This window comes from Cydia splendana, chromosome 13, assembly GCF_910591565.1.
Source record: "Cydia splendana chromosome 13, ilCydSple1.2, whole genome shotgun sequence".
Classification (NCBI taxonomy): Eukaryota; Metazoa; Arthropoda; class Insecta; order Lepidoptera; family Tortricidae; genus Cydia; species Cydia splendana.
In genome coordinates, this window is record NC_085972.1 from 13,802,543 (window position 1) to 13,946,721 (window position 144,179).

At 37.3% G+C, this 144,179-nt stretch overlaps 3 protein-coding genes across 3 annotated transcripts; 2 read left to right on the forward strand and 1 right to left on the reverse strand.

Moving 5' to 3' along the window:
- The first annotated feature begins 1,849 nt into the window (after nt 1–1,849).
- Nucleotides 1,850–55,000, forward strand: LOC134796197 (beta-glucuronidase). Its single transcript, XM_063768221.1, has 13 exons — nt 1,850–2,281; nt 22,309–22,572; nt 22,757–22,939; nt 46,362–46,528; nt 49,318–49,460; nt 49,582–49,775; nt 50,562–50,708; nt 51,244–51,416; nt 51,674–51,817; nt 52,065–52,149; nt 52,550–52,726; nt 53,006–53,144; nt 53,429–55,000. Exons 2-13 carry the CDS (start codon nt 22,309–22,311, stop codon nt 53,608–53,610), a joined length of 1,998 nt encoding a protein of 665 aa, XP_063624291.1. The 5' UTR covers nt 1,850–2,281; the 3' UTR covers nt 53,611–55,000.
- Nucleotides 55,001–57,262: 2,262 nt separating this feature from the next.
- On the forward strand, nt 57,263–59,979 carry LOC134796582 (zinc finger HIT domain-containing protein 3). Its single transcript, XM_063768756.1, has 3 exons — nt 57,263–57,438; nt 57,699–57,844; nt 59,758–59,979. The coding sequence occupies exons 1-3, from the start codon at nt 57,377–57,379 to the stop codon at nt 59,940–59,942; spliced, it is 393 nt and encodes a 130-aa protein (XP_063624826.1). The 5' UTR covers nt 57,263–57,376; the 3' UTR covers nt 59,943–59,979.
- Nucleotides 59,980–70,790: 10,811 nt separating this feature from the next.
- On the reverse strand, nt 70,791–82,734 carry LOC134796179 (uncharacterized). The gene is made up of 10 exons (XM_063768163.1): nt 82,464–82,734; nt 82,074–82,283; nt 80,290–80,399; nt 79,602–79,770; nt 77,637–77,789; nt 77,351–77,468; nt 75,503–75,685; nt 75,294–75,381; nt 74,944–75,179; nt 70,791–74,681 (listed from the first exon to the last, which is right to left on the reverse strand). Exons 1-10 carry the CDS (start codon nt 82,547–82,549, stop codon nt 70,878–70,880), a joined length of 5,157 nt encoding a protein of 1,718 aa, XP_063624233.1. The 5' UTR covers nt 82,550–82,734; the 3' UTR covers nt 70,791–70,877.
- Nucleotides 82,735–144,179: the final 61,445 nt, after the last annotated feature.

Consider the following 144,179-nt stretch of genomic DNA (forward strand, 5'->3'; position numbering starts at 1 on the left):
ATAGTAAGTTATTTTAAATATTTCGATACCTACATTCAGAACTGGCGAACACTAAATAGGGACGAATGAGAAAAGAGGCGGAGGCTTCTGTTCTTCCTAACAGTAGGACGTAATAATGACTTCATAAACAAATTCAGAACGATCACTGCAAGTACCTACGTTCGTAAAGCATGGCCAAGGTAAAGCAACAGCTAACAACCAAGCACCCTCTTATCCCTTGAAACCCACTGGGTTTTAATTAATAAAGGCACTCAATTAGGCTCGCCTGATTCATGCAGTTACTAAAATACAGCCGTTCCTGCCTATGTAATTGTGGTTTATCGCATACTGGACTCCCACTGGAGCAATACTGACTGTCGCGGACTTCCGCGATGCATATATTACGAACGGCAGATGATCTTGTTAACGAGAATAATGAAAGGCAAAAAAGGACGGCGGCGATCCAGGCAATGAAGAGAATTCAGGAATGGACTCGCTATTTAATGTCGACACTTAGTACGTCGCAATAGCTCGCCTCGGTTGGTGTGTCGCGGACTTCCGCGATGTATTATATATTACACCTGGCAACAGCTTCTATATTGTCTATGGTAAGAAAACCACACTTCCTTTTTTCGCTCGTATGAAAGTTGCGAGTTAGTTTGTAAACTTATGATTGATTCATTAAATAAAAGTCCTTAATATAAAGTGGTTTGTATAAAGTGGTACGTGTGCTGGACGCCAGCTTAGTACAGCGAGACCATCGTCTTTCAAAGCTAAGTATATGTATTTAAAAGAGGACTGGTTAGTCCCATGCACATATTTTCATATATTTATTTATATAGCTGTGTTACTGGCAGAGGGTGTACTTGCATATGTTCAGGACAGGTCGGAGATGCGTCTGCCGGCTTGTGCCTTGCCTTATATAGAGAATGGTCTAAAAGTTTACCAATAGGCTTGGGGTGCTTAGTTGCGACTAAGCACCACTATCCCTTCACGAGGGACAAGTACACCCCCAACTAATGCCAATATATAGATGTATCTGGTTGAGGCCAGGATACATATACGTTGTGGATCTGAATGGTTAGCGACTAGCGCGGCTAGGCATGCGAACACTCCTTAAGTGTGCCAAGGGATCGATATAGATGTATCTGGTTGCGACTGGGATACATATATATACCTTAGGGCTGTGGATCCGACTGGTAGCGGCTAGCGCGGCTAGGTTGCGACACAGATAGAACTGTGTGCCGTCAGATCCGTATATAGATGTGACTGGTTGCGACCAGGTCACAGCACCCCTTATCTGGTGCAAAGGTTTAACTTATGAGACTTTCTGAGACATAGAGAATTGTGACTATCTTATGCAGACTTGCATACCTATATATGTATATTTGAGTCCTGCGGGACAATGTGGTATCTTACTATGAATATGAATTTCTGGCTATCTATCCCTACATATACCTACATGTTACAATGTTCTACATTTGCCTTGAGATATTATATATGTGTTATAATATGAAACAGGCTAGGGATAATTTAGTGACCCATGGTCATAAATCTATTTTCTACACAGGTGGTGGCATATGATCTGATAGAGCTGGCAGCTACGCTTGGAGCTCATGAACAGGGAGAATTACTCCATACTCATCACTATAATAAGGTATGAACCACATTATCCACAGAATAACTGACCTCTCTCCCAATAATATAAGCGAAGCAGAAATGAGTTCTTTAAGATAAAAGTATACATGTCAAGTTGATGGTAAACTCATATTTAATTTAATAAGGTCTTAGAATCTTTAAGTAACTTGAATTCAGGCAATCAATCTATCTTAGCATTTTGTATCAACGTCGGTACACTGACAGTCACGCCTTCTGGCTAGAAAGTGAATTACTTACAACCATGTGGCGGCTCGGAGTCGTATCGCTATTACTAATATTGCTAAAAAGAGGTGTTTGTTCCATTCGGTTGGATAAAGCCAGTGCGTTCCGATATCTGCGACCGCTGATTTTACCTCCAACTAGCCAGTCCGCCGACTCACGTGAGGCGGGAAGCACGCTTGTATGTTCGAATTTCGAAAAGCGCGCCAGAATAAATACCGGCTAACTTTTGACTGTTCATTAATTCAAATATGTAGCAAAAATTGTTGAAAATATAGCATGATTCAGTAGTTAAAAATAAAAATATACGTTCGGATGTATAATTTACATGTAAATACAGTATTAATTCCAATTCTTGCATTTTCGCGGGTGATTAAACCGTAGTTCTTTCACATTTAGAAGAAAGTTCGTTTCTACGCCAAATGTAAGTATTTTAGGTTATTTTACAAGTTCGATTTTCAGGTTTTAGTAGACACATATTATTCTATCTTGTAGTTCGCCACAAGTTTGAAATAATAAATAGGCAAAGAGATTACGGGTTAGCACTGATTGACTAGCACGTTATCTTTTCGCGGATTAGCAAAGTAATATTTTGGTTTTAATTAGTATGGATTTCCGCAAAGTAACGCCTGATTCTATTCACTATTTAAAGAGATTATTATGGCTTATCAGCGCTGGGTAAACAAAACAAGCCGGTTTCAAAATTCTGTTAGGTAGGTAAGGTATTAGGTTCATTTCTGTTAGGTTCAGACTTAACTATTCGAGAGACCTTCAATAAATAATATAACACTCAGTGGCAAACAAAACAAATCCACGACCCGCCTGATGTAAGTATGTATTAAGCAATTATTATGTTCATATCGTAAGTTAAGTACATAGTTAATAAGTTCGGTTTTTAGGTACCTATTTTCAAAACTAAATTAGGTTTGCGGTATGCCACAACCGCAAGTTATAGAACGAATCGCTATAATAATACTCTTATCTTAGATATACATATTAGTGTTACATAACATGAGCAAATAAGACGTAAAAATTGTTGACGATGAATATTTAATTTACATAACATGAAATATTCGCCATTTCATTTATATAAACATAAATAAGTTGTGTTTACATATGTTTACAAACGTGCATGCACAAAATTTTTCTTAAGTAGGTAAAGTAGTAGGTTTTGTTCTCAGTATTTTCCCTATTCAAAACATGCTGCTAAAATTAAAGAAAAAGGTATCTTAAACCTACTTTAATTTTATCGACTACTTTACTTTAATCGAACTCGATGAAGACGATCGATATAAAATCCTGTGCGAGAGTACCTACCTACGTGTGGAAGAGTCTCCATGCTTCTGAAAATCGTATTTGCTACAGGACCGTGCAACGGACGGCGACCTCTAATATTTGGGGCTCTCCAGCACGGAAGAGTAAGCATAAGGACCCTTCTCTGATGGAAAGCCACATTTGAAGAAAACAGAGGGAGTACCGCGAAAATTTCGTTTCTGTCTCTCTATCGCTCGAATATGCAAGAGCGATAGAGAGGAAGATAACGGAAATTTAGATTTTTATTTTTCGCAATAGGGCCTTTGATTACAGTTCGTGCAAAACGTTATGGGGTTAATGCTGACAAATAAAAATGATTAATTCGGTTATCTGATGTTATAGACATGCTAAACTCGTGTTTAACGACAAAAAAAAAATGAAATAGTTAAACCCTGTTTTTGATGTCAAGTTCAATCAATCAATTCAACTACCTCTTCTATATCGACTGTTGCTAATGATTTATTTGGTCGGGCAAATAATATGTGTATTAGGTACTTACCTAATATAATTCCTCGTCAAGAGACCACGGAAATGTGTGACCATATTACAAACATTAAACAACAAATAACATTGTGATAAAAATTACCTACACATCAAATCTTTAAGTAGTTTTACATAGATTAATTTTATATTACCAATAATATAGACCGACAGTTACGATTTTTTTTACAGACCACTAGATTAATTTTATATTAAATTTACACCTTCGAAACTAACTCAAATTGAGTAACCAGTACTCAAATAGGTAAGTATGTATGTTTATCCATCTTGCATGACTAACTCGTGTAGCACGACTTAAAAATCAGCAATTGTATCCTGTTATGGAATTGTTATTTATGGAAACCCATCGTTATACTCGTACACATTCCTCTAATTAACTACCTACAACACAACATATGTATAACAGCCATATAAAATTAGGCCCATATTATCCGTTACAAATTAAGTTTAGGTATTTCTACGCAATTTGAGGTAAAACTATAAGGCACCGCTCAGCACAGCTGTGTGCTTAGAGCTTTTAAAATTTTGTATGGAATTTGTTATTAATAATAATAATTTTAACACTTTTAATTATTAATAATAATAATCGAACTAAACCAAACGAAGCGTGTGGTAAACATATTTCGCATATAATATACTTCAGAGAGGAAAACGGGGACTAACGTGTGTATGGAGATTGTTTAAGACATCTACGGTAAAATTGGAAAAAAGGAGCTCAATCTTTATCACATTTATGAAAATGTGAGGAAAAAACGTTTATAATAAAAAAATGGCCCAATTTGTACTTTACTTACGCCCCCATAAAGTACCTACTTATTGGACTCGTGTAAATCAATCATACAAGCCCAAACTTAGGGTTTCCCAAACAAAACACCATCTGGCTCCACTTTTATGATTATAGCGTGTTATGAATACATACCATTTCTTTTTAGGGTTCCGTACCCAAATGGTAAAACGGGACCCTATTACTAAGACTCCGCTGTCCGTCTGTCCGTCTGTCCGTCTGTCCGTCCGTCCGTCCGTTCGTCCGTCCGTCCGTCCGTCTGTCACCAGGCTGTATCTCACGAACCGTGATAGACAAGACAGTTGAAATTTTCACAGATGATGTATTTCTGTTGCCGCTATAACAACAAATAGGTACTAAAAACAGAATAAAATAAAGATTTTGCCGTTTTTTGCATTATGGTACGGAACCCTTCGTGCGCGAGTCCTACTCGCACTTGCCCGGTTTTTTTAAAAGGTCACAAAATGGTCGTGCAATATATCACCACCATTTCAGAGTTCAGAGGTGATGTGTATTTCCCGCGATAAAGAGTATAATGTAGGCACCTAATACATGCCGAAAGATTGCGGTATAGTAGGTTTTAGTATCTACTTCTTGCGGAATAGATACTATCAGCAAGAATGACATTACATACTTACGAGTATATTGTCATCCCCGCGATCCATTTTCGTTTTCTTATTATTTTTATTTCAATTAATTCTAATCACTGCAGTGGCAATAATGTAAATATAGTCATTACTTAAACGTAATATTCTAATTACTGATACATATAGTGTGTAGTCCGTATATATGTTAATACGGATTACCTAGATACAAATATTTTTTCCCAAAATTGTTTGCAGAAAATTTTCATTCCACTTAGTTAACGAACCTGAAATGTTAAATATAAGTTTTTCAGTCGGAGATTTAATTATTTACTTGCACGTGCCGTTCAAACCAATTAAAGCCAACCGCATGAGTTAAAGTAAACGCAAGTTTGGAATCGAACAAAGCCAATAACCTAATACTCGTACCTAATGGACAGACTGTATTTCTAATGCGCCAAATCAAATGCGAGTATAGATAGAGGCTATCAAAATGTCGCGGATAATTGAAATAAATGTACATATAGTGCCTCGTTTCCTTGCGTGTGAATGTATCCTTGCGTAGAAAGTAGGTCAATCCTTACTTCATGCCAAAGCGCGGGTAAGGCCATAGTCGAAAATAATAATGCGCAAACATGCGTGACAATGGTGTTAAAAATAGAAATCAAACGTCAGCCCCAAAATAAACCGTGACCCTTGGTGTTATTTAACCAATTGTGATAAGAAGCGAAAATAGTTTTACTTACCTACACCTTTTAATGTAACTTATACAATCTTACCTTGTAAGTACCAACCTATTCAATAAAAATCTATATTTTTATTAATATAGAAAACCCACTTTTAAGAGGATGTAAATAAAAAAAAATCCATTTAATATGCGCCAGCCATAGATATGTTTAATTTTACTTTATCACCAGCTTCTGCCCCTGACTTCGACTGCATGGGTGATGAATTGTCTTCATATGAAATTTTATCAAAATCGGTTAATAATTAAATTGACTTACAATTTGGTGAATTAAAAGGCTCAAAACGCTATAAGAGAATTCAGGCCACACTGCCACAGACATAAAATCATACTCATAACCCATAACCAGATAAAATAAGCGAAATATTTATGAAAATTGAAAGATATAATTTTACCAGATCAAAGAGAACTGACAGATTTCTTCGTAAATAGGATTCCAGCGCGTTTACTTGCGGGTTTGAGAGCTAATGTGGACTTTGGGATAAAATAATGATGACCAAAATAAATTGATTTACTGTGTAAGGTATAAACGTACTGGTGCTCGACGCGGTCCCAGTACATGTCATCTTGAAACTTAAGTCATTGTCAATAGAGATGACAGCAAGGTGTCATCTATTATTGGGCATTAGCATGTCGAGCACTAGAGTCGCACCAAGAAAAGTCTGCAGCGGATTTGATAGCCCACGCAGTGTAAGTGTTATTTATACGTCATAATTTATAATAATTCATAATTCATAATTCATAATTCGTTTATTGTCTGTAGAACATGGGTATATACAATGATGGAACATGATTTAATATGGAATCACCATGGTCTTGCCAAAAGGCGTACAAACAGTCACACTTATAACTACTTACTACTACTTAAAACATAAGTCATGCAAATGCAAATTACAATATTATTTACAAATTTATGATTTAACAGAAGCGGTCTCATATCTAATATTAATTACGGCGATAATGTTAAGATTTGTCACAGAGGTACTCTTGAATGGAGTAGTAGGCTTTTTTTGATAAAAAGTCATGCAAAATTTTCTTAAAATGTTGTAGATTATTACAGTTTAAGATGGGTTTTGGGAGGTTATTATATAATTTAGGTGCCATTCCGAATACACTTTTGGAAAGTAAGGCCAGTTTGAATGGTTTTGCGTATATTTCTCCTTGATGTCTAATGCTATTAAGTTTTGTAAATTGACCTATGTTTAGTTTCACGTGTATAGCTACTTCATAGATGAAAAGGCAAGGCAAAGTTAGTATTTGATGTTTTGTGTACAGGGGTTTACAAGACTCTAAAGATTTTTCATAACATGCTGCTCTAAGACATTTCTTTTGTGATCTGAATGCTCTTTCTCTATCTGTGGAGTTTCCCCAGAATATAACTCCATACCGTAAAGTGGACGTTACATATGCGTGATACGCTGTAAGCACAGTTGCCTGATTAGCTACTTTCCTTAAGTTATATAAAGCGTAGGAGTATTGGTCTAGTTTACTACATACTATATCGATTTGATTTTTCCATGTCAATTTACTGTCTAAATGTAATCCTAAGAAGCGCGTCATTTCAGTTTCGTCAATCTGTGTATTCTTATAATTAATATTTAGATCACTTGTCTTATTAACTCTTTGCTTTAAATTCATTATTTTTGTTTTAGATAAATTAATTTTTAAATTGTTTTTGTCCATCCATTCAATTATTCGATCAAGCGTTCTATTAATGTTCAATTGGTATGTCTCTAAATCTGAATCTTCTCCTGAGATAATTACTGTGCTGTCATCAGCAAAGAGTATCATAGGATATTCAACGGCAAGTGGGAGGTCATTAATATATACGTTGAACAGTAAAGGACCTAAAACGCTACCCTGTGGTACCCCGTGTATTATTTCTTGTATATCAGATGAGAACGTGAATTCAGTTTTACTGTCTAAGCATATCCTGTTCACTTGAGTAATTTGTTTCCGATTTCTTAAATAGGATTTAATCAAATCGTGGGCGTTACCTCGTATACCATATCTGTATAGCTTATTTAACAATAATTCATGGTCGACGAAGTCAAAAGCCTTCGTCATATCCATGTATACTGCGCATACCGGTATTACTTTGTCTACTTTTGCCATGATTGTCTGTAGTAATTCATATATAGCCATATTTATTGATTTGTTTTTACGAAACCCTTTCTGTTCTTTGGCAAATAAGTCATTCTTTTCAAAGTACGAGCTAATATTATTATAAATAACTTTTTCAAAAACTTTTGAAAATATTGGTAATAACGCTATCGGTCGATAATTATTCATATCCAGTTTATCACCTTTCTTATAGAGGGGTTTAATGATAGATGTTTTCAGCCGGTCTGGAAATACTCCCTTTTCAATGCATAAGTTTATTATGAAAGTCAAAGGTTTCGAAATAATATGCTTTGCTCTTTTAATGACCTTGGTTGATAGTCCATCGATTCCTGTACTATGTGTATTTTTTAATGAATCTATAATAATACGGATGTCATCGCATGTTGTTGGTGCCATGAATATTGAATTAATTGAATTAAATGTCATTGTATTATTAATTTTGCTATTATATTTCTTTCCCATCACGGAACAATGGTGTTCCGGACCTTTGGGAGGCGTGCGCGGAGCCGAAGCCAACACGTAGAGGCCCTTTTGACACTTTAATGAAATGTAAGGGGTACACCGAGCGGAGGCTGCCCTTGCCCGTGTCATGGGACACACGCAGAGGCAGCACCCGCCAGGGTGTAAGGACTATTGAGAGTTGATGGAATCTAAAATGAACTAGGTTATTGGGTGAAAGCGATGGACTAAGAACTGAGCTATGGGGTAAAAAACCGGACGCCTGCCTAATAAAACGGTATGCAATTTTATTTCCGGCAGACGGTGACTCGCCCTCACAAGATGGGCCCCCACAAAAAGCGACATCTAGGATGGCTCAAGGGCAACACCGGTGTGAGCGGCTCAGGGGTGTCGAGAGGTGTGCGCCGCTTTCTACCCAGTGGCTGTTAACAGCCACTGTGCCAACTCGCGTCTTATGCATATTTCACTTGTTGTTGTCATTGTCATCTTTATTGTTATTGTCATTATTACTATTCAAAGATGTTTGCTTGATAAAATTACTATTAAACGCTTCAGCTAGATCTTTCGGATTTGTGATAACTTTGCCGTCAACTTTTATCTTTTCGATAGTCTCTTTTGGGCGTCTCGTTTTAGGGTTGTTGATAATGTGCCAGGTTGCTTTTGATTTATTTGCAGAATTATTTATGTAATGGTCGTTTTGCGATTTTTGTGTTAACAATATGATGTTCTTCAAACGACGGGAGTAACGCTGAAAGTTATTTTTATTGTTTATGTCTGGTTGCAATCTATATTTCCAGAGGAGATCTCGCTTTTTTTTACAACATTTTTTTATACCTTTACTTATCTATCTAGGGCGATTGTGCGAAGTTACTTTAATTTTTTTGAAAGGAAAACACATATTATAAAATAGAGTGAATTCGTCCATGAAATAATTAAATGCTATGTTGGGATCATCTGTCATATAAACGTCATTAAAACTGAGTTTTTCTAAGCAGTCTACAAACTTAGACATATTTTCCTCGCTATAATCTCTTTTCACAACATACCAGTGAGAAAACCTACATGTTTTTTTGACCGGGCATCGCATTAACTGTGCTGTGTGATCAGAAATAGCCAATTCTAACACCTCTGTTTTACTTCCGGGTACATTGTGTAGAATATTATCTATACAGGTGTTACTACCAAGACGTGTCGGCTCTAGTACTCCTATTTTAAGATTGAAGCTCTCTATGAGGCTTTTAAATAAAATAGAGTGTTTCGTTCTTTGTAACAGATCTATATTAAAATCGCCACAGACGATTACTTTTTTGTTTTTGTAACAAACTTTGGTTAGAATATTATGTAATTTATTCAGAAAAACGTCTAATCTTGACAAATTATTATTAGGTATTCTATATACACAAATTACTATGATCTTATGTTCTACTAGTTCTATACCCGAACATTCAATAATATTTGAGATGGAGGCTTGGGCAATATCTGGTAAAACTACATATTTATGGGTATTTCTAACTAGTATGCATGACCCTCCATTCCTGTTATGTCTTGAGTAATGTGCAGCTAATTGATAATTACAAACAGCGAGATGTACCTCGTCACCAGATTTCATATTATGTTCAGTCTTAATGCATAGTACGTCTACAAGCCTTTTCGATTCCATTAATGATTGTAAATGAACAGTTAACATATCCGCCTTATTTATAAGGCCGTTTATATTTTGATGGAGTATATATACAGTGTTATACACGAAAAAGATTATCGTTTCCGCCGGTTGCGCCCTGATTGTTTGCTTGATTGTTGACCGAAATGTGTTCTGTGCTGTCCTCTCCTACAGGTGTGTGGTGAACTGTGATAGTACTGTGTTCTACGTTTCCTTCTAGCTCAGACGTCTGATGAATTATGATATATTCCTCTTCCGATGGGCGTTTGACTAACGAAGGTTGAATTATGTGGTTGAGCGTCGTAGGTGTTGCTGTTAATTGCACTGGAGGTATGAATTCTTTACCATCAATAAATAGTTTATTATTGCGGATGACAGCGTATTTTCCGCTTTCGCGGGCATTGCGGAGACAGTCTTTTAGTTGTTGTCTATACTTTAGGGCGTGTCCATCTAGGACTTCCGAAATAGAATATCCTGTATTTCTAAATGCGCTAGAATTTTTCATGATGTAATTTTTCATGCGTCTGCTAATCAGCTCGATGACAAGAGGACGACGGCTTCCTCGTTTTCCGATTCGCTTTACACTTTCAATAAACCCGTTTCTGTTAACATTTAAGAAGTCGTAAAACATGTTATTGAGTCGGTTACATATGTCATCCTCGTTTTCATTATAAAACTCATCCAAGCCGTATAAAACGATTGTCCTGTGATTGTTATTATAATTTACATTAATCGTTTGATCCAGACGTGTTTGTAAATCTTGTAGCTGTGTTTTAATTACTTTATTTTCCTGTTTTAACATATCAATTTGAGCGGTTGTTTCTTGCAATTGCAGTTCTAGAAGATCTTGGCGACTAGTAAGCTGTGAGCTCTGTTGGTTGAATTCGTGCTTGAGCTGACTGATTGTAGTGTTTATTTCTGATATAATTATCCCCTTCAGTTCATTTATAATTGAAATGTTGTTATTTCTAAGCTTAACATCTAATAGAGCGCCGATTTGTTCTAAGCTGTCGCTGGTCATGATGCAGGAATTTTGAAAGCGCCGTTGGGACAGTTGGAAGTTCTGAGTGTCGCCTGAGTGGGTAAGGTTGGTTTGGTCCATATGTGATAATGATAATTGATCTATAGACATGTTTGTTTCATTCAGGAATGTATTATCCAGTTGATTGTGCACCGGAATGATATTATTTTTGCGTCGGGATGTGACATTTGTGCAGATGGAGCAGCGCCAGTCGCGTTTAATTTCATAGTTTGCTCTCATAAAAACGGCTGTGGTAATATTCAGACATTTATAATGATAGTTTTCTTTACATGATATACAACTTAATAATTCCGAGTTGTCGGCGATAATTAAACCACATTCGGAACAATTCATTTTTATTTTGCGTCAATTATTAAATCGAGTGTAGAATCGATGCCTATAATCGATTCGCAGTTTCTGAACGAACACTGTTTTTTTTTTCTACTGGTATTATTAATTTTGCTTTTGCGGTTGGTAGTACTGCACGCCTGTCAAATGCGTCGTCCAATCAGAAACGAGTATGGCACATACGTAAGATTTGTTGTCAAACTTCGAAGTGAAACGGTCATATGATGATTCTTACCGGGATATAATTTTGATGTTAATCCGTCTCAGCTAGATGTTTAATCATTATTAAATTGAAGTCCTTTGGCTATTGAAACTTTTGAATACACCAACACTGTTTATTATATGATTTTACATATTGATTTCGAATAAAAAGTCGTAGAGCTCCTAGTACTTTGTGTATGCTAGCCTGGGGTTGCCAGCAAGCCTTCATAGAAGTTTGACGTTTAAAATGACACTTGCACTGCGTGGGCTATCAAAATCGCTGCAGACTTTTCACGGTCTGACTCTAGTACGTTTTTACCTTTACCTACGTATACCTACGGGATCCTAAAAACTATTTCACCACATCGCAGCATTCTTTTCTTTTGTTTACATTTACCTATTAACTATTTTATTTATATTTTCCACTTTTTTTTTACTATAACGGTAAAATTAGTGGTAAAGTAATTAAGTTCATTACCTTAATGAGCCTCGTGAAGTAGGTCAAAGGTTGTCGTCCAGTCAAAAACGTAGATTTTGTGTGAGGACCAGCGTAATGAGAGCTAGAGGTCCATAACAACTGTGCGTAATCTGATGCAGACGCACTTACATTATTTCACCTGAGTCTAGTCAAACAATATTAATGACAACCCAGTATTTCCGATGCACTGTCACCTAATTCACGCAACTACCATCTGACCTCTACCATCATAACAATTAGGTACATTTTTGGAAATTAAAATCACACTTACACTGGTTAAACTGAGATGGTGCGTTCGGTGTTTTTTAATAACAGGCCTGGACCAGGCTAATAATGCCTTTTGACTAATTGCAGTGGTCTTTAGCGACTCTTTAGCACTGCTAAATGATGCTTGAACGTTGTTTCAATAAGCGATGTGGTTAAGCTCGTAGCTCTAATGACATGCAACTTGACTTAATTTGTTAGTTAATGTGCAGTGGCACTTTTTTGCATCGTTTTAAAAATAGTAGGTAATTAGACTAGTTACTAATTAGCATGTATTTCTTGCAAGGGACAAAGTAGAATAAAGGCCTGCGCAAACTGGCGGAGCGCAGTGCAGATCACTTTAAATTATCGATGTATATTCTTCCCTATTTCAATTACATTCAGGTAAGTATAAATTTAAATGCTTTGAGACCGACCTCGGAGCATCACCACGGAGGATTGTTACTCCGCGGCATCGAGGAGCACGATAGAGGATACCGCAGCGGTAGGCGCCGGCATGCCGCGGTATCCCCCGGTATGCGCCGAGGCCTCCTGAGTGCGCTAGCAGCTATATGGGAGAGGAGAGGAAAATTCATCTTCCCTATATAAACATTATTCGATAATATCGATATATATGTACAAATTTCTCAGCATTCAATGTGCAAATCAGTGCTTTTATTACTATACAATAATTTACGACTATAAGATTAAATTGCTTTATAGGAGGCTTAAATAAAGTAATGTTCATCTCGACATTATTTTTAAACTTGTTACAAGTTTATTGAGTGGTGTTTATTTAAAAGATGAGACTTCGTGATTACAAATACTTCACAGGTTTTTTAAGTATCATTGATGCATTCAAGGTACTAGATGAATTTCAACAAAACGCTTATACCTATGCGTTAATTCTCGAAGTCATCACTGCTGATCAAAAAATATGACAATAGCTTATTGTTCAATAAAACCTTTTTATCGAAAGGACTTGAAAGGAGCATTCCTGGGTATAGACCCAACTTATGTGTTATAACAAAACTGTTAGTTTGGGCTCACGAATAGTCGTGAGCCCAAACTAACAGTTTTGTTGGCATGCGCACTCAATAAGATCGTGATAATGCATTCCTTAGGGCACAATGCATCTATTCAGCTAGGATATAAGATGTTCATCCCATCGTTAATCAGGGTAATGGCCTGAGAAAACCAGTATACGCAGGATCTCTGAATGTCACGGATCTTGTAATCGCCCTTAAACTGGTCGGCTTGGCGATGAGCGATAAGCCAAGGAAATAGCAGGGAAGGGTAGAGAATTTTAATGGACTGGAAGCATGGAAATGTGTTCCATAGATGCTTAACTCAGCGATCTCGTAGTCTAAGACGTAGCCGGATCACGATCGTTGTCTTTGTTTGAATTCTCAGGGACTAACATGGAAAAACAATACTGAGTAGGTACAGGTAAAGTAGGCGTCAGAGTATTCGTCACTGTCCCAGTAGGTACATACATATGTCATCTTTAAACTAACATAATTGTCCTTATTAGCAATGAAGGTGACAGCAGGGTGTCATCTAAGTATTGGGCATTAATTAATATGTTGTGCACGTTCGCATGTTTACAAAATACTTATTATCGATTTAACAGATGTGCTGCAATTATATATTGATTTTTGGCAGTTTATCAATAACACGAGATTTGCCATAAAGTCTAAGCTAACTCTCCATAAACAAAATACATAAACATAATGTAACGTGTATTGCACTGCAAAGTATGTGCAACGTTAGCTTGAGGTCCTTTTTTGCAGTTGTTGTCTTAACACGTACAAGTACCCTTATACATATACATTCATTTATTTATTTATTTACAAGAACGGTTTTGACACCGCGCGTATAAATTGTTAAACATAACAAATTACATGTAACAGTTACATAATTCTATTTGTGTAAGCACACATTCCTCACATTTTTCAATAGAACGCGTAAGTATCTTTATATATAATATTTGCACCTAACTTTGATTGCAGACTTCTAATTAGACCGTGATAGTAAATTATGATTACATTAAATGGCCATTTTAATTTCGCGGATCACTACGATCCTTTGCGTAATCGTAGGTACAAAGTTGGCAACAGTTTAGGGTTACGTCATTTGGAGCCGATGGCCTCTTAATGGCAATTTCGATGTTTTTCTATCGCTTAACTCTCTTTTATGGAGGTATCGGGTTCTTGTCTTGCCTCACGTGTGGGGAACTTTTTTGAGTGAACTTTTCGCAATTAGTTTGAACAGTGTGTTTAAACTTTTCGACGCCAACGACGGATTAATCCGTCACAGACCACAGATTAACATAGACCTACGTGCATATGTACCTAAATATGTTAGTTCAATTTCAGTTTTACACTTCGGTGACGTGGCGTCCGAATGACAGCTTTTGTGTTTGACACGGCGTCGAAAAGGTTAACAGGGTTAACAGTATTTTAATGATTCAATTTATTCTTATAGCTTTAAACTGTTTAACTTGTCTAAGTTTGAGGTTTAAAGACGTTAAATATCATACTCAATAAAAAATCTGTTGGTAAATCAAATATGTATACATTCAGGAGACGTGAGCAGGATTAATCCTGCACACTCAGTAACTGATAATTGATCGATCACCGTCGTATTTAGGTGAATCACCCTGTATACGTTCCTATGTTACATTGACAGATGAACTGTCGGTATTGATAATAATATAAAAATGTAGGTAAAAAAATGGGAGACTATTTTTGCAGACTCAACTTTTACATTTAATCTAGCAAGCCTAAATTCAATAAAAATAGGTTCCACTGTTAAAACTATCTATGTACCTACTTGGCTTGATGATACCACACATATAAGTAATTGTCGTGGACACGTCGTGGAATTTCACTTACTTCATTAAAACTTGCAATATCTAATTGAGCACTGCAAACTGTGAACTATGCAAAGTTTACTTTTGTCATGATAGATAACGAACCCATGTCTTATCTAAGCAAATGTCATGCTAAGTACTATTTACTGTTGATTAGCCCGGCGTTAGCCCTACTTACTAACGGTCAAACACGTTTCGTTTGTTCCGCAATCAAAATAGCGCAATAAACATAGGAAATGTACGCCCGTACCTAATCTCGTGCTCTACATACGAACAAACATAGCCCTGCCACCTCATTCATAAAACATTATTATATCTGCACTCTCGACCCTAGTGTAACTTGACTCCCTGATTCGTAACAACTATGCGTTGACGGAGACCAGTTCATTCATAAATCATTATATCTTTACTTTCGCCCCTAGTGTTACTAGACACTCTGATTCATTACAACTACGCGCAGCTAGAGATCAGTATACGGGGTCGCCTAAGGTGATAGACTTTACAAACATTGTAAATAATAGTCCTGATTGATTTCTCGTCAGTTTCTCACAGTTCATTTGTTATGTAACCGGATACCAAACTAATTTGCTCTGAGATAAGCCAATAAACTTGTAGACAATACCTACATATATACTAGTGAATAGATACTTAACTAAACTTATTCTCATTTACAAATGTAACGGCATTTACACATCGACTACCGTAGGCTCAAAGGGCGTAGGTAAGGGACAAAATGGCGAAAATGAGTTATGAATGCAGTTATACTCAGTTTTTTTTTTCTATCGAATGGTAGAAAAATCAATGCTTGAACACAATTTTCCAACGCATTTTGCCGTATCTGCCAATTCAAAAAAATGTTGTGAGACATTTTGGCGTAACTCCCAACTTTTTGTACGATACGCCCTTTTGCATCGGAAATTTTACTAAATCTGTGCTAGTTTTTTATCAGTTACGCCTATTTGCAGTAGATTTTTGAGTGCTAAATGTACGTTACGCCCACAACTAATGGATATTTATACGAATGTTTGAGAATTCAATGTAAGAGATACGCCAACATACTATGTAAAATTTCGAGTTTATAATTGTTGCTTTTTTGTATATAAGTGGGATGACCCAGTTCTTTCCTTGTAATTTTTTTTATTAGTAGGTACTTGCATTACCTGCTCATGTGCTCATTAATGCTTTATTCATAGGGTTACTAAAATTTGACAATTTATACTGAACTAGTGGGTAACTTTTTCATCAGTTTTATGAAAATAATAAAACATGACTATATTCAAATGATATTTATGGCGATTAATTAAGGTTAGACTGATAACTTTTAGTTTTGTATGTGACTGGGCCATTTGCAATTATGATTAGACGTAATATTAATACTTTTTTGTTTAAATTAAACCCTTATTTATAGGATTAACCTTATAAAAGTTATTGTCTATAACGTTTGGATTTACATCCATAGAAGTACGTAGGCCTGGCCATATGCCTTTTTTACTACTTACTCTGATGTTATGTCATAAATAATCGCATATTCAGTAAGTTTTCCTAAACAGACATCCAAAATATCAAAACTACTATTGTACCTAATAGTATTATAGTGTGTGAAAGTAAAATGTATGCTCAAATTAAGATTTGAAACAGAAATAACGCATACATACTTTCTATAGTAAAAGTAATTGTTATAAATTGTTATGATATACATAAAAAATATAGATGGTAGGACAGCAGTGATTCTGTTCAAATAATATAAACAAATAAAAAAAAGTAAATATTGGTTTTGTGGCTAAAAAAAAACGACCTTTTCCAAGTTTAAGTAACCAATATAACAAAAATGGGGAATAAAACTTAACAGTGAATACATCTCCATAAGTTTTTGAAACAAATATTGTAAATTATAGTACTTAGAAGTATAGAGTTCCTTAAATGCAAGTTTAACGTTTTATTTATTTATTCACGAATAAGCTTACAGTCTGATGAACCAAGGCGCTTATAAGTAATGTTTAATATTATACATGCTATGTTACACTTACACTATAAAATTACATATACATATACATTGCCAATATTGCAACGAAATTGTTGGATTTACGCCAAATGGTAATAAATCAGTTATTTTTTCTGTACATTACGCCCTTTTTCTAATAAGATAAACTATAAAAAAGAGGCGTAAGGGACGCCCTTCTTAAAAACAGTCGTGTTTTTTGGCGTAACGGACATGCTTTTTTCGTAAATAAGCATTGTAATATAAGTTCAAGCAATCAGTTTAAAGCTCTCAAAAAGTTAAGAATAAGCCACATACAGGCATCAGTTTATTCAAACAAACAAAAAAGTTATGATTTTTTTTCTCAAAACAAAACTGTTTTTTGTCTCTCCTGAAAAATCGCGTTTTGTATGTTAAGCCCTTTGAGCCTACGGTAGTCGACATGTATTACGTAGGTATCTATTCGATACGATTTACGAACTTTCATGGAGGGGATACCTATAGGACCACTTACTACCTCTAAGCAAACCGCCTTCCCTTAACTTAACCCAATGATTTTACCTACCTAGTAAAATATTCTGCTTATTTCTTTCCAAAACAGGCAAAAAATGTTTGGCGTCGATCTCAGATCAAATTATATTTAAACTGGTGCCTATGCATTGCTAGTTGTAAAATCTTGATATAGGATTAAACGTCACCATGTAGGTACTTATGGAGTAAGTTTGAAATAAGGCCTAAGACTGGTAGAATTTAACTACAAGATAAAAGTACTTGACCTACCACACCAGACTTTGATGTAGAATGCACGTAGTGCAATGACGCGTTGAGATCTGTTTTTATTTTTACCATAAAGGTGTCAGTGCAGCCTATCCCTAGGAACAGTAAACACAACAACAGATTAACCCAGCATTCGAAAAGCGCACTGTACTTAACTTACATGAGACCTAATGTCAACAGGTGTGTGACAGTTGCAGATTAGATCTCTGCATGCTAATACAGCATGACAATGAGGAATGCGCACCATGAATGGGTAATTAAATTGTAGTGTGTCACTTTCCCGGCGTAATGACAGGGCGTCTATGTATTAGGACGGTTCTGTAATGTGTCCGATGCACAGTGACAATAGCGACAGTGAGCTAAATATATATACAGCGTTGTGTTTATACGACTACATACCTACCTATTCTAAGGATACACAACGTTTATTTGCATACCATCTGTCTAGCTCTACATACACATGTATGTTACATATCAGAATATTTTTCTTAAATTGCATAAAATGTCATAAATGTACCTATACCTTACCTACATAATTGATTAATGGTTATTATATGCAGCCGTTCAAATTCATATGAAGGTATCTAAATAGAGAGTTGTTGATTTTTAAATAATTATTTTTTATCAGCTTTAACAGATAAGTTAATAATAAGAGTAGGTTACCGGCACTTTATTATGATCTAGGGATTCTAGAGTACTTAAGAATAGATAGTATCGTTTTAGCGAATGGCCATTTTTGTAAATGAATATTCTTAATTCGATAACAAGTTCTAGAGTTCTCTTAAATACACATCAGAACTTAAGATTACTTCAATTTCAGTTAATGTGTATTTTAGTAAGTAGGTAGGACACTAAAACCTTTCGTGGCAACTTCGTTGTATGGACTGTATGGAGTCTAGCTGTCTGTCTGTTATTTGACTTGTCCCTTTCATATTAAACTTGCCACTCGCATGGTGGTGCATGGCATCCGCAGAATTCTGATCAGCTCGCATTGTTTATGCGCATGCACTAGAAAGCCGCGGGTGTTGTAATCGTTACATTACTGCACTGTATTTTTTACAATTTTACATAATAAGTATAGAGCGCATGGCCGTTTTTCCTGCATTCTAGCATTGACTGTAGATGTAGAGTGACAAACCTAGGTGCTATTGACGCGAAGCTCCTGACCGTTAGTATTACTCGATTGGTTATAAATATTTTAGCCTATTTGTTTTTATTAGTGCAAAGTTTGTTTTTAATAGCAATTCATGGGATTAGTTGCCAAGCGGACCCCAGGCTCCCTTGAGCTGTGACAAAAAGCCGGGACAACACCAGGAAGAAGTGCAAAGAATGCCAAGACTGCGTAAAATATTTAAGTTGACTAGATCTTCTTCGAATTGGATTATAATTTTGTGCTATTATCTATACCTATATAGTCCTATACGCTGCTACTTAGTTTCACGCGGTATATTTATTTGTGCGTTTGATTCAAATTTTTAAGTAAAATTTAATCGATTTCCCGGTCCCTGATTAAGCTTAGATCTGAAAGCACCGTTAGCTAAATACCTACAACTAACCTCATCCATATTGGCATGTTTGTTACCACCGCGCCGGCTCGTCTCGCATGATACATTGATCTCTCTAATGACTTAATCCATAATTTCAAGGTTAATAACATTAACCGCATCGAAACATCAATTATCACCGCAGACTGACTGACAGAGCGCCTTCGTGTAAGAAATAAAGCAATTTTCTTATCGGCTAGCGGTAACAAATATGAGAGAACACACAAATTAAATTATTATATACCTAATAGGTAAGTGGTACTTGTTTAAAACAGTGGCTTAACAAGTACGGCACATTTTTAGTGTACCGCACAAAACTTTGTTAAACATGACTTCAAAGATAGAATCTTAATGTGTAAGATATCCCAACAAAAACATAAATGTGAAATGAGAGCCAAGTTCAATATTAAGAATATGTGTCGTTGTTGACTCGCTGACAAAAGAATTGAGATCTATATGGGTGCCAAGTTCTGTGTTGTGTAGAAAATCCTGAAATTATAAAGGATCTGACTTGGCTAGTTTTTACCAACAAACCAAATTTTAGAAAAGTAGCCTATACGTAAAAACTAGCCAAGACAAATCCTTTATAATTTCAGGATTTTCTACACAACACAGAACTTGGCACCCATATAGATCTCAATTCTTTTGTCAGCGAGTCAACAACGACACATATTCTTAATATTGAACTTGGCTCTCATTTCACATTTATGTTTTTGTTGGGATATCATTACTTTTTGTACAGAAATTTATTAGGTTTTTTTTATTAATTATTAATTACTATAGTAGGTAATATTCATCATAAAAGCAGTTTGCCTAAGCTGAAAAGGAGACCCTCGCTAACGCGCGGTCAATTGTTAAAAAGTTTCAGTTTTCAGATTTTTTCTTTTTTATACGCCTAACAGTCTACCTTCATGCCAAATATCAAGTTTCTAAGTGATCTAGAAGTGGGTTAGCTTTTTGGTCTATAAGTATTACCTAATTAATTTTTTTACATCTAAATATCAATAATTTCCCGTTTTCAGATTTTTCCCTCTATACAAACCTAATAGTCTACCTTGATGCCAAATATCAAGTTTCTAAGTCATCTAGAAGTGGGTTAGGTTTTTGGTCTATGAGTATTAATTTTTTTTTTCATCGAAATATCAATAATTTCCAGTTTTCAGATTTTTTCCTCTATATATACCAAATAGTCTACCTTGATGCCAAATATCAAGTTTCTAAGTGATCTAGAACAGGGGTTAGGTTTTTGGTCTATAAGTATTAATTATTTTTTTCCATCAAAATATCAATAATTTCCAGTTTTCAGATTTTTCCCTCTATATACACCTAATAGTCTACCTTGATGCCAAATATCAAGTTTCTAAGTCATCTAGAAGTGGGTTAGGTTTTTGGTCTATAAGTATTAATTTTTTTTTTCCATTGAAATATCAATCATTTCCAGTTTTCAGATTTTTCCCTCTATATACACCTAATAGTCTACCGTGATGCCAAATATCAAGTTTCTAAGTGATCTAGAAGTGGGTTAGATTTTTGGTCTATAAGTATTAATTATTATTTTTTCCATCTAAATCTCAATAATTTCCAGTTTCAGATTTTTCCCTCTATATACACCTAATAGTCTACCTTGATGCCAAATATCAAGTTTCTAAGTGATCTAGAAGTGGGTTAGGTTTTTGGTCTATAAGTATTAATTATTTTTTTTCCCTCGAAATATCAATAATTTCCAGTTTTCAGATTTTTTCCTCTATATACACCTAATATTCTACCTTGGTGCCAAATATCAAGTTTCTAAGTGATCTAGAAGTGGGTTAGGTTTTTGGTCTATAAGTATTAATTATTTTTTTCCATCGAAATAACCATAATTTCCACTTTTCAGATTTTTTCCTCTATACACACCTAATAGTCTACCTTGATGCCAAATTTCAAGTTTCTAGGTCATCTGGAAGTGGGTTAGGTTTATGATCTATATGTCAGTCAGTCACAAAAATGCCGGTTTTTAAACGTTAATTTATCAGTACCTGTTTGAGCTACGTTTATGAAATTTTGTACTTTCGACAAGCTAAGGGGCTTGAATACATGTGCCAAATTTCATTAGTGTAGGTTAAGTAGGTTTCAAGTCGTGAAGGGGTCAAAAGTAGCTCGAAATGGTTCGTGTAATATTACACACGGTTGCTGCGTCGCCAGTTCCTTTTTCTTTGAACTTGGCTGGACACGCTACCGCGTGTCTAGATGTACTTATATAGTAAATAAATAGTTAATACTGCACATGTTCTTGCTCTCAATACAAAATAGATGTTATTTGATCACTTCACCCACAGTTGTGTTCGTACTAAGAACTATACGAAGATTTCCTACATTCTGAGAGTCTTAGACAATGAAATGAACGACGTTGTAAAGAACAAAACAAAAACTTGAAACTACCTATCATGTTACAGCTTCTCATCTTATTGTCATTGGTGTTTCGACAGCAGTGGTAGTTAGGCGTATTGAATGCAGATCGTTTCAGTATGATTTTTGAGCAATTTTGTTCGTATCGTATACCTACAATAGGTACAAATTATCAGTAAAATCGAAATTTTACAAACTATCCCAGACATATGTTTGACCCATTATGAACTTTATGGATAACTGCTGCTTTTCCAACATTTCTCTTCCAGGCCGATTCCACGATATTCCACACTTTAACGTTCGCCTTTGACGTTTCGCACTCTTTACCTACTGATTTCCGGGATTAAACCATCCTTGGCTAAATTTCATCTAAATCAGTGTTTTTTTTGCATGAGTGAGTAACAAACACATGTCTCTGTTGTTCCAGATGTTATTAAAGCAGCCAAGACTTCAGTTAGTGTTCCTGACGCTATTGGCGTCCGCGAACGCCGTGGTACCAGGGTCGTCCAGTGCGAACGAGATCAACCACTTGCAGAAGCCCCGAGCACCGGCCCAGGGTGGCTCTTTGTACCCACAAGCTACGGAGACTAGAGACTTGAGGAATTTGGATGGCATATGGAACTTTCGGAAGTCGCCTGTCGATCCAGAGTATGGATATCGGCATAGGTGGTTCGCACAAGATCTCGAAAAGGTAAGCTAGATTTATTTAGGAAAGCACCAGAATATGCTCGCAGGTAGAAAAATATGCTTGGTATTTTTCATGATAGGATGAGTGCATTCATTCTAATCTTTCAATTTTGTTTCGAAGTACATACTAGTATATTTGCTAGTACGGGTTATAGGTTATAGAGCATGATTGTTGTTTATTGTTACAGACGGGTCCAGTGATCCACATGCCAGTACCGTCGTCATACAACGACATAGGCACGGACGCGTCCCTCCGCGACCACGTGGGGCTCGTGTGGTACGACCGGCGGTTCCACGTCCCAGCCGGCTGGGCGCGCGCCGAGCAGCGGGTCTGGCTGCGTTTTAGCAGCGTTCACTATGCGGCACAAGTTGTAAGTACTTAAGACACAACTTTGTATGGCTTAGTTGGTGCGCCTTCTCATGCCAGTGGGTTGGGCGTGCACAATAGCTGCGTTTTGAAGATTGCAGAAAGAGGAGAGGAATACATAGTAAGATTATTAAGGCTTCAGTACACAGTGGTCAAGAATGGTCCATGCCAAGCCATGCTTTGCAATGCGCAACTGTAGGCCTATGTCACGCAGATGTTCACACAATGGTGCATCAAAAAAAATCTAAATTGCAGGCTCTGATTGATATAAATCTATAAACTGAAAAGTCTCTTCATTGCTCCACGATAATGACATTTTGGGCTATCAACATTTAATCAAGCGGTCAAAAATTCAAGAAACTAAACAAACAATGGCGACTGTGTTAACACCACGGTACACGGTACACAGGCCACGGTACGCCACGATTCCTTTGAAGTGTGCCAAAAAAACCGACAACTTCCCGATTGCCCACCACGGCTGAGAACTGACGGCCAGTCGTTCGCCATTGTATACCATAGCCCCCTTACACAATGGCGACGGCGCGGCCTGGCCCATCCTTCACCACTGTGTACTGGGGCCTTTAAGTCGCGACCGTGCGGAGCTGGTGTGGTACGACCGAAGGTCCATTGTCCCAGCGAGCTCCGGGCAGTTCCGGAACCATAAATATAAGAGTCGTGTTTTTATTCCACATCTATTAGTCCTTGGATTTTCGAATCTAATTCATGCGGGAAACAATCGGAATACCAAAACATGAGAATAATGTCAGCATACGGGATCCTTGATTAAACTCATTATCATATAAATTACCTATATGTATTATGGTTACATCACCTCGAGATTGTAGGTAGGTATATCCTTGAGAAGAAAAATACACATCTGCATAACAACACTCCGGCAGCATTTGTCTGTAAAGACTTGTGTTATGGTAAATATATTACAGAATTCGTCAAGATACAACGATGTCACGGTACTAATGAATGAGGACTTATTAACCGACTTCAATTTCATAGAAGGAGGAGGTTCTGTATTCGGTTGTGGCTATTTTTTTTTTTTTTCTATGTACGTTCACCGATTACTCCGACATCCGTAGTCCGATTTGAGTAATTCTTTTTTTGTTTGAAAGGAGCTACCTCCGAGTTGGTCCCATTTTAATTTGGTTCTGTTCTGATGATGGGATCCATGAGGAATTGAGGGAACTCCTGAATTTTTAAAGGCACATGCATGGTGTTTTGGGCGTTTTCTTAAGCAACTCGAGCATTTCCTCCCGAAAACCACCAATTTGATGAAGTAGACCTGATGATAATGATTATTTTGATGATAATGATGATGATTTCTTTAAATGTAAGTATGTTCAGCGATTACTCCGGCACCTGTGATCCGATTTGAGTAATTCTTTTTTTGTTTGGAAGAAGTTACCTCCAAGGTGTTTCCGTATTATTTTTGGTTCTGGTCTGATGATGGAATCCATGAGGAATTGAGGGAACTCCTCAATTTTTAAAGGCACGTGTTAAGTGATTTCGGGGTTTTCTAAAGTAACTCGAGCATTTGCTTCCGAAAACCACCAATTTGATGTACTGCAACTGTAGCCTTACCACGAGTTTGACATTGACACATTCGCTAACGTCTTATGCATCTAAATGTAACTTTTTATGCATCTCGCTCACACTAAGGTTAGTACGAGCGAGATGCATAGGAAGCAAGTTACAAACATGCTAGCGAATATATCAATGTCAAACTCGTGGTAAGCTGTAAGGCTACTGATCGGGGATTAGGGTTAGGAGTTAAGGGGTCAGGGATTAAGGGGTCGGGGAATGGCGGTTGAAGGATTGCTGGTTCAGGATCGAGGGGTTCCTGGATCAGGGGTTGATGTGCTGTGAGGTTGAGTGATCGGGGGGCTGAGGGATTGGGTCAGTGGCGGGGCGGGCGGATGGATTTAGTTGACAGGAATTATAATTTCCTAGACGGACTCGAGAAAATTTCTGGTTCAGGGTCGAGGGGTTCCTGGATCAGGGGTTGATGCGCTGTGAGGTTGAGTGATCGGGGCGTTGAGGGATTGGGTCAGTGGCGGGGCGGAGGATGGATTTAGTGTAGTACTGACAGGAATTATAATTTCCCAGACGGACTCGAGAAAATTCCTGATTACATATTTATTAAAGATATAGGTACACGAATTTAGTGTTAAACATGATCTTTTTTTTCATTCATGCGTCGCGCTCTTAACAATGCGTTAAAACTAAAAATTGAAAAATAAAAACTTTTTACAAAAAAAAGCAAACCGACTTCAAAAAGGATGAAATAAAATATTATCCTTTTTGAAGTCTATGCGTTACCAACTGATATGTTTGAAGTCGGTGCCAAGCCAAGTAGTAACAATACCAGTCAAAAATAATCAGCTTTATGGCTATAAATCCCATTAGAACTGTACTAATAACTATTACAAATGTGTAAGTAATTCTGTCTGCCTCTTTGTCGCCTTTTCATGGCTAAACAACTGAACCGCTTTAGGTGAAATTTGGCAAGAAGGTAAATTTCTTGAATTGTTTTATATTTTGAAATGTAGTCCTCTGGATAAGGGACGGGAAATTACTCAGTCCCAATCTCACACTTGCGTGCTATAGACTGTTCGAGCATTAGTAAGAAATGCTCTATAAAAAATACGACGGAAAAAAAATGCATTGGATTTCCACTAATGTGCCGACAAACATGGTACAGATTGCGCCAAGAAGGTTTGATCGTGTGTTCTGAGGTGTGTTCTTAGATACAATCGACGTCAAAGATATGTTTACACTTTTGCACCTTACACCTTTGTTATAAGGCGAAAAAAAATAAAAAATAAAAAAAATAAAGTTTTATTTCAGGCAACACGTACAGTTGTACACCCATATCAAAATACAGTTTTAAAGTTACAAAGCCAAAGAAATACTTAAATAGAAACAAAATAAAATAAAAGTTGAACAATTAAAATAGAGTATTACACTATTTTTTGTTCCCGTTTTGGTGCACGGAAAGCCAGTGCCTAAACATATTACAACTAATGTTGCGATACACCGACATGAGAATGGTGTTTTGCGAGCGGCGCATTCCCTCCCAAAAAGAAGCTATACGCGCGCGTACCACTGCGAAGAAGTCAGGGATTCTGGCTTCCGCGAACATGGTGGAGGCACTGCAGGAACGCGGCAGCCCCATCAGTGTCCGGAATATGTTATTATACTGCACACGGATGGCGCTGTACGATTTCCTGCTGTACCCAACCCACAGTTGACAAGTGTAGAAGGAGAGACAATAGGCATTAAATAATGTACATTTGACTCCCCTGCTACACCTGGCAAACCTACGGGCTATCATGTTGCCACGAACAGCCAGAGCCCTTCTCTCGCGTTCCATGTCACTGTCGTCTTTCATGTCATCCGTCAGTATATGGCCAAGATATTTGAACCGCTGCACAATACGCAGCTTCTCTCCATTCAGTTTAACTTCCGGTATGTTATCCGGACCTCTTCCTGCCTTAAAAACCATCAGTTCTGTCTTGGCTACGTTGTAAATCGGCCCGTGAGAATTTACATAATTTTCACAGACTGAGACTAGCTTTCTCAGACCCTTGATGGAGGAGCTGAGCAGCACCATGTCATCAGCGTAGCTGAGACTGTTCACACAGACGTCACCTACGTGACACCCGACTCCAGTGCTCCTCAGCCTCCCCATCAAGTCATTGACGTAAAGGTTAAAGAGGTCCGGAGAAGTAAGTCCACCCTGGCGTACCCCGCATTCTAATACGTAACTATTAGATGTCGTGTCGCCCCATTTTACACAGTTAGATTGGTTTCCGTACCAGTACTCGAAGACACGTACCAGGTCCTCAGGTACTCCCGAGCCGCGCATTTTACCCCACAGAATTTCATAATTCACTAGGTCAAATGCACGGCTAAGGTCGAGGAAGCATGCGTAGACTGAAGTATTATTACTTACGTAATGATCCACAGCATGTTTCAGGCTTACAATCGCGGAATCGGTCGAGAGACCGGAAAAGTGTAAACATATTTTTAACGTCGACTGTACCTACAGAAAGTATGTTCATTGTCGTCGTGTAAGGCAATCCAACGTAGGTACATCCTTATCGAATCGCACCAAAATCATGGTATGCTTCAAAATTTGGCTTGGCACCGACTTCAAACATATCAGTTGGTAACGCATAGACTTCAAAAAGGATAATATTTTATTTCATCCTTTTTGAAGTCGGTTTGCTTTTTTTTTGTAAAAAGTTTTTATAATGGGATATATTTGCAATACCTACTGATATAATATAGTTATTTACGATATAAGTGCGGAAAGTAGGAAATTAGGAACTACCTATTCGCACGTATGCAATTTTTCATCAATGTTTTCTTATGACGTTACCACGCAAAATTATCGTCCGTAAACCGACTTGACAAACAACCATATTTTTTTTTGCATGCATGAATGGGCGCCAATCCAGCTACGACTAGACAGTAGACGCCCATTCAACTGTCACGTCGGGCGCTATGCCATTCCTTGAGCAATTGAACAATTGTCAAGCTAGACCGGCCTTTTGATACTCTTTCAATGATCTCCGTGATTTAAGGTGTTCTGAAACCTGGAATCACCTGGGACAAATTATTTTTTTGTCCTACTCAACTCAACCACTAGCCAAATTAATGTGAAGTCCTCGTTTTGGTATCGTCTTGGGTCGTCCCATTCGTTTTTCGTCAAGTTCTTAAATTAGTCCTATTCTGCTTTCGTCACTCATTTTATATTGAAAGCCACCGACGATTGTGACGAATGTAGAATGAGTGACGAAAGCAGAATAGGACTAATTTAAGAACTTGACGAAAAACGAATGGGATGACCCAAGACGATACCCTCGTTTTAGTACGGTTATTCAAGTTTTTGTGATTGTATCTATTTAATTTTAACATAATCGTAAATATGACAGACAAAATATGACAACAGTACCTACTCCATGCGTGACGGCACAATTGAGTTGAAGCCGTATTGAAGTATGAATAACAAGAAAATTGCGAGATTGACTATACCTACATTTTTCAACCAAATGTAGGTAAGGAATCGAATCGTACCTGGTTTTTAGGGTTCCGTACCCAAAGGGTAAAACGGGACCCTATTACTAAGACTCCGCTGTCCGTCCGTCCGTCCGTCCGTCTGTCACCAGGCTGTATCTCGTGATCTGTGATAGCTAGACAGCTGAAATTTTCACAGATGATGTATTTCTGTTGCCGCTATAACAACAAATACTTAAAACAGAATAAAATAAAGATTTAAGTGGGGCTCCCATACAACAAACGTGATTTTTGACCGAAGTTAAGCAACGTCGGGCGGGGTCAGTACTTGGATGGGTGACCGTTTTTATTGATAATGGTACGGAACCCTTCGTGTGCGAGTCCGACTTGCACTTGCCCGGTTTTTTTTTTAATTTAATTAACTTACAAAAAAAATTGATACTGAGGTTTTTAATTTATTGTGATAAATTGCTCATTTTCTATCTGTTTACTTAGATTTTGTTGTAAAATGTAACACATGTCATCATCCTTATACTGGAGCAGAAATAGTAGGTACAACGCGTGTCGCGTCGCGTGATGGGTGATGCATGGATGGGCGCATCTACATTCGCATTTTTTTTATACATAGATATCTACCTATTACCTTTACCTTTTTTAGGGTTCCGTAGCCAAATGGCAAAAAACGGAACCCTTATGGATTCGTCATGTCTGTCTGTCTGTCTGTCTGTCCGTGTATGTCACATCACTTTTTTCCGAAACTATAAGAACTATACTGTTGAAACTTGGTAAGTAGACGTATTCTGTGAACCGCATTAAGATTTTTACACAAAAATAGAAAAAAAAAACAATAAATTTTGGGGGTTCCCCATACTTAGAACTGAAACATAATTTTTTTTTATTTTTCATCAAACCCGTATTGTGGTGTATCTATGGATAGGTCTTCAAAAATGATATTGAGGTTTCTAATATCATTTTTTTCTAAACTGAATAGTTTGCGCGAGAGACACTTCCAAAGTGGTAAAATGTGTGTGTGTGTGTCCCCCCCTGTAACTTCTAAAATAAGAGAATGATAAAACTAAAAAAATATATGATGTACACCATGCAAACTTCCACCGAAAATTGGTATGAACGAGATCTAGTAAGTAGTTTTTTTTTAATACGTCATAAATCGTAAACCGCAATTTTATTATGTTGCTTGCTGCTACGGAACCCTTCATGGGCCTGTCCGACTCGCATTTCGCCGCTTTTTTAAATACACAATGCTGTGTAGAACATATTTGATACTATTAATATGTTTAAGAAAAATAGTTAGCATTTTTACGTACCTATCCCAGCCGCCACTTAACAGGTACACGGTCCGACCCAGTTACATTGTCACATGTTACATACGAATTGGCCGTAGTCGGGTGACTCGGCCGTCGTTTACGGCAAATTGCCCTAGAGGGCAAGAAGCACTGACCTCGCTTAACCGACGACGTTACTCAATCAACTTCCTACATCACTCACACGGCTTTCAGACTACAACTGTTTACACTCCCTGGTCCCTATATCACCACGGTGAGAGGTGCGACAATTGTCGACATCACTGTTACTGACGTCACAGGCCTCCATAGGCTACGGAAAACTCCATTATATCGCCAATTAATACGTACCTACCTACTTATTTTGCGAAGCTAATGACAATTGTCACACGAAACACGACAATTGTCACGAAATTCCGACACAGAACTCATTTGCTGTCAAGAATTACCGACAAATGTCGTGATTCTTGTGACAATTGTCATTAGCTTCGCAAAATAAGTAGGTACTTATTAACTGGCGATATAATGGAGTTTTTATTTTATTAATTTGTTGGTGGCAAACAAGCACACCACCCGTCTGATGGTAAGCGGTTACCATAGCCTATGGAGGCCTGTGACGTCAGTAACAGTGGTGTCGACAATTGTCGCACCTGTCACCGTGGTGAAATAAGGGCCAGGTCTATACGAGCGTGTCGAGCCGTCACGGGAATAAATATGTTGAAGGACTCGAAGAGTGACTCTTCTTTCTTCTAAAGACTAAGTAAAACATTAACTCGAGAGTTGTTCCCGATGGCACTTATTAAGACATGTTCTGAAAAGTCTTAGCATTGGACTTGATGTTAACGTCTAAAAGTGCCCGTAGACATTTAAATAAACGCACCCATGGAGACAAACTGCATCATGCAGCCGATCGGTTTTCAATCCACACATGGCCCTCACTCTTGATAAAAAGTATAAAATAATGTTGATGTACTAAGTATGTTTTACTAATATAAATAGACTATTGTATGTAGTAGGTATATTTTCAATCGGTCAGCCAACCAAGTTAAACTGTAATTTTAAAATGTAGCCTTTAATTTTTAATTTCAGTATCGCAACAAGAAGTTAACGCACTATGTATAAGCTTAGCACTTCAGATGGTGTAATATTAAGTCCGGTCATCGATTAAGCCAAATTGTTCTGTCAGTGTTAGGTATAAGTAATAATCTGAGTGGTCAAATACCTACCTAAGTAATCTTACTTAACTGTAACCTTGACCTCAGACCTTGACTCAGTTAGCATTAGGTATTTGACCACTCAGATTATTACTTACACCTAACACTGACAGAACAATTTGGCTTAATCGATGACCACTGACAAAACAATGAAAATAGCATATTTTGTTGTCTTTTCAAATACCATACAAGTATTTGACATATTATGTGATGACAAAATAAGGGTGCAGTTTTACCACTACCTTGTATGACTGCGGATGAACGCTGTGTTATCGACGTGAGCGTGACAAGCAACTGTCACTTTTTATCACCGTTTGGTAGAAAGTGATGGGACTTCCGGTTCGAGCGCCATCTTGATGGCACGCGTCGGGATCAATTGCTTTGTTTTTTGCTCATTAATATTGTTTAAAGTGTAATATCGATAGCCTATTATACAGTAAACTAATGTGGTAGTGTGCAGTGAATGGAGAATTTATCTTGAAGCACGTTTAACCATCATTTTGGAGTCAACGGCCGGTTGTCCACGTGTTTCTTGTAAAGCCCGCTATCGCTTTACAAGAGCTAAATCACCGTACACTGTCTTATACTAACCGTACAATTTCAATTGTTTTACCCTGCTACTACGACCTTGACACTGGCGAAATAGCCCCAATGGGCTGAAGCCATAATTTTAAAAGAATGAATGAATGAATGAAAGTGATAGACGCTCAGCCATATTCGAACTTTAAGATACGTCAAATAATAGATATGGAAACGATATAGATTGGATATGTCAGTGTCAAACAAGTGTCAAAAGTGACGTTTTTGTTTGTAGAAACCTCACTTTTGACACTTGTATCCATATCGTTTCCATATCTATTATTTGACGTGTCTTAAAGTTCGAATATGGCTGGCTGTCATTATCACGATATCGCGTGGAAAACTACGACAACTATATCCGGAGCAAAGAGAAGCCTGTCAAATGTACGAAAATAGGTAGATACCTTAGATTGACTTACCCATTACTTTGAGGCGTGCTTAATACCGCCTTCTACACGGTAAGCGTGTTGTGAAATGTGACACCGCGTGGGGCTCCAATTACTACCCCGTGCATGCTATTCGGGATTCCGTACAAAATATACCTAGCCCTATTCTAGTCCTAAGCTCCTACATTTAATGAAGATAAACGAGTTTAAGGAAAATTTTAGACTTTAATATTATCAATAATAAGAGTAATAACCTAGTAAGAGTACCTAAATATCTTAAAATGCAAGAACAACTTATAAGTAGGTATAGTTGTGTGTGCTCAGAGCATAAAAAGGTCAACCATGGCGTTGCATGAACAAGAGATTTCCTTTGGCAGGATTGGTCCTTAGGACCCAAGGATGGATTTAAGAAGTGGAGCCACCCAGATTTTTGATGCAGGTGGGGGGTGGGGGGTTTTTAAGCGTCTGTGACGTCTGAGGGTAATAATTCTTTCAGTTTAGGTTCTAAGTCAAGTTTAGTATCATTTTCAACTAAATCAAAGATGTAGACATAGATTTCATCCAAATCGGTTCAGCGTTTATTGATTTCCCATACAATCCTACACCTTACCTTTCATTTTTAAGGATTTATTTTTGGAATAAAAACTATCCTATTACTCCAGTAAAGATACGGTTACGTTAAACATTAATTAGTAATAAGCAATTTTTTTTTTATTCCTGTTCTTTAGATCATTTTAAGATACTTTATTTTCGAATCCAACAAACTTTCTGTCCGGAAGTAGGTAAAAAAAAATAGTTAAAAAAAGAGCCGTTCTTGTTTGTTAAAAATAGTAATAGTATTTTTAGTTCGTAAACGTGACGAAAATAATATTTATAATGAGTCGACAATGGAATCAGTCAAAATATTAACACGGAAAATAACTAATTCAATAAATGGCGGGGCCTCACGGATATACGTCGTAACTTGATATAAAAAAAAAGTAATAATTAGGTCTTTGATTGAATTACCATAAAACTACCTCATTAAGCTATTTATCCGAGAATCCGACATCAATATTATTTGTATCACTTGTATATATATTTACGCCTTAAACATGCTAGAAAAAATGGTTATAGATATAATTTCTTGCAGACTTTGTTCTGATAACGTTCAAAGTGATATTCAATACATAATCGCACAAAAATATGGTCAATGTAATAAATATGTGCATTTTAACAAATTCGCTAAATGAAACTACCAAATTTGAACTCTTTGCGCTAATGCTAAGGATTACATTTCCTTGCGGCGCGCGGGGACAGTTTCAATACGGGGCGGTGGCGGGAGTTCGTGCCAAGGACGCGTGGATAGTATGTAGGTAAGTATGTACTTACCTACAAGTTGCTACAAGTGACAGGCCAATTCGAACGTGCGCGGGCGTCTCGCTCGCACCAAATATTTGTGCGGCCAAGTCTGAGCAAAATGAACGCGCGCGTGAATGATAGCTGATTAAAAATAACTGATATCATTTCCAATACTATTGGTTGATGTTCAAATTATATTCGTAATTATATACGTCAATTATGACCCACTACAAAAATAAAAATTGCGCATGACTATCTATCGTTCTTATTTAATTTCAGAATGGCATAGTGTGGAGTGGCATTATAAAAGGAATACTTATTATCGTAGTCATTTGACAGTTTTGGTGACACTTTCACATTCTGTCACAGCGAAGTGTGTAGGCCCACTCTTTAATTTGATATTAACGTCTATCCAACAACTTTGTCAGTAGAAAAAGGCGCGAAATTCAAATTTTCTATGAGACAATAACCCTTCGCGCCTAAGCGTCTGTAGACTTTTTTTTTTCAACAAACGTATTATATTGACTATTTCGTGCTCTTTCAATTCATAGTTTACGTTCCATAATAAGTATAACATACTAAGTTCCATAATAAGTATAACATAGTATAATAAGAGTCGACGTGAAATATATGTTTACACTTTTGCACCTTACTCCTTTGCAATAAGGCGAAAAGTACGGCTTTAAAATGACAGCGTTTTACACAAAAATAAAACGCTAATTAAATAACTTACCATATTCGGAACCTAAGAATAAATAATATTGAGAGTGGCAACACTGTCGTAGGGGGCTATTCATAAATTTAAGTCATTTCAAATTTGGGGAGGGGGGGTCTGGACATCGGATGATGGTAGCATGACGCAGGAGGAAACGGTGTCATTCGAAGCATGATTTTTTGATGATTTGGGGGGGGGGGGAATCGTCAAAAATAGATGACGTCATGTATGGACAGCCCCTAGGTCGTATTGTCTTTTTCTAGCATATACCTCCCTCTCTCCCCCACACTCCTACCACACAGGCAGGTTGCTTCAAGTCATTGTCTCAAAATTATACATATTTGCACATTAGGTAGGATTAAAACATTAGGTTCCGAATAGAGATGCACCGGATATTCGGTTACTATCCGGTATCCTATCTCGCCCTTATTTTAATATCCGGACGGATACCGGATACTAAAATAAGGGTACTAAATAACTATGCTTGATATCGGAATATAATCGTACTCGATTATTATTTTAAAACAATTTAAACGTTCCATTCACTAGCTCGTGCACTAATTTCGTACCTAGTGATAGACCTATATACCGCGCGAAAGTTCATTACGAAACAGGCCAAAACTTCCACAATGCGCACCTGAAAAACCTGAATATTTCCGCCGGCCGAATATTCGGCGGCTGAATACCGAATATTCGGCCTATGGTCAGGCCGTACATCCGGTATCCTGTATGCGGCCAAACAACTATCCGTTGCATCTGTAGTTCCGAATATGATAAGTTATTTAATTAGCGTTTTATTTTTGTGTAAATGCTGTCATTAAACAGCTGTACCGATATTCGGAATCTAAGAATAATATTGAAACATGTTTGTTATCGCCTGGTGGTGGGAAGACGCCAAACCAATGTGATTATACATATCCTATGATATACTTATTATGTGTATGTAATATAATTATATTATGAGTGTTTAATTAATTATGTAGTACGTACACCCTTTATTGTAACACCTGTGACGAGAGAGATATTTAGTAAAGTATACAATTTGATAGGTACATTTTGTAAAATTAACATTTATTGTATTTATTTATTTATTTCAAATAACAAATTGCACCTTACAGCTAATGCCAAAGCGGCACAATTTGGAACACATTAACAACATAAAGCATTTTTAACATTATTTATAACAATACAATATACAGCTAAGACACATGTATTCATTATGGTATGCTACTCTTAGGCATCTCTCTTTCTAATATCCTCTTGCACTTTCACATCACTATTCCGGATCGTTTTTATTTGCTAAATAATTTAACGGACAACTGTAGTACATTGTAGGAGAGGACGGAAAACCGCTAAAAGATGGACGAGTGAGTTTGAGGGCCGACACGTTGGTGGAGGCCCTCGAATAATACGACTCCATCTTTAGCGTTTCCGGCCGAGGCATTACATAGTGCTTTTCACGACTACTGCGAGGAAATAAGGAAACATTTGCATAACTATAAGTACTAGCACGCGATTTCTCTGGTACCAAATTACTAGCCACTGCCTGTGCTGTCTCTTGAATTTCGGTAGGCGTCAGCGTAAGAATATCATTTTCTTCATTAGAAGAACTCATTTTTATAGCGAGCGTAGATACGTGTTTCTTATATTTTATAGTACTATCCAATTCAGTGAGAATTTTCCGATCCCGCCTTTTTTCTTTTTTATCACATTTAAGAGGCGTTTTATGTTGTTTGCTTCAAACCGACTCTAAACTTAGAAGCGTTTTTGCTAAAAAACCACAAACAGCTACAAAAGTAAAAAACGCCTTAAGCGTGAATCGAATGAACTGACTGAATGAATGAATAGTTTGACATTTCGTTTTTTTTTAAAACAAGAAATTGGTCCTATAAATAACCTAAATTTATTTTTGAAGGAAAAAGTTGCGCCAAAAAAGACCTTTTATTGATTTTTATGTTTTAAATTATACTCATTGCTGTAGCGAACTGTCACCAATGACAGATGATGATAAAAATGAAACATTGTTGTCGTGTTTCTTATATTTTATAGTACTATCCAATTCAGTGAGAATTTTCCGATCCCGCCTTTTTTCTTTTTTATCACATTTAAGAGGTGGTTCAGGTGCTACAGCTATTGCCTACTTTCCAGCTTGGTTTTAGACCATCTATTGCCACATTTCCGAACAGTGGCGTGAAAAATTTAATTATTTATTTCGCACCAGCTCGGAAAGGCTTACTTTGCACTTCAAAAACTGAGAGCAAAGTTTCATTTTATTCACAAGTGAGGCAAAGGAAACAAATGCAAATTTTGAGTTGTTTTCTTATGTTTGCTGGTAGAATTGACTTTTAAATCATAAATATTTAATAAAATTCATTTGTGTTTGATTTTGTATGATATTTTAACATTTAATATTTGCTTTGGGTTGGTGTGGTGAAACATTTTGTGTTTCACTTGGGGCAAATTTTGTTTAACCCTCGTGCTTTGAAACCCTCGCAACGCTCAAGATTCCATGTTTCGAATGTTTTACTTGCTCAAGTATCAATATTAGCACGAGCGGTTAAACAACAACTTTGCCCCCTTGTAAAATAAATAACTATATCAATATAGTCAGCTAAACTGAGGTACAAATTCAAAAACTCACCAGCAGTTTAGCTTCACGACCTTCCAGATGGAAAAACAGCAAGCCAATGACTTGAAAATTTGCCTTGTATAACTGACAAAGCAACCTGCCTGTGTGGTGGGAGTGTAGGAGCGAGGGACGTATATGCTAGAAAAGGGCAATACGACCTACGACAGTGTTGCCACTCTCAATTAGAAATGCAATGGATAGTTGTTTGGTCGGATACCGGATATTCGGCCTGACCGTCGGCCAAATATTCGGTATCCGACCGCCGAATCTTCGGCCGGCGGAACAATAAAAAAAAAAAAAACATTTATTTCAGACCTAAGTTCATACACTTACACCAAAAAACTAATTAACTACAAACTAAATTGAACAATACCTACATTTCGGTTTTTAGGTGCGCATTGTGCAGGTTTTAACCTGTTTCGTGGTGAACGTTGGCGCGGACTCATTTCTATGTTCGAAATGAGTAGGTACCTACGCGTGCAAGTGAGTGGATGTTTAAATTGTTTTGAAATAATAAACGAGTAATGTACAATATGACCGTGACTGTTTCTTAAATCCAATTTGTTTACTCTGAAATCAAGCAAAGTTACTATCTGGTATCCGGCCGGGTATATTATTCTGAGGTTCCAAATATCGGTACAGTTGTTTAATTTGGAGATTGACCCCAATTTCATTTCTGATCAAATCGGTCGATTTGATCATCCCGTCTGGACTTCACTTAACAGCCGTAACACATTACCGCGCCGTTGAGGGTCACGGTGCGCCAAACCATAGCCTGATGTAATGTAGGTGTATAATGTACTTAGTCCAAAATTATGTTATTTACTAATTATGTTATTTATATGCATTAAACGTTAAATCTGAACCAACTCGATTACTATTCTATAGTGAAACACATTCAGCTTGACTAGAGACCTGACTTTTATCTCGATATCGTAATTTTCTAGCGACAAATCCATTATCTATACAAAACTGTCGCAAAAATGTTATCGCTTGTATATCGTGGTACAGGATAGGATGGAGCCATATACTTTACTACTTGCTTGCAAGTATCGTAATTAAACAGTGCTAAGTAGTTAAATACGCGCAATGTATTTTTATGTCATAAATAATGTATTTATTTAATGTTAATTTAGTATTAATTATAGTATGTATATTGTTTTATCCACAAATATGAATAATTGTAGTTAATTTACCAATAAAACATAATTTATACGGCCACAAATAAAATATTAAATGCTTCTAAAGTCTGTTTGGTTATTTCTACATGGAAACGAAGTCATTTTAAAATTATAAAAACATTCACTGAACACCTTACTGCCGCCTGCAGTCACCGCTCGCCGCTCAGCTATCCGCTGTTAGTAGAGGAGTTGTATGAAAACTTGTAGGTGAGGGTCAAAATAATTCCCACAAAGACGGGGTTTGATGTTTTTAGTTCTTTGTGTGTATCTTTATGACATACTAAAAATATATCAAAATATATTCATGCAAAACGCATTTATTGACATTTGAAATTTGAAAAATCAAAAATAATATTAAAAATCGTTTGTGGTATCAAATAACAGGAAATTACACGCTAAAAAAGATTGTGAGATTGATTTTACAAAATAAAAATAAAAAACAAAAGTAGTGGCTTAAAAACTGAATTTTTTTCAATGTTGAAAGTTATTTTCTACACTGAAAACAAAACTAAACTATTATAGTTTTACACATCAAAATACATTGTGTAAAAGAAAAGAATATTTAATTCATGAATACTTATTTTTAATTATATTATTATAATATGAAAAATATAGGCTCACAGGCTCTATATTTATTTAAAAGTTTTATCAATAAACTGAACGCACTTCAAAGGAGGTGATTGGCAGAATATAAAAAACAAAAAACGATTGTAGACTAGTCATCCGAATTTGCTCGATCGAATTCTTGGCCGGAAGTGAGATATTTGATATTAAAGGACTCTTTTTTTAGTATGTTGTAAATAATTCTTTAGTATGTTCTAAAACGGTGGCGCATAGCAAAAATGTTCTTATACATAAGTAATCTGCATAAAATTACCCACAAGAAAGATTCAGTACAATTTTTCGCTAGGATCAATATTCAAAGAGATATTAACGCGGGAAAGTTAATTATAATCACTTCTAAGGTCCCTTTTTTTTAGTTTTTCGTAAATAACTCGTAAACGGTGGCCAATATAAAAAAAATGTTGTTAAATGTTAATAATCTACACAAAATCCTCTATAAAAAAGATTCAGTACACTTTTCGCAGGGATAATTACTTAAAAAGATAATAAAGAGGGAAAGTTAATTATAATAAATTCTAAGGTTCCTTGTTTATACTTTTTCGTTAATAATTTGAAAAGTATGACTCATAGCAAAAAATACTTATACATAAATAATATTAGGTCATTACCTATGAAATTGGCGTTTTGTTCGGAGAATTTCAACGAAACACGAATTTCCATACAATTAATTTTGCGGATATTTTTTTGATGGCTAATTCAAACCAAACAAAATTTTTCCAGTAATTTTTGACACCTTTAAGGTATGTTTTCAATATCTCCATTTCTTGAAAATTGGTACCATTAGAAAAATATAAGTAATTTTAATACTCGAACCGACAGCACATGAAAAGACCTATTTTCAAGGCTTAATTCTGAACACTTAACAATAAAAAATAACAATTAATTGTATGTAAAATCGTTGTTTATTGAGTGCACTGTAGTTTTATTGTAATTGTGTATGTACTTTTGTAAAAAAAAAAACTAGGATCAGACTTATATCTATGAACAAAAACGCCAATTTCATAGGTAAGGACCCAATAAACATAAAATTTCCTACAAGAAACATATGGAACACTTTTCGATAGGATCAATATTTAAAAAAATAAAGCAGCGAGTAAGTTAATTATAATAAATTTAAAAGTCCCTTTTTAGTTTTTCGTAAATAACTTGTAAACTGTGGCCCATAGCAAAATAGGTCATACTTTACAAATTATTTACGAAAAACTAAAATAAAGTGACCTGTGAATTAATTGTTATGAACTTTCTTCCTTTAATATCGTTTCTAATATTGATCCTAGCGAAAAGTGTTCTACATGTTTCTTGTAGGAAATTTTATGTTTATTATTTATGTACAAGATTTTTTTTGCTACGAGTCATACTTTTCAAATTATTAACGAAAAAATAAAAACAAGGAACCTTAGAATTTATTATAATTAACTTTCCCTCTTTATTATCTTTTTAAATATTAATCCCGGCGAAAAGTGTACTGAATCTTATTTGTAGAGAATTTTGTGTAGATTATTAACATTTAACAACATTTTTTTATATTGGCCACCGTTTACGAGTTATTTACGAAAAACTAAAAAAAAGGGACCTTAGAAGTGATTATAATTAACTTTCCCGCGTTAATATCTCTTTGAATATTGATCCTAGCGAAAAATTGTACTGAATCTTTCTTGTGGGTAATTTTATGCAGATTACTTATGTATAAGAACATTTTTGCTATGCGCCACCGTTTTAGAACATACTAAAGAATTATTTACAACATACTAAAAAAAGAGTCCTTTAATATCAAATATCTCACTTCCGGCCAAGAATTCGATCGAGCAAATTCGGATGACTAGTCTACAATCGTTTTTTGTTTTTTATATTCTGCCAATCACCTCCTTTGAAGTGCGTTCAGTTTATTGATAAAACTTTTAAATAAATATAGAGCCTGTGAGCCTATATTTTTCATATTATAATAATATAATTAAAAATAAGTATTCATGAATTAAATATTCTTTTCTTTTACACAATGTATTTTGATGTGTAAAACTATAATAGTTTAGTTTTGTTTTCAGTGTAGAAAATAACTTTCAACATTGAAAAAAATTCAGTTTTTAAGCCACTACTTTTGTTTTTTATTTTTATTTTGTAAAATCAATCTCACAATCTTTTTTAGCGTGTAATTTCCTGTTATTTGATACCACACACGATTTTTAATATTATTTTTGATTTTTCAAATTTCAAATGTCAATAAATGCGTTTTGCATGAATATATTTTGATATATTTTTAGTATGTCATAAAGATACACACAAAGAACTAAAAACATCAAACCCCGTCTTTGTGGGAATTATTTTGACCCTCACCTACAAGTTTTCATACAACTCCTCTACTATTCGGTGCGCTTGCGTTCAGTCGAGTTTTGGAATATTACTGCAAATTTTTGTTGTTTGTTAATTTGTTGGTTATTGTTGTTTGTTAATTTGTTGGTTATGGTGTCGACTTTTATTGCCCTAGTCGCCAAATTATGTTACTAGTGAAATTTTAACCGACACCACACGGTAAAAATAAGTTTAACAATAATTACTTAATTAAAAATCGAATAAAAACGGTCTTTCTAATACATAACTTATATTTTTTGCTATTCAATTAAAGAGTACTAACAAAATCCTAACTCAATTAATTAGTGCAAATATTTTAAGGTTTGCGATTCCTGCTCGGCCTTGCGTCGCAAGGTGCCCGGTACCACTGTATTGCAGCAATAATTAGAAATGCTTACTTTGGGGAACATTAGCAACTGTCGTTTTTGATAATTACATTTTAGTGGTGAGGGGTGGTACTTAAATGACCGCTATCGAAACCTTAAATGGTTTAAACTTATAGGCGCGAAGATTTGATTTCCCTAAGAAAATTTTAATTTCGCGTCTTTTTCTGCTATCAAATTGTGTGTGTCAGTATAATAGCCCTATATAATTGGCCTATTATTGTATTAAATTTAACGCGCACGCAAAGACGGAAAGCTTGCAATTACGTAAAATTTACTTTCTTATTTACAGCACTCTTGCCCAGATTAAAGCTGATAATTAGTTCGAATCTAGTCTCCCATATTTTTTAGGTTCACTGGTACATATGTTTTGACCGAGTAAATAGTAAATATACTAAATACTTTTTTAAATATTCGCGCTCGGGGCGATGGAAGTTTCATCGTTCCGTCGCCCCGCTCCATGCAACGACCAATCGCGTTAGCTCGCTGGCTCGTGCGCGGCAACTTTAAAGCAACGATAACGTTTTTGATGGTTTTTTGTGTTACGAATCATATTTCAAGCCGATTTTTACAGTATTCGACGAAAGAGAACTCATAATGAAAATCCCATATGATATTGATCTATTACCATTTTTAACCAGGCAATTAATGCACAACCCCATAAAACCTACCATACGGTATTATTTAGTGTACGATTAAATTGCAACGCTTGTACTTATTGTAATTTGGAAATAATGAGAGAAAAAATAGCCTATTACCATTTTTGAGGACGGAAATATACTGAATTTAATAATAACCGTAGGTTACTTACTTTAAATGTAGGATACAGAATTATTTTTTGTGTGATTCATGCTTAATGACATAAAGCAAATATTTCTCTATGAGTATAAATTTAAAAAAAATTATTAATATTTTTTACAAACTTTCTGTGATTTTTTATATTTTTACATTTTTTTTTAAATACCTAAATGTAATATATTTATTTGGATTATGTGTCGACGTAATCACTAGATTTATTATCTGTCCCATACACAGAAAATTTCAGCTATTACTAATTATTTCCATTCCGCCATACTAGCCGAGCGTACCTTTCTTGGCCTATATGTTCTTCCCCGGGACTCAAACTACCTTTATACCAAATTTTATCTAAATCGGTTCAGCGGTTATTGAATCCCCATACAAATTTCCACCTCCCTTTTTACAATCTTTAGGGATTATTTTTGACGTTAAAAGTATCCTATGTTCTTCCCTGGGACTGAAACCATCTCTATACCAAATTTCAACTAAATTGGTTTAGCAGTTTAAGCGTGAAGAGGAATAAAAAAAAGTATTTTTTTTTCATATTTTATGTGTTTTTACTTCGGAATGGTGCCGGAATGATATCATAAATGAATTCGGCATCCCCGATTTATACGAAAACGATACCAAACTTGGCCTAGTAACTAAAATGATATAGATATCAAGATAAAGTTGAGAGCCGCCCCCCTAAAAATTTACATCAAAAATCTCGGTGGCTCCACCTCTTAAATCCATCCTTGGGTACTAAGGACCAATCCTGCTGAAGGAAATCTTTTGTTCATGCAAAGCCGTCGTTTAGGGCTTCCACCCTCGACTAGTACATCTACTATGTTTGTCAAAATAAGACACCTACCTACGTTTCATGAGATACACCGCATGTAAATAAATATTAATAAATGGAATCTTAGCTTTGAAGTCTTTCTACCGTATTTGTCGCTGACTATTTATGAAAAAAAATCCGGGTTCTGTACCGTCATTTATCAACACCTTCACGCATGTAGAATATGTAGTTACTTATTCATAAAATAATTATTCTATATACAATTGTTCGTGAGCACTAAAATACTTTCTATCAAGCACGTCAACATAATAAATCACCTATAACATTTAGCGAGATAAATATCTAAGTACCTACGTAAACCGGGGTTACTTTGATTTGCGGGTCGACTTTGATAACAACTTCCCTCCGCTACTAAAGTGCTTGTTTTAACGAGTTGAAAAATACCTTCGCAATTATTTTTTCTTTGTTGGCAACACTGATAGTTGCTTCAGCGCGTAGTAATAGTAATCGGATGCGAGTGTAATATTATTATTTCGTCTAGAAAAAATATATTAATGGCGGGTACGCTTTTCTTCCTGGTTTTATTGGTTGAAAAACCTTGACTGTATTTGTACCGTTGTTGTATTAAACATGTAATTTTATAGTGTCTTAGGTTAATCAGTGTTTATTCGTGAATTTTTAAAAAAATACCTGAATTCGACAACCTACACATGCGCACGTAGCCGGGGAATCCATGGGTCGGGGTGTATTTGATCACTTATACCTACGTGGTGAAATTTATCAAAAGATTAAAGTAACACCATGAATTATTAGCAGCTTACGATTTTTTAATGTATTTTTTATAATAGTTATATAATAAATAATAGGTATGGTTTGACCCAGTGGAAGAGGTAGAGGTTGTAAAATAATACCTAATCTCCGGAACTGCTCATCTGATTTCAAACATTCTTTTACCCGTTTCTATTGTATGGAATTAACTTTCTGTGTGGAAAGTGGCTATATTTTATCCTGCGGATTTGCTTTAGATTTTTATTGGACAAACCCTGAAATCTCAAGTAGGGTTACTTCTCAGAAATGCTCTAATGGTAACATTTTTTTAATTAGAACAAAAGATAAAAAAATAAATTATCAAACAATAGTTATTTGTTTTACAAGGGGGCAAAGTTGTTGTTTAACCGCTCGTGCTAATATTGATACCCGAGCAAGCGAAAGATTCCATAATTGAACCACGAGCGTAGCGAGTGGTTCGAAAAATGGAATCTTGAGCGTTGCGAGGGTTACAAAGCACGAGGGTTAAACAAAATTTGCCCCCGAGTGAAACACAAAATTTTTCACCACACCAACCAGAAGCAAATATTAAATGTAAAATATCAAACAAAATCAAATCCAAATGAATGTTATTAAATATTTATCATCTAAAGTCATCATTTAAAAGTCAATTCTACCAGCAAACATAAAAAACAACTCAAAATTTGCATTTGATTATTTTGCCTCACATGTGAATAAAATGCAACTTTGCTATCAGTTTTTGAAGTGCAAAGTAAGCCTTTCCGAGCTGGTGTGGTGAAAAAGTTATTTCCAATAATCGACAACAAAAAGAAACATACTGTATTAATCATTGGCAGTGCTTTGGACAATTTGTTTGAAAATGTGCGGCAATGATGACATTTGTCACAAGTCAGAATCTTATTAATGTCATAAATAAAAAAGATAATTAATACGGTCGAAGAAGGTTTCATACTATTTATTACCTCAGGAGCTACTAACACATACAGGTTGCTCCAAAGTAAAAAATCGCAAATTTGTTAATTTCTTCGTAACCGCTACACCGATTGTTATGATACTATGTATACTGGTTCTAAATACCCTAATGCATATTGCATATGTACATTTCGGCTTTGTCCAATGGCTAGGGACACCCTGTATAACTTAAAAGGTACTTAACAATTAATTTTTATTTTGTTATTTTTTACGGGCTTATAAGCGGGTCAACTTTAGATAATCAGCAAAAAAAATTGTGGGTCAAAGTAACCCCATTCTCAATTGAACTTTGATCACGTTGTTTTTATTTATTTCTGAAAAAATTATAAGTCCTATTTTTTTTTTATTTGGCAGGCTGAAAGAAGAGAAAAAACCGATTATTATACAGGATGATCAATCCAAATGGGTCAGTATGGAGAAGTCCGAAACTATGAGAGATAGCGAAATCTGTTCTTAGGAACCATGGCGTCGATTTTAGATTTAATAATAATGACATTCAAACTTTTTTTTAATCTCATACATAACCGGGAATCGAACCTGGTCAATATTCTTTATGTAATCGCGTGTAGTATTTGTTTGTATAATTGATCCTGAAAGTATAAGGACCAACGGCTCGATTCGGAAATGAATTAGAGATTAACTAGAATATGATATAGTAAAGATAGGTGACGTTCCAAGGTAAAAGGTACCTTATGGCGGTTGGAGAATCATCAAAACCGGCCGACCAAACGGGTCGGCCGATTTTGATGATTCTTACATCAATCAATATGTCTTAATTGCTAGTCTTACTAAAGCGTCAGACATGTCAATAATAATTAAATAATATGTAAACTACGTGTATGTGAGGTGTGCAATAAAGAGTATTGTATTGTATTGTATTGTATTGTATTGTATTGTATTGTATTGTATTGTATTGTAATATGTTTGCGAGATTTCGTGCAAAAGGAAAAATTATTTTGTTTTTAATTTGCTTCTTTTCAAAATTAAACTACCTACTGAACAAAAACATACCTACGAGTAGTTATTTATTTATTTATTTATTTAATCTTTATTGCACAAAAGAAAAGCCTTATAGTACAAAAGGCGGACTTAATGCCATAAGGCATTCTCTACCAGTCAACCTTAAGGCTAAGCAGAGAGATTGTGAGCGGTGCTATAATTACAACAGCATAAACAATCAATAAATTACGAATAAGATATTAATTACCTATACAAATATACTATAATATATATGTACATATATATATATATATATATATTATATACCTATATATATATATATATATATAAATAACGACGAAACATATTATGAAACTAATAATACACTAAGATTTTTTCATTCTGCTAGCAAAGAAAGCACGTACGGATTTTTTGAAAGCGAACTTATTAGGCGCATTTTTAATGTTAAAAGGAAGTCCGTTCCAAAGATGCGCCACCTGCACAGTGAACGAATTCGACATGAACCCGGTTCGGTGAGGAGGGATGGACAGAGACATATTGCCAGAAGAGCGAAGTTGGCGGACGCGAGAAACGCCGTATAGTATTGAAGTTAAATAGGTTTCTGTTGCAATAAATACATTTAGTATGGAAATAGCCTTCATTAGTCAATTCAGTTGACACCATACAACATAGATAAGGACCAAGCTACATAGTTATAATTTACCACTAAAACGGCATACCTCATTAAACTTTACAACCGTAACGCTATCCTTATCGATTTAGTTCAGTACCTAAAGCATAGCATATAAAGCGTCTTGTAATACGGCCGAGTTGCCTATTTTAAGACATTTGAGCACATTGTCCTAAATACTATAATAAAGCCAAATATGTTGTGAACAGGTTTGTCGGTGGGATATATTAAGTTTAACGCTATGTGACTTCCATTCCATGCCTTTTTATGACTCATATAATATTAAAGGATCATATTATTTCTTCGTATCGTATTATATAAATTTGATTGGGTATTTTTCAACTACCAGAAGGAATCTGATCACATAGCTAAAACTGTCCTATTATGAAACAAAATAAGGCATATCAGACATACTTATATTTATGTTTTACATTTAAGGAAAATGCCAATTGGCTATGTTAATGCACGGCCAATTCATATCGTGACATAAATATTCCACATTTTGTTATGAAATTTATGAAGCATAAATGGGGCATTATCTATGAAAAGGGACTATTGTCGATGGCGCTTACGCCGCACAGCGTTGCGCGGCATTGTATTTATATCGGAGCATCCTTAATAATGGCGTAAGCGCCATCGACAATAAGGTCCCTTTTTATAGATAACGTCACAAATGTCGTTCTCGGTATAATTATATACTTACGGATTGATGTTCTTTTTCAGTGGATAAACGGCATCTCGCTTGCATACCACGAGATCGGGCACTTACCTTTTGAAGTGGAGATCACAGACTACGTTCGGTACAACGGTAGCAACCTCCTCACCGTGGTGGTGGACAACACGCTGTTGAATGACACTGTCCCGCAGGGCGCCATCACTGAAGTACAGACGTGAGTCATATTCCCTAATGCCTATATATAATATGTAGATGGACGGTACACTTGGTGATATGCGAGTTAGGACACATACCCTTTGAAGGGGAAATCATGGCCCACGTTGGGCACAACTGTAGCTACCTCCTCACCTTGGTGGTGAACAACAAGCTGCTGAATGACACTGTCCCGCAGGGCGCCATAACTGATAGTCTGTTCGAGAAACGGAAAACGGTGAAAAATAGAGATAATACGCCTAAAAATACGTGTGATACCATATTTGATTCGTAATGATGTCTAGAAAAATGTATTCGAAGCGTGTATTAGCACACAAAAAATTACAAAAGTTATTAACAAATAAGTAGATTTTTCTTATTTCCCAAATATCTCAAAAAGTATTAATATTTAAGAAACCAAAATTAATATTATAAAAGAGGAGGATATTTCCAATCAAACATTCCATACTTCCAGAACTATATCTCCATTATTTATACTTTTTATTCAACGCTTAACACATCCCTCCGCGCCTCATTTCCGGGAAACGCGCGCGGCATGAAAAAGCGATTACGTAACATTAAATATAATTTTAAAGGTATTAAATATTCATTAAAAAATTTAAAAAAAATATGGTGTATTTACAACATGTCAACAAATGTAATAATTGTAGAAATTTATCTTGAAGTAATTTTTTCAACAAGTTAGGCAATTGTTAATGAACAAAATAACTATTGTAAAATTTCCTCACTTTCTAAAGCCTTTCTCATATACATGCTTAATAAGATCACGTTATAAAAGTTCTGGAAAAATGAATAGTTTGGTTATAATATTGTTTTATATTTTACAATTTTACCTTGATTTTTCGTTTTTCGTCAATTTTCTATGTTATTCTAAAACGTATTTTAAGCAAAGCAACTTTAATAAAACTTTTATAATGTGATCTTATTAAGCATGTATATGAGAAGGGCTCTAGAAAGCATCAAAATTTTACAATAGTTATTTATACATTTTTTTTTTCGTTTTCAATAAAGAAGGATGTTCGAGAAAATTTTGTTGATTAACAATTGCATAACTTATTGAAAAAATAACTTTAAGACAAATTTATACAAGTAGCACATTTGCTAACATGTTTTAAATCTTACACCGTATTTTTTTTAATTTTTTTAAATAATATTTAATATCTATAAAATTATATTTAATGTTACGTAATCGTTTTTTCATGCCGCGCGCGATTCTCGAAAATGAGGCGCGGAGCGTTGTGTTCAGCGTTGAATAAAAAGTATAAATAATGGAGATACAGTTCTTCATGTATGGAATGTTTGATTGGAAATATCCTCCTCTTTTATAATATTAATTTTGGTTTCTTAAATATTAATACTTTTTGAGATTTTAGGGAAATAAAAAATATCTACTTTTTTCCCCCTTTTTTTGTTTATAACTTTTGATATTTTTGGTGTGCTAATACACGCTATGAATACATTTTTCTAGACATCATTACGAATCTAATGAGGTATCACACGTATTTTTAGGAGTATTATCTCTATTTTTCACCGTTTTCCGTTTCTCGAACAGACTATGAAGTAAAGACGCGAGTCATATTCTATAATAGATGGACGGTACACTTGGTCATATGCGAATTAGGATACTTACCTTTTGAAGTACGTTCGGTACAACGGTAGCAACCTCCTCACCGTGGTGGTGGACAACACGCTGCTGAATGACAGTTTCGCAGGGCGTCATCACAGAAGTACAAGACGTGAAGTCATATTCTCGCATAGATAGATCAGGGTTCCCAATTTTTTAATGCTACTCTCTTTACTCCCTTCAATGTAATTTTTTTTGCGACTCCATGGTAAATGAAGATAACCTGCGCGTAGCTCTAGAATATAGATAGTGTCCGTGATGTAAGAATATCGGTTCCCGACACCCCTCAGGGTTGCAGCGCACAGTTTGGAAACCTCTAAGATAGACGGTACACACGGACAAATCGTACGAGATAGGACACTTACCCTCTGATAAGTACCAGCTGGTTTTGTACCAGCTACCAGCAACCTGCTCATCGACGTGGTGGACAGCATGCACTTAAATAACCAATTTAACTCCCGCAGGGCGCCATCACTGAAATACAAACGTACAATACGGAACCCTAAAAATCATACTTATGTTTTATATTTTACAGCAGATAGACGGTCACGGTACCATACATGACCTCTGACGACGTTACCTATACTCCTTATGCGCTTATTATCTTAAGATGATTCCTAATTCAAATGCAGATTACAATGGCCTTGGCATACAAACTGATAATTCAGACTCGGCAAACAATGTCAAATCACTCACTTTAACTTTTCATTGTTAACGAAAGTGTTTGACATTGTTAATACATACATACTATGGTTGATTTCAATTTCAAATGCAGATAACTACAATAGACTTAACCTTCAAACAGATGTTTTCGTTTAGCTAAATACCTCAAAAACTTTCTATTGTATAGCGAAAATTTTACATTGTCACCCGACCTGTGCCTAAAGAGTTAAGTAATATGTGCTTTCCTAAATGGTTATTTAGGTATCTTCAAAGCGTTGTCGGTAGCTGCAGTATATTTCATAAGAACTGGCGTGAATGTCGACAAATCTCGCGCCAATGTGGTTGCATATTTATATCTAAATGGCAAAGGTCCATAATTCCATATCCTAATAATAAAGATCGCCTTCTTACCTACTGCCTATCCTGTGCCATATTTCTGTTTTGTACAATAAAGAGTGTATACATACATTCTCATACATTATATCATTTAATTTGGTATCCAGAAACCAGACGTTCCGGCTCAAGCAGTCATACACGTTCGACTTCTTCAACTACGCCGGCATCCACCGCTCTGTGTTCTTATACAGCACGCCGCAGGCCTACATCGATGACGTCATCGTCAACACCGACATACAGGGGCTTACTGGTATTTATAGTATTATTATTTACTTTAAGTTTATAATATTTTATAATCGGCTTCCCGCTTTTGGTACCTATTTTGTATCATGAAGACCTGTGTTGCTAAGCAATTTCTTTCTTCTTTTCAGGTTTCGTGGTGTACAATATCACGTTCAAAGGCTCCGATGCAAGTAATATAATATGTCTCGTCCAACTGTTGGACAAGAACGACACGCAAGTAGTAGCAGCGCAGGACTGCGCTGGCCTGCTGGAGGTCGGCAACGCCAACTTCTGGTGGCCTTACTTGATGGATCCTAATCCTGGATACTTGTACACTATGAAGGTACGATTTTCACTTAATATATTTATGACAAAGAACATTATAACTCAGTCTACTGAAGGTAGAGAACGCAAACTTCTCGTTGCCGTACTTGATAAATCCTAACCCTAGTTATAAACTATGAAGATCATAGAAGGTAGGATCGTATAGAAGTGGTATACGCGTGCCTCCGTGAGGGACAAAACTGAAAACATACGCAAATGCGACACTGTGATTGGTCGAATTCATTTGTTGCCCACCAACCCACCATCCACCATAATCCATACTATAAAAACGGTGGGGAACAAATAAAATGTGAGACTGTGACAAGGACAAACAATAATAGCTCTTTCGCTGCTGCTCCTACTGAAAGATACATAAGACTATCATGTCATGTTGGGTCACTTCTCCCCACCCTCATGCCAGATCCAGTTTTAATACTAGATTCATGATGAAGATACGTTTTTCGTGTCAAACTTACATCGAATTATTATGACTTGCCTAAGGAGTCATAGTAGGTATACTTTTGGCCAACAGATCTTGTCAGTAGAAAAAGGCGGCAAATTTGAAAAATGTAGGCGCGAAGGGATATTGTCCCATAGAAAATTTGAATTTCGCGCCTTTTTTACTGACATTATTTGCTTGACCATCTATATTTGGATTGTAAGTGCCCTGCTATCCTTATAGCACCATTACGTTTATGACATTGACCAACAGAATTCGACCCATTTGTACATTCGAATGGATATTTTAGTATCTAAATGAGGACATTTCCTGTTGGCTTATAGAAGTATAAAATATTTATTTCAGGCCACATTGATAGGGCCCCGAGGCGAAGTAGTGGACACCTACTACCAGAAGATTGGCATCAGGACCGTGACGTGGACCAACACCAGTGTGTTCATCAACGACAAGCCCTTGTATCTACGAGGCTTCGGAATGCATGAGGATTCTGATGTAAGTACCTAAGTTTCACCCCACAAGTTACTAATAATATTAGAAATCACGTGAAAGTTAGCATACCTAGATACTTATGTTTGAAATTGAATGATAGTCCATCAGGCAAAAGGGACTTAAAGAAATCTGGATGAAATTCGGCACATATCAAGCAAATCTTGTCAGTAAAAAAAGGCGCGAAATTCAAATTTTCTATGGGACGATATCCCTTCGCGCCTACATTTTTCAAATTTGCCGCCTTTTTCTACTGACAAGATCTGCTTGACCAAGTATAGCTATAAACTGGATTAGCTTTATAAGACGCTCTTTATCCCAGGCATATTAGGGGATGAAATGCGTAGAAGTAGTAGACTTCAAGGAATTAATTTGCGCGCAGAGGCTTGTACTAACCAAAGCCTTCGTGTACCTGGTTGTTTCTGAAGTTCAAGGTACAGTGCAAGACATTTCCTTCGATGGATGTTCTACATACTACATTTCTTTAAAGCTGCTCTTGTAAATCATGATCATCTGTAATCAAATTATTTCTATTTTTTAGCTTCGAGGGAAAGGCTGGGATCCAGTACTGTGGGTGAAGAACTTCAACCTCATCCGATGGGTGGGCGCCAACGCATTCCGCACCTCACACTACCCGTATGCTGAGGAAATCTACCAGCTCGCCGACGAGCAGGGCATTATGATCATCGATGAGTGCCCTAGCGTGGACACCAAGTAAATATGGACTTCTGTCTTCCGTGTTCTTAATTATTGAATATCGTATTTAGTGTTGTATGTTTGATGAGCTGGTTCCATTTTAAGATTAACAAACTGTTATCGCAGTGTTACAATGCGTACATAGTTCCTGATCAGATCTGTCTTTGTCTATTTCCAAATAAACAAAGTGTTTGAAGTAGTTTGAAACACGGGATTGGCAATAATGTTTTGTAAAACATTAGTTGGGCGCTAAAAGAGGCGATCTATGATTACAGTTACTTCACGGACTCGCTGCTCGCCAAGCACAAACAGTCACTGAAGGAACTGATCCACCGTGACAAGAACCATCCCAGCGTGATCATGTGGTCCATCTCCAACGAGCCGAGATCGCAGATGAAGGGCGCCGATTATTACTTCGGGTTGGTACGCTTGTTTGTCCTATTCTGATTATTAATTTCGTTCCGATTCCAACCTTACTCCGTAGTACGAGTATACATTTAAAAATGTTCGCTCTCGGGGAAAGGTAAACCTAGTTTAAGAATTTGCATAGGCTCATAATTTTCATTCCAGAGTAAAGTTAATAAACCTCTCTGGAATTAGGGTGTGCACAAATGTCCTATCACTGTGATGATGAAGTACATACAATATATATTTAATCTTTTTCAGAGAGGTCGTGAGACACGTGAAATCCATGGATCTTTCGAGGCCAGTCACCATTGCTATTGCACAGAGTTACATATACGATAAATCTGTGAGTATTTTCAATTATGTTGTTTTAAGGTTTCATTGTTCTGATTTTTGCTTTATTAATACTCGTATATGTAGAATATTAATTCCAAAAGAAATAACACGTACATAGGATCATTGGCATCTATTCTCTGCCAGTGTTACAAAAAATAGCACTGTGTGCTGCAAAGGCCGATTGAACTTCATCATAATCATGACACCAAAAGAGACCATGGTAAAAAGGTAAAAACTACCTACTTAAGTAAGTTTGAAACGGTCGATTACGCACCGCTGCGCTGCGGAGCGCGGCCGTGATAAAATGGCTTTAGTATTTATAACAATTGGTCCAGAAACTGACTAATCTCTATTCAATGTAATCAGCTGTTTGGTGCTACTGTTATGCATCACGAGTATTTTATTTGCAGGCGCAATACCTCGACGTGATAAGCTTCAATCGATACAACGCGTGGTACCACGACCCGGGGACATTGCAGATCATCACTGGCAATGTCGTCGAAGAAGCCACCGCTTGGCACCGCAAGCATAACAAGCCCGTGCTTATGTCCGAGTACGGGGCTGACTCCCTCGCTGGATTACACTTCGTGAGTGCCGATTATTGGGACACTGGTTGACCTTAATCTTAATTAGATAGATAACCTGCGAGTCTGGTTCTCAGGCAAAAATCGAAACTTCACGGTAGTCGCCTTCTGCGCTCATATGTTTACTTAATGGTGTTCTTTCCGAGGCTGCCAAATGATTACTGTATTCTCCTTCTATGCCACCCCGGCACGAGCTTTAGCCGTATTTTGCTTTTGGGTTTTACATGCACCATTTGATTTGATCGATCATTGATTGAATAAATACACTTTTACTAATTGCAGTTACCGGAATACATCTGGTCAGAAGAGTACCAAGTGGGAGTGATGTCGGAGCACTTCAAGGCTTTTGACCAGCTGCGTCAAGCAGGTTTCTTCGTAGGAGAGTTTATTTGGAATTTCGCAGACTTCAAGACTGCACAGAGTGAGACATTTTTACTGATTCGGTCACTATTGTTTATACACCTTAATACATTTTAACTGGTGTTATTTTACTCCTTACGGGCGCTTCAGGTAGGTGTGACTTCCATCTTTCATGTCTAAATTTAAACACTTAAAGGCAGTCAGAGTCTCAGTTACGTTGGCTGCACGTGCACAGCAGTCACGCGAGCCACCTTTATAATATTTTCCAGGATGACTTAGCTTTATAATGATGTATAGCGTACAGGTTAACCCTTAGATTGTACTCATACGTCTGTCTTTTGCCAGCATATACCCGCGTCGGCGGTAACTGCAAGGGCATCTTCACACGTGCCCGGCAACCCAAGATGTCCGCGCACCACCTGCGCAGGCGCTACCACGCGCTCGCCGCCGCCGACGACGGCGCGCCGACGCTGCCGCAGCCCTACTACATCAGCGACCTCACAAAGGCGAGGCATGACGAGCTCTAGGAGCCGTCACGTTCAAACCACTCTAGCACAACTTGTCATGAGATAGATAGCTATAACGTGTGTCGGATACTTTAAGCTCCAAACGCCGTGCGAAGTGCCATACGAGGCATTAGAAGCAGGCATCTCGTAGATCAGAATACTGGCGACGATTTTGCCTCTCCGCTTTCAATTCGCGACCTTGGCAAGAAGGCCAGAAAACAACTGTTGCGAGAAAAGCAATGAAAAAATTTATTCATCTTTATTAGTGAGAGCTGTGAGTTATAATTAATGGTTGCTGCCTCGTGTGATACGCCACGACAGTAAATTTTTCCTTTCTAAACTTTTTAAAGTAAACCAAGATATTTTTTAGACTCTGTTACATACTTGTAGAAGAAAGAAGTCAGTAGCAATACCATCAGTTTTGACATTGACATATTCACTCACGTCTAAGTAACTTACTTTCTATGCGTCTCGCTCGTACTCGCATATTAGTGCAAGCGAGATGTATAGAAAGTAAATTACGTAGACGCGAGCTAATAATGTCAATGTCAAAACTGGTGGTAGCCGTACAGATGGCCAGTTGTGTTAACTGGTTGCAGTAAGTACTGCAATGAATAATCAAGAGGTGTAGTTACTTCATGTAACGCCTCATATTGTTTTTAGAGAGGTGTGGGTGTGTAAGTACCATTCCAGTAACCGAGTGGGAGGACCCTTTAAAAAAATAGTTGGATTTATAAACTGTTCATAATTTATTAACCTACCTAATCGGTGCCGGCACCTTATAAACTATTAACATCCTTTCTATCCGACTAGAACGATATTTAATGTAAGAAATAATTTAAAAAAATCTGTTAGCTTAGATTACTTTTCACATAAGACTTTTTTTATTAAACCAAATAAAAAATGTCTATAACTTTTATAAGAGCAAGGCTTAACCTTTTCGACCCCGTGTCAAACTCAAAAGCTGACACGCGGGCGCCACGTCACCGAAGTGTCATAAACTGAAATTGAACTTTATGCATATGCTCGTAGGTCTATGTTGCACTGTGGTCTGTGGCCGATTAATCGGTCTTTGGTGTTGAGCCTGCGGTGCGGATATATCGATCATTGGCGTCCAAAAGGTTAATGAAGTACACTCAGCATTTTTGCCATTTAAATCTTACCAAAATAATAATTTTAAGTAGATAGTTAAAGCAATTATTAGCTTAAGTATTAAGTACACTAAATAAATAGAAAACCTCACAAATGTTAGATAGGCATGTTTTTTTTAATGTAATTATTCATATTCTCATGTGCATTAAATGGCCGTGTACAAAGCGTACATCGGCAGACCTTATTAGAAAAGGCATAAGGTCAACCGATGTCCATCAGTTAACAGTGTGTGTGATGGTACCTATGTCACTTGCAGTAAGTCACCTCACATAGCGACCTTTTCTCTGGGCAACTACTTATTGGCTATTGTGCGAATTGCGTGGTGGATAAACTAATTCAAATCAGATGCAGGTAGCTAATAAGCTAATAAGCTAATACATACTCTTGAACTAATTACGTAGTTGAGTTAACTATGTAAGCATTTCCTACCAATCGTCTAAGTTCGAATGATTTGACAGTCTTTGTCAGAAGTTGAAATAGTAAAGTTCACGTCACATCATTCACATATCAGAGTCACATCATCGGTAGCTAGGTATTCCTCCACCACGCGTTAAAAATCGTTGCATGTTGTAGGCAATCGCAGTTATTCTAAGAGTAGGTACATTGTTTTTATGTGTATCGTGAGAACTTGAATGATCATTGTGTTACTATTACTCATAAAATATTGTTGATAAGTGAAAACATTAATGTGTTCATTTTATACATATAACCATTTAACGTTGTAAATATACAGATAAGTATATAGTTAAATTGCACATTCAGAAACAGTAGCCTTACCACGAGTTTGTTACTGGTATGCCAGTACTAAGCGAGATGCATAGAAAGTGAGCTACGCACACGCTAGCGAATATGTCAGTGTCAGGTCAGTGAGAAGCTCGTGGTAGCCGTAAAAGTCCACTTCGATTAAAGACAGGTATTTTCTGTATTTTATTAAGTGCCACGAATTTAATATTTTTCAGAATTGTTATTTAAAGTAATTTCCAATTAGAGTTAATACATATATGCATTTGTGCAAGACTTACTTTATAAATTAATTACTAAGTTAAAAATACTAATTAAAATGTATACTTAAATTGAAAGGTTTGAAATACTTTATACCTACTCTTCATAGGTACCTTTCAATTAGTATTTTAAAGTTAGTTTACCAATAATGTTACATTATTGCCACTCAACAAGTTTTAATAAGAGAGGTACCGACAGGTACCTACCTTAATAAAGTACAAAAATATATTTTGAGTATTTATTATCATTTGGACCCTTATTTATCTCTACTAAAATGGAAATATTTTGAAATGAAAAATCATTTGACCCTTAAACGGAGAGCAAGCCCGGGAAAATGGTTCTAGATTTCGAGAGCAACACGATTTTAGTACCTACCCGGCATGTTTTTCAATGTCCGTATCCGACTGAATAATTCGGTCAAAGTGCCGAATACTTATTCGGTTCAATGGGACGTGCTCTGAAGAATTGTTCGACATGATTCCAACGGGCAACGGCTGCTTTCCATCACCGCACCGCTCGCCGTCGGCAGGGTGTTCAATGGTTCATCCTCACACCCTAGAAGCTAAAATGTCGCATTTCCTCCCGCGGACGCACCGGCTGTAGAATACTTAAGCTCCCTGCCGAGATATTCTCGAGGGGCTACAGCAGCGGTCGGCAACCCGCGGCCCGCGAACCTCTCACTTGCGGCCCGGGAGCCTCCCTGGCTACTTTGTATGTAATATTGACAAATGACAATGTCTGATAAAGTCACAAATATTAACAAAATGCGGCCCGCGTCCACTTCGTTAACTGCTATTTGGCCCGTGGCTGCTAAAAGGTTGCCGACCGCTGGGCTACAGTATGGGGGTCTTTAAAAAAGATGCGAGTTGCAGGCGTCCCGTCCATAGGCTACGGTGACTGTACCATTTACCATTAGGCGGGCCGTATGCTTGTTTGCCACCAACGTGGTATTAAACAAATCTTTTTTATTATGTTTGTCTTGTTGCAACACTACAATGTACCTAAGCTCCTCCAGAACTTTTCAGGTAGGTAGTTAAGTAGAACATTATTCGGCCCATCTCTTTTTAAAAGCTAAAACAATTGTAAAATGTAGGCGCGAAGGTTGAACCTTCGTCGTAGTAATTTTGCATTTCGCGCTTTTTATGTACAAACAAACTTATCCCTTTCTTTTGGGTGTTACTACCAGCGTAATACAAAGACAGTATGATTCTCTGCGTCTGATTTGAAATGAGACGGCCCGGCCCTGGGCTAAACTATAATATATTTGAAACACACCCAGCTTGTCATTAGAAAACGGCGCGAAATTCAAATAATCTATGGGAAGTCAACTCTTCGCGCCTACATTTTTAAATTTGCCGCCTTTGACTACTGACAAGGTTTCTGTGCCAGAGTATGTATATAAACTTCTTGGATGTAATTAAGGAGACGCAGTTAAACATATAGCTCAAACAACTTTGGTAAATAACATGTGCTCTTGACATTTGATGACATTGACAGATGTATGTTTACTAGACTCCATGCGTATATTGCGTATCGAATTTAAAATCTTTTTGTTTTACTTTATTTACTGCAACTGCAAATAAATGTAACTGAATTACATTTAGTGCCTATTTCTTAAAGGTTTGGTTTCAGAATGAGTTGTATACAATGCGGAGAACAATCGAAATACAAATGTCCAAAATGCAGACAACCTTAGTAAGTTTCTGGATTATATTCAAGTATAAATTAAATCTATACATAGTACGTCTGACCTTTTCCTTTTACGCCACTCTTATAATAATCATAAACCGTTTTTTATATAGTAATACCTATATCCTGGGGGTAATTGTTAAGCAAATTTCTAGTTACTTACCTATTATCAGTAGTCAAGTTTTTCATGTCTCTTTTTTATGTGCAATGAAGAATTAGTTATCTAATTGATTATGTATTATGTTATGTTATTTTGATTGTTATAGCTGCTCAGTAGTATGCTGTCAAAAACATAAGGAAACTCCTTGTGAAGCGCCACCGAAACCTAATGCTACAGAATCAGAAGTGGTTAAAAAAGAATACGAGTTTCCTACTGAAGATACTGTGCCTCAAGAAAAGTTGAAATTATTAGGTAACACTTTGTCAATATATTTTTTTGGGTTTGAAAACCTTTGTTTATAGTTGCCATGTAAAAACAGTGCCAATTTTTTTAGATAAACTACGAGGGGCGTTCAAAATATTCTCGGTATTGATATCTTACAACCTCTTCTTAAATTTCTTTCGTTACTGGCCGCTAAGGTTTATTCATTGACATTAAAAAAAAATATAATTGGAACCGAGATGTTCTTTTGTTTTTCTGCAATTGCTGAACAAACATGAACATCATGTGCGAATTGACCATGTTAACTAAATTAGAACATCAATGCGTCATAAGATTCTCGACAAAACAGGGTAAAAATCAAAAAACCATAAAAGAGGAAATGGATTGTGTTTACCGTGAGTCTGCTCCTTCTTTATCTACCATTCAAAAGTGGTCAAGCGAATTTAAACGTGGAAGGGAGAGTATTGAAGATGACCCTAGACCTGGTCGGCCTGTAGTAGCTACTTCACAAGAAAATATTGATAAAGTGGAAAAACTTATATTGGAAGATGGTCGAGTGAAGGTAAAATCTATAGCTCAAGTAACCAATCTTTCTATTGGTATCGTACATGATATTATCCATGACCATCTTAATATGTCAAAAGTAAGTGCAAGATGGGTTCCGCGAATGCTGACTCGGCTTCAAAAAGACATGCGTGTAGCGTGTTGTTCCGATGTTATTGACCTGTGCGGTGAAAATCCTAATGAGGTGCTGCAAAGAATAGTTACTGGAGATGAAACCTGGGTTCATCATTATGACCCAGAGAGTAAACAAGAGTCCATGCAGTGGCACATTAAGGGTTCAGCTCATACCAAAAAGTTCAAGGTCGTCCCTTCAGCTGGCAAGGTCATGGCCACGATATTTTGGGATTGTAAAGGAATATTACTAATCGATTATAAAGAAAAAGGTGTAAATATCACACGACAGTACTACGCTAACATTCTACGTCAATTAAAGGATGCAATCAAAGAAAAGAGGCGAGGAAAGTTAACCAAAGGTGTTCTGCTTCTGTGTGACAACGCCCCCGTCCATACTGCTCATATTGCCAAGGCAGCTATTGTTGAATGTGGGTTTGAAACTGTTACTCACCCACCGTATAGTCCGGACTTAGCCCCCAGCGACTTCTTTTTGTTCCCCAATCTTAAAAAGGATCTGCGTGGATTTTTTTTTCTGACGATGAAGCATTGAAGGCTGCAGTGGAGGAGCATTTTTACACCAAAGATAAAAAATATTTTTATGTGGGATGAAAAAAAATAATTGATCGATCTTTTAAGGGGATTAACATAGGGGGGGAGTATATTGAAAAATAAAAATATCAAACTTTTCGTACTTGTTTGTTTTCATTCTCATACCGAGAATATTTTGAACACCCCTCGTATTTAAATACATTCTATCATGGCAGGCCTAAAATGGCATAATGCTATAATCCATAAAGACATGCTCATAATAATATAAGCACTACAAAACCTTGGTTTCATCGACTGGACCAATGCAGGCAGTAAGTTAAAAGAAAAAAAAAACCGGCCAAGTGCGAGTCGAACTCGCAAATGAAGGGTTCCGTACCATTATCTATAAAAACGGTCACCCATCCAAGTACTGACCCCGCCCGACGTTGCTTAACTTCGGTCAAAAATCACGTTTGTTGTATGGGAGCCCCACTTAAATCTTTATTTTATTCTGTTTTTAGTATTTGTTGTTATAGCGGCAACAGAAATACATCATCTGTGAAAATTTCAACTGTCTAGGTTCGTGAGATACAGCCTGGTGACAGACAGACGGACGGACGGACAGCGGAGTCTTTGTAATAGGGTCCCGTTTTACCCTTTGGGTACGGAACCCTAATAGTTAAAAATCACTTTTGCATATAACAAAATAGTCTAATTATGTATTATCTTAATTTCAGAGGAATCAGCAGATTTAAAGCAGTGCTTAGCAAATCCACATGTGCGGGAACTACTGAAGGTTTTAGATAGCTCACCACACCCTGATGCATTGTTTCAAGAATACATGCAAGAACCCATCTTTACAGAATTTGTTGATGCATGCTTAAAAGTTGTACAACCCCCTGAAGAGGATGACCAAATATGACATTTACAACATGTTTTGTTTTAAATTGCAATTTAGGTATCAAAAAATGTGGAGACAAATGTGACGTTCCACGGCAAAAGGTACCTTATGGCGGCTGGCGCTTACGTCGCATAGCGCCGCAATAATATTGGAGCAGTGTTAATAATAAAGTAAGCGCCAACCGCCATAAGGTACCTTTACCCGTGGGACATCACAAATACTTGAGAAACTCATCTCTTTCTCATAGTCTTTCTTAAACTATCACCATAAATAATAATAAAAAAACGAAATTTTTCAAAGGTTTTCGTATTTCTCAAAATGAACCATTCTAATACACCAAGGGACCAAATTACACAAGACCCTAAACTACCTAATTCAATTAGACTAATTGTGTCAACACCATTTTGTAGTGACTGTAACAACACAATATTTTACATTTTATTGACTGAAACAACAACAAAACAACACAAAAAGTGCCTTTACATTACCCTATCACTCCACCGTGTGAGGTGTATTTCATGAACCATGAACTGTGTGAGGTGTGTTTCTATTGCTGCAATAGCTTCCTGAGGCCCAACCACAAGATAAATAGACAGTTGGATTGTTTTGTAACCAAACAAAACAAAATTTGAACTCAATAAGAAATGGTTTAAATTTCATGGAAACAATTATTTAGTGCTTTAAGGGTATTAGGAGAAAAATAATTAATATTAAATCAAACTATTTATAGAAGAAAAAATATTATTATAAAGGCATGGATGTAAGTAAAGGTCATTTTGTATAAAGGTACCTATTGAAATTTCCACTGCAAACATAGAAGGTAGGATCGTATAGAAGTGGTATACGCGTGCCTCCGTGAGGGACAAAACATACGCAAATGCGACACTGTGATTGGTCGAATTTATTTGTTGCCCACCATTCTCCATACCAATCCATACTAATAAAAAGGTGGGGAACATCAAAAAGTGAGACTGTGACAAGGACAAGCAATAATACCGCTTTCTCTGCTACTCCTACTGAAATATACATAAGACTATCCCGTTCTGTCAGTTACCCCCACCACTCATGCCAGATCCAGGTATATCCTAGATTCATGGCTGCAAATGCTTGCCCAGTTTTATAACTGTGCGCACGCTCACACTGCAGTGCTTTCGACACTTTTAATTCAAATGAAATCATACTTACGTAAATAATCTTCCATAAAAATCTGGACACTCGATCACTAAATAACGAAAAATAATGAGAAAAACACCGTTTTTGAAAACTTTTGAATTGACGTTGATGATGGTTTGACGTATTGAAAAGTCAAATGACGTTGACTCTTGACAGGTATAGGCCTCATACGCACGAGCGGTATTTTAACGCGCGTTAAAAAAAGAGCCAGAGTAGTATAGGAAAAGAGCTCTAACCCTGGCCGCACACGTTATGAATTTTCATTCGGTTTCCGTACGGAATGACAGGTGGGAACGGGACGTGGCTCTACAAATGCATAGCGCTGTCTCGCTTGCACATGTCATTCCCTAAGGAGAATTTCGAACGTCTCGCTGAATTCGATTTAACGACCAACGCTTAAAGTCGCGAATCCAACAACACTTGATAAAAAGCGCCACCGCCATCGATTGTGTCTTTGGTTATATCCTCCAACGCTTTTTAACGCGCGTTCTAAGGCCCCAGTACACAATGGGCCATTGCCGGCCACTCCAAGGGACGCAGCCATGCGGTAGAATGAGATAGCAATATCACTTGCTCCCTCTAACGCATAAACGCGTCCCTTGGAATGGCCGGCGATGGCCCATTGTGTACTGGGGCCTTTAGGACGCTAGTTAGAACGACTGAAATACACCTAGGCCTACCTGCCTATAGTGCCTATAGGAAAAGTAGTAACACACTATCGCACCGCACCGCGACCTTGGTGCGTCGCACCCATAAGTGAGAGCGAGAAAGTCTCTTTCTCGCTCTCATTTATGGGTGCGACGCACCAAGGTCGCGGCACAGTATAATAAATAGTACTAACGTACAGTATGGACACTCCCTGCCTCCCGTTGAAAGTGCCGCCCACCCGCTCTCGGTTACCTCACAGTTACCGGCTGGCAAGGACGCGACGACGCGGTGCGCAGAACGGAGGCCACGTAAAATATTCAAATATTAAACAAATATTTACAAAACCTATCAGATCACACTGAAAACAACAAAATATCTATATGAACAAAAAATCATGTTTTAGGGGGGAACCCTAGCACGTCTTATCTCACTCACACAAGCAAGGTACGCGTTCACCTACACGACCCATATAACCATTCCAGTCGCAGAATCACAAAGTGGTAACTAAATGTCAGATGTGTCGTAACAGAGTCCACACAATGTGTCTAGAATTGTTTCGAAACAAAGTGTCGTCGCCGTGTCTACACTTTTCCGTAACAAGGTGTCGACACATTTGTGTGCACTTTGCGTGCGGTTTGCGACTAAATCTGACAGCAAATTTGTGACAGCAAATGTCAATATAAAATACCTCTTGAAAACCAAGGTTTGTCAAACTACTATTAGTGTCTCGTGTGCTCGTAATTCTAGTAAGTCATCATGGTCAATGCAAATGATAATAATCGACCGAAACCATATAAACACCCAACACCCGTCAACCTTTTACAGAAAAGTTTTAAAAGAAATTCAATAAGCTACTTAGGTCAGGCAACGAATGCTCCAAAAGTTGTAGAGGGAAATGCTCGGAACACAATTTTTGACTCCGTAACTCGGTTTGACAAGTTAGGAGGTGAACATATCAAAAGTCCCCGGCCGTAGCCCTTGAGCGGGGGGGAGAGAGGGGGCTTTGAAGGTCCCATTTTCCCGTTTTTCGATTATATCTCGGAAACTATGCATCTCAGCGACATGGCCACTTATACAAAATGAAAGTTAATTTAATTTGTTACAAGTTTATTCAGTCAATTTTTTCGATATGTTGAATAGTTTTTGAGATATCCGCTCTTGAAAGTTTATTTAGGGCTCTCAATTTTATCTTGATATATCTATATCAGTGAAGGTGCTAGGCCGTGTTTGGTATCGTTTTCGTATAAATCTGGGGTGCTGAATCCATTTAAGATATCACATTGACACCATTCCACAAAATAAAAATAAATCTTTTTAGGGTTCCGTACCTCAAAAGGAAAAAACGGAACCCTTATAGGATCACTCGTGCGTCTGTATGTATGTCCGTCTGAATACACAAAATAGTTCTTTACCTATAGATGACAGGAAAACCTATTAGAAATGTGCAGTCAAGCGCGAGTCGGACTTAATGTACGGAACCCTTAAATACGCGAGTCCGACTCGCACTTGGCCGGTTTTTTTGAAACTCTTCTTGACGCTTAACCGCTGAACCGATTTCGTTGAAATTTGGTATAGAAATAGTTTGCGTCCCGGAACAGGACATAGGATAGATCTTATAACCAAAATCATCTTTTGAAGGTGTGAAAAGTGGCGTGGAAATTTGTACGGGAAATCAATAACCGCTGAACCGATTTATATGAAATTTGGGATGGTCTACATCTTTGATTTAGTTAAAAATGATGAAAAAACATGACTTCAAACCTAAACTTAAACAGTATTAACTTCAAGAAGTCAATTCTGAATTCCCCCCTACACCTCATTTCACACCTTTAAAGGATGATTTTTGAGATAACTTATTATATCCTGTCTCGGGACTCAAAATATATGTGTACCAAATTTAAATTAAAACTGTTCAGCAGTTTAAGCGTGAAGAGGAGTTTAAAAGAAAGTATTTTAATAAGTTTATATGTTTTTACTTCGGAATGGTGTCAATGTGATACCTTAACTAAATTTGGTACTGCGAATTTATACGAAAACGATACCAAACATGGCCTCGTAGCTTTACTGTTGTAGAAGTCAAAATAAAATTGAGAGCCCTAAATTCTTATTACTTGGCCAAACTTGTGTAGAAGGAAAAGGTAAAATAAAAGTCTTCGGCAGGAATATAAGACACAAATATATTTTTTTTTTGCGTTACTATTTCATTCATCAAATATAAACATACCTTGATTGTACTATTCTAGTGAGATACTCATAGATAAACAAAAACATTTACTTAAAAAATTACAAGGTCGAAATGTCACGGAACTTGTGAGAGTAATATGTGAAAAATATAAACTTTTATGACAAAAAAAATCTGGACACAATTTAAGAATCACCCAATTGCGTCGAGGAATCATCTGTATTTTTGCTTGTTTCATTACCTCCTCGCTTCTTTTTTGTCCTTTGTATTCTGTAGCAATTTGTTAGATCTGAAAATAAAGATAACTTGCGTCGTCACGGATGTCGATTTATTGGTTTTAGGGAGTGCAGAATTCGAAAACGATGATCATTTTATAATCCAAGATGGCGGCTACGTATTTTGTCATAAAAGTGGAATCCAAAATAGTCACCATTTTCGAAATCTGCGCCCCCTAAAACCTATAAAATGACATCCATGACGACTTTTATGACATAGTGCATGGCCGCCATCTTGGAATCCAAAATAGTCATCATTTTCGAAATCTGCGCCCCCTAAAACCTATAAAACGATATCCATGACGACTTTTATGACATAGTGCATTGCCGCCATTTTTAAATTGAAAATGTTATCAATTTCGAAATCTGCGCCCCCCAAAACCTATAAAACGACACCCATGACGACTTTTATGACATAGTGCATGGCCGCCATTTTGGATTCCAAAATGGTCATCATTTTCGAAATCTGCGCCCCCTAAAACCTATAAAACGACACCCATGACGACTTTTATGACATAGTGCATGGCCGCCATTTTGGAATCCAAAATGGTCATTATTTTCGAAATCGGCACTCCCTAAAACCTATATATCGACACCCATCTCGACTTTTATGACAAAGTGTTTTGCTACCATCTGCATGCAAGACATTTCTATTATTTTTACGTACAAAAATGGCCCCCTGTCAACTTTCAATCGAGATTTAATCGATAATTTATTCGATTAATATTCAGATTAATTCAATTTCAATCTATGTTAAAAATTTGAGAATTAACTTTTTTTATTCCATTAATTAGTCGAATAAACAGTTAATCGATTAATGCCCATCTCTGACCACGGCATTTTTACACTTTGAGAATATCTGAAAACAAATCAACACAAGGAGCCATTTTGCAAATCCAGTAACATACCAGTAACTTTATTATTACTTTTGACAGCGCGTGTCATGTGTCAACACAGAGTCGACACAAAGTCGAAACATTGCAACTACTTTGTGACTGCAATATTTCTCAGCCTTAAACCATATTTATACATCATAATTAACAAGTTTCGTAGTATGTAAAGCGTTATTTCTGTTATTTAAGTATAGTATACGCATCGAAGTACTAAAAATGCTTCAAATAATATAGTTATGAACACAGGCACTGAGAAGTAAACAATTTCATTTCCGGCTAAACTAAAACAATGTGGTGGCGCGTTGATTATATTACACTTAGTTTATCAAATCACTCGAGCAGTTTAATTCCCCATAATAATTTAAGTCATATTGTAATATAAATGCAAACAATATATAATTACGTCTTGTAATCCGTTTTAGAGATGGCGTATTAATGTCACTTATTTTTATTTAAGTATTTTTCCATCTGACAGTTTCCATTTGACAGGAACAAAATGAACGAATGAACGAATGATTTTGGCATAAAGTAGTCGCAAACCCGAAACAATGTGTGCACACGGCGACCACACTTTATGTCACTTTGTGTCATGTGTCGACCCTTCCCCATTTCTGGTAACTGTGTCGACACGGCGACGACTCTGCGACTGGAATTGTGACCGAAACAGACGGTGTCGACACAAGATGTGTCAACACCGCGTCGTAACGGCGACTGGAAATGGTTGTATGGGGAGCTTAGACTGTGTGCGTAGGAACGAGTTTGTTTCATAAGCCCCCTCCTCACTCGTGCGCGAATCGCGGCGCGAAGCCGCGATTCACGCGCATAGTCTGGAGGGGGCTATACATTTGATCGCCAGTGTCCGAGGTGTGGCGATAGTGTGTTAAGGCGGTGTGGATCGACCAGTTTAACCTTTTCGACGTGTCAAATCAAGGCCCCAACGCTGTCTGTTCTCTTTGAAGGCGCAGAAACTAGTATCATTTCTCTCTACTTGCTCTTTTAAAAATGCCGTTTGTCAAAAAAGGACAACCATACTGTTGACCAGATGGACTTCAAATCCAGGTGTCCCCTTTTTAGGTAGACCAGGTTGTGTATGTGTGCGTAAAAACGTATATGTGTGCTCTTTTAGGGATGTCAAAAGTCGATTTGAATCATGTTATATATCGATAAACGCTACACATCGGAACGAAATAGCAATTAATTGAAGCTTCAATATCTTCGTTAAACATAAACATAATTAAAATGCTAATGGATATAATATAATAAAATAAAATAATTCAATTATTGCGGAACACCTATTTTAGTAGGTATTTATGTATTTTAATTAAATATCTGTACTTTCCCTTGGTTCCCTGCTGGGGCGTGACTATAAAATTGTGATTTGATAACCACAATAAAGAATAAAAAAGCGTTATTGTTCATTTTAAGGCCCCAGTACACAATGGGCCATTGCCGGCCACTCCAAGGGACGCGGCCATGCGGTAGAATGAGATAGCAATACCACTTGCTCCCTCTAACGCATAAATGCGTCCCTTGGAATGGCCGGCGATGGCCCATTGTGTACTGGGGCCTTTAGGTATCGTTAAACCTTTGAAGTAAAATTAAAATTGTAAGAAATGTCGATAGTTTATCGATATGACTTTATCGACATGGCTACAGCAAGGTGGGCCACATTGTTAATCGTACACTGAACAAAAGTGGTCCCACTGACAGCTCGCTTGGAAGGTATCTCTGTATATTATAAATCTATGTGTCAAATACAAAAGCTGTCACTCGGACTGAAATTGAACTTTATGCATATGCACTATGTTGCTCTGTGGTCTGTGGCGTTGAACCTGCGGTGCGGATATATCGGTCATTGGCGTCCAAAAGGTTAAATATTGCTCACGGAGCATGGGAGCATGCACATGTTGAGTAACTTGAACGTGTACCTGCGCAAGTTAACCATGCATGCGTTCAGCAGGACTATATGGTAAATAAATGATTAATTTTTCGCTCGCAATACATACTTCCTTTGTTTTGTATATACAAAAAAGTATCGCTCCGCTGAGCTGTTTCCACTAGAACGCTAGAGCTGTTTCCACTAGAGCAGCGCTGAATGAGAATAGGTAAATGAAGTATTTCTATTGGTTCAGGATAAACACATCGCTCGCTACGCATCCTCACAATCTCTGGTAGAAACGCAGCTTTACGATGCGTACACGAGTCACATCGTATATCAAGACTCATAGCTTTAAAACACGACGGTCGTGACTTTGAACGCAAAATACGCAATAGGCTTGAGTCGGTGCTGAGCTAAGAACTATTAAGAATGAAATCCCATCAAGGACCGAAAGGAACTAAATCTTTTTGCACGCTCTTAATCGGTCTTTAGGTCCTTTAGTTCAGTGGGATTCGAGAGCGCTTGACTGAGTGAAACGTAAAATGGACGGAACGAAACGGTTGTCAATGTCGCTGGCACGAGTGTGAACGAGATGAAAGAACGACGTGACACTCCTAAGCCCGTAAAATATGAAGGAACATCAAATATATTTCGACATATTTGATATTTTTTAATTATGTTAAGGTGTTTTAATGTTTAAGAGCGCTATTACATTTCGGCGTTGAGCGAGTTTAGGTATTTTACGCGCAGCGGCAGGCCGTGCGAGCTCAGTATGCCGATCCCTTCTACCACACTCGCACTACAATGATGGATTAAACATTCTTGATCCTTCGCGAAGCATATTGAAATCAACCATAACAACACTAACTGTGCTTAACTTTTAAAGTCCTAAAACTGTTATTTGGTAAGTACGAAAATACTAAATGCAGTGCAAATGTAAGTGTGCAGTGTTCATAAATTAATTTTTCATCTATTTTTGACGATTTTTGACCCCCCCCCCCCCCACCCCTCAAATCATCCAAAAATTATGTCGATGTCCAGACCCCCCCCCCCTCCTTCCATTTGAAACGACGTAATTTATGAATAGCCCCATACTCGTACTTATGAAGGTATAAGTATTACTCGAAATAAATTATAGGTACTCGCTTATTTACATGTTTCGTCATAGCATTTGGTACCTATAGGTTGTAAAGTTTGTATCAACGAGGGTTTAAAAACGAACTAGTATTGAGGATCTGATGATAATGATGATGATTAAGGTGATCACGGATACCAATCAACCATCTTAACATGATTAGGCTCGTTTGATTCGTCTCAACAAGATCTTTGACACTGAAGATACACAGGGTCTGATGATGGAGCTGGAAGGTGGCCACGGGTACCAGTCTATCATGTAACTAAACCACTTCGTGTTTGGGCTCGTTTGATTCGTCTCCAAGATCTTTGACACTGAAGATACACAGGGTCTGATGATGGAGCTGGAAAGTGGCCACGGGTATCAATCTATCGTGTAACTAAACAACTTCGTGTTTGGGCTCGTTTGATTCGTCTCAACAAGATCTTTGACACAAGACAGTACTCAGGGTCTGATGATGGAGCTGGAAGGTGGTCACCATTACCAATCAACCATGCAACTAAACCACATCGTGTTTAGGCTCGTTTGATTCGTCTCAACAAGATCTTTGACACTAGGTGATACACCAAACACGAAGCCCAAACACGATGCCCAAACACGAAGCCCAAACACGTAGCCCAAACACGAAGTGGTTCAGTTACGTGATAGACTGGTACCCGTCGCCACCTTCGAGCTCCATCATCAGACCCTGAGTAGTATCTTGTGTCAAAGATCTTGTTGCGACGAATCAAACGAGCCCAAACACGAAGTGGTTCAGTTACATGGTAGACTGGTACCCGTGGCCACAGTCCAGCTCCATCATCAAACTCTGAGTACTAACTTTTGTCAAAGATCTTGTTGCGACGAATCGAACGAGCCCAAGCACGAAGTGGTTTAGTTGCATGGTTGATTGATACCGGTGACCACTTTCCGGCTCCATCATCAGACCCTGAGTACTATCTTGTGTCAAAGATCTTGTTGAGACGAATCAAACGAGCCCAAACACGAAGTGGTTTAGTTGCATGGTTGATTGGTACCGGTGACCACATTCCGGCTCCATCATTAGACCTTGAGTACTATCTTGTGCCAAAGATCTTGTTGAGACGAATCAAACGAGCCCAAACACGAAGTGGTTTAGTTGCATGGTTGATTGGTACCGGTGACCACCTTCCGGCTCCATCATCAGACCCTGAGTACTATTTTGTGTCAAAGATCTTGTTGAGATGAATAAAACGAGCCTAAATACGAAGTGGTTTAGTTGCATGGTTGATTGGTACCGGTGACCACCTTCCGGCTCCATCATCAGACCCTGAGTACTATCTTGTGTCAAAGATCTTGTTGAGATGAATCAAACGAGCCCAAACACGAAGTGGTTTAGTTGCATGGTTGATTGGTACCGGTGACCACCTTCCGGCTCCATCATCAGACCATGAGTACTATCTTGTATCAAAGATCTTGTTGAGATTAATAAAACGAGCCTAAACACGAAGTGGTTTAGTTGCATGGGTGATTGGTACCGGTGACCACCTTCCGGCTCCATCATCAGACCCTGAGTACTATCTTGAGTCAAAATTAATACATATAGAATGTCAGGTCGTTTCAAATATTTTTAATCCTGTCCGGTAGTTTATTAAACTGTACCATTATAAATTATAATACTATAAAAACAGTGCTAGGATCAAAGTCTCTCGTTGCGGTTTACACGCACACAGTATAGCGTTTTACACGGCGCCCGCCGCACACAATGATAAAAAATCTCGTTGTCGCCGTTGAAAATGTGCGGAGCCGACCGACACACGTCCTGCCTCTACAAGCTCTGCCGCGGCACTGAGCTGGCGCAGCGCGCGTCATCGGTAATATAGAGTAGTTTTCAAAAAATTGCCAAAAAATTATAGTAGAATTTCATAAACACTAATGTATACCAACAGTATAAGCAAACGTTGCAGATTGCTTGAGTATGAAAATAACTTCGATATTAAGTAGATTTTCGTAGGAATTGACACTTGTTTCGGAGAGAAAATTGAGTTCGTTTTACTTTGATTTTCTCTTTCTCAAAGGTGTGTAGGAAAAATATCGTTTGATATGCCTAAAGTACAGGGTATTAGTAATACAAAATAGCCAGGTTTAGCAGAGTAAACTTCTCAACATTTCCAAATAAGAGCTTGCCATTCAGTGCTTCACGGGGTTTTTCGGAAACGACCATCAGAAAAAAAATCATTACTAATTTAATAAGTCCTTTTTCTAATATTTACAACGATATTTAAAAAGATAAGAAGACGCTTTTATTGGAACAAGTACTCATTGTTTCTAATAATGAGCACAAAGTCCTGAATTTCGTCGACTAGTATCATCAATTTTGCGTTATTTCGACTTTTCTTGTAAGAGCGCTCTTAATACCGACACATCGTACAAGTTGAATTGTATTCAGTTACCAAAGATTGGAAAGAAACCAATGAAAAATCGACTCCTATTCATTCCCGGCTCTCAACAACCGAACTGAACTAAAGGAACTAAAAGACCGAACTAGTTCGTTTGACCGATTGACCGAGAGCGGAGCGCTCTCTGTAGTGACCGAGCAGGCACAAGCCTAATACGCAAAGGGACGTCAACCAGAGAGCGAGATTTGCTTGGGCAAGTTCCAGCGCTTAGAAGAGTAAGCTTTTTGATTGGTTGATAAGAATAACGTAATGCATGAAGAACTACACTTTACAAAATCAAATTCATTTAATCAATTTTCATAATAACTTACGTCAAATAACTACAACATCATATTACAACATACAACATTGATGCTATGCATCTAACAAAGCGTTTCTTAGTAACTTCTCCAGATCCATAGACCTTTTTCTTTCTTCTTCAATTTGTTCCTCTAGTTTGTCAACTTCGTATTTACAATCTGTGTATTTTGTGATATTTTCGTCAACTTCTCTGATACTCTCTTCTACAATAGTACTATCTTTATCTTCAATCATGAGATACTCAACTGATTCTAAAGCAAGTTTACGACGCTTAACATTTATAAATTCGTCTACGTCATCTTCATATTCTATTGCTTTGTGTTTTAATCTACAAATCATATCCAAATCAAATAACCACTGGGCATTGCGGAACTCAACTAATTTTGATTTCTCATATATAGCAAACCGGTTATCAAAGTCTTTCAGACTGTATATTCTTTCATATACTATTAAATTCAGGAAACTTGCCAAATCAAATTGTTCAAAGTACACTTTGAAATTTTCATGGGGCATTCTCAGAATGTCTGATAGTTGAAATAAGGTAATTTCACGTGTGCTCTTTTCTGGGTGTTGAAACCATCCGATTTCGGTGCAGTATGTATAAATTTGCTCTTGCATATTGTCGACACTAACTGGCTGATACTCTCCTGTTGGAGTTGGCAATTTTAAGTGTTTCATCATGTTTTTGACTGTAGCTACATTTTCCGAAGTAGCAGCATTGCTTGTAATGAATTCATAAGGTTTTGGGTATAATGTTTCAGAGTTCAAATATTTTTTCAGCTCTAATGGAAACAATGGGTAGTTGAAAAGATCTTCTTCAGTAATAACTTCAGCCAATTTTTCCACACTAATATTATAACATTGGACTAGTTTAGGCAAGTCCTTCATTACTGCATCTAAGCGAGTGTCTTTTATTCTTCTTAACTGAAACCATATTTCATTTCCGAGATATCTTTCACATATAGATTTGACATAATCAATTTCAAGTGGGGGCACATGCGGATAGTTTCGAGCCAACCACTTTAATGAATTTTTTGTGGTCATTCTCAGTGAATCAAATAAATTATTTGGATCCACAAGAAATACTTTATAAACAGAGATTACCTTGTTTTTAATGCATTGTGATAAAAACAGTTCTAATTCATGATGCGGTTTTTCGGGCATTATCAATGCGACTGGAATAATTTGGTACAGATATTTAGTCTTTAAAATATCTTCAATAGTGGCTATTATGTCAACATCTTTTTCAGTGACGTAAAAAATAAGACCATTGCTACCCTCTATGGCTTCATTACAGCTGTTTCCACCCTTTTCAGTCAAACTTACAGATATTGCAAAATCTAATAACTTATTCCAGGTTTCTTTGCCTACATATATTAGACTGCTAGATACTTCATGTTCTTTTTTATCGCTAAAGGAGTCTCTTATCCAATCTTGAACATGGATTTTTCGGCACATAAATTGAGCACTAGAAGATACTAAAGTAACTTTCCAAAATAATCCTTTGTCGTACGAATAATGTATCTGTTTCATTCGCTTGAGAAGGGGAGATCTGATTATTTCCATCAGATTGAGAGTTTCAGGTGTTGGCAGCTGTGGTAATTTTCCACTAAATTTGTAACCTTTGTGGATAGCATTCATATTCTTTAAAGTAGCATTTTCAACCATACGTTTAAGACAAGATGCCTCTTGAATTGGCGTCCTACTTGTAAGCCAAACTGGTGTATCTTCTAACAAACTCCTCCTTTTTATGTTTCTAATGTAATTTTTACGCCAAATGTGAAACCATTTCTTCATCAATTTATTCGTCCATATATTTTCTGCAAGCATTTCGCTATTACAAATCTCTGAACACAATTCAGTAACAATCTCTTCCGTCACAACGTCCGCAAATTTCATTAAATCATCTAGCTTTCTTAATTCATCTTTCATCATATCTATAACAGTTTCTTTGTTGACCTCATCAGCAAGTTCTTCTGTTATTTCAGTGGATTCTTCATCAACTCTTAATTTAAATTTTCGTTCTTCTTCTGCCTTTCGTTTTAATTCAGCTATTCTAGCTTCTTCCGCCCTTTTTCTTTCTTCTTCTTCTAAACGTCTCTTTAGTTCTTCCTGTTTTCTTTTCTCCTCTTCTTTACGCTCTTTTTCTTTCCGTTCTTCTTCAATGCGCCGTAACTCATCTTGTTGTCTTTTAAGTTCTTCTTGGCGCCTCTTTTCCTCTTGTCTTTTCAATTCTTGCCTTAATTCTTCTTCTTTTCGTATTTGTTCTAACCTTCTCATTTCTTCTTCTTTCATATTTTGTTCATGGAGCCTTTGTTCTTCAAGTTGTTTTTGAGCATCATCGTTGAAATCAAATACTTCGCCGTTCTTGTGTTCATTAGCTGAAGTAAATAGGTTTTGAGTTACTGAATTGAATTTATTTTTACTTTGGAATATAGTGTACGATTTTTCGTCTGTGTTCTGTTCAGTTTTCACAGCGCTTTTAAATAGACTTCCAGGTGATATAGCATGAGACTCTCCATTAGCAGTAAATAACGATTTCGTGTTATTAACATCTTTCTCCTTTGCATTTAGTGCACCAAATACACTTGACGGTGTTTGACTCGAAGGTTTACCAAATATACTTCCTTTTACAGTTTGTCCAGCAGTATCAGGCTTGGCAAAAATATTATCTTTGGCACTTGCAAATATATTTTTACTTCCTAACACATTCTGGTTACCAAATACAGCACTTGGTTCATCTTTCTTTAAAAATAAGTTGCTACTTACAGACCCATCAAACAACTTTTTTCTGTCTTGTTTATTTTCGTTAACTAATTGACCAAAAACAGAAGGTTTGACATCTGGCTTTTGAAATACAGTTCCAGTGGGTTTTGACTCCTTAAATGCATTTTGGGCACTTTTAAAAAGATTATTAGTGTCATTAGTAGCTTTTCCAAAAATATTCTTATTTCCACTAGGTTCCGCGGGCATACTGAACAAATTGTTATTATCTTCTTGGGGTTTAGAAAATATAAAACCGGGACTTTTCTCAGGCGAGTTATTAATAATCTCTGCTGGAGCTACTGGTATAGCCGGTTTAAACGAGAACAAAGCTTTACCGCTTCCGCTATTGTTGTTGGTTTGAGGACTGCCGAAATTTAAAGGTTTTCCAGGACTTTGCGGTTTTACTTCAGGCTTAGCAAAAACATTTGCCTTTGTTTCTGAACCTCTATCTGTGATTGCGTAACTTCTGCCACCTTGTGCTAGGCGCTGAATTTCTGCTCTTAGAGATTGGACATCTTTATTACTGTCGTTGCTGGTGTTATATCCTTGATCTTGAGCAGTTAAAGCTTCCTCTTTAAGAGTACAGTCCTTGTTAAAGCTTGAATATGGAAGATTTCTTCCAAAGTCTACAACAGGTACTTGTCCTCCCGCGATAACTGCGCCCACTTTACATTGTCTCTTTGATTCAATGAGGTGTGGGGCACGCGCGACTGGAAAGGGGTCACTGTCTTCTATAAATTGATTTCTGTCGAGTATAACTGTCAACTCCTCGTCATATTTGGCAAAGCGTAAACCGTAATGATTAACAAAAGCTTTCATTCTATCAACTGATTCGAACGCGAGGGCATTCATTAACTCTTCAGCCGGATAGCGCGAGCCACCCCTCGGGGCGAAAGCCTTAACTATTCTAGCTAAAGCTCTGGCGCGAACGTCGTTGAAGTACCTTAGAAGAATACAGGCCTGGAGGTATGACGCTTCTTCTTTGACAAGACGGAAAAACCGGACGTAGTTGTTATTATCCAACGCATTAAATACTTTCATGGCAAATGTGATGGCTCCAGACTTTTGTATGTCCACTGGCAGCTGCTTTATCTGAAAAAGGATTTAAAAACCTTTTAATAACAATTAATTAAACTTTATTAATTTTGACTTAATTTAGCATAGTGTAAAGGTGAGTTTTTTACGTGTAATTTTGAAAACAAATCAGCTGCAGTATTGTACAGTCAGCTGCAGAGAAATCTGATTGCCTCCTCATAGAAGTTTCTAAGCAGAGAAGGTATTGCTGCAGCTGCAACCATAAATCAACTTTTATAGGAATTTTACGACCAAATACATTTCAATAATATGATCTAACCTCCCACCAAAAATTGGCATCTCCCAAGTTGAGCAACGCTATGTAGCCGCGGAACTCCGCCTCCCTCGGTTTGTCCTCCGGGCCGACGTCGGCGTACATGTGCTTGAGCGTCTGCAGGCACTTGGTGAGGTTGTCGGTGTTGAGCTTCTGGTCGAACTGCGTGTGCTCCAGGTCGGCCAGCCGCGCCGCGCAGTGCGCGTGGAAGCGCGCGCACATCTCTACCAAGCGGATGGACTCTGTGAAACATTTGCAACTAATCAAACCACTGTTGCCCAGAAAATTGCATCTTAGTTTGGCTGTTCCTTTTGTTTGGTATATTTGATATGATGTTTCGTGAGGAATGAACTCACCTGCACAACATAGAGCCTGCTGCGTTATGTCTTTTCGTATTCCACGAAAACGGTCCCACATGAAGTGGAACCAATCAGCGAGAGTGACCTGAAACCATTAAAAATAACATACCTACTTAAATAATTTATATAAAGGATCTTTAATATATGGGATAGGATGGTTTCTAAGCTTGATGGTACAGAAAATTTAATATTAGTTGGGCACTCACTTGTCTTGTAGTGTCAGCGATCTCACACAGCAGATAAGCGCAGGTCCGTTCGAGCACGACGGCCGGCCTGAGCTCGTAGCACATGGGGATCTCCTGGTCGGCGGAGCTCCGGCTGTACTGCTTGACGGCTCGCCATGTCTCCAGTTTGTAGTCGCAGTCCGGAGTGGTTTCGAGTGACATTACCTGAAATTTTGATTTCAATATTTTGTGCCTGTTGTTGAGCTCAATTTAAAGTAGTGTCCGACCGAAGGTTCGGTTTCGGTTTCGGTTTCGGCCAGTTTCGGCCAAAAAATCATGTTTCGGCTGTAGTTTCGGTTTCGGCCAAAAAACGGCCGGGCCGAAACTTACGAAATGGCACTTCGGACAAAGACCAAAAGTTGGGGAATAAGTAGGACAACAATAGTAATAACCTACATTTACGTCATTTACTGATTCATGTATAGGTATATTATAAAACACAATTCCACCAATGAGGGCGCCACTTGACGGTCGACGCAGTCTTATGAGGCTGTCAATACCTATAACGCGCACACTGTCTATCGCACACATTGTATCGGAGTGAATGAGATAGCACTATCGCACGTAGCCGTTGGCCGAGTATCAGCTCGGCCCGAGTCGAACGATGTCTTTTTCGCTCTTATTCAGTCACTTTCCTATCTACCTCTAATGGCAAATTTTAAGCGAGGCTAAAGGCTACGCTCAAGTAGTACTGCAAAGTTGATTTTCTGACTATTGATTAAAACGAAGATAAAACCCTTAAAAGTGTCCCCAGTGCAGTTTTTCATACGAATGCTCGACCTTAGCCTCACTTTTTACCTCAATTTACCATTTGGTTTGTGTTCAACATGTCCTCTACTTCAACTTAGCCGTTCGCCTCGCTGCGCCATGCTCGGCCTGCGCGTCTCGCTTTTTAATACAATGGACATTGGTTGGAGTCTGTGCTCAACTACTTATCCTGAAGCACGGCTTTTACTTCGCATGAAAGTTCGCCTCACTGGGGCACTTCGGACTTTTAGGCCCAGGTGAAGATCGATACCCGGCCTTACGATTATCATCATTCACTTGCCCTTATCCGGCTTATCCCATTCATTTGGGGTCGGCGCAGCATGTCTTTTTCTTCCATACCTCTCTCTCGCCCGTCATCTCATCATTCACTTGCGTTCGTTTCATATCATCTCTCACACAGTCCATCCACCTTTTTCTCGGTTTTCCACTCCCGTTACTTCCCTTGCGATATTGTTAACAAAAAATTTCGCGCTTGCTGCGCTCGCGTTTTCGGTTGGTTTTTGGTTGACCCTGTATCTGATCTACATGTTAGTTTGACTGGTGAATGAATAGAGTTAGACCAAGAAAATTCTGCAATGATTTTGATAGCATACGCAGTGCTACTAGTGCAAATGTTATTTATACGTCATAATTTCATAGAAATTTCTCGCACTGCGTGTGTTATCAAAATCGTTGCAGAATTATCTTGGTCTAACTCTAGTAATTTTCTTAAAAAACTGCTTAAGTAACATCAATTTCAAGGACATTGGGTGTTGACAGCCCCATAATATTTGTGTAAAAGCGGTTTTATGACATTTTTTCAACGATTTTATCAAGTCTACAAAAGGTTCGGTTTCGGTTTCGGTTTCGGCCGAAACTAGAGCCAAAGCCGAACATTCGGTTTCGGTTTCGGAAAAAAAACATGTTTCGGTCGGACACTAATTTAAAGTATCTAATGAACACAAAGGAGTAAAAACAAAAATTTCATATTAATAGGGACTTGAATTAGTCAATAACATTTTACAGCTTGTAATAAAATTGAAAGTATATCTCTGCTTGTATGTATGTTATTGAAAATGTTACCTGATGTTCTGCTTGCCTGTGCAGGCGTTCTTTTTCTGGGCACATATCAGGACATGTGCCTATAGTGGCTCCGCCGACTTTTATCCGACCTCCTGCGCCACCCCATGCTCTCAAAATTCTATAAATTTAAAATAACATAACTATGTAATTTGAACATGACTAACATGTTTCTCTCCTGCCAAATATTAGTTTATGTACTTAAAAAATTGTTGTGCTTATGGCACATGGGATTTGAAATTGGATGCAGACAGTAACATATACTTTATTCAGTGCTGAATGTGCCTACCTGTCTCGAGCATCCAATATCCTCCACTGCTCATCGGGGGTTGAAGAAACCTTGTACCGCAATTGATGCAGTTCAGCAGCAGCTTCTGTTGTGTTAAGGGTTGTCTGGGTTGTCGTAACAATCACTGGGGACTCTATGCCACTTTTTGGTTGCCTGAAATATAATGGTATTGTGACAAAATTTTAATTTTATGCGTGTAAATTATATTGTGATGACAGCTGCCACATTATTATTATTATGTCTGTTCCATATCTCGGGACCATGGGGTCCCGGACCTTTGGGAGGCGTACGTGGGGCCGAAGCCAACAGCGCAGAGGCCCTTTAAGACATTTAATCTAAAAGCAAGGGATACACGTGGCGGATACCATACCCGAACGCACAATGTGATACATCCGGAGATGGTCCCCGCCAGGTGCAAAGACTATTGCAGTGCAGCACTTTTGTGCTGCGATGGAAACTAAGGTCATAGGCTATTTGATTTGAATGTTGGATGGACTGGATATAGGGCTATGGGAGGAGACTAGCGGACACCTGCCGTGACAATCAGTCTCAAAATTGTATAAGACAGGTGGTGACTCGCCAACTCATTGAGTGGGCCCCGCAATGGCCGCACGCACAGTGCGACAACAGGGCAACACTTTGGAGTGGCTGTGAGGTTGTCGAGAGGTGAGTCTGCGGTAGCCAGATCCCGGTAATCCGTTCAGCAGGCCGCCGGCGTTATGACATTTTACACTTCCAACCTGGAGCATAGGTCCCGCTCTTGCGACTCCACTCTGGCCGGCCAATCAAGGCAAGCACAGAGGCGAGGGCCAGATGAAAGTGCCCTCTGGAATAGGGGTCCGCGGTGTCGCCACTCACCGTCAGCTCGCCACAAGCTGCCCCCGCGGGGTTATTATTATTATTATTAAAGCCTTTCTTATACGAACTGTTAACATTTCATTTAACAATTATAATTTTATGTATGTATATTTCTATATGCATGTTCGTAAGGTCTTTTTGACCTAGGCCTCTTCCGAATCGCCTTTTTCTAATATATTTAAGTATTTGTCCAACATTTTCTTCCATTCTTGTCTATCTATTGCCATTTCTTTCCAGTCTTTTCCTATTGTTTCTATTAGGTCTTTTTCCCATCTTGTTTTTGGTTTGCCCTTTTTTCTTTTACCAATTTTTGGATTCCAATTTGTTGCTATTTTTGTCCATCTGTTGTTTTTCATCCTGGCTATGTGCCCGGCCCAATTGTATTTTTGTTTCAATATATGTATTGCTGCATCTATAAATCTTGTTCTTCTTCTTATCTCTGTGTTTCTAACTCTGTTTGATAACTTTATGTTAAGGACACTTCTTTCTATTGACCGTTGACATACTTGAATTCGTTTGATGATATCTCCTGTGAGTGACCATGTTTGACTACCATATGTAAGACAGGGCAGAATGCATGAGTCGAAGGCTAGTTTTTTTAGTTTTATTGTTAGTTTCTTCTTAAATATATCCTTCATGGCCCAGTACTTCTTCCATGTCTGTCCGATTCTTCTTGTTATATCTTTGTTTGAGCAGTCTGTGAATGATACCTGTTTTCCAAGGTATATATACTCGTCAACATATTCCAGTGATGTATTCTCTATTTGTATAGTCACTTTTTTTGAGTTGGTCATGACTTTTGTTTTTTCTTCATTCATTTCTAGACCTACTTTTTGACTTTGTGCATTTAGTTCTTGCAGTAATATACTGAGTTCAGTTGCACTGTATGCTAATATTACCAGGTCATCTGCGAATCGAAGATTTGATAAATATTTGTTGTTTATCTTGATGCCTTTTTGTCTTTCTTCCCAGTTTAGATTTTTGAATATTTCTTCTAAGACCGCTATGAACAGCTTTGGTGACATTGGGTTTCCCTGTCTTACCCCAGCTGCCACTATACAAGATAAAAATAGAAGTATGCAATACAAAACAATAAATAAAACTCACATTGTCACTGGTTTTTCACGGATAGATGCTTTCTTCCTCATGGGTGAAACACCCTTTCTCATTGGTGACTCACCCTTCCTTACAGGTGAATCTCCCTTAATTGAAGGTGAATGTGTGATTACCCTTGAGAGTACAGTGGGCGTGCCTGCCTCTTGAAAGACATCCATGCCTAAAACAATAAACAATAACAATGCAAAATGCAATGGCAGAGCGATGGAGTATCGATCCAGAGGCCATGAGTTCAAGTCTGACCCAAGACAGTAATTTTTCCACTTTTAAATTTATTCTAAGCTTTAATAACAATGAGTTACACGGTACTAAAGTTTTGGAGCAAAATCAAGGAGTCGGAAAGATTAATAAAACAACAAACAATGATGTGGCATGCCAATATGGGCAAGACTCCCACTTTGCAAGGGTGCAGATGCCCATCTGGCAAACCATCTATGGGTGAGTTTATCTTTATGGGTTCCCCATTATTCATACCACCAGCAGCAGCATCCACTACAAAACAATAAATGCAGCTCAACAATATACCTCAATAATATAGTTACAAAACACTGTAAATTTTTGATATACTTTTAGTATAGCTATATTAGCTATTAATTGAAACCCCCTTAATTACTGTTGGTAACTATGCCTGCTAAACCCAAACTTGATAATCTACGATATCTAGATACAATATACATACGATTTTGCCTTGTTACATAGCTGGGTCCGCCTCCCATGGCTGAGAGTTCTTCCTCAACATCAGAATCAGGCACCCAATCTGGATCATCCTCCCGTTTACTCTTCCTTCTTCTGAAAACAACATTGATGTTTAGATGTATAACTCACTCTAAAAGCATGAAAATGCAGCAAAATTATAGCTGATTCCGTTTCGATCTTAAAAGAATGTAAACAAAATGAATATCTCTGTGTCTTAGTTGGAAAATGTTTCAGCTCAAATGACAATCATGATTTTTTTTGTTTTCATTCTTTACAAATCCAATCATTGTCATCTGAAAATGTAATTATTTAAAGCTTTGTTTGATGAAATATTACCTTAGAGAATATTACTGACTAACATAAATTTTAACTAATATTAATCTTAAATTAAGATTATGAATTAGATCATTAAAAATTTATGATTATGGAGCCACAAAAGTAAATTCTTGTTTCACAACATTTATATCAATCACAAAATTTTCAATTCATGAAGAATCAATAATAAATAATAATATTAATAATTCTTATAATAACAGGATTCTCTGCCTCTGGCTTGCCTTAGCCGGCCGGCCAGAGTGGAGTTGTTAGAGCTATAAGCTCCAGGGGTGGAAGTGAAATATGCATAAGACGCGAGTTGGCACAGTGGCTGTTAACAGCCACTGGGTAGAAAGCGGCGCACACCTCTCGACACCCCTGAGCCGCTCACACCGGTGTTGCCCTTGAGCCATCCTAGATTTTTAGGTTTGTGGGGGCCCATCTTGTGAGGGTGAGTCACCGTCTGCCGGAAATAAAATTGCATACCGTTTTATTAGGCAGGCGTCCGGTTTTTTACCCCATAGCTCAGTTCTTAGTCCATCGCTTTCACCCAGTAACCTATAGTGTAAATAACATTATTTGCGGTATTTGACGTCTGTCACTCACAACAGCAATACTACGTAAAATGTTTTGCACATCGAAATCACAAAGGAAAACAACTGCACTGCGAACGTTTACGTTCTACGTCTTTTTTTTTTTAATTTTAGGGTTGGCCGGACACCACCGTTATGAATCGGTAGTCGTCTAAGTAAATCGATATGAATTTTTCATTTTTCTTTTAATAAAAATAAGGAAAAGGTGGATAATTAACTGTAAATATGGATATATTTATCGTCACTTAACAGACAACAAATTTGACACAGAAATAACATAAATAAACTTTAAAATAGATCCCCAGTTAGTTTCAATTTTGACAATGGGTGCGACCTACTTGGTCGGTGTATTAAATACACCGACCGACCGGTAGCTTGCGGGAAAACCACATAATTCTAGCTTTATTTAAATCTCAAATAAAAATTCATTATACGTCACAATTCGATACCTCAGTCTACGTGCCATCCAATCGTAATCGCTTGCTGTGACAATCGATTTGCGTTAGTTACATCTCTATATACGTCAGTCATAATGTGTCAAATACCGCAAATAATGTTATTTACACTATAGTTCATTTTAGATTCCATCAACTCTCAATAGTCCTTACACCCTGGCGGGTGCTGCCTCTGCGTGCGTCCCATGACACGGGCAAGGGCAGCCTCCGCTCGGTGTACCCCTTACATTTCATTAAAGTGTCAAAAGGGCTTCTACGTGTTGGCTACGGCTCCGCGCACGCCTCCCAAAGGTCCGGAACACCATTGTTCCGTGATGGGAAAGACATACAAATATTAATAATGTCATACTTAAAAATGATATTTAAGGGATATGTTATTTAACAGCATATGGGCTAATACTTACACTCGTGGTTTGAACCGAGTGACATCAAACATAAAGCCATCATACGCCCCAGCATTAAGCACCGCTCGTTCCATGGAAGATGGTTGGTCATATTCAACAATGCACATTTGCTTCTTGGTAACCAGGCGTATTCTCTGCACTTTACCGAACTTGCTGAAGTGCTTCTTAGCTGCAGCCGGTTCAAGGAGACTTTCAGGAACATCAGAACATCTATAAAGACATTTTAATTATTAGCAGTAGACACTGTTTACGATCCTCACAAACTAAAGCACAAATTTAAACAAATTATCCTGACGGTCTTGACAAAACAGAATGCAAAAGATAAAATGTTGGTTGATATTGAGTAAGTAACCTTCAGTTAGTTAGTCTGCATATTAAAGAACATCTTACGAGATGGAGGTCTTCGGGTTAAACCCAGTTCCTGGAGATGTTTTCAAAATTGGACTTTTTAACTTCTTGTGGGTTGTTGACTCCATATCAGAAGCCTTTATTCCTCAGGTTTTTTTGAAATGAATTGCTGGACATTTGCGATTCCAGCAGGTTATTTTGAAATTCTTCCAACATTTAAACACAACCACGAACACAATGTTACAGATATTTTGAAGCACAATAACAAGTGAAGCGTGTTATACGTCCGACATATGTCTTTTTTTAAATCAACAAGTCACAAATAAACAAAATTACGCGTGTTACATTTTATACCACAGCCAGTTGCGTTTTATAAATTTCTATGGAGCATATTTAAGCTGTCAACTACTTTCTGGACGACCTTCAAACAGCATGACGCCATGAAAATACATATGCAAAAAAGCGTCAACAGCGCTGCAATGTATTGAGTTTTTGTGCAGGGTAGAGACCAATAACAAAAAGTTCAATGAGAATATTAAATATGCAATGTTATATTTGTAATAGTATAATTTATCTTTGGAAATAAAAAAGAACATCGCGGAAATTAAAGCGGGAAAGAATACAGTTAACACACTGAAAAACGCCTTTAGTGACAAATTGATAGTGTTCAGTGTTGCCTAACGAAAAAACTGGGATGTTTCTGTCAATAAAAAAAACGCTCTGAAGTTACCTTACATTTGCCAACTTTTGTGGTTCCAAGATTATCCAATAGATGGCAGTAAGAGTAAAAAGTAAAAACAAAAATGACCGGGCTAACCGCGAGTTTTAAAATTTATAGAAATAAGTCAGAGTTCTAAATGTAAATATTAAAATTATTCAGGTATGGAATATTACTACTAATTAACCAATTCACTACGCGATTCGTTATCGGATCGTGCGATACCTAATATTTCTTGAATTTCCTCAATATGGCCAAAAAGAATAGATAGTATATATATATCTCCAAAGACATATGTAACTTCGTATATCTATCTACGTATATCTATGGCTAACAAAAGATGAACGAAAGTGACGCAGCGTCACAACCATGTCGCAACGCAATCACGATGTTTAATTTTGACCAAGTCTACTTCGTCACTATATGTGACGTTGTCTATGAAAAGGGACCTTATTGTCGATGGCGCTTACGCCATTATTAACGATGCTCCGTTGTAAATACAATGCCGCGCGACGCGGTGCGGCGTAAGCGCCATCGACAATAAGGTCCCTTTTCATAGATAATGCCCCATATTTAGTTTTTACTGTACATATTATCAAACACTAGTACCTACCCAATCAAACAAATTGTCGGCCTGCACGGGACTTCAAGACACATTGCATCTTACTTAACACTTTTGAGTTCTTATACAAAATAACATTAGATAGGTAGGTAATACAATGATAATACATATTATAGACTGATAATGATTGTACAAATGTGTATAATGTGTAGGTTCTAGATAGTTTTATGTTCTACCATTTATCTTACGCGGTTGGCAAATAAGTTGCGCTGTGAATCGGTGATCTATAACTTCTAGTCAAATCAGGTCCTTGCAAAGTTGCAAACCTTCAACTTCTTAACAACGGCCTCAGTTAAGTTAAAAGGTCGACATGTAACTACCTAACTACAATATGCCTGAAGAGAGTGGTGAACTCCTCCTACTCGTTTTCAGTGCTTTCGAGACATAGTAGACATAGACATACTTTTGCTTTTGTATGTACTTATAGTTGACCGTAGTTATGCAGAAAACGACCAACTCAATTTTTTTATCAATGCAGAAAGCGACTAAAGCTACTGAGTTAGGGTGTAAGTCACTTTGACAAAAATAAAAAGTTGGTCGCTTTCTACAGAACTACGGTCAGTTATACCTATAATCCGATCAAAAAATATAAGCAATGTAAGAAAAATATGAAGCCTTTTATTTCTACAACATTATTCAACCGATATAATTTTATCGGGCAACTTTTAAGAACATAACTTGGGAAGTTGGGATTAGCAGCGTGACAACATCGTTCGATGACATAACAGCATTCCGTCGCGCAAGACAGAGCAGTTCCGGTATATCCGGATGTAGGCACCTCTCACTTTCTAACGTCGAACATTGGCAATTTGGGACCCGGATGTAGGGTTACCAGATGACAGGAATTTTCCTGACATGTCAGGAATTTTGGCCTTTTGTTAGGACGGAACACGAAAATGTCAGGATTTTTTTTTATATTGATAGACTATTTTTTTATAAAGTACCTTTTTATTTACTTAAATTAATAGAAATAATAAATGTAATTAAACGCGGCTATCGGCTAGACCCGGAAAATCAGGAATTTTGTCAGGAAATTCCAAATTTGTATCTGGTAACCCTACCCGGATGTCTATAAATTCACTGTTTATTTATGCCATCCTGGTCATACGTTTATGGGATGCGGGACTTTATTTGTGGCAGTAAAATTTTAGTAATGTGCACCTTTAATTTGTGGCAAAGCTCTGTATCCCGAGTCCCGACTATTCAATTCTGTAGGCGATGAAACAAGCAGTCACCCTTCTTTTTGATTAAGGGTCGGTTGCACCAAACCGTAGCTGTCACCGTAAAAGCGTTCGTTAAATTTTATTGTAGGTATGGGAAGTTTTATAGATCTCTGTTGCGTCATATCGATCAGTCTGTTAACTGTGGTTGAAGCTGGTGCAGCTGGCCCTTTTGCGATTTTAGGAGAAGTTAGCCTGACTTCAGCAGCAATCATTTGAATCTAAATCAATCTGATTATCAAAACTACCCGTCATCAGCACTGGCCTATAAATAAAAATCAGACTTAGCTGTATCAGTAGCTACACTGTAAAATATTCTTCCCGTTCCAGTCCATGCGAAGTACGTAGAGCGCCAAATTGTCCTGTATCTTCCAATCTCCCGCTCTCAACGAACCTTCCCACATCTGACGATGCCCATTAGCCTTAGACGCACCACACAAGGGCTGACATTATCAGAAATTCAGACATTGTCTACGGCACCAATTATTTTATATGAAGGGAGGGTGTTGCGAATTCTTCTGCCACAAATCTAAAGTCCCGCATCCCATCCCATAAACGTATGACCAGGATGGCAGAAACTTTCCTTCAGAGGGTGCTGGGACAAATTATCGTTTTAAAACTCCACACCAGGTTTTTCAGCCTCCATACCCTGGACTCTGGGGATATGATTAGGCGTTGGTTTTGATTATGGTATGATATGCTAAGTATGATTAGGGTTTATCTCCGCTAGATTCAGTTGAATTTATTCTTTTGTTGTTGTATTGTTATAGGGTTACTTAACGATCATTTTAGGTAATAATTGTTTTTTACAGATTGCTCCAAACATCTGTAAGTTTGGAGCAATCTGCCGGTGTCCCATTCTAACAAATCTAAGAATTGTTAGATAGAGACAAGGACATGGATTACAGGTTACAGCCTGTAACCTGTAACTTACAGGCCTTTTAAGTACAATTCGTCCGTGTCCGTGCGAACCATCTTCTAAGCAATTAGATGTTTGGCGCGATACCGATACAGATACGCGCCTTGGCTGTAACTTTAACATGAATATGTCTTAAGCGACTGATTGGAATCTATACGTGTGGCTATACAAAAAAAAAACACCGGGAGTCGGGCAGGCTAATCGGCGCGGTGAATCACCTCTGACGTCAGCGGCATAAATTCGGGTGTCGCATTCCGGCCGGTTATATAAAAGAAAGTAGCGCGGCCGCCGCGCGACCTTGCTGGTGAAAGGCGGGGCAAGTGGCGCAGCCGGAACTCGCTCTTCCCACGGACGCGATCTGGTCGTGTCGTGTGTTCCCGTCGCGGGCGAGACGAACGCTCAGGCTCTAGCGCAGTCTATTGCCTGGGGAGTTGTAATTATGCAATAATTACTAGCAAAAAGCAGAGCTTTGTAAGGGCTCGCGGAGTTTTTCTACCTAAACGTACCGGACCGCGACTTTGATCCAGTCCGAGGCTTGTTCCATGTTCGATCGAGTGGGTACGTAACAAGTCCGTTAAGGACGCAGCTATAAGCGAGAGCAAGAAAGAAATATACTAACCGGACCCCGGTCGCTGTCCGGTACGCCTGTCTGTTACAGCTTTTACTTTGCCCATTAAAAACGTGTCCAGACGACAAAATCAAATTGCCAATATCATCCACACGTAATATACAATTTCATAAGCGCTTATTACATCCTAAACGGTCGCCCAGTACTTTTTGTAAAGAAGCCAACTGGCTTTCCTACATAATGTTGGGTCAGCGAGTCAATGTGCTTGAATTTATTTATGCGTCCACACCACACAATTGAGCGTAAAACTATCCCGTCTGGACACCTACTGGCGGTAATCATGCTGCTCCGCACATAAACTTACGTATAATTTGCTCTCTTAAGTGCTCATCAAGACGAGTGAGATGACCAAAACAGCGTGTGCCTATGTTGCAACAAACGTGAGTTCCGCTAAATAGGTACTGCCAGGGTTCAGCTACAGCTCTATCTTGAGTATCTCCCAAGTGCTCAAAAAAACGAGTCGGATGACCAAAACAGCGTTTGCCTATGTTGCACCAAACCTGAGTTCCAATAGGTGCAGCCAGGGTTCAGCATCAGCTCTATCTTGGGTACTACTCTCCTAAGTGCTCATCAAGACGAGTCGGATGACCAAAACAGCGTGTGCCTATGTTGTATTAAGCCCGAGCTCCACTAGGTACTGCCAGGATTCAGCATCAGCTATCTTGGGTACTGCTCTACCAAGTGATCATCATGACGAGTCGGATGTCTAACCCAGCGTGTGTTGCACCAAACCTGTGTTCCGCTAGGTACAGCCAGGATTCAGTATCAGCTCTATCTTGGGTACTGCTCTCCCAAGTGCTCATCAAGACGTGTCGAACTACTAAAACAGCGTGTGCCTATGTTGCACCAAACCTGAGTTCCACTAGGTACTGCGAGGGTTCTGGGTCATTTTGTTGAACTGCACGCCGACGTTGCAATTGGCGTGCAGTCGGCGAGCAGTTTCCATACAAGTTGCAGTCGGGTTGTAGTCCGTCTGTATCGGCCCAAAGTCACTGAAGTTTGTATTACCTAATATGCTTATCTTTATTTATCATTTTGGCAGTTCCAAGGAATAGTAACACTAATACTGTTTCTCGAACTGAAAATACCCGATTTAAGTTTGCTAACACAACACGACTGATCAGTTCATCGGCGTCACAGAAAATAGCATACGCGTAAATTGACCTCCGCAGTGAATATACAGCAAGATTGAATGTTTCAGTATTCACAGAAACTTAATTGCTAAATTGGGAATCAAACCGAACGAAGCGCGATGGGTCTGAATCCAAAATTTTAACCCACTTTTGTATTCATCGTTGTTAGCACATAGTACATTAGCACGAAATTTAATTCATAATTTTTCTAACAGATGGCGCTAGTAGTAATACAAAGTGTTATTTCTTTATTTTATTTTTTTATGTTTATAAAATTATAATTTTATGTTTGATAACACATCTAGACATGAATTTAAATTACTATGTTAAATTTCAAACCTAACAGTCCTATAGTTTTTCCGTAAAGTGTACCACAAGAATGCATAGTTTGTCGAATAGTGATAGGGCTCGCTTCGCTCGCCCTAATGAAGCCCTTTGATGAGCATAACTGACTCTACAATACGACTAACCTGTCCAGCCCCAAACAAAGTAACGATTGTACAATGGATAGTAGGCGTCGATATGGATATGGATAGTAGGAGTCATTATGTATACCAATATTCAGATAATGCATAGAACAAATTACACTTCAACAAAAATGTTTTCGCTTATCGTTATCACCTACGTATTTAATTCATATCAATGATTAAATGCCCTTACCTGGATTCGAAGTCCCCAGGAGTCCTTCAGGTTTATAAGCCGGAACCTTACGGGCTTCATTGTAACACAAATTCATTTAATATCTATAGACGTACTTACATCGTACATATATTAAAACGGTTCAACGATAAGTTTTAGGAGGCGGAGAAGGAAACTGGCCGATACCAGGGGTATGAAAACTGATAATTTGGTATTTTAGCATTCTCAGAAAATTAACCTTAGATTTTGAATACTGTTGGAATGGTACTCATATATTATGTCTCTTACAACTAGGGAACAAATCAAATCATTTTACCATTAGCCACCGGACCAGTCCGGCCTCGGCCCCTGGAGAGCTTGGTCACTTTTTCTCTAGTTTATGACATCTATTTCAGTTTATAACTCATATCTCTTACTATTCGTATGCGCTTTGAACTGCCTGATCGCAATGGGAACAACTCCGCCGCCGTCGCCGGCCGCCGCGACTGCCGTTATGCGCTCGCGACTTTCGGTAGGGAACCGGTTCGCCGGTTCGTGAATTTGCACTGTTGGAGCAAGTAGTACACGTACACCACCAAATAATTAAACAATCAAATGACATTGATGGAACTGCAGGGGCATGTGTCTAAATTCTAAATGACAATTAATTAGTTTCGGGTAAAAACGCAGGTGATCGACTTGTGCCGACACGTGTTAGCAATAACACCACCACCATTCTGGTGAATCCAACAATGTATTTTAAGATATCTAGGTAAGGCCATCTAATTTTTATCTACGTATGTATACATAAGTCGAATAAATCCAAATTTGCCAAGTAGGAAAGTTTTCATTACTTTTGAAATTTAGCTCTACCTCGATTTTATTGTGAACGTTTTGAGATCAACGATCTTTCAGACATGTTTTATTTTAGAATTTTAAGGAGATTCTGATACTTAAATAATTGTAAAGAAACATCTGCCATAGCTGTAGCTGGTTCAATTAAGTCACAATAAACATAAACATACAATTTGCTAGTTGGGAAGTCAGAAGACAACTAATTCAGAATGTAACCATAATTAGGCAAAAAATAAAGAGTTCACGATTATCTTGTTGAAACAATAGATAAATCTTACACGAAACAAGGATAGTTATTGGATATTAGGCCAATTAAAAAATATCGTTTTCCGCGCCTGTAAAAATTGGTAGGAACTTTGCAGCCTATGTTGAAGCAGGAAAAGTGACAATTCCTGAGCTTATTCAATATTCATTGTAGATAAACAATTTTGATAAATAAACTTCCTCTGCGGTCTACAGTGTCTACACGCGCAGCGGACAGCGTGGGACGCGGACGGAGCGCAGCGCACAGAGCCGCGATGGTGGTGTTGGCCTAGAATTTAGACAATTTCCGATTGCCATGGCCGCGGCCGAGCGCGGCCTAGCAACAGGCTGTGCATTCCCATCGCTGTTCTAGCGTTAGAGAGTAGCACGCTCAAGCGATCTAGTTTAACTGAGACGTCTAGGTCAGACAACTATAGCCAATGGGAGAGCGCGCATACTGGTCCATCTGAGCCTTCAACTCTTTAGGAGATGGAAATAATGACACCTCAGAAGCAGAGTTGTTGTTCACACATTTTACAATGCTTTTCGAGAACATCGCTTCAGTTCAGGCGTACCAATTTATAAGTAATCTTCGTTTACGCGTACTTATTAGAGATCTTTAGACCATTTTATATTATGGAAAGGATTCACATACGGAATAAAATGATTGGCAATCAGCAGCTGCCGGTTCGCGCCGCTCTACATTGTACACGCTTCTATAAAGTTTGAACAGTGGTTTAAAACGATTTGGATTTACTATACTATTCAATAAATTACAGATAATGCGACTGTCAACTGACTTTATAATTAAATACAACGCTTTTCACATCCCGCACTCTCAAGAGGAAATAGGTAGTATTAGTATATGATAAAAATGCTCAAAAATATATAACCTTTTTCGTATACGTAACTTAACTCTTCCCATCATAACTCAAGACTACCCATCTAAATTCCATGTCTCTAGAATAGAAAAAAAACCTAAAAAATAAATACTTACCTACTGCTTTAATTGTTGAGTCATACATAAATTACTCTACAGTTGGCACTTTTTATAAAAAGCAATTACTTATAATAGTTATAATTCAGTCAATTTTAATTAACCTATAATTAACATTACACTGAAGTGATAAATAACTTAAGTCGTAATCAATTTAATGTCTATTTAATTTAGTATTTATACTACCTACTACACAGGTGCAACCTTAGCCAAAAGCACCGGCCTTGTACTTAAAGAGTAAGCATTATCTGGATTTTAAAATTAAACAACTACGCATTGACACCTAATATTTATTAGAATTATCTATAGGGACGTACTTATAGTCAAGTAACTACCTAAAATTATAAATCCTCTGAAATCTATTATAGTTATGCGTGTATTTTTGTATCACCGATTTCGTGTGAACAGCAAAATAAGGGTTGGCAAATTAAAAAAGAACCAAATGCGGTAAAAAAACTGATTCTGGAATGCCAAAGAGTCATAATCGATGATATTTATCTAAACCAATGTTATTCTTTGGACAAAATAAAAAATATAATTTGATACTTAGAGCATAGAAGAGCCTCATGTAATCATCTCGAAGGCCCACCGCTGGTGCTCTTGCACTGATGCTGGTCTGCTGCTGGACTGAAGTTTTATTATTTGATTTTGCAAATCTTTCCCATTCCTATTTACCTGACCTATTAAATTGACTGCACAAATTAAATTGACCTCCTGGTCTCTGTAACATGATTTGTTAGACAATTTTCACAAAAGCATATTTTCCGAGTAGCGAATTTTCACATCGCATTTTATCACGATCGCAAATTTCATTAATCGTCTTTTTTAATGCAGCGATTTTTCATGTAGCGTTTTCCAATGCTCGTATATTTTACCAGTTGATCATTATATCACAAGCAGATATTTCCAGTACCTTTTTTTTCGAAACTTTAATTGCCATACTGAATTTTTTAGTATTAGTAAAGAGTCTAACGTACGAAACTTTCTTTTCAAAAAATATTTCCTTTACAACTTAACTAGACGGAGCCCCGTTACGCGGGGCTCCTATTTCTGGGCGGTTTGCCCTTCGGGCATCTGAAGCTACCTAACGAACCTAACCTACCTATTGATTTAGTTTAGTGTGACGTTCGTGAAAATAGTACACTTTGGGGGGAAAAGCCTAGGTAGATAGATACTGGAAATATTTGCTTGTGATATAATGATCAACTGGAAAAATATACGAGCATTGAAAAACGCTACATGAAATATCGCTGCATTAAAAAAGACGATTAATGAAATTTGAGATCGTGATAAAATACGATGTGAAAATTCGCTACTCGGAAAATATGCTTTTGTGAAAATTGTCTAACAAATCATAAACATCGATATTAAAAATTACACAGAAACGTTGTACTGCAGCTTTACATTCCGAATCTGGCTGCAGCGCGTGCGGCCGCGAACCCGGATACAGCGTGACGTAACGACGCAGCCTTCGCCTCTCCCTTGCGCCGGAGCCTTACCCTCCCCGCCCTCCGCCCTCCCTCCCACTCCCCGCAAACACTTCGACTCTCATTCACAACGATTACCGACCACTTTACCCGAGTGAACCAGTATTAAACCACTCCGATTGTGAAAGGCTGTTACGGACCTTGTCTCGGAGTCACGTTGCACTGGAGGCTGGTTTTGAAACGATTAGAAACTTTAGACTAGAGGTTTGTGAATGGTATAGCGGCACGTCTGGGTGACCGTCTGTGCCGCTTTGATCTCGATGATATTGCCAGAGCCCGTGGTTAATTAGAACTCTACATGGCGTTCGGAATGGACGTAGAGATGGATTTCAAATGCCTGGACTAGGTCTTTGCCTTTTATAGTGATAAAGATGACAAAATAATTGAAGTTTACTGTAGTCTGTTTTTTGAAATAATTTATGAAGTACTGCCCATAGTAAATATGTAGTATTGAACGCTCATTTCATGTGTTTTTTGCATGGAAAAGGTATGGCGTAGTATTAATTAAACAAAGTAGACTATATACTTACAATATCTAACTTGCCTTCTCTTAGACATTAATATAGCCATAACAGGCCAAGAATGCACGGTGACAACTTGGGGATTATTTAAGTACTTAAAACGATAAAACATCAGCTTGTACTATGTATTTATCGTTACCTAATTAGTCTCTCAAAAATTACACTTTAATGTAGCAAAACATGACTAACCAAGTCTGTAGTCTAATCCGAGATCTGGCAGCAATACCTACTAAGCCCAAATGCCCGTGGGAATGACGATCCTGGTCTGGCCTGTAAGAATTAAGAACTGCAACACTCTCTTCAAACTTTTAAAACGTCCCTACATACTTCGCAGTAGGTATACTTACCTTTGTACCTTTAATCATGTTTTATATAACGAAGTGATTTCTATAAATACCTTTACTAAACGTTATTCTAATAATGTTAATACGTTTATACTTAGTATTTAATAAAAAAAACCATATCTACCTCGGATTCGCTCCTTATAACTACATAGTTAGAAGTCTTTAGAACTTTATGATGTATTCATATCTTTGTTAGCAACGGAGATCGTTAAATGGGATGCACTGGCTGTATCGCTTTACTCAAATAAGAGCACAATTATTTTCGTTTTTAATTAGCTTACATGCTCGGAATAAAATAATTCTTTTTACGCTACTTATCCGTCACGGTGTGCGCCCGCGCCCGCGGACGTTGACGCTGCTAATACCAAGACTGCTTACACTACTTATTTTCTTTTTTTAATACATATTAAGTAATTGTACAAAGTAAATCTTACAAAGTTAAGTATCTTTGATACCATCTTTATATCTCGTATTACGCAGAAGGATTGCAAGTGCTGAAACCGCAGTAGAGTTCAGACTAGAGTTCACGACTCTTCTCTTTCCACACAGACTCTAGATCTAGATTGATTGATTAGGTAGGGTTGACTGTAAAGAAAATAAGACCAAACAAAATACCGATTTAGACAATGGAGTTGCGCTTCCCTGAAAAAAAAAAACACTCCGGGAGTGCCGGCAGAAGTGAAAACTCAATGACATTGTAACAGTTTTTCGATCAGGTCACGTGTCCGTCTTACGCTGTGGTGAGTTTAACATTTTTTCTCCATCACATAAAGTGCACAGCGCCGCTAAAGAAGTTTTCACTTCAAAATCAAGCAGGTCGGGGTTAGTCCAGGATCTTTGCTATACGAGTATAATCGAACGAGCGAGCGAAGCGAAGCGAAGTTCTTACATTCGACTTGGATCACGCGGCTGGCTAGCGGCACGTCCCGGCATTTCGATGTTTTTAAACTGAACTGTCAGAAGATAGTTTGATACTCAAGAACTTAAGTAAATTTGTTCTAATTCAAATGAAATTGGGTAAACGTGTAGTTGAGGGCATTATATTTTAGTGATTAAATTATGAGCAGGCTCGATTAAGGGATTATTGAGGTAGAAGAGCTCAGAAGGCCAAAAAGCTGTTTGTGAGAGGCCTAGCTATTCTGGTCATTTTATTTGCAAAAAACATGGTCGAATTTAGTATCAAATGAAAGTGCTCGGTTTGCACTTTTATAATATCGTTTTTAAATTTACCTTTTTGAAATAATTAGCAAGATAAAAATAAAATAATATAAACATAATATAGGTATTTGACATTTGACAGGAAATATTTCGGCTTAGCACAGATACAGTTTATTTTAATCTCTATGATTTCTATGATGACTTAAATCCAGGGAAGGGACAGTCGTATATAAAGCACTTTATTCGAAAAAAATAGCGACATCTATATTACTTAACGCTAAACTTTTTTTAAATATGGCTTCACTTAATTCATCAGAACGTCTTAAAAGTCTTGTATCTAAGGCATGGATCAAACAAAAAAACATCTGTCAGAACAGATTATTTATGGACCTCGTTGCCATGGAGGCGATTGTCACAAAAAACAACTTTGTCAAATAAAACTCAAAATATTATAACACCCCATTTATTAAATATATTAATACGGGTCACTCACGGAAGTTTTGTTATTAAAACACCCCATTTATTGTCTGTACTACGACATAATTCAGATAAATAAAAATTATGGCGGGTAGATTCACAACCTGCTGCGTGTAATTGTGTTTCGTGGTCAATTGTGTGTTACTCCAGCCGTGTATGATAGGTAATTTATTTACATCAACAGTAAAGTAAAAGTATCTAATCTGTTTTCGTGTATTAATAAATATCCTGAAGCCTTTCTTCAAAGTCAAAGTTTTTTACGTTCGCAACATACTTAGACGCTATTTATGCCTCTCCCTCCCTGATATTGACGTTGATATTTCTGGTTAAGAATTACAGATGCCACTTCAAAATGGATGCAAAGTTCCACGAGAGGGCTCTCTTTGTCCTATATATTATACATACTACTCTTTGCTTAAATCTATCAGTCAAGGGCTCCACAGACCTTGCAATAAATCCAGGCGATTTTTGATCCATTGCATTCTATAGTGCGACATGAAATAGTAGAAATTGAATAAAATGGAACTCAAAAATGTCCATACTAAATTGTTGCCATGTGTAAGCATTTTACGTCAAAAATGTGACAGTTACGTAGAAAGTGGTGCTCTCATTTATTTTCTACTATTTCATGACGCACTATACGATACCTAAGTAGGTGTAACAAAGTCAATCGCTCTATAATAATTTTTGGTTAACTGCGAGTTCTCAGTTCGGGGCGAACTACTAGTAATAAGTAAACGTAATGCAATGAACTGTTTCAATCTTACTATTTGGACGATTCACTGTAAGCTAAAGAACTCAATATTATTTTTCGTGCACCGTATGCAGAGTGAATCCAAGTAAAAACAGCCTTGTATACAAATCAGAGTGAAATTAGCACATCACGCAACGACGGGTGAATCACCACCGACTCTCACAAAGAGGTGAGTCAAACTCCGGGAATTGCATCATTATCTCCTACCTGATTCACAAAACATCTAGTATTGACGATGAGCTCAGCTCTAGTACAAGTTGCTTACAAAATGACCTAATTATATTGTAATATAAAGTACATATAAACCGATAAATGGCAGGCAATATAAAATGTTGAAGAAAATATAAGATATTCATAAAACTCTGAAGATGGAGGTTCCTGCTTTATTGTGTGCTATAATTAAGGCTTTAACTTAGCATATAATGTAATTGGATGACGACGAAAGCTCTTGGATTCTGGCATCGTACTACTAGATGTAGTTGGAAAGACTGACAAGGTCCATAAACAAGCGCTTTTTTTGACAACTGTGGTAACGCACTTTGAGAATAAATTTCTGAGTACAATTTTAATTATTGATGACATATTCGGAGATCACATTTAACTGGTGCCCCTGAGGCAAGTGCGTGGAATTGTGAACAATAACCCTGATGGTCACAGCGAACTGCCCCTCCGGTAAACAAAGCAAGTCGCGATCAATCCGGCTTCAATGAAGTCATGCGGTCACGTTGTTGTGACCGACGGCATGACCAATCGCAGTTAACATTCAAAAACGGTGTCGCGTTAAATTGATCACGTGAATTGTATCTTGATCGAGCCAAATGTTAAGATCCACAAAAAATAATATGTATTGATATACTATTCAGGACACATTTGTTTATATCCGGCACTTAATGTCAGGTGGCGAGGCAAGAGGAACATATTTAGTTTATTTTCCCAACAAAGGAGCGACCAGCATAGTGGTGCGAGATTTGACTTTTGTCGAAGGAGGTCTTAAACGGCAAGTTACCGCAATTTGTTTGACCACTAGAACCGAATTAAATTTTGAGCCCAGAGGCCCATTTCAACTTTATTAAACCTGAACTTGATTGGATATTGCTTTAGAGCTTAATTTATTAAAGTTTCAGAGTTGTCGAACTAGTTTCTAGAATCTAGATGAACGGTGATACGATCTTATCTCGCTAAGATACTACTTCTATCTATTCCGTACTTAGATAGGTCGTTCTGCCTGCGGCTTTCCTCAAGGCCAGCTTTTCTTGTTTTCATGATTATGTTTATGTTATGTTAAGTTATATTTTAAACTAAATGTGCCTACACCATTCTATGTATCTACATGTAGGTATATTGTGAAGTCCTTATTCATGACTAGGCTTTTAAGTGATAGCTTTCAGAAAGCATGCAATCGGCGATGGATCGTGGGTATACTGGGTATATATTTATGATGATGAAGTCAGGTTTCGACTGAACATTGGAAGTCTTAATGCAACGGTGCAACCCGTCTGTCCGTGGCAACGGAAGCTGAGACTAAGCTGGCCATGTATTCACATTACTCTCCAAGCTCCAGCAAGCATTCGACTCGGGTCTACCCGGTCCAGTATAACTGTTAGCTCGAGTTACTGCTGCTGCTGGAAATTGCTTCTTAAAAGTTCGCTACATATTTATATCCATTACCGTAATAATCCACGGCAACCTTAACAAAAAGTTCAGTTCTTGTGGGAAGCATATCCACGTCGTGGTTAGGTAATTGCCATTTTAGAACTTTTCGTAGTATTTACACTACCTAGTGGAATATCTCACTGGTTTGTCTGTTGTCTGATGCTCGCATGCAGTAAGCATGATAGGAATAGCTCTGAGGGCGAGCCCTGAATGCTGTCCGACTAGTTTCTCCTTTGCTCGGAGAATGTCACCTACATGGACGTTATACACGCGCCGTGGGGATTTATTAGCTCTTACAGGCAGAACTATCGCAATTACTTTTACGCCGTTATTTGATGCTAACTTTGACTTGTGTTTTAGAAATATTAGAATGTGCCCAATTTGTACGTTTAAATTTTACATTAATTATAGAGAATAATAATATGTAGGTTGGCAAAATTTGAAAGTACAACTTCTAAGTATATTCTATAATATTAGAGAAGAGACCCTATTTGCTTGCAATCATGTAATCAAGTACCTACTTAGGTTGAATTTTGGCATCCCATGCCCAAGTAAACGTAACTTTGGTAAAAGTGCAAAAATGTCATGTATGACTTGTATGACTTGGAGTTGGGGGGCGATTTTTGAACTTCGATCGCTCGATTTCGTCACTCGAAAATCGGTGGAAAACAGCGACATGCTAATTTTTTAAATACGACCGATAGAAATTGGGAATCGAGTGGTATATTGACCACTCGTTTTCAATTCTATTTGTAGAATTTAAATGCCTAGTAGTGAAGATATTAATTAACGAAATACACGAAATCGAGTGGTCGAAATTCAAAAATTGGCCCCCTGGTCTGAAAATGGCAGAGGCTATCCGTAGTGAAATTAAAACAACGGATTTCGCCTCGCAAAGTCGCTAATCTTCTTACCTGAGAAGGTTACTATAAGATGTGGAAAGTTTAAGAAACAAACGTGCCTCGTAAACTACAAGTAAAATTGACACTCGCTCAGATGGCGCTAGTACCTTTAGCCTATTCTCGACTAGATGGCGATCTAGGTGATACTTAACACATTTCAGTGAAAGAACATGGGTTCAATTTAGTCACAAGGCATTCTTAATGTTTTAGGTCTGTATCGAAAGATGGCAGTAAATTTGAAAATGTCATCGTAATGATTGAAGCGTCGATAGATGGCAATTAATTCAATTAGTCGTGTAAATGAATATATAACCTATTTTTATATCGTTTCGTTTTAAAACTATGAAAACAGGAAAAAGGTTTTTAGCTTAATAGTAGCGAGTTAATGGTAACCGAACTACAGCTTGGCAAAAAAGAGTATTAGAAATTCAAAAGTGGCAACACTGTAGTGTCGTCCCGTTTTCTTACATAAATCGGTTTGAAAGGGACGACACTCCAGTGTTGCCACTTTTTAATTTCTAATCTTTTTTGCCAAGCTGTATCTGAGTATTGAGAGTATGAAACCTGAGACTAAGGACAAATGATAATAGCGCTGTCTCTGCTTCTCCTATTGAAAGTTCGAACTTCGTATTATAATCGGTCAAGCAAATCTTGTTAGTAGAAAAAGGCAGCAAATTTAAAAATTGTAGGCGCGAAGAGTTATCGTCCCATAGAAAATTTGAATTTCGCGCCTTTTTCTACTGATAAGATTTGTTTGACCGAGTATATTATTATTACCTTATCTTCTCTACATACATATTTCTATAATACTTGTTTTTAGGACTAGGTAGACGGTTACTAATGCCCTTATTCATGTTAACTTGAAAATTGTAATCAACGCCAAGCAACAAAATGCACGTAAATAACCCATATATGTAAAGGGGCCCACTGATTAACAGTCCACCGGACGGTATCGGCCTGTCAGTTGTTCGGAACTTTCAAAATTTTGTTCTAACTGACAGGCCGATACCGTCCGGCGGACTGTTAATCAGTGGGCCCCTTAACATAATGCCGACCACTGACTAACAGGCCGCCGGACGATATCGGCCTGTCAGTTAGAACAAAAATTTGACAGTTCCGAACAACTGACCGGCCGATATCGTCCGGCGGACTGTTAGTCAGTGGTCGGCTTAAGTATCATGTCGTGGAATATGGGGCACAAAATGTAGGTAAGGCGAACAGGTTAAATAAAACATTATACACCGAAGAATACTCTATTGCGTTAACAATTTATTTAAAAGCTTTACTTCAACTCCATTTAATCATATATATGGTACAAAAAACAAGTAAAAAAACAATAAATAAAAATAACATGACCTGGCAGTTACCTCGCTTAACGCTTCAGTCTGGCAGTTCAGCGGGGTAACGCGGCCAGAGCCTCTTGCCTTTTTTAGATGTAGTTTAGTTTAGTTTTATTTTATTTTAGAATAGTTTATTTAAAATAAAATAAATAACCTACTTGCAATAGTTTTTGTCAGAGAGTCATTTTACAATTTGTGTTAAAATTAAAAGGGATCTAACATACCATTTATTTCACAAAACAACCTCTTAATTAAAACTTTTTACAAAAAAAAGAAAACTGACTTCAAAAATGGTGAAATAAAATTTTATCCTTTTTAAGGTTCCGTACCCAAAGGGTAAAACGGGGCCCTATTACTAAGACTCCGCTGTCCGTCCGTCCGTCCGTCTGTCACCAGGCTGTATCTCACGAATCGTGATAGCTAGACAGTTGCAATTTTCACAGATGATGTATTTCTGTTGCCGCTATAACAACAAATACTAAAAACAGAATAAAATAAAGATTTAAGTGGGGCTCCCATACAACAGAAGTTAAGCAACGTCGGGCAGGGTCAGTACTTGGATGGGTGACCTTCTTTTTTTTTTTGCCGTTTTTTGCATTATGGTACGGAACCCTTCGTGCGCGATTCCGACTCGCACTTGCCCGGTTTTTTAAGTCTATGCGTTACCAACTGATATGTTTGAAGTCGGTGCCGTGCCAAATTTTGAAGCATACCATGATTTTGTTGCGATTCGATAAGGATGTACGTTGGATTGCCTTAGGCCAAGCGCGCACCACGATTTTAATGTTTGCGACACAATTTTAGAATCGCGCTGTAATATATCGCAGAAAATTCACTGCGCGCACTGCGATGAAAAAGTCGACGCTCTGTAGCTTTGACTCCGTACACAGTTTGCTCCAGATATTCTTTAAATTTAACACATGAGTAATGATGTCATTATACGGGTCCATCCATTTTGTAGCTGAATCATTTCAGGCCTTGTCTAAGCAGGTATCTCCATAGATGCGCTCTCGTTCCTCCCATACATCTTTAGCGAAAACAAATCGCAAGATTCTTTGCATAATGTCATCGGACATGGTTGTCGTGAACAAAATTAAAATTGCCTCGAGCACTACACTACTAAAATTTTAAGCCACCAGTGTTATAATATTGGGATACTAATTCCCCTATTTGAATAATCCTCGTGTTTAATGCTTGCTCTATTTTTATTCGGTTACACTTTAAAATGAATAGATAATAAAGTATCTCTGTTTACGACATTTACTTTTGCGTGACAGTACGTAGAAACAACAGTTGCTAAGTTACAACTGCCACGATGAATATTTGCTGTTCACATTACAATCTAAGTAGCCAATGTTCTTTAATATTCCAGATACACATAAAGAATAATGACAAAACATTATGAACTCTAACTACTAGAATTAAAGTTGAATTTTACTAACGTACATATCTTTATGCATCTTTATGTATTTTGACTGATTCTATTTGAATTTGACAGAAGCCCTACCGTATTTAAGGTTAATAAATACACTGTATACCTACATAGTTGAATGCAATGAGATTTTATAACTCCTTAGTGAAAAAACCTCACGGTTTGTGTAAGTTGAGCTTTATGTCAATGGTAATAAAGATGTTGACGACAGCAAGGCTTTTGTTAATATATAAATTATAATACATTGATTTACGAAAATGAATAATATAATATCTTTTAATTATGTAAGTAGGTATTTCTAATTCCCGTTTTATTTTTACCCAATATTATATTTATTTCATTAATAAAATGCATATATAATTACTGTAATAGTCTATACCATATTCGTGATGGTTTACTCCGGGCCCAAAATCGATGATCTCCATTGTGTATGAAATTACAAGCAAATATCAGCCTTAATTAATGAGTTAAGTATTGGATCCGTTATGTTCTTAAATGTAAAATTAAATGATGTTAAACAAATTCTTCTGCAACGCGACATGCTAAAAACAGCCCAAAAAATTTGGGGCGATAGAGTCGGACCAAGAATAGTCTGCAGCGGATTTGATAGCCCACGCAGTGCAAGTGTCATTTATACGTAATCATTTCATAGAAGTTTGAGTTTTAAAATAACACGTGCACTGCGTGGGCTATCAAATCCGCTGCAGACTTTTCATGGACTGACTCTAGAATAAAAATGACACTTTAATAAATAAATATATATACAAGAATTGCTCGTTTAAAGGTGATATATGATATGTATAAGGCAAGATTCATATATTGGGTACGTATATCATATATTATGTCTTCATCATCAGACCCACTTCATCAAATAGGTGGTTTTCGAGACAAAATACATCCATCAGGCGGGCCGTATGCTTGTTTGCCACCGACGTTGTATAAAAAATGCAACCAAACTACCATGCATTTCTTTAAAATGTTAGGACCTTCACAAAACAATTCCAGTCATTAAAATCATCTACGACTAGGTAATGTAAGTATAGTAGGGCCTGTCAGACGGACGGGATGGGTCACTATTACTTAATATCGAATGATTCCTGTGTTTTTCTCCATCCGCAAGTACCTACATTAGTATCTCGATGCATACATACAAACATTCATATAGATAGACCGACGGACGGGATGGGTCGCTGTTATTATCGAATTCTTCCTGTATTTTTCTACATCTGTAAGTACATTAGCATCGCAATGCATACATACAGACAAACATACATATAGATATATAGACAGACAGACGGCCGGTACGAGTCGCTGTTAATATGGAATGCTTTCTGTATTTTTCTACAAAGCAAGCTACCAAGCTTCCTGCAAGTAAAGTACATTAGTACCTATCTCAATGCATACACACATCAAACATATATATATATATATATATAACTAGCTTTTGCCCGCGACTTCGTCTGCGTGGAATTAGTGACAGCGGCTAAAGTAAGTATAGCGCTTGGCTTGGATAATGCTACTTCAACTATTAGGCAATTCATTAACTCTTTCAATTCGACCCCCCTTTGCACTCTCTTCAGGGATGATTTTCGACATTAAAACTATCCTACGTCCTTCCCTGGACTATCTCTATACCAAATTTCAACTCAATCGGTTCAGCGGCTTAAGCGTAAAGAGGTAACAGACGGACAGACAGACACACTTTCGCCTTTATAATTAGTATGGATAGATAAGTGACAGATAGACGGACAGACGGACGGTGGGGGCACTGTTAATATCAAATGTTTCCTGTATTTTTCTATGTTCTTCAAGCGTAATAGCATACTAATGCAGACATTGAAACACACAAACACATATAGCACATTTTTTTCAAGATCGCTTTTCCTTCCGCAAGACCTTCTTTCTAATGCTAAAATAAGTTTATTGGCAAAAATTGCAGTTTTGGTACAAGCTTTTATCGCTGAATGTACTTTTCTTACGACAGACAACTAATACTCATCGTTGTTTCATCACAGAGTTCCTATGGCCACCTCCTGTCTCCATCATCAGATCAGTTCGACGGTACCATATTATTGTATTGTCATCAGAACTACATACAGCTGCCAATTTTCATGACGCTACGATCCTTGGAAGTTGGTAAATTAGTTACCTTAGATTCCATTACATAAGTACAGTCGCCATCAGATATATCGGAGCGGCCAAGGTGTTCACAATATCTGAACACGCGCTCTAACGCCCTGACAATAGAGGCGTGTTCCGATATTTGTGAGCACCTTGGCCGCTCCGATATATCTGATGGCGACTGTACATACAGGTCGACCTAATAAAAGCTTGGTAAAAACGAACTATAGAAAGACATTAGACAGACAGACGGACAGACTGACGATATGGGTCACTGTTAATACTCGTATCGAATGTTTCCTGTATTTTTCTATGCTTTACAAGCACAATAGCATATGTATGCATAGGAGTGATTACAGAGCTTCAAGTATTCGGTAGTTACCTAATTGCTAGAATTGGTGTTAGGTAAAGTTAGCACAGCAAACCGTGCTTTCGGGGCCGCCGGTAGCAGTGCGTTCTTACAACTTCAGACTGTATAATTTGGTTATTTTTGCAATTTATATAGGTACGCACATTTCGATGAGATTTTCGCAAAATGTGACAATGACACTTAATGTCTTGGTACCTAACGTCAAATTTAACAAATCATTTATTTTACTATCTATGAAATTGGTCACATCTTAAACTTAGCGCCATCTGACAAAAGTCATTGTCAATAATTGGCTGGGTAAAAAGCTACCGTAACGTGGTGAACGCATGTGAATTCTAAACGCAAAACGCAAACCCAAAAGGACGTAACTCCACAAAAAAGAACTACTAGGGTTATCTAGTGAACTCGGAGCAAATTAAATTGACAGCTACAAAAGTTACTTTGACTTTCGTCCTCTATTAGTAAGTACTATTAGTTACCGACGATAGTGACGATGACGGCCACATTAATAGGTAGTAGGTATATATTGCAATTTACAAAAAACCGGTGAAGTGCGAGTCGAACTCGCGTTCCAAGGGTTCCGTACATAAGTCCGACTCACGCTTGACTGCACATTTCTAATAGGTTTTCCTGTCATCTATAGGTAAAGTACTATTTTGTGTATTTTTTTCAAAATTTTAGACCCAGTAGTTTCAGAGATAAAGGGGGGGGGGGGGGATGGTCGGACAGACAGACGCACGAGTAGTCCAATAAGGGTTCAGTTTTTTCCTTTTGAGGTACGGAACCCTAAAAACGAACTGGAAATATTTATGGAGCTGTGAAATCCTTCAAGTAGTGGGTAGTATCCCAAACATTTGTATTAAATACGTAAAACAGTTTTCACGTGTAATATATTATAAGTGTTCAGCTATAAGCGGTATAAAAAAGTGAAGTGATACTCGTTTAAAAGTCGATTCATTTATGAATAACAAAAAACAAGTGAAAAACAGATGCCATTCGAAATCACGCGGAGGCGAGCAAGGGACGGGTGGAGACTGGCGAACGCCCGCTGTTGCTAAGCCATAGTCCTCTTTTTTACAGTGCTTATCGACCGCAATTAGTACCTTTTGGAACTTACGTAGGCAACAATGTATTTACCTCAGCAGTTCACTTCGTGGATTGTTATCGTGTTGCGCTATATTTGCATCTAATTTCACATTATGTGAAACGGAAGTAACGCAGCGACGAACGAAAGCTAACAAAAATTATGTTTGGAAGTCTGGCTTCCTTACGATGTCTAGGTGTTTCCCTTGATTGCACGGGTTATGCAATGTCGCCCGTGGTCGGTAAATGGATTGGTAACCAGTCTGAGTCGTTACCAATGATGGTGACCAGTTTGGTTGCCCATAAGGTGGATAATTAAACTTTATCTACTTTTCCATATTCGTAGCCATAGGACTTCGGGTTCTTCTGGAAGCAGAAATGTACATAAGTATACAATTTGTATACTTATCAAAGTTGTATACAAGCTGCATGTATAATAATTAATACAACACGGATTAAGTAGTCCCAATTGATAGAACTCAATGAACAACCACAAATCATTGTTTTAATACTCTTATAATAGACACCTGATTGCAAACTAGGGACTCTTTAAACGGCATTATGTAACCGATCAGTGGTCCTTAGGCCTGGTTTTTATTGACGACCAGGGCACGACACGACTGAGCCCACCGAATAGTCGATTTGACGCGGTACCTGATAAAGTTAACTGTATCCATTACTGTTCGACAAAGACTATCTCAACCTTATAATTTACCCGGATTTTTAACTCGGTTAACGGAAATGGTATAAGTACAAACGATTATATACAACTTATTAGTATGCCTGTGCCAGCATTATGCAGTGAGCGCTACCTACTGTAGAGACTGTAAAGAACTGAACTCTATTATAAATTTATAACTATATTTGGCGATAAACAAAACGGCCTTTGAAGAGTAACATGTTATTACAGGTGACTGACCAGGTAACAATAAGCATAGCCTACGTGTTTCAACTTCGAGTATGGTATAAAATATGAGAACTATAAACTAGAAGCTGAACACGAGACGATGCCGGGTTCGCGAAGAAGACATAATGCGCGCGTTCCGTGACGGTTCCAATATGGCGGGAACCGCGCGGTTTGGCGGTCGTTCACCTCGCCCGGAGTCTGCAGATCGCATGCAGAGTGGCAGATTCAAGTTGTTTTAATAACAACGTGATGTGACGATCAGTTTTTGTAAGACTGATGGGATGTGACAAATTTCGTAAGCGGTATGCGCCTGCCTTTTGGCTCATGACATGAGCATGACGTTATGTAGATACCTAACTAATTGTTTTAATATCTCCTACCTACTTCAACCTTGTAGGCTCTGATGCATTTCGAATAGTAAAATATAACAATTTCATTGCAAAAAAAAGTCGAATACTGTTGCCCATCATGGTTTTGGAATATGTAACTCTCATTTCCTGTATAAAAGTTCAAAATATTAGATTGTGGAACATTGTACAAAAAATTGTACGCGGGGTGTCAGTAGGATACCACAAAATGTTCGATATCTGTAGCTGTGATACAAAACGTTAGAGTCTGTGCGGAAAGAAAAGAGTCGTAGAATGTATTGGGCCCCATACATTCCACGACTCTTCTCTTTCCGCACAGACTCTATCTGTCAAACCACAAACCATTGATTTTTGTAAGTTATTCCGACAACTCGACAGCGCAATCTATTATGAGTTGGTAAAGTGTTTACTTACGTAATCTGGCTTGGAGCGTTTGGCACGAACACTTAGTAAACTTAGCACCTGTTGAATAAACAAAACTGCCAAATAAGACACAAGGATTCACAAAATTAAAAAACCATTTTTTCCACCTAAAAAAATGTAGAGCTCCATGATTCTAGAAAGATACTTTGAAAGGTTGAAAGGGCTGATGAAACTAACCGGAAAAATACGTATAATGCAACAGCGTGTGCAACAGTTATTTGTCTTACAAGGGGGCAAAGTTGTTGTTTAACCGCTCGTGCTAATATTGATACCCGCGAGCAAGCGAAAGATTCCAAAATTTAACCACGAGCGTAGCGAGTGGTTCGAAAAATGGAATCTTGAGCGTTGCGAGGGTTTCAAAGCACGAGGGTTAAACAAAATTTGCCCCCGAGTGAAACACAAAAATTTTCACCACACCAACCCGAAGCAAATATTAAATGTAAAATATCAAACAAAATCAAACATGATGAATGATGATTATTTGCGTAAAATGCAATAGGGGTGGGATGAATAAGATCAAGAACATCCCGTAAAACTTTGTAAGGCTGGTGGTGAATTTTTAAAATGCTAGAAGCGGCATCTCGCAAAGAGTGTTAAGACTAATAAGCTGAAGTATAGTGAATCCTGGCTGATCAGATTAATACCGATTAGCTAAATAGGGAAAACAAACAAAAAGGACAAACATAATTCGTAGAAGGAATGTGGCGGGCGTCGGGCGTCTGCAAACGGTGCGAGACCGCGAGCGCGGCCGCTGTGACCTGACGTCACGCCCTGTCCAGAGTGACTCACCACTGGGCTGTTTTAAACCATTACCTTATAAACGTGCAATCGACTCTGGTGAAAACGGGATTACTGTGGCTAACTTTAAAAATAATTGACAGCTGTTCTCAATGGATCATAATCATAATAGTTCTCTTAGTTTTTAGTGAAATGGAAGAAGCTTCTTTTAAATCCTTCAGGACCTGAAATCGCTTGTGCAATAAAGATTTTAAAAATGTAGACAGATTATACCACTAATTTGTTATACATGCCTACATGAAATAAGTATGTACATATTATGAAGGAAGTACAGCCTACAGTTAAATTTTTTGCTCATATTACAGGCCACACCCGGTATAGAGTTATAGTACATTACTACAGAGGCCGGGACGAAAGGGGTTGCCGGCCGAAGACATATAGACGGCCGAGCGAAGCGAGGCCGGATAGGTCTGAGCGCGGGCAACCCCATTTCCCGCCGAGGTATGTATAGAGCTTTTCTCAAACATGCAATGAAATAAATAAAATAAAAAATCCACGAAACCTAAATTTTATTTATAGAAAAAACTAAAAATAAACTACACCCAAAATATAACCAACACGTACCTATATCATTATCACGCGTATGTTTTACACGAGTCGTGTATTTTTACTACCCGTATATTTTCATGTATCTTTGATTTTTTCGCCTTGTATCCGTCTGACTGTCGTTTTCGTCACATAAGTTTACATAGTCTTTCATGTTGATATCATGTTTCACATACATCGTTGCTTTATGCATGGAGTAAATAAGTATAATTTCCATAGTGTTGACGAGTTTGTAGTTACATTCATTTAAAATATGCCACAAAACTGTTTCTAATAAACTGTAAGCCATTTTTCTTAGTTTCTCAAATAATAAAATTGCCATAAGCAACCATATATGTACATACTTTGTCTTTGACTTGGCGGCAGAGGCAGCAAGTTATTAAAATCAATTCTGCTTACGCTGCCAATTCCAACACCTATGATTACAATTAATATTAATTTCATTATTTCGTCGGAACTCATATTAAAGTCAAAAAATCAACAACGCACAATAAATCCAATAAAACAGAATGAATATTTTGCAACTTTACCTCCATAACAATTTAAAAAATATAACTACGCGTGTTTGAGTAGACCTTTTTACCGCTAACGTTTAAATGAAATGTTTTAAATGTTTTTATTTGTGTAGTTAAATTTATAATTTAAAATTATAAAATTATTGAATGTATTATTTATTAAGTTCATGTTGATTTTATACAAATAAAACTGCAAATTATAGCAAACATTGTTTTTTGTTTTTTTTTTATAGGCGTAGTGGCAGAGTGTCATTATGAACCATAAAGCAAATACTGCCTCTAGTTTTTTTTTATGGATGAATGCCACGATGCTGTGTCACAAATATATGTGAAATGAAAATTAAAAAAGAGGACTTTGCCGGCCTAGGTCTGCAAGATGTGTATGAAATTCCATTAACGACCTTTTGTCCTAGCCGCACCTGAAACGTCATACTTCGCAGCCTATTATAAGGAACATAACATCAATATTTCATTGCATGTTTGAGAAAAATATTTTTTATTGTTTTTATGTCGCCTAACTGAAGCCCTCCTGAAACTGCAACTTTTGCTTATGAAAGAGTTCAACGTTCTCGTAGACCTTGATACCTATAAATAAATAAAACTATCATACATAAGAAGGGCAATTCGAACTTGATAATCTTGTTAGATTATAATTATAAACTTCGAATCTTCTTATCGAACGAGCGAGCGAAGCGAACGAAGTTCTTACATTCGACTTGGGACACGCGGCTGGCTAGGGGCACGTCCCGGCATTTCGATGTTTTTTAGCTGAACTATCAGAGGATAGTTTGATACTCAAGAATTTAAGTAAATTTATTCTAATTTAAATGAAATTGGGTGAACGTATCGTTGAGGGCATTATATTTTAGTCATTAAATTTTGAGCAGGCTCGAACAAGAGGTTATTGAGCTAGAAGAGCTAAAAATGATAAAAAGCCATTTGTGAGGGGTCTTGATATTCTGGTCATTTTTATTGCAAGAAAGTATAAATATAAATAAATAAATAAATATTAGGGGACATCTTACACAGATCAAACCTAGCCCCAAACTAAGCAAAGCTTGTACTATGGGTACTAGGCGACGATATACATACTTGTATAGATAAATACATACTTATATACATAGAAAACAACCATGACTCAGGAACAAATATTAGTGTTCATCACACAAATAAATGCCCTTACTGGGATTCGAACCCAGGACCAACGGCTTAGCAGACAGGGTCACTATCCACTAGGCCAGACCGGTCGTCAATGATGGTCGAGTTTGGTATCAAATGAAAGTGCTCGGTTTGTTACACATTTATAATATTGTTTTTTTAGTTTAATATTTTTTTCAAAAATGATGACATTTTTGCGGCCATGCACTATGTCATAAAAGTCGTCATGGATGTCGTTTTATAGGCTTTAGGGGGAGCAGATTTCGAAAATGATGATTATTTTGGATTCCAAAATGGCGGCCATGCACTATGTCATAAAAGTCGTTATGGATGTCGTTTTATAGGTTTTAGGGAGTGCAGATTTCGAAAATGATGACAATTTTGGAATCCTAGATAGCGGCCATGCACTATGTCATAAAAGTCGACATGGATGTCGTTTTATAGGTTTTAGGGGGCCCCGATTTCGAAAATGATGACCATTTTGGAATCCAAAATGGCGGCCATGCAGTATGTCATAAAAGTCGTCATGGATGTCGTTTTATAGGTTTTGGGGGGCACAGATTTCAAAAATAATCACCATTTTGGTTTCCAAAATAGCGGCCATGCACTATGTCATAAAAGTCGTCATGGATGTCGTTTTATAGGTTTTAGGGAGCGCGGATTTCGAATATTATGACCATTTTGGAATCCAAGATGGTGGCCACCCATAATGTCATAAAAGTCGTCATGGATGTCGTTTTATAGGTTTTAGGGGGCGCAGATTTCGAAAATGATGACCATTTTGGATTCCGAAATGGCGGCCATGCACTATGTCATAAAAGTCGTCATGGATGTCGTTTTATAGGTTTTGGGGGGCGCAGATTTCGAAAATGATGACCATTTTGGATTCCAAAATGGCGGTCATGCACTATGTCATATAAGTCGTCATGGATGTCGTTTTATAGGTTTTAGGGGGCGCAGATTTCGAAAATGATGAGCATTTTGGATTCCAAAATGGCGGCCATGCACTATGTCATAAAAGTCGTCATGGATATCGTTTTATAGGTTTTGGGGTGCGCAGATTTCGAAAATGATGACCATTTTGGATTCCAAAACGGCGGCCATGCACCATGTCATAAAAGTCGTCATGGATGTCGTTTTATAGGTTTTACGGGGCGCAGATTTCGAAAATGATGACCATTTTGGATTTCAAAATGGCGGCCATGCACTATGTCATATAAGTCGTCATGGGTGTCGTTTTATAGGTTTTAGGGGGCGCATATTTCGAAAATGATGACAATATTGGAATTCTAGATGGCGGCCGTGCACTATGTCATTAAAGTCGTCATGGGTGTCGTTTTATAGGTTTTAGCAGGCGCAGATTTCGAAAATGATGAGCATTTTGGATTCCTAAATGGCGGCCATGCACCATGTCATAAAAGTCGTCATGGATGTCGTTTTATAGGTTTTAGGGGGCGCAGATTTCGAAAACGATGAGCATTTTGGATTCCAAAATGGCGGCCATGCACTATGTCATAAAAGTCGTCATGGATGTCGTTTTATAGGTTTGAGGGGGCGCAGATTTCGAAAATGATGACCATTTTGGATTCCAAAATGGCAGCCATGCACTATGTCATAAAAGTCGTCATGGATGTCGTTTTATAGGTTTTTGGAGGCGCAGATTTCTAAAATGATGACTATTTTGGAATCCAAGATGGCGGCCATGCACTATATCATAAAAGTCCTCATGGATGTCGTTTTGTAGGTTTTAGGGGGCCCCGACTTCAAAAATGATGACCATTTTGGAATTCAAAATGGCGGCCATGCAGAATGTCATAAAAGTCGTCATGGATGTCGTTTTATTGGTCATGGTCATCATTTTCGAAATCTGCACACCTGTTTCAAATAAGGTATAGGTAGATGCATCCTAGTAAGTCAACAACATCTATATCTACTATCGAAATGTACTTTTGATAGTAGTAGTACGAAATATAATCTGAAAGGAATCAAGTAATATTCCTGTAATGAGGAATCGACGTTGATTCCAATTACTAGTAATTGTAATATTCGAAAAATTTATTCCTGATTCTTCAAATGGAATTGTACTTAGTAATTCGGTATTGTTAGATTACAAAGTAATCTGGGAATCGGTAATCAGATTACAAAGTAATTTCAAGTAAATGTGGAATCAGTTAGGTACGAAATGCCCATCTCGGACTAAGTAGCACTGCATTCAATTGATCTTTTTGGCGAACCACGAGTTCTCAGTTCGAGGCGAACTACTATTTTATTTTAATTTATTAGGCACACTAAACACTTAAACAGATATCGTACAATATCAAGAGAATCATACAATTGCACAGTACTACATAAAAACTAGCACGAGATCCAAAACAAGTGTACACAGCATGTTTTAAATTGAGCTTGAGCAAGTTGTGACAAGTTACTAGTTATCTGAGGTATTAAAGTACCTATTAAATATAAACGCTGCCACCGATAATAGTGAACAGTTAGTTTGTAATTAAAATGCCTTACCAGTTCATGTATTTTTACCATACCTACTTACATGAAATAAATCATGTTTTAGATAATTATTAAATGTATTAACTACAGTCAAATTGCTTCTAATCTCGGCGCTTAAACTACAACTGGCGCATTTTTAAGGACATCTACGAAGGCACTAAACTTCCGCTGGTCGTCTATCCATCCGCTTGTCCTTTTTGAGCGGGGTGAGTGGTGAGCTCCATGAATTCGTAGGAAATTGAAAATTTCACAATGTGTCCTTTGTGAAATTTTCATTTTGTTAGGTTTATTAATTATAGAACGCTAATACAAGAAACGTGTAGGTACCTAATTTTAAAAATAAATCTCAAATATTGGAGCAAATTTTGGAGCAAAGTGCCTACTTATTTTATAGTATGTATATGCTTCAACATTTTTAACGGCACCTAAATACCGTTCCATACCTTGGCTTCATTGACTTGGCACCCTCCCTTTTTAAGTGGTCTGATACGCAGCAACCTACTCGGACGGGTTTATTCATTAAGAAATTATACCTAGGATGGTATTATATATATTTATTGTCGCTATCAAAGGACATTTTATTCATTCTATTAATATTCCTACTAGGTATCTTTATAGTGAGTATTTCATTTCAAGCCCTTAAATTATATATTGATTTTTTTTTATTAGCCTATAGGAGTGTCCCACTGCTGGGCAAAGGCCTCCCCTCTTTCCCGCCATTTGGTCCTATCCGATGCACACTCCCACCACTCTTTACAAAATGTGTCAAGGTCGTCCCGCCATCTCCGTTTTGGTCTTCCTCTGCCCCGAGATCCGTCCTGTGGGACCCAGTCTGTAGCTAATTTGGTCCAGCGCTCCGGGTGCATTCGGCAGATGTGCCCTGCCCAGTCCCACTTTAGCTTATATATTGATTATGCTAGTAAAATTGGTACCTAATGGGCACAAAACACACCTGTTTAAGGTACCATAAAATGGGGTGAGGTGGGTGAAATTTGACTTTCAAACCTCGATACAATTTTTGTTGTACATGTGAAAACTGAATGGTGTATATAATAAGTGGTTCGGACGTTTGTATTTTATTTTGGGTAGTCCCATTTCATAACTTTGACGATAAAGAGGAAAACCCACCTCACCCCGTAGTGCCTCGTATTTGGGGTGAGAGGGTTTTTCATACAAAGGTGATTTTGGAAGATTGTTGGATCGATTTTTTTTTAATTATGCGTATTACTATAGCCCCATTTTAAATTGGAATACATTATTTTTGTAGCAGTAGCCTTAAAAACACACCTCACCCCCCTCTCAAACCTTCTCTCCCCATTCATAACCCATAGCTCCCCGCGAAACGTACTCACCCCGTTTTACGGTATTAGGTATAAATGGCGTGTATCTAAAAGGAATGTCAGGCCGTGTTTATGTCTGCTACGATTATGACTGGTGTCCGATGCTAATTTTACGATAGGGGAGATTTATGACCCAAGCTACTATTATTGGTTTATTCCCGTCTTGAAGCACTTAGCCTTCATTAGAATAGGATCGTTAATACGGGTCAGTTAAGGGTAAAACGCAATAAAAATAAAATAGATACCATAGGGGATTCCGGGAGACTTGGACTCTTGGAAAGTCACACTAAGTATATTTGAAAACTCAATTGGAGGATAATTTTAAACATGATCACTCTACAGTCTCTACACAATGCAGTCTAACGTGTAAGTTAATGCGATGCGACCAGCCAAAAACGTAGCCGTTTTAGTGAGGAAATTGGATTTTAACACGGATTTTACTTTTTATACATTATTTTTACGAATATTTAATGAAAAGGATGTTTTTTTTATTTTAATTTCCTATGTTCAAAAACTTATTCAGATTCTACTTTCCTGTGGGCATCATAAAATAAATGCCTTTTTATTTTTAAGCCTAATTTTCTCCCTGGACTCTTAACAATAAATGATAATAAATCTTGATAATAAATGATATTTAATTTAATTTAAGACCATGTTTAAACCTAGTTAAAAATGGACCCGAGTAAAATGTACCCAAAACAATAGGTTCTTATGGTATTATGTTGTCCACAGAAAAAAGGCCTGTTTTTCTGAACGATTTTGACCCTTTAGGATAAGTTAACCGTTTGTTCTGTAAAACTACGACGGGGCTGGTTTATTTAAATACATAGACCATGATGTACAAGGACAGACAGGATGTGTTTCTATATACCAGGACAGACATTTTCTTATGTACATATTATACGAAACTATACGCTACATGACAACATACCACTTATTTAATTACACAAACGGGTCTACCGCGATATAATTTCATTGTTTTTCATTGTTTTTCGTGAGAGAGGCGATTGAAATTAAAAAACACCCTAAAAATTTCAATCGAGAGGACGGGTACAAATTATCGTCTACTTGGGGACCAGTGATTCAAATGTTGAAACCAGCGGATATATCTTCGGACCAGTGTATGGATACTGTGAGTGTTGCGTGTCGTGCCGTGGACAATAAACATTAAACTTTAACGGGTAACTGCAATTTCTTTGTCTACCCCGAACATTTTTATAAACTAATTTCGGGTAGTTTAGTGGTGTTTTATTAATATCTCGGTTGACATTTGTTGGGACGTCAGTCTTTCCGTGACCACAGCTGGTGCAACTCAGCTGAAACGTCGGAATTAAAGGTAAAAACAATGAAATTATATCGCGGTAGACCCGTTTGTGTAATTAAATATGTGTACAAAACGCGAGAGTTTAAAGTGTTATACCACTTATTTGACTAATCTGCACTCTTAACAGCTCTACACATCGCTGTATCGCAACTATTTATTATTCGTATCGCTATCATAGTTCCATTCCTTTCACTTTTACTGTGAGACGTCACATTGATCGTTTAGCAATGCACCACAGCGTTAGTGAAGTCAGCGCCAATCTGACTCACGTTCACGTCCCATATGGTGCAGTCTTCGGTCCATATGAAATATTAATCTATAAGCACACGTAGAAATCTCGACAATTACGTTGTAATTATCGAGTTCGTTCACACTAGCAGCTCGTGGCGTCGCGCGGCTTTGCGCGGGCGCCGGTGAGTCAGGGGGCGGTGCGCCCGCCCCGCCCCCGGCACGCCCCCGCCCCGCCCTACCAGCCATCATTTTGCCGCGCTTTTTTTTCAATCACAGCAAAGTCGCGTCATTCTTATATGTTGCCAAACAGTCAATGACTAACTCGTTAATAATAAAAGTAAGCGGTTATACTGTGCACTGCAGGCTGCTTGGTGTTTTGATCATTCCAAATGTGTTTCACCGATTACAACGAATTTCCATAATGAGAAATGGATGATTAATTGATTATCAAACATATCTCTGGACCATGTTACAATACTAATATTTTTTAAAGATGTACCTTACCCACTTACTACTTCGTATAGTTTATTCCGTACACCCTCAATAATTGTAACGAACAGTATTAAAGAAACCTCTATAAAAATATTATAGAGTCAAATATAGGTACTGTTTTGACAGTCAATAAACCTTTAGTAATTATTGGTATGTTGGTATTGGTTACCTACTCGTATTTAACAAGTGTAATCTTCCGGGATACTTAATAGTTATTTAGGATACAAGTGCGAAAAATAGGAAATTTATAAACTGAAATAAATGTCATATTAAGAAAAAGGGACAAAGGCCTCCAGTGCCCCAAACTACAACCTAGCTGGTTCCAGCCTGGGACACTGGAGGCCTTGGACACTTTTTCTTAGTATATGACAATTATTTCAATTTATAATTTATATAGTAGTGTTTTTATTTGAAACAAAAACAAATTAAAATATTTTCTGAAAATAATTTAATTTGTTCTAATACAAGTATTAGTAATAGGAAATTTATTGGTTTTGACCTGTTTACTTATGCATTTACCTTGTAATGGAGTCATTTGAAAACCTGGTAAAACAATTTGTACTTCCCATTAAACAATTCCCACCAGACGACATGAAATACTTTCCTTGCCTGCTGGTATTACAGTATATATTTCAATTATTTAATAATATAATAATTTTTATAGGTCAGAGTACCCATCAGTCGTCAGTTAAGGAAACACGTTTGAATAATTATAAATACATAATGAGTTTGTTTTTGAGTTTTAACCTGTTAGTTCTTTTTATTATATTACAATTAAAACATTGGCTTCCTCTTCAACATTTATTTTATTCTTCGTCTATGTTCCACGATTAAGTAGAGTTATATGATTTAAACCCGTTTTATACTGTCATATTATTTAATTGTTTTTTTTTGTGCTTATTAATCAAGGTTTGTTCTTTTACGTAGGTAGGTACAGTCACCTGCAATAATATGTTACTCTTCGAAGGCTGCACAAATATCTGACACGATCTTATTTGTAGAGCCATGAGAGCATGTCACATATTTTTGCGGTCTTCGAAGAGTAACATCATTGCAGGTGATGGTACCTAAGTAAATTACACGTACTAAATAACGTAATCAGTTATCATGACATGCATGTAATAAAAACATAGATTTCTGTAGCTCCTTAAGGTATTTTTGATAGCAGGAGATTAAATTTTGACCAATGCTTATTCAATCACACACATAGGTATCTCTTATTACTATGGTTTAATTTTATATATTACTTACTCAATGAATAAACGTTTACGATACTTTCACAGTACTTAGTCTCTTGCAAAAATCTATGTCTTTTCAAGATCCGTCCCGAGAGTCAGAAGTGGGTTAAATTCATACTCATATTCTCTTGAAAGTCACACTCGGCTCAAGGTTATGCTTTTCCAAAACATATTGAAAATTTGAATAAAAAACCTGTTTCTAAATAAGTATTTGATTTTACACTCTACCTGTATCTTTTAAAGTAACGCACGCGGGTTTTCCATACAAGTTGCAACGTGTCAAATTCTTACCTCGATAGATACCAATCGATACCTATCTCCAATATTTAGTAGTCGAAAAGTAAAAGGTAGAGACGAACGGAATGCAGTTCGACCGGAACCAGCAGACAACGAATATCGTCACTTATTTCACACATATCATAAATCAATAAGACTCATAGGTTTTTACCGGTTCTTTATCGAGAAAACCTGTTGAATTTCTTAGTTCCTAATCCGTGATAATATCCATTGTTTCATTGGTGTGTTGTGTGTGTTGAACAATCTTCTCTTTTTATTATAATAGAAGTTAGATTAGTTTTTAATTTTATTATAAGTAGTTTTATTATGTGTAAAGTTACTGTGGAATAATATTAACATCAATAAATTGCTCTGATAATTAGCTTAAGATAATATATAATGTAATTTACCATTCATAAAGTACTTAGTACTTTGATTTTGTTTATTTGTAACACCTAATATTATAGTACAATTATTGAATTTTAATAATTGATGTAGCGGTACTGGAAATAGAGAAATATTTTACGATCATATAATATAGGGTTTATTCAGGAGACGCGTAAGCAGGATTAACCCTACGTATTCAGTAAATTTCCATCGGGCAAACCGACAGAACGATGGGTTGACGAGATCAGACGGATAGGAGGAGACAGATGGAGACAGGAGGCGCAAGATAGAGACAAATGGAGACAACTGGAGGAGGCCTTCACCCTAAGAGGGGTCCTTAAATAATTTTGACTAATTGATAATAATAAAAATAAATATTAAATTTAATTTAAATTACCTATATTGACAAATGATATACCTAAGTGATAATTTAATTGTTGATAAAATAACCAATAATGAATGCATGCAAAATTATGTACTTCAATTAAGGAATTAAAAGGCTTTTTATTTTATTTTTTATTATTCAGTAAATTATAAGCTACGGCTTCTTACAGTCCTTCAATAATATGTTACTCTTCGAAGGCTGCAAAAATATGTGACAAGCTCGTATGGCTCTACAAATAAGATTGTATTAGATATATTTTCGCGGTCTTCGTTGTGTAACATTATTGCTGGTGACTGTACCAGTATTAGTAATTATGTGTAACATTTTTAGTGTTGAAAACAAAAAGCTTTAAATTATTTGAATGCATTATCTATCTTTAATTTATCCGTGACAAGTGTCAAATTAAATGTCATCAGAATCACGTCTCACATAAATCACCCTGTTTGGCTTTAGGTATATTATAGCTATAGGTAGTAAAAACTAGTTTTTTCTATTTTTTTTTAGCTATGATAATTGGGTAGGGACCGTAATTTGATACATTTTGTCTGGCTTGAAAAAAAAACTGTCATTCTCTACTAAATATTATATAGTTGTCTATACCTAATTCTTTATAATGAGAGAAACCCGACCATTATTAGGAATTAAACATTTGTTCAATAGAAAAAAAATCACTGTTATTCTTAAGGCATATTTTGCATGATAGCAAAGTTGAGGTATTTTAATGAGGTACAGACAGTATACGAAAATATGCAGATCTGAAACATGATAAGAAATACTGATTACCTACTTTAAGCCAACCCAGCATAGTTTATAAAATATTCATTAAGATGAATACATTTTTTCTTATAAAAATTAACGCTTACTGGAAAACTAGCTCGACACATAGTCCAATTAAAAATAGGCAAAATGAATCGAAATTCAGGGAACTTTAGCCAGTAACTATTTTGAGTTTTAGACTATTTTTGTGCTACCTACATAATATGAAGTTTAATGGTATATATCAATTATCAAATAAAGAATCAACTACTTTCGATGCCTACTTCTTTTGCGTCGAAAACTAGAGCACCTTTTGTAGATGCAAGTAAGATTTTGATCCAAATATTTCTCTAGGCATTGCACAGATAGGTATATAATACAAAATTAACAATAATTTAAATCTCCTCGTTTTGTCACTCTTAATAGAGCAGCTGAAATTATTTTTGATTTTTGAAATAATATGTAAAGCCATATAGAGTCGGACCAAGAAAAGTCTGCAGCGGATTTGATAGCCCACGCAGTGTAAGTGTTATGTATTCGTCATAATTTCATAGAAGTTTGACGTTTAAAATAACACATGCACTGCGTGGGCTATTAAATCCGCTGCAGACTTTTCTTGGTCTGACTCTATGCGGCATAACACCTTATTAGAGGGTATGTAATAAAAGGGCTCATACATAATATTAGGTACATACGTAGTGTATCCATAATTTTTACATTCCTATTTTTATCCGCCTAAACAATCCTCCCAAACAAAAAATGTGGCTAAATAAATATCTCGCCTAGCCAGAATTATTATTGAGTCAAAGTTGATTGTTGTTGCTGTGCCCGTCTTCTAATAATAAACATAGAAATTTCATCAGTGTGTACAGACGTCAACACGTGTATCATCATTTCATCAACTCAACAGTTACGCGTAGCTTATACTGTACCATCTCTATAGATGCTTTATGAATACCTAATAATCAACAAGCTAAAACATTTCTATATTAAACTATACATTCATAATGGACTTTCTTCAACAAGTTAATTTTACTTGGTCTTCTATAATGTTTATTTGTACATACATCTACAAGAATTTTCCATTAGAAACACATACACTTCCTTGCCTCTTGTATCAGTATAACTTATATTAATACGTCGCGTCATTCTTATATGTTGCCAAACAGTCAATGACTAACTCGTTAATAATAAAAGTAAGCGGTTATACTGTGCACTGCAGGCTGCTTGGTGTTTTGATCATTCCAAATGTGTTTCACCGATTACAACGAATTTCCATAATGAGAAATGGATGATTAATTGATTATCAAACATATCTCTGGACCATGTTACAATACTAATATTTTTTAAAGATGTACCTTACCCACTTACTACTTCGTATAGTTTATTCCGTACACCCTCAATAATTGTAACGAACAGTATTAAAGAAACCTCTATAAAAATATTATAGAGTCAAATATAGGTACTGTTTTGACAGTCAATAAACCTTTAGTAATTATTGGTATGTTGGTATTGGTTACCTACTCGTATTTAACAAGTGTAATCTTCCGGGATACTTAATAGTTATTTAGGATACAAGTGCGAAAAATAGGAAATTTATAAACTGAAATAAATGTCATATTAAGAAAAAGGGACAAAGGCCTCCAGTGCCCCAGGCTACAACCTGGCTGGTTCCAGCCTGGGACACTGGAGGCCTTGGACACTTTTTCTTAGTATATGACAATTATTTCAATGTATAATTTATATAGTAGTGTTTTTATTTGAAACAAAAACAAATTAAAATATTTTCTGAAAATAATTTAATTTGTTCTAATAGAAGTATTAGTAATAGGAAATTTATTGGTTTTGACATTTACCGTGTAATGGAGTCATTTGAAAACCTGGTAAAACAATTTGTACTTCCCATTAAACAATTCCCACCAGACGACATGAATTAATGCAAAATACTTTCCTTGCCTGCTGGTATTACAGTATATATGTATTTCAATTATTTAATAATATAATAATTTTTCTAGGTCAGAGTGCCCATCAGTCGTCAGTTAAGGAAACACGTTTGAATAATTATATACATAATGAGTTTGTTTTTGAGTTTTAACCTGTTAGTTCGTTTTATTATATTACAATTAAAACATTGGCTTTCTCTTCAACATTTATTTTATTCTTCGTCTATGTTCCACGATTAAGTAGAGTTATACTGTCATATTATTTAATTGTTTTTTTTTGTACTTATTAATCAAGGTTTGTTCTTTTACGTAGGTAGGTACAGTCACCTGCAATAATATGTTACTCTTCGAAGGCTGCACAAATATCTGACACGATCTTTTTTTTTTTTTTTTATGTTATAGTCAGCAAACGAGCAGACGAGCCGCCTGATGGGAAGCGGTCATCGTCGCCCATGGACATAAGCAACACCACAGGAGCCACTTAAGCGTTGCCGACCCTTGAGAACCCTAAATACCCGCTTCTTGAAGAATCCCATGTCGTAGCGCAAAGGTAATACCTCAGGAGGCAAGTCATTCCACATTCCGCACGTTCTGGGAAGAAACGAGCGAGATGCCCGCTTATTCTTGGTGTGCCATGTATCTAAGAAGTGGGGATGAACTTTGCTCCTTTGGCGGGAGGTGCGGTGATAGAAACGAGACGATGGCACCAAATCAAAAAGTTCTTCCGAGCATTCCCCATTGTACAGACGGTAGAACATGCAAAGAGAGCCAACGTCTCTCCGAAGGCTAAGAGGTTCTAAGCCGTCAGTAAGTTCGGGATCGCCGACAATACGAACTGCCCGCCGTTGGATGGAGTCAAGAGGAAGGAGCTGGTATTGTGGAGCGCCAGACCAGAGATGAGAACAGTACTCCATATGAGGTCGAACCTGCGCTTTATATAACAAAAGCCGGTGACTAGGTGTGAAGTACTGTTTGGCTCTGTTAAGCACCCCAAGCTTCTTATTTGTAGAGCCATAAGAGCATGTCATATATTTTTGCGGTCTTCGAAGAGTAACATCATTGCAGGTGATGGTACATTGCAAGTAAATTACACGTACTAAAATAATCAGTTACCATGACATGCATGTAATAAAACATAGATTTCTGTAGCTCCTTAAGGTATTTTTGATAGCAGGAGATTACATTTTGACCAATGCTTATTCAATCACACACATAGGTATCTCTTATTACTATGGTTTAATTTTATATATTACTTACTCAATGAATAAACGTTTACGATACTTTCACAGTACTTAGTCTCTTGCAAAAATCTATGTCTTTTCAAGATCCGTCCCGAGAGTAGATATGAGCGCCGATAGGCATTTAGCCAGCGGCGGCGCGCCGGTCAAAATCGGTCGGCGGCGGCGGCGAATCGGCGGCGTGGCCTTGAAACACATTTGATTAATGAAAAAAGAAATCAAACCAAAATTTTACCGAAAATACATGTTTTTTCTGTAAGAAAGTTATAAAATAAGTGCATTTTTCAATTTCAAGCAAAATTTATTGAATAAAGGTACGATTTTTAGGGTTCCGTACCCAAAGGGTAAAACGGGACCCTATTACTAAGACTCCGCTCCGCTCCGCTCCGCTGTCACCAGGCTGTATCTCACGAACCGTGATAGCTAAACAGTTGAAATTTTCACAGATGATGTATTTCTGTTGCCGCTATAACAACAAATACTAAAAAGTACGGAACCCTCGGTGGGCGAGTCCGACTCACAGTTGTCCGGTTTTTTTAATATAGTATAAACGATAGCGCGCATCATCAGAGGCGGTCTTAATCTTGGCGAGGCCCTGGCCGGAAGATCTTTCCGTGGCCCTTATCTTTTGTACTACGTACATAAAAAGTAGCGGATTGACTGTATCATGGAAACGTCTGGTCGACAGTCCAAAGAGCCGAAGTGAGGAAAATCAAACTCCGTCATGAACCAATATCGACCCAACAAACCGATTAATGTCAAAAAGGCCGAGCTCCACCTAACACCGAAGACCTGATTCCGACGCCTTCCCATGAGAGGCTAGATGCTGAGTTGCAGGTATAGCTTACAGCTTAGAATCGAACGCCAAGTGTGAGCTTGGCTGAAGGCCGAATGCGCGGAGCGCCGACTACGGCGCGCTTCTTTGGGAGGCCGAAGGACAAGCTGCAAGAGAGCAAAGCTGGAATTGAACTATTGGTCCAGTGTAAGCAAGTCCGAAGGCCGATAAAGACCGAGGCCATAGTGTTAAAGACCTGGAGCTTTCCTGCAGGTGCATTTGTACGAGGCCAAAGGCTGTGCTGCAGTGGAGCTAAGATCGGAGAAGAACCAATGACCAAGCATTTTAAAAGCGAGGCCTAAAGTTAGGCTCCAAACAGGGTCGAAAACTTGGAGGTTCAGATAGCGGCTTACTTCTATGCGAGCGATGCGAGGCCAAAGATTGGGCTGCGAGGGAGCAACGCTTGAAATTTGAACCATTGTTCAATTGTTGTGCCAAGCTTGAATGAGACCCGATTCCGTTTCCGATGCCTTCCGTGCGAAGCCAACGGCCACCTTTGAACGTGAAAACACTTAATATCTGAAATTAACCCCCTTTTACACCTTTTTAAGACATTCAACCATGTTTGCAATGGTTAAATTAGCGGTGAATGACGGATGAGCTAGCCAGCTGGCAAAATTAGTCATTTCGTTGCCCTAACACTAGTAGCGCGGTTACCAACCAGAAAAGTTTGAATTTACCATCGATATTTTTGAATTATATTGTTTTATTTGTAAAGGAAAGACTTGGATATTAATTGGAGTTCTTTATTTTTAGGAAGCCATCTTCGATAACATTCTATTCCAAATTCTAAAACATATTCTAAACATAGACAATATATAAAAACTATAACACCATAGACAATATGGCCAGTATGAATCATGCCCCTTTTTTAATAAAAAATAAAACGCCTCATTGACGTTGACGTGACAGGTGACATCTGACATGACTGGTCATACTGTAACAAATTTAAAAGTTATTTTTAATCGAAACAATCTTTATAATTAAATACATCTGTGAATAAATGTTAACACAAGTTAAGTTAAATATGACATCAGTGAAAAAGTGATAAGTGTAAATTATACCATTGATATTGGACGACAAAGCAATGTTATAAGATGTACGGATTATAGAGTAACCCTGTATGGTTATAATTCCTATTAAAGTTATAAATCTAATCGTTTTGGTTTAATTATTTGCCTTCCTGTTCTAGTAGTATAGTTACCAGTAGGCACTCTACGTATAACAGTGTCAGTTATAGGAATATTAGGAATATTGGGACTATTGGCACAATTAGGAATATTGGGACTGTTAGGTGCACAATTAGGTGGTGAAGATTGAAATGAATGTTGATTTTTGGAACTATTGGCGTTTGGTGTTGAACATAAAAACGAATGTTGATTTTGATCAGAATTAAAAGCATAAGAATCATGGTTATTATTTTCAAGATCTTTAGTATTATTGTAACTTATACACTCACTGTCAGAATCAAAAGGATAAGAATCATAGTTATCATCATTATTTTCAAAATCTCTAGTATTAGTGCGAGTTACACTTTGACTGTTCTGTGGACAATAAATATGTTGCTGATTGCGTCTATATAAAACATTATCACTATCTTTTATGACATATGAACGAGGATGATCAGCCTTAGATACTATTCTACCTTTATGCCATTTATTATCAGAAGGTTTTTTCTTGAAATAGACAAAATCATTATCATTCAAAGCAACAGACATCCTAGCATGTTGATTGTAGTAAGATCTCGTTTTATCTAAATTTACCTTCTTATGTTCCAAATGTTCTTTAAAGTTTACTATTTTAGGCTTTAAAATGGTGGCTTTAGCCGGTAGCTTTGTTCTTAATTGCCGCGACATTAGTAATTGAGCAGGAGAACTAAGATTTCCTCTCGGGGAATTCCTATACTGTAGTAAACCAATATAGGGATCTGTTCCTGATTCATCACATTTTCTGAATATATTTTTGACAATCCTAACACTAACTTCAGCGAGACCATTAGATCTTGGCAAGTATGGACTTGAGGTAATATGTTCAAATTCCCAATTGATTGAAAAAGCTTTGAAAGCTTGAGAGTTGAATGGTGGACCATTATCGGTAAGAAGTTGTAATGGAACACCATGGCGAGCAAAGATAGACTTTAAGTTAGTAATAACAATGTTACTATCACTGCCTTTCTGTAAATGAGCGACTTCAATGTAATTGGAGTAAAAATCCACAACAAGTAAGTACTTTTTGGACTTATAGTCAAACAAATCTGCAGCTACCTTTTCCCAAGGATATATAGGTTGTTCATGCGACATCATTGGATCTTTAGGCTTATTATTCATGAACATAAGGCAATGTTCACATTGTTTTATCTTGGACTCTATATCACTATTGATGTTAGGCCAGTAGACTGTACCTCTAGCCTGACCTTTGGTTTTCTCAATACCTAAATGACCTTCATGTAAAATAGAGAGCATTTCAGATCTCAAAGACATGGGAATGACAACACTTTGACCTTTAAAAACTAAGTTATTAATGACATGAATCTCATCTCTGATGTTCCAATATGGGGAGACAATAGGATCAATTTCCTTTTTAGAATTACCCATCCATTTTTGAAATAAAGTTTCAGTTTTTGTAAAGATTCATCTTTATTAGTGTGTTCAAGGATTTTATTCAACTTGTCTTTAGTAATAGCCAAATGAGAAGTTAATAAATTGACATGAATTTCTACATCTTTTTCTAAATCATTGAAATTGAATTCACAATTAGACTCATCTTGTACCGGAGCTCGAGATAAGGTATCAGAGATATACATTTCTGACCCTTTAGTATAAGAAACTACTAAATGATATGCTTGTAAGGCAATCATCATGCGTTGTAGTCTAGCAGGAACCTCGGCTAATGGTTTTTTGAATAAGGTCACCAGCGGTTGGTGATCAGTCTCTACATGAACAATGTTACCATACAAATACTGATGGAATTTCTTAGCACCAAATAAGATAGCAAAAAGTTCTTTTTCTATTTGTGCATAGTTTTCTTGAGACTTGGTAAGGGACTTAGACGCATAAGCTATTGGATTTCTCCCATGAAAAATCACAGCACCGACGGCAGACTTTGAAGCATCAACTGACATTCTTATGGGCTTCTTTAAATCAAAATGAGTGAGGACTGGTGCTTTACAAATTAATGACTTTAGCTTACCAAATTGTTTTTCATGAGATTGTGACCATTGCCAAATATTTTCTTTCTTTACCAAATCTCTAAGAATACTAGTTTCCTCAGCTAAATTTGGAATGTATTGACCTAAGTAATTTACCATTCCTAGGAATCGTTGCAGTTCCTTGACATTTGTTGGACTAGGCATTTCGGTAATGGCTTTTATTTTTGACTTATCAGGAGAAATGCCATGTTTGTTAAACATATGACCCACATAATACACTTCAGACATATTAAATTGACATTTTGACCTATTGAACTTGATGTTCACTTCCTGTGCTCTTTTTAAAAGATTGGCTAATCGTTCGTCATGTTCAGCTTGCGTTTTACCAAAAACTAATAAATCATCTATGAATATCTGAACACCAGGTAAGTCACCAAATAATTGGACCATAGTTCTATGAAAGATTTCAGAACTTGAATTAATTCCGAAAGGTAAACGAAGGAATTTGTACCTGCCAAATGGGGTATTGAATGTACATAAATCGCTACTTTCCTCGTCTAAAGGTATCGTCCAGAATCCTGAGCTAGCATCTAACTTGCTGAAAACTGTCGCTCCAGCTATATTTGATCGCAAATCGTTAAAAGTAGGAAACGTATAGTGAGGTCTTTTTATAGCCTCATTCAAGCTACGTGGATCTAAACAGACACGAAGGGTACCATTTGCTTTTTCGACTACGACAATAGAGTTGACCCAATCAGTGGGCTTTTCGATTTTTTCAATGACATTTAATTTTTCCATTTTATTTAATTCATCTTTTAGACGCGTTTGCAAAGCAAAAGGTATTCTTCTAGTGGCACTAATCTTAGGTTTGACACTAGGATCCACATCCAAATGAGCTTTTACGGGTAGACAACCTAGACCTTCAAATAAATTTGGATATTTATCAACGACATTGGGTACTGACCTTGATTTTGAAGATTTTAGACATGACTTTTTAGGATTTTGACCGACCTTTTGTTCTTCAATGTTTAATACCCTTTTGACTATCCCAAATTCATCAATGGTTTGTTGTCCAATAATGGTTCGACTTACAATATCTGCTACCACAAAATAGACCGTTGCTGTTTCATTGTTGGAAAATGTGCATTTTAAGTGGCATCCTCCAACAATGGGTATTTTGTTACCTGTGTAAGAATAAAGTTTATGATTAGCACTAATGATAGGTACATTTTTATCCAAGTCTTCTAGTACAAATCTGGAAATAACATTGATTTCAGCACCTGTGTCAATCTTACATGGCACAGTTTTGTTGTTTACTTTTAAGTTCATTGTCCATTTACTTTTATAGGAAGGGTTATCAATGCTTGCTATGATATAAATATCATTATCCCTGCGGATGCTTACCATGTTGACATTCTTGTTGAAGAAACAGCATTTTTCGTAGTGGTTACTTCGCTTGCAAATTCTGCAAGTGACTCCTTTGGCTGGACACCTAAAACGATGTATTTGCCCACAGCGTGTGCATGTGCTCGTACGCGAGTTGCTGGGACTTCTGTTTTCACGACGGTAGTTGTTGCTGGGACTTCTGTTATCACGACGGTAGTTGTTGCCGTTTGACGTTGACGTTCTTCGAGACTGTGACATGCTTCTTCCAGTTGAGCTATTACGACGATGCTGCTGACGGTATGATTTTGAAACTGCATCAACTGTTTGATTTTCATTACTGTTTATCTTAGATGATCGTTCCTGTGATAATTTCATATTCTTTGCAATTTTGAGGCATTTTTCGATTGTTAAGTTGTCTTCTTGTAGCAGTCTTTGTTTTACTTTTTTATCCGATATCCCAATTACAAATTTGTCTTTTATGAGACTATCTTTTAATCTGTCAAATTCACAATAATTACTCAAGTTGGTTATTACCGTGACATACTCTTCGAAATCCTCATCGGAATTTTGCTGTCGTGAGAAGAAGTTATATCTTTCCACGGTTAGGTTTTTAAGAGGATTAAATTTGGCGTCGAATTTTTCTATCACTTCTTTTAGAGTGGCTGTTTTTCTATCTATGGAGAAAGAATTAAATATAGTGAGTCCTTCATCTCCAAGTAGGTTGAGTAATATGGCTACTTTTCTATTTTCTGGGAAGTCGTCGAGCTTGTTTGCTTCCGTGTAAATTTCAAATTTTTGTTTCCATATTCTCCATCTTTCCGGGACTTGACTGTCGATTTTCAAAGGTTTTATTGATCCAATTATTGAAATATCTTTGGCATGGCGTTCATCTTCTTCATTATCCGACTTCTCATCTTCTGACACCATGTTTTATTTGTAAAGGAAAGACTTGAATATTAATTGGAGTTCTTTATTTTTAGGAAGCCATCTTCGATAACATTCTATTCCAAATTCTAAAACATATTCTAAACATAGACAATATATAAAAACTATAACACCATAGACAATATGGCCAGTATGAATCATATATGGACCTAAAATACCTTTTAATGTCTATACGCTATTCAGACTGGCCCCGTTAAAGATCTAAACTAGATAAAATATATATTATCTGATTCTGAAAATAGTAGTATCTAACAAGGTCACGCCGATGCCACGCCGATAGCGCAGCGTCGGCGGCGGCGGCGCGAAAATTTTGTCGGCGGCGGCGGCGCGCCGGCGCGGCGCTCATATCTACCCGAGAGTCAGAAGTGGGTTAAATTCATACTCATATTCTCTTGAAAGTCACACTCGGCTCAAGGTTATGCTTTTCCAAAACATATTGAAAATTTGAATAAAAAACCTGTTTCCAAATAAGTATTTGATTTTACACTCTACCTGTATCTTTTAAAGTTACGCGGGTTTTCCATACAAGTTGCAACGTGTCTAATTCTTACCTCGATAGATACCTATCTCCAATACTTAGTAGTCGAAAAGTAAAAGGTAGAGACGAACGGAATGCAGTTCGACCGGAACCAGCAGACAACGAATATCGTCACTTATTTCACACATATCATAAATCAATAAGACTCATAGGTTTTTACCGGTTCTTTATCGAGAAAACCTGTTGAATTTCTTAGTTCCTAATCCGTGATAATATCCATTGTTTCATTGGTGTGTTGTGTGTGTTGAACAATCTTCTCTTTTTATTATAATAGAAGTTAGATTCGTTTTTAATTTTATTATAAGTAGTTTTATTATGTGTAAAGTTACTGTGGAATAATATTAACATCAATAAATTGCTCTGATAATTAGCTTAAGATAATATATAATGTAATTTACCATTCATAAGTGCTTGTTGCTAGGTGTACATGAATAAAGTACTTATATTTGACTTTGATTTTGTTTATTTGTAACACCTAAGTACAATTATTGAATTTTAATAATTGATGTAGCGGTACTGGAAATAGAGAAACATTTTACGATCATATAATATAGGGTTTATTCAGGAGACGCGTAAGCAGGATTAACCCTACGTATTCAGTAAATTATAAGCTACGGCTTCTTACAGTCCTTCAATAATATGTTACTCTTCGAAGGCTGCAAAAATATGTGACAAGCTCGTATGGCTCTACAAATAAGATTGTATTAGATATATTTTCGCGGTCTTCGTTGTGTAACATTATTGCTGGTGACTGTACCAGTATTAGTAATTATGTGTAACATTTTTAGTGTTGAAAACAAAAAGCTTTAAATTATTTGAATGCATTATCTATCTTTAATTTATCCGTGACAAGTGTCAAATTAAATGTCATCAGAATCACGTCTCACATAAATCACCCTGTTTGGCTTTATATTATAGCTATAGGTAGTAAAAACTAGTTTTTTCTATTTTTTTATTTAGCTATGATAATTGGGTAGGGACCGTAATTTGGTAAATTTTGTCTGGCTTGAAAAAAAAACTGTCATTCTCTACTAAATATTAGTTGTCTATACCTAATTCTTTATAATGAGAGAAACGCGACCATTATTAGGAATTAAAGATTTGTTCAATAGAAAAAAATCACTGTTATTCTTAAGTCGTATTTTGCATGATAGCAAGGTTGAGGTATTTTAATGAGGTACAGACAGTATACGAAAATATGCTGATCTGAAACATGAAAAGAAATACTGATTACCTACTTTAAGCCAACCCAGCATAGTTTATAAAATATTCATTAAGATGAATACATTTTTTCTTATAAAAATTAACGCTTAATGGAAAACTAGCTCGACACATTAGTCCAATTAAAAATAGGCAAAATGAATCGAAATTCAGGGAACTTTAGCCAGTAACTATTTTGAGTTTTAGACTATTTTTGTGCTACCTACATAATATGAAGTTTAATGGTATATATCAATTATCAAATAAAGAATCAACTACTTTCGATACCTACTTCTTTTGCGTCGAAAACTAGAGCACCTTTTGTAGATGCAAGTAAGATTTTGATTCAAATATTTCTCTAGGCATTGCACAAAAGTATATAATACAAAATTATCAATAATTTAAATCTCCTCGTTTTGTCACTCTTAATAGAGCAGCTAAAATTATTTTTGATTTTTGAAATAATATGTAAAGCCATATAGAGTCGGACCAAGAAAAGTCTGCAGCGGATTTGATAGCCCACGCAGTGTAAGTGTTATTTATTCGTCATAATTTCATAGAAGTTTGACGTTTAAAATAAGAAAATAACACATGCACTGCGTGGGCTATTAAATCCGCTGCAGACTTTTCTTGGTCTGACTCTATGCGGCATAACACCTTATTTGAGGGTATGTAATAAAAGGGCTCATACATAATATTAGGTACATACGTAGTGTATCCATAATTTTTACATTCCTATTTTTATCCGCCTAAACAAACAAAAACAAAAAATGTGGCTAAATAAATATCTCGCCTAGCCAGAACAGCAATAACTAGCATTATTATTGAGTCAAAGTTGATTGTTGTTGCTGTGCCCGTCTTCTAATAATAAACATAGAAATTTCATCAGTGTGTACAGACGTCAACACGTGTATCATCATTTCATCAACTCAACAGTTACGCGTAGCTTACTTATACTGTACCATCTCTATAGATGCTTTATGAGTACCTAATAATCAACAAGCTAAAACATTTCTATATTAAACTATACATTCATAATGGACTTTCTTCAACAAGTTAATTTTACTTGGTCTTCTATAATGTTTATTTGTACATACATCTAGTAATATTACCGAACAAGAATTTTCCATTAGAAACACATACACTTCCTTGCCTCTTGTATCAGTATAACTTATATTAATACTCAGGTATTAAATATTAGGCATGTCAGTATTTTATTGGTCTCTTAATATTAATAGCAGGTGTTGGTTAGCTGAATGGCTATTGATTTCTTACTTTTCCTACCATAATAATACTTACAATTATCTTCATTTTCAAAGATGGCTTTTTCAATTTAACACAAGTTTTGACTGATAGCGTAGTTTACCTTGCAAATTAAAAAATAAGAAATAATTAGTTACTTACATGTCCCATTTGTTCTACTTAATATCTACCTGTAGATAATGACAGAGTATTTTGCGTTATAAAATAACAGTATCTAGATATTCTATCCTGAGATATTCTATTCTATACAATTCATAAACAGCAATAATACCATGGACTTTGACTACGCATAGTAGATACAAATATGTGACGTCCCACGGGTAAAGGTACCTTATGGCGGTTGGCGCTTACGCTATTATTAACGTCGCTCCAATATTATTGCGGCGCTATGCGACGTAAGCGCCAGCCGCCATAAGGTACCTTTTGCCGTGGAACGTCACATATAATGTTCAAGTTATACCAGAAACATGCTCAGAATCGAGTCGAAAATGTGAATTGTATGAATTAGATAGAACCGCGTTCGTTACCCACTCTAAGTACGCATACCAACGAGGTTCAACACTCACTTGTGGGAACTTTCTCGAGCTCGTGGCAGACTAGTCGGCGCCGAATTACCAATGAGAATAGAACATTCTTCTGAGAATTCGTAGCCCCACCATAGGCACCATAGCTTATGGGCATGAATGAATGAACTGCAGAGGTTGAGAAATTTACTTAACTAATGTTTAACGTAATGACATGTTTAACATACTTATGTTACATTTATTGTAATTGTAAAAGTAGTTTGGTTTAGGCAATGAAAAGACGGTAGAATAGAATAGAACCTTGTATAGCAGTTATAGCAGACTGGTCTAGATAAACACTATAGTGTTTATTCTCGAGTAAACGTCACCTACTAATAACACGGTGACGTGATACTCTTCCGTAAGGTATTGTTAATAGTAATACCAATGCTAATGATAATATTTGTCGTGTTCCATAACGCAGGTGGCAATGTGATCACTGAATCAGGTAAGGCTGATGGAGTCTTAAGTTATTACCTATATGTTTGAATCAAGTCTCAGAATCCGAGTAAAAGCGACGACGAACTGTAAGTCTGTAACTAACATGTTACTTATTACACAATAATCAAACAGAATTCTGCTAACAGCTTTAACGTATTCTACTCTGCCTGAAATATGTACATATTACAAGATATTTACTTCATGTGGGAATTTTTTCCACTTATCGGATTATTCGGAAACGTAAAATTTAATATCAATATGATACCAACTTGATTATGACCTGTAGATTTGGATAAATTAATTAAATGAAGGTACAAGTTTTAAATAACATACAAATGTAGTACTCTACCAAGCACTTTGAGTGCCAGAACTGTAAAATGGAGCGCGCCACGCGTTCAGCGTCCTCCAAAATCTGTATCGAGCGCATTGGTGCAAGACGTGAGGGAAAAACGCCTGCGGCCGATGAAAAATATTCGCGAGAAGCTAATAAATTTTCAGAGGCGAACGTCTGTCCGCCCCACCATACCGCTTGACAGTGACCCAAATGCAGCGTCGGCGCAGTCAGTTCCGTGAGCGCGCGCCCGTCAGACCGACGCGCGCGCCGTCGTTCAGTGCCATTACTGTCGGATATTACTGTGCACAATTCTGTGCTGTGAGTGACCACTGGACCCATCCGCTTAATGGACCTCGCACGTCACGTGCGATTAACTCTACCAGGTAAGAACACCCAAAAACTTGTGCGATAAATTGATGAAGAATTTGTGACAAAAAGCGAATTACATAGTGCTCATTATAAGTGTTTGTTACTAAGCGAAGTGCGACGACGTCAGTTGACGCGGTATGAGTCAGCTCTATCTCGAAATTTCTTTAGTACGAATATGGTCGCAAGAGGGAGCCGGTGGTCAGCTGGAGCGGCGAGGGCGGCTGCATGCGCCGGCGCCGACTCCGGAGCGCTGGGCTGACAAGACGCTGCAAGCTAACGGAAACCGACTCCTCGCGGCCGAAATTCCGCCGCGGCCGTTCACGCCGCGACCGACTGAAATAAATCGCTCGTTAACATAAATAGCACGACATTGTCGCCGCATTGACAGACGGACGAGCATTTCCGCTTCTCTTTTTATCGCTTCTCTCCCGGGGGTAGGCCGGTGAAAAGAAGCGCTTCCTCTGACGTAAGCGAATCCGTCACACACTTCCAACGGCCTTTTAATGGCACCGGCCGTTCATCGATGAGCGTAATTTGACTCGCATTCATCTACGCCGCTCGCCACACGGAACGTGGAAAGTAATTTGACTCCCATATTAGACAGATAGACCGCATTACCAAACATTACTGAATGAATGAACGTAATGCTGATAAATTAAACATGCACCGCTGTCATTCTCTTTATTGACGCATTGAGCAAGCGTCCAGAATTTATTCAGTAAAAAAATGCCGGTTGTTGATCTTTGCGATCAAGAGCTTGAATCTTTAACACCTTTATCCAAAGAAAGGAAGCATGGGGACATGCTTTTAGGTTTATGTATCGCCTCCGCTATATCCTATTATAATTTGCATTATAATTAAGTACATGTCTCGGTATATCAATCTGTATCTTTCTTTGTGCCATCACCGCAAAGGTCAAGATACATAGGTTATCTTATCACCAGCAATATATTATTATTATTGTACTTGTAACCACTGGCTGCATCAGATACGAGTACCTAGGTAGAATGTAAAAATATCAAGTGTTGTTTGATATTTGCTTAGCCAAGAGAAATCTTTCCTTTTGTTAGCAGAAAGTTACGATAAAACACCTATCATAGTGACGTCAGCAGAGCGCCGCGCGGCCTCGTTGAACTCTGAGGCTTTGTCACTGATAAAACTGGATTTAGTTTTAGGTACTATTCCAACTAAAAAATTATGTAGAGAAAATATGTTATCTATGCTTTTATGTCTTTTTGTTTCAATCATATAGCTACCTATGACCAAAGAGAATAGATAGTATAGAGGGGTCCTGTCATAGTAAATTTTGTAGTCACAGTAAATTTACTGCCATCTATCGACACATGACTGAAACTCAAAATTAAAACGTATAAAACTACCAAAAAAATGTATATATAAGGATAAATGATTTTATTATTTTTATATCATTGTTCATTCACTGATACCTATGTGTTAAAATTGTTAAATATGAAACGGTCACGTCAACGCCATCTAGCCGGCCATAGGCCAAAGGTGTGTGCGCCATCTATGCGAGAATGACTTTTTCTTGATTTCCGAGGCACGTTTTTTCCTTAGACTTTATTCATCTTATACGGAGTTACATGTCTTTGCTATGACATAGGATGTATAGGTGGGTGAATTAGCTATTCCTTGTTGTAACAGTTCAAAATGTTTATTGTGTCGCTTATATTTAACTATGTAGAGTATATACGTATGTACTATTTTATTTAACCATGTAACCAACGTACTTATATATTTATGCCATTCAAGGCATGCTTTCAGCATGGAGCACATTTTAATTAATTTAATATAAATATAGCATTACGGGTAACGCTTTAATGTTAGAGGACGTAACACGGCTAATACGATTTCAATCCAATTCCAATAGGTATCTTATCGAAAGCGGGCCGTATTAGGAACACATTAGGTACTGGACTACTGGTAGGGCCTACTGCAAAAAATGAAATTCGACATTTCATTATCTGCCTCTCTATGGCTCTTCCTTTCGTGTACCGTAATTTCAATTTTCGTTTTTCGAGGCAGGCCTTCAGACTACAATACAAACTTTAGCCCGAGCGATAGGTCCCTCCTGTGACCTATTTTATAAAGCTACAAGTTACAATTTACAAGCGGAAGTCTCTTTCTAACCCTATGTGTTAGAACGAGACTTCCGCTTGTAAATTGTAACTTGTAGCTTTATAAAATAGGCCACTGATTGCCCTCCCCGGCGAGGGCGTGCCGCGTGCAAGTCTCGACTTGTCGGGGACGGGGTCACAAACAGGCCCAAGCGCGGGTGAGTCAGGCGCAGGCGGTATTATGTTGGGTTACTAAGGTAACCAATGCCAGACAATTTTTTTTCTCATGTCTGAATTGGAGCAGGAATACATCCATCCATGATAGAAATAGGTAGGTAACCGATGGAGTTAGGCCAGTGGTGGGCAAAGTACGGTAAGCGGGACATCTGCGGCCCGCGAATGGATTTTATCCGGCCCGCCGCCGGTCGTATGAAATAATTAGAATATGGGCTATATGGCATAGGCCCACGATTATCACAAATCAAAATAAATTTTAGCTACAATTCTGGCCCTCCACTTAAATTTCCTAAACTTTCTGGCCCCCCATGAAGAAAGTTTGCCCACCACTGAATTAGGCGAAGAAACTTTCAGAGATTTTAACACATACAGTGCCGGGCACCCGCTGGGCGGGTTCTCTCTTCGTAGTAGCTTTCCTCTACAAAGCGGGAAAACGCTAAACGTTCGGATCGACTACGAGCGTAGCGCTACGAAAACGTTGGCAGTGAATGATTTTAAGTAAACTAATTTTTGAAAGGTGGCGAACGGGGCCATATTATATTACTGTAAAGGGTGACTGACGGATGCAATATGGTGACGAATGCATAAATATGGATACGTTTTTTATTAAATTTCGAGTAATATTTATGTATAAAATATATGCAAGTTTTTTATATATCAGTTAATTCCAAATAACGGTGAAGTTATGAATACGCACCTCGTACATCTGTAGATGTAGAGAGGTAATTTTCCCAATATATGTAATTGGATAGTGAACTATAAATAGTCGAGGGTGGAAGCCCTAAACGACGGCGTTGCATGAACAAAAGATTTCCTTTGGCAGGATTGGTCCTTAGGACCCAAGGATGGATTTAAGAAGTGGAGCCACCGACATTTTTGATGTTAATTTTTAGGGGTGGGCTCTCAACTTTATCTTCATATCTATATCATTTTAGTTACTAGGCCAAGCTTGGTATCGTTTTCGTATAAATCGGGGATGCCAAATTCATTTATGATATCATTCCGGCACCATTCCGAAGTAAAAACACATAAAATATGAAAAAAATACATTTTTATTTATTCCTCTTCACGCTTAAACTGCTGAACCAATTTAGTTGAAATTTGGTATAGAGAGAGTCCCAGGGAAGAACATAGGATACTTTTAATCTCAAAAATAATCCCTAAAGGCTGTAAAAAGGGAGGTGGAAATTTGTATGGGGATTCAATAACCGCTGAACCGATTTAGATAAAATTTGGTATATAGATAGTTTGAGTCCCGGGGAAGAACATAGGATAGTTTTTATTCCAAAAAAACCCTTAAAAATGAAAGGTAAAGTGTAGGATTGTCTGGGAAATCAATAAACGCTGAACCGATTTGGATGAAATCTGTCTACATCTTTGATTTAGTTGAAAATGATACTAAACTTGACTTAGAACCTTAACTTAAAGAATTATTAACCTCAGACGTCGCAGACGCTTACAAACCCCCCCACCCCCCACCTGCATCATAAATCTGGGTGGCTCCACTTCTTAAATCCATCCTTGGGTCCGAAGGACCAATCCTGCCAAAGGAAATCTTTTGTTCATGCAACGCCGTGGTTGACCTTTTTATGCTCTGAGCACACTCAACTACAAGGAATGGACTGAAAACATAATTATTTACTTCAACCACACTTCATCAATAAAATTCTATAGGTTTCTTGCAATCATGTTCTCTTGTTTTAAACCAATTGTAGTCATGTCCATATTACGTATATCGTTCGACATTATTTTGTCGTATTTTGCATCCGTCAGCCGCCCTGTATACAATAGGTACATTAGTCAAAATGACAGGTGTATTATGGCTTGTATGGTTACAATACAATGTAGTCCAGTTATACCCATAATATTTTCAAGTCGAATAGGATCCATAGCGGCACCACAATTTCAAAGAAAAACCGCAAATCGATGTAGTACAGTTTAGCCATTTGGCACACGTATACTAGAGGTCAAAACAAAATTTATGACCCGCAGTTCCAAAAAAAAATTCCTTAGGAGGGGAGTGCTGAGTCATTGTTTTTTTTAAGGGATTTTTTTTTTGAAACCTATCGTATGTGGTAATATGAAAGGGCTTTTTGAGGCGACTCTAAAAATGTACCACGTCATTACATTTGAAGCATTTTTTTTTTATTATAACAAAAATAATTTTCAAAACATACCAAGTTTGGGCTTCTCCAGATACGAAATGGCTGATTTTTTTTTTGTACAATATACCACAAATGGTACGTGATATCCTCATATCTAACCCCAAAAAATCAATCCTGAAAATAATTTTATTTAGTAAGTTTTAGGGTTTCCTACCTCAAAAGGAAAAAAACGGAACCCTTATAGGATCACTCGTGCGTCTGTCTGTCCGTCTGTCACAGCCTATTTTCTCGGAAACTACTGAACCAATTAAGTTGAAATTTGGTACACATATGTAAATTAGTGACCCAAAGACGGACATGTAACGTAAACAAATTAATTTTAAACATGGGGGCCACTTTTGGGGGGTAAATGAGAAAGTTAAAAAATAAAGTTTTTCAAACTATATCGTGTTATGTATCAAATGAAAGAGCTCATCTTGAGAATTTCAAATCTATTTTTTTATAATTTTGAAATACATAGGTTAGAAGTTGTTTAAGAAAATAGCCAAAAAATGACCATCCCCCCCCCCCCCTTTATCTCCGAAATTACTAGGTCTAAAATCTTGAAAAAAATACACAAAATAGTTCTTTACCTATAGAAGGCAGGAAAACCTATTAGAAATGTGCAGTCAAGCGTGAGTTGGACTTAATGTACGGAACCCTTGGTACGCGAGTCCGACTAGCACTTGGCCGTTTTTTAGATTTTTCAATATTACAAAGTGACGCAGTTCTTCTTCAGTACCTACTTTATGAGACTTATGGAACTGTATTGCAGATACGGTACATATTAATCATAAAATGATACGTAATATCCATATATCCAACGGGGAATACCTCTATAACCCTTTTACAGCGCCTTTTCATCAGTTGGTATAGTTTGTTTAGTTTTTCATACAAAACTATACCAGCTGATGAAAAGGCGCAGGCATTTCCATGTATATAACTTTTTTTGCATTTGTTGTCTGGCCTAGAAGTTTAAATTAATGTTTATTTTAACTGCTTACATGTATGTTAAAATAAATAGAAAAGACACGTCATGCTATTAGTTTGACCAAAGACATATGTAACTTTTTGGTTTGACTAACTATGCTGCTAGAATCAATGCTAGAATAGTCATTTCAATAATTCAAAATTACGAGTACAGTTTACTGTTAATTTTGAATATTAAATCATTTTTTTTATCGGAATGAGAATTCGCTTTATTTACAAGCTATAAATAACACACAGCAAGCTATAAGGACAGTTGATTATATGGTAAATAGCAATTACATACTTTCAGGGATGACCGTCCCATCGCTTACTGGCGCAGTCGGTCGTTCGCCTATATACCTACTGTGTTTTATCGCTTGTAAAATGTATTGTGCTCACAAAAATTTTTGATTTTACCCAACGACTGCTCGCAGTCGGCGGGGTGTTCGTCCTCACAGCCTGGAAATAGGCAGCAAAGTCTAAATAGGCGCGCTACTCACTTTCAAAGATTTTCTTCCGCAAGCGCTCGCCGGACTGTGAAATTAACTAATCGCTTGTCGAAGTTTTCTCGAAGGAATATAGTACGGTCTAACACATTTCTGGAAAAGGTCACTTCTGTAGACAAAGCATAAAAAATATCAATCCAGTACCTTACACGGTGCAGTTCATAAATTAGCTTTTGATTAACTTAACTTTGCGATTTCTACAGGAAAGACGCGAACGAGTGTGAATGATCAGTATTAGGTTCAAAAAAATTCGAAACACAGCCGTCGTGAACGCTGCTCGCACTGTTAGTGCTTGAGAAAGGAGACCTAGGCTCTCCGAAACATGTCGCGCACAACAATTAAAATTCGATTAATTTGTGTACATGTTTCTAAAGGGTCGGCAACATGCTAAGTGACACCGCTGGAGTTGCAAGCTTCCATAGGATATGGTAACACCATACCATCGAAGGACCATATACTTGTTTACCACTGACATGACATTAAACAAAATATATAATTGTAAGAAGAGGCTGCTGGCTGCGTTTAGTGAGCGATGGTATCCACAGGACAGGGCCCGCTCGCTGGCTGCGCGTGATTCAGTGGGCGCTGACGTGGGTGCGCCAGCGTCAGCGCGCGTCACTCCCGTCCCGTCACCCGTATATTTAGCCGCGAAAAATGCCACACCAGCCCCTCACGCCTACATTTATCATTTCCGGATAAAATTGGCAACTACGCAAGAATTTACGCTATAACTTTTACGGAGATTGATGGCATCAGCTTCTTCTTAGCTCGTGTTTGTAATATCTTCCGGATTACAATTTTAGATCCTAGAAATTATTTTTATACGACTATTTTTTCATGGGTTTAATTTTAACCGCCCTTAATTCTGTTTCGGATCTCGGAGTTTGCAGTCATAACTTATGTCTGTTTATAGTCACAATAGCATTATTATGACCAATATCGAAGGCTTTTAAACCGTTCATCCCGCACTTCGTTTGTTATAATTATAGTGTCTGTGTACAAGATTAAATAGTTTTCGTATAACAGTACCTGTTATTTAGTGGCTTGATTTGCTGTATATTGAACAAATCCATTACCTACTTATAGGTAATACAGGTATTTCAAATGAGGTATATGAAATCATTACCTACATACACACACACAAGCTGTTAACTATTGTCCACAGGAGAGAAAACTTGTATGTTCATCAAAACTGTAAAGTTTTTTCTCCTGTGGACAAGTTAACAGGTTGTGGGCTAACTCCATGCCCACAACATGGTCCATGCCCACAATGATGATTATATCATTTATATCATACTTATTATCCAAATAAAAGGAGTATCCTTTCATTTGGATAAGGGTTAAATAAGAAAAATAACCTTTATAGGCCTTAGTTTTTGGGTATGTCTACAGGAAAGACGTGAACATAGTTTTGTGTTTGACCCTACTATAGGTACCTTTTCAGGTAAGTATAACAATATGTATGGCACCTTTTGTAATATTATATTTTATTTTTAATTATAGCAAAATTTGTAAAACAAGGCAATATGCTCATTAAAAAACTAGTTAATCTTAATAAATCAACATGCAATACTGGATCAATAGGGAGTATTACTGCAATGTTCTGCCGCCAGAGTGCAGCACTAAACATAGAGTAACTTGTACATACTAGGCCTTAAACAGTTTTTGACAAGTTTTCACTATGACATTGATGCATCAAGGCGGTTTGTTTACAGGTACCGCGAAACGCGAAATTCGAAATTTCGTTATCTGCCTCTCTATCGATCGAATTAGCAAGAGTGATAGAGAGGCAGAAACCGAATTTTCGATTTTCGTGTTTTAGCGGTAGGGCCTGTGAGTATGCGAGTGACGCCCTCTACGCAGAGTTTTGCGTAATATTCCCTATTATGAATAATTACGCGAACACTAATTAAAGTTGCGGTTCCCTTTGTGACGTCCACAATCTATGGACCAACAGCTCCAACCGTGTAACAAGATCCAGGGGAGTATTTTGAAATTTGGCGCCCCGGACCAATACGTTTCGCCGCCACCGCCACAGAAGTCAAGGAAGAAAAACAAAATGCAATCCGCCAGGGGCGGCATAAGCCGCCCCTGGGGGTTTGGCGCCCCGGGGCATGGCCTGGATGGCCCTAAGGTACATACGCCCCTGACAAGAGCCGTGTGATTTATAAGAATTACTTAGTATCAAAATAGTGAATGAGGAAAAATACTCGTGTGGCGGCGTGTGCACAATCTAATCAGTTAACGAACTGTGACGGACGGACGCCGAGAATTCCTTAATTAGGACATTAAACTACGTATAATGTATTACCACCCATCGCTTTATGAGAAAGGCGATATAGTCATGCCTTTATATTAATATGACTGATAATTTGATATCATGCCGTAGAAGTAGCAACTTTCTTTTTTTAAGTATGAAACAATGACAAACTGGAAGAAGATTAAAAAAAATATCTCATAATGCTGATCATATAAGCGTTATAATAATACTACCTTAGGGGCTCCATAAATTACGTCATCGATTTTTGACCCCCCCTCCCCCTATAATGATCCAAAAATCATGCTTCAAATGACCCCATTTCCTCCTACTTCATGCTACCGTCATCCGATGTCCAGACCCCCCCCCCCCCTAATTTGAAATGACGTAATTTATGAATAGCCCCTTAGGTACTTACAATTCAGAAAAAAAACAACGGGTTGCACTCCGGGAGTGCCGGCAGAAGTGAAAACTCAATGACATTGTAACAGTTTTTCGATCAGGGGGCCGATTTTTGAATTCCGATCGCTCGATTTCGTCACTCGAAAATCGGTGGAAAACGGAAAAATACTAATTTTTTAAATACGAGCGAATGAAATTGGGAATCGAGTGGTATTGACCACTAGTTTTCAATTCTATTAGTAGAATTTAAATGCCTAGTAGTGGAGATATTATCGAACGAAATACACGAAATCGAGTGGTCGAAATTCAAAAATCGGGCCCCAGGTCACGCGTGTCCGTCTTACATCTTACGAATCTTACGGTCACGTGACCTGTCGCGAGTTTAACATTTTTCCCCATCACAAAAAGGGCACAGCGCCGCTAAAGTTTTCACTTCAATAAAATTAAGTGTTTGTGTTTAAATTAAGTGTGTATCTGTGTAAGTACATTTTTTTCAAAGAATCAAATTAGCCTCCTTTGGTAAATATTACGTATTAAATGTTGGAATGTGGGGAGGCTATACAAGTTTACAAACAAAGAAGTACTAGATACCGATAATACACAGCTGCTAAAGGTCGTGGTCCAATGTCAAATAGACAAAGTCATTTAAATCGCGAAGTATGTGCTAATGACTAAATGATGCTTCTCTAGGGGCAGTGTGAGAATTGTCGACGTAAACAAACGGATCTCCGCTCTCCGACAATAATAGACTAGCACTGAGTCCCGAATTACACTTTAAGAACGTGCCGCGTTTGTTGAAGCGCCAACAATATATCTATTTGTCACGGGGTGTAGCTAATGATATTCTTTCTAGATATTTCTGTGTAACTGCCAATGTTTCTTTAGAAACAGTTGAGGGTTGACTATTTTACACGCACTGGTTTAAAATATAAAAAGAGTCAATCACAGATTTAGATTCTAATATGTTTTTATTATTCCTGAGAGTTAAGTTAACGCATAAATTTGTTGAACGCAAAATAAATAAAAATACCATTAAAACAACTTTAATTTTACTGTCTAGTCTATGACTATTATATGTAATTAATTCGAAATAGATGCTACATTATGTGTGACATTTTCAGTCGAAAGGTGTCACCATACGGAACACAATTAATATTTTCTTTAGGTGCAACATCGTTGGTCAATGAGGGGCAATATTGACAGTCGAGAATAAGTTAATTTCTTTGCTTATTGTTTGGTCAAATTATGGATTACATTGTCAAAAGAGCTTAAGTACTAATTATTATAACTAAATTGTACTTTACTAGTAATCACAAATACCTTGTTGCCCTAAAACTATAAACAAATGATTTCACAATGGGACAAGACTTTCGATCTCATAGTGCAAAATAATAAGTAACAGGGCCTATGTCGTTATAATTAGCAATTTGTAGCCCTGCGCAAGAGTGGCTGCCAAAGTGCCCGTTCTTTTCGTCTCGTTTCAAACTGCCAGCTACATTGTGGCCACGCAATCAGAAGTACATAATTACACATAATATTTTTGGCAGTTCGTCCTCCTTAATTTGCGCTGCTTACACGTAGTACCTACGGTATTAATTATATATTCATCATATGTTAATTATTAAATAAATAATATTATATTAAGGTGATTTCCTTAACATTCGTTTTTTTTAGGGTTCCGTACCTTAAAAGGAAAAAATGGAACCCTTATAGAACTCGTGCGTCTGTCTGTCTGTCCGTTTGTCACAGCCTATTTTCTCTAAAACTACTGGACCAATTAAGTTGAAATTTGGTACACATATGTAAATTAGTGACCCAAAGATGCCCATGTTTTTTTATTATTTTAAAATACATAGGTTCGAAGTTATTTAAGAAAATAGACAAAAAATTACCCCCCCCCCTCCTTTATCTCCGAAACTACTGGGTCTCAAATTTTGAAAAAATACACAAAATAGTTCTTTACCTGTAGATGACAGGAAAACCTAGAAATGTGCAGTCAAGCGTGAGTCGGACTTATGTATGGAACCCTAGAAACGCGAGTCCGACTCGCACTTGGCCGGTTTTTTTCAGTTTTGTTACGATACCTACACTAATAGTTTAAATAGGATACCATAAGTTTTTTTAGAAATGGGTAGGTAGTAATGGACTTGCTTTTTGTTTCTTTCTCATTTGTATCATAGACAGTGATCGTACATTTTCCAGCATTTTTGGTGCAGAAAGTGTTGTTAACGGAATTGGTATAAATAATTTCAACCCTAATGATTAATTAGCATTTATTACGTTGATTTTAACCTTAATTTACCATTTCAGTTGAAATTATCTATACCAATTCCGTTAACACCACGTGAATCGATTTGGTGCAGCGGAGTGGTGTTACCGGAATTGGTACCTATAAATAATTTCAACCCTAATGATTAATTAGCGTTAATTACGTTAATATTAAACTTAATTTACCGTTTCAGTTGAAATTATCTATACCAATTCCGTTAACACCACTCTGCTGCACCAAAAATGCTGGAAAATGTACGATCACTGATCATAAAACATAAAAATAAAATAATTTGTTTCGCAACTTAATTAACCAGGATAAAACATTGCAGTTTACTGACTAGCTTTAAATTTTTTACCTCGTGTTGAATTACCTCGTATTCCACTAGGCACACATATTTAAACACACACCGAATTCTCCACTCATCACAAGTTTTGATATTTGCTCTATACACAACCTTCACACTTTATACACGTATGTGTTGGTAATTGTTTTGGATACCGGAACATATGAGATTGCAGCTATTATCTCAATAATTTGACACAATGACACAAGAGCACACGTCCAATACGTCCATGTTAGTAAATGTTTTGGCTACCGGATCACATAAGAGCGTGGCTCGGAATGCGGCCGTTGGCGTTCCCTCAGGAATGCGGGGAACCTGTTCCGAACAGCTGTGCCGTGACGTCACGTGCCGCGCCGTCGGAACTGTCAGATTGATTTCTAAATACATGGCCCTTACACGTACGGCGGTGGAAAGTAAAATATCAATTTTTAGTTCTTTATTTTCCTCTGATACAACTGAACATGACAAAAAATAGGCAAGAATACCTTTGTACTATTAAAAACGACGGCTGAAAGTAGGGTTGCCAACTTTTTTTTAGTGAAATATAGTATTTTGCAAAATTACATATAAAATATATAGTACACTGAAAGAAAATATAGTACAGTCAAGGAGATGGTATAAAACAAATGAAAAGTATGCCAAATCTCGCGCGTGCCAGTAGGCGTGTGTAAAATCATGGGTTGGACTAAAGCAAAGGGGTTGCATTACTTAGAAAAAAATTCATGCGAGTGATGTTATTACGACACCTATTTTTCATGACGTTATCGTACCTACGTTAAAATAAGAATCTTTTATTTGAAACTTTTCTCTAAAATCAAAAGTGGCCGAGATATTTAACCCGGAAGTTGAGAAAAATCTAGGACATTAAAATTACGATGGATGTTGTGTCATCATAACACCTATTTTTTGTTGTGTTATTCTAGAGAATACGCTAAAATAAGCATGTTTTGTAGGAAAAACTTTTCTTTTAAATCAAAAATGCCCGAATTGTTAGACTTTATATTTTAATATTTGAAGGAAGTGTCAACGAGCGAGCGAAACGAGCGAGCAAGACCTTCCTGGGCAGAGCCGACTTGGATATGATTAGGTTATTAGAAGACTAAGGCGAG

Excerpts from the sequence above, each read along its gene's own strand:
- LOC134796582 (XM_063768756.1), top strand. The coding sequence starts at position 57,377 with ATGAGTTGTATACAATGCGGAGAACAATCGAAATACAAATGTCCAAAA. Across the intron at positions 57,439-57,698 it reads CCAAAATGCAGACAACCTTA|CTGCTCAGTAGTATGCTGTC; the intron begins GTAAGTTTCTGG and ends TGATTGTTATAG. Across the intron at positions 57,845-59,757 it reads AGAAAAGTTGAAATTATTAG|AGGAATCAGCAGATTTAAAG; the intron begins GTAACACTTTGT and ends TCTTAATTTCAG.
- LOC134796179 (XM_063768163.1), bottom strand. The coding sequence starts at position 82,549 with ATGGAGTCAACAACCCACAAGAAGTTAAAAAGTCCAATTTTGAAAACA. Across the intron at positions 77,790-79,601 it reads CGTGAAAAACCAGTGACAAT|GCAACCAAAAAGTGGCATAG; the intron begins GTGAGTTTTATT and ends ATTATATTTCAG. Across the intron at positions 75,180-75,293 it reads GCAGGCTCTATGTTGTGCAG|AGTCCATCCGCTTGGTAGAG; the intron begins GTGAGTTCATTC and ends AATGTTTCACAG.
- LOC134796197 (XM_063768221.1), top strand. The coding sequence starts at position 22,309 with ATGTTATTAAAGCAGCCAAGACTTCAGTTAGTGTTCCTGACGCTATTG. Across the intron at positions 22,940-46,361 it reads TTCACTATGCGGCACAAGTT|TGGATAAACGGCATCTCGCT; the intron begins GTAAGTACTTAA and ends GTTCTTTTTCAG. Across the intron at positions 49,461-49,581 it reads CGACATACAGGGGCTTACTG|GTTTCGTGGTGTACAATATC; the intron begins GTATTTATAGTA and ends TCTTCTTTTCAG.